This window comes from Neolamprologus brichardi, chromosome 19, assembly GCF_056152115.1.
Source record: "Neolamprologus brichardi isolate AB-2024 chromosome 19, ASM5615211v1, whole genome shotgun sequence".
Taxonomy (NCBI): Eukaryota; Metazoa; Chordata; class Actinopteri; order Cichliformes; family Cichlidae; genus Neolamprologus; species Neolamprologus brichardi.
In genome coordinates, this window is record NC_142122.1 from 9,772,902 (window position 1) to 9,894,797 (window position 121,896).

Genomic DNA, 121,896 nt, shown 5'->3' on the forward strand with positions numbered 1-121,896 from the left:
TCTATTACAGTGAGTGAATGCTTACACCTAAAACCAATTTAGAAACAGCCATTAACCTCATACGCACACCTTTGGACTGTGGGAGGAAGCCAGGGTACCTGGAGAGTGCAGTGCTCTATCAAGCCCATCCTGATTATTTTTGTTATTGTTATTTAACTGTTATTTTTAATCTTACACTGACCCAGAAGTGGATGATGGTGGCAGCCAGCATGACACCAACACTCTGCACCAGATCTCCCACCATGTGGACGAAAGCTGCCTTTACACTTGCATTATCGTGGCCGTTGCTCTGCCCATGTTTGTCCCGCTGGGTCAGGTTGGTGGCAAACCCATGGCTGTGGCCATGTGAGTTGCCAGGCTGATGCAAGATCAGGATCATCCTGGGTAAAACAAAGCACAGACGTCATCACTCATCGCTGCTGACTGCCCCCCTAAACCAAGCAGAAATAACCCATAAAGTAAGCTCGGCACACTCACAGGACATTGACCCCCACAGCACAGCCTGATGTTATGAGCATGAGCTCACTGTCAATCTCGTATTCCCCGTCGGAGATCCTCTGCACGGCTGATAAGACGAGCACTACGGCCACGGCCCAGATCGACACCACAGACAGAAACATGGCCAGAATCTCTGCGTGAAACAGTAAGAGTCAGAAATGTTCTTCATATTGCCCCGAAAATATGAAGGATATGAGTATGTGCAACTCATATGGACTAATGTGCACATAAATTCAATGGGCAGTTTGCTAGTATCGGGTTGGACGCCCTTTTGCTTTCAGAACTGCCTGAATTCTTCATGGTACAGATTTAACAATGAGCTGAAAGCTTTTGGTCCATATTCACATGATTGTGTCACACAGTCCACATCCACCACATCCCTGCTCTACTGGATTGAGATCTATTTACTGTGGAGGACATTTGAGTACAGTGCACTTGCTGTCATGTTCGAGAAACCAGCTTGACATGATGTGATCTTTGTGACAGGATATCGTGTTTGTTCTCCTGCAGGATGCTGCCATCAAAAGTGACATTTAAATGATGCTCAGTTGGTACTAAGGGATCCAAAGTGTGCCAAGAAAATATCCCACCATAACATCAGCACCTCCACCAGCCTAAACTGTCAATACAAGGCAGGACAGATTCATGCTTTTGACTTGTTTATTCCAAATTCTGACCCGTCTATGTTGTACTGCTACTTCGGTTAATGAATCTTTACCCGTGTACTTAACAAAGTGGCTGGTGAGTGTATTCTTGAGAGCTACTCGTGAGAAACTTGTTCCTACCAGCTCGATACCATCCAAAAGTCATGGTTGCTGTCTGAGACCTTGATGCGATCCACAAAGAGAAGATGCTGATTACAATGCTGACAAAATCCGTCAGAAGGTGAGCTGCGTCCGTCATGATGGCCAGACTGCCGGCGGCGTATCCACCTGCAGAGGAAACCGTATGTGTGTTTGGGCAGAGGAACCAGAGGAAGCCTGAGTGTGTCACTTTAAGATCAAGTTTGTATGGAGCGATTCAAACTCAACAAGCTTTACATATTTATGCATGACACAGTAAAAAACAAATATAGGTAAACTTCTTTTTTTTTTTTGGCAGAATCTGAGTTGCTGGCACGGAAATTTGTGATGAGTCTTTTGTCTCACCAATGGCCTCTGCCGTCATGAACACGAGGCTGACGGCACATGCAGTGAAAAGCTTCTTTCTGGCCAAACATCTCGAGTCCCTTTCAGTCACCGACCTCCAATCGGCCTCTTGGCAGAGCCATTCGTGTTGCCACAGCCCCTCCACACTGAGGGCGTCTTCACCGAATTCTGAGTCTGAGCACTTTTTCTCTGGACCGCTCACCCTGACACAAGACGGAAGATCTACACTTAGGCTGGCTCAATGTGGAAGTCAACTGTTTTAAAGCCATCTGTGTTGAACTTTGGTGTTTCAGGAGGTCAAATGAAAAATGAAGACGTACCACACAAGAGGCTCCAAATGAGTCTCAATCAAATGTTGCTTCTCTGGATCTGTTGATGACTCCATATCCTCATGTTATTGACAGCTGAGACACTCCCGTATTTAAGGTTGACCTGGAGCTAGAGGGAAGCCTGGCAACTTACCACCTGCTCTAACCCACACTATCTCTCAGGGGTGGAGCACTGCAGGAGCCAATGGCAGGTTACTGAGCCAACTCCAGTGAAATTATAAGACAACCGCATGACATTTTCTGAATTATTCAACTTTATTTCATGAACTGCTTTAGTAGAAACTCAAATTTACACCAACAGTTGGAAATCTGTCAAAGTGGACAGAACAAACCCAGCATGGAAATGTTTAGATAATGACATAAAATATACATTTCTGTAAAATTATTCAAAAACTGCATTCAGGCACTTTTGCGTCAAGTATAATCATTGGCATACAAAAGAATACAAGCAGGCTTTTAAATACACTGCAGTCAAGAATCATCAGAAAATCAGCATCCATATTATTATTATTATTATTATATCCAGATTTGTATAAAATGAAGCGCAATCTCAACATTTTTACCCCGAGAGAAAATAGAAAAATATCATTTAAACAAAAGAATCTTTATCTTAATATATACTCAATTTGTAATAAATCCTCTAATCATAAATATAGCTGACTTTACACAACAATCATGACATACACAAAAAAGTCAAAATGGCAATAAATCAGAAAGTTGCTATCTTATTTTCTAAAGAAACAAACGACGATGGTTTTAGTGTCAAGTGTAGAAAAATTCACACAACTCTATTCACCTCCCTGCATATTTTTTTACTTATGTGCAATGACAAAAATGACCAACTGTACCTCTTCTAAAACACTGGCTAACTTTCCAGGAGTTACAACAGATTATCGTCACTGCGTCTGTGTGTATAATTAAGTAAGCTTGAGCTGCAGCCAAAGGGACTTAAGCATAAAGGTTGAAAACATCACAAGTGGAAACATCAATCAACATGTCCAAAACACGTCTTTTGTTTAATCTCTGCACAAACAGAATAAACAATGGTCCACTGGTCCAGCCGGTTCTTTGCTTCAGGTAGTGAGGGAGGAGGAGGCTTGGAAAAAGGTGTGCTCCCCCAGCTGGTTGGCGAGTGGTTCCTGGGGCTTGCTGGTTTTTGCTAGGTGAAATCACACACAAAGAGGGCGCTACAGCAGAAGCCTCCGTGTGATTCCTTTGGTTTCTACACATTGCTGCACTCGCCCATCCAATCACAGTTAAATGTAACTCATTTAGGACTAATTTCTAAACGTACCATTGAAGTAAATCCAATCTTTTTGTGTTAATTAAAAGCAGGTATATAAATCTGGTTTGATTTTGAAGCTGTTGTTTTACAATTATGGCATTTATAGGAAGACTCAAATCATTTTGGGGGTATTTCATCCATTTACAATCTATCCTTAGTATATTTCAAGTGGACAAACACAAATGTGATCAACAGTCCTCATTCAACTCTCAGAATTAGGTGATTTAGTAATTCCTTAAAATCTCTGCAAGCATCACAAGACTAAACTTCAAAGAGTCATTTACAAGCTAGCAACTGAATGTGTCACATAAGGCAGCGCTAAAATTTTAAAACTAAACCTTTATTGTTTGATAAATCTGTGTGTGATCTGTGGCCACATCAGTAAACCGTTTAACATAGAAACAGACTTTATGTGCAGTGCGACCGAACAAGCGTTTTTTCCCCAGCCACTGAAAACTGTGAGGTTCTCTCTCAAAATTTCAACTTGCTGGCTCACATGTCTGATTTAAGTGAGACTCGACTTGAAATCCTGAGTTATTGAGTCAAAATTTTGAGATCTGACACCAAAATTCTGATTTACGCTTGGCATTTTTTTTTTTCCTTTTCCAGTGCTGGAAGCAAGCTTCCACAGAAACCCCTGAATCGGCATATTAAAAATAAAAATCTGAAAATTTCTGAATCTTGGGCCAAAACGTGCTCTGATCATGGCAGCTTCAGAATATTCCAAACATTCAATATGAATGTGTGAGTTTAAAGTGCGCAGGAAAAAAATAATTATCCCCGAGCTCAGAGGCTTTGATCTGCATGGCTTTGTTATTTGTCTCCGCCCCAAATTCAGAAATTTAACATTTTAAAAAGAATAAATACAAGACTGGATCAAAGAAAAAGCACATTTTTTAAAAAAAAACTATGGCACAATCAAATAAATTGCAGTTTGACTCATGTAAACAAACAAATCTCTGAGATGAAAACATTTTCTGCACTTCAGTGTTTGATACAGTCGTTCATTCTCCAGGTCCCGAGCCCCCCTTGGCTGCGTGAGTCTGAATCACAATCGGTGTGTTCTCCCCTGCAGAAGGTAACGAGAACAGGTGATGAACAGGTGTGTGGTGTGGGAGTGTTCTTAAATGAGGCAAGAAGCTGTCAAAACCACTTACGTCTCACAGAAAATGAAACATGAAGGGAAGTACGTCTCATCATTTAAAAATAAATAAATAAATACATAAATAAAGCAATTATATTACTGCCTGGGTTCACTGCCTTAGTTTAGCATGTTAGTGCACAAAAGCAAGGTATTTGACCAGATGATGGCGCCAGAAAACAAGTTAAGTGAACACTATCGGTACCAAATTTCATGTCACTCCATATTTGTACAAATCTTTCAGCCAAAACTCCAGAACTATAAATCTGTACGAATCATTATATGTCAAGATCAATCTGTGCAATCTGCTCATACATGCAAAAGGAGATTTTGATGATTGGTTGTATACTCTGTTCTGTGTCCTTTTTTTATATAATGTGGGAAATGGACAACACTTACAGTCTAAAATTACAGTTTGAGCAATGATCTTTTATAGCAGGGAATAAACCATATAAATAGTATAACGCCATAAAAAAAACAACAACAAAATAATAAAAACAACAAAAAAACAAAACAAAACAAACAAAACAAACAAACAAAAAAAAACATCCTTCCAAAATTCCTTTAGGATAGAAACACTGCAAACCACTTAATGAAGCTTTTCTCATTAACAACAACAGAAAACATAAGCAGCACAAAAACCTTTAAATCAATTCTTTGCTGCAAGATCTAGCAGCAAGTTAAGCAGCACAGAGCAGCAGCAAGCTGGCAACAGGTGAATGTATTTGGAGGAGGAATAACACCTTACCTGAATGAATAGCGGCATTGCTAGAGTTCGGCTGAATAACTATTACGGGATGGTCTGCTGTAAAACAAAATTCAACACTGGGTAAATCAACACTGCTTCTTAACAACATCTCCTCACTTGCTTTTGTCTTGGCTTGAAATGTACAAAGACGAGAGAATGCAGAGATCAAGATCACCGCAGAATTGAAAGGATTAGCATGACATTTTGTTAGGCAACAGCACCAGCATCAGTGAATTTAATAACTGCCACTCGACGTGCAAGTCTCATGTATTAGAATAACAGTAATCTGACCTTCAGCAGGTTTTAAAATGACAGAAATATAACCTCACTTGACCTATGACATGTGTCATTATTTATTTAACAGAAATAAGCCAGAATGCAGAAGCAGTGTTTGAAAGTATACGAACAAACTTACCGCTTCGATTGCAATTAACAGCGTAACGAGCATTCAGGGGTTGGGGGGGTTAAAGGATCATCAATTACAGAGATCAAGATCAGGGCAGAAATTAAAGGATTAGAGTGACATTTTGTTAGGCAACAGAATCAGCATTAGTGAATTTCATTAATATGACTCTACATGCAGGTTTTGTCAGAGTAAAACAAAAACGATCTCCCCTTTAGCACGTCTGAAAATTAGACTGGGGGGACTATTGGGTTTTTTCAAAATCACATCTGAACAAACCACAAAACATCTGGAACAATGTCCACTAGACAGATGAGACCAAAGTGGAGACATCTGTCCACAATCCGCAGGACCACGTTTGGAGAAAAACCAAACACAGCACATCATCAAAAAGTCCTGGGTATGTGATAAGGGACATAAATCACTTTAAAAAAAACAAAACAACAAAAAAGCTTTGGATTTCCCATGCGTCCTTCACATTAAGGATTTAATACATGGACAAAAAAAATCTTCCACAGTGAATCACTGCTGTAAAATCTAGCAGGCGAGTCAAGCAGCGCAGAGCAGCAGGAAGCTGACAACAGGTTAACGTTACCTGAAGACGGAAAAACACCTTACCTGAATGGATACCAGCATCGCTAGAGTTCGGCTGAATAACTATTACGGGATGGTCTGCTGTAAAACAAAATTCAACACACAGCTTCTTAACGACATCTCTTCACCTGCTTTTGTCTCGGCTTGAAATGTACAAAGACGAAAGAGTTCAGAGATGAAGTATCACCAGTTACACGGATCAAGATCAGGGCAAGATGTAATGGATTAGAGTGACATTCTATAATGTCATAATTTCCACTCTACGCGCAGGTTTCATGAGGATAAAAGTAGAAAATATTTTGCCATTTAGCACGTCTTAAAATTAGATGGGGGTGGGGGGGATATTAAGGCTATTTCGATAAAAATGTAAAGTCCATCATTCTGCGGTGAGAAAGATTATTCACAAGTGGAAAGCATTTAAGACAGCTGCCAATCTTCCTAGCAAATTTACCCAGAGATCAGAAAAACTCAAAAAAATCCAAGAGCTGTATCTGAGATTCTTCAGGCTACAGTTGTCATGTTAAATGTTAACGTTCGAGAGAAAACAATTAAAAACAGACCGAACAAGTATGGCTTGTTTAATAGAGAACAAAATTAAAAGTGACATTATGGTTTAGGTTTGGAAAGTTGCATCTGAACAAAACCTTGAAGGGGTGATGATCTAGGCTCGTTTTGCAGCCATTGAGTTAAACATGAACTCCTTTGTATAGCAAATTATTCTAGAGTCAACTGTTAGGCCATTTGTCTGACAGCTAAAAGTTTGGCCCAAATTAGGTAATGAAATTGGACAATGATCGCAAGCACAGCAGCAAATCCACACCAGCTAAAAAAAAAAAAAAAGAAAAAAAAAGAAAAAAAACAAAACAAAACACAAAAGTGCTGCAGAGGCCCAGTAAAAGTTCAGACCACAATCCAGTTAACATGCTCAGAGCTGTGTTTTGGTAAATACCCACACACACCCCACTGAAAAGAAACAAATCTACGAGTTGCAATGGGACACCCAAAGTCACGATTAAAATGCTGCGGTGGGACCTTAAGAGAGCTGTGCATAAACAAATGCCTCCACTTCAATGAACCAAAGCAACGTTATAAAGAAGAGTGGGCCAAAGTCCCTGCATCCCTGTGAAAGACTGATGAAGTCATCCATCCATCCGTGGTTCTTCAAGCTACTGAGTCATGGAGTGTACTTTGTTTACCCACACACTGCTTCTGCATTTTAGCTTAGTTTATATTAAAGAAACAATGGCAGTGTGATATGTCATCAGCTGTTGTTCATCTGAGATGTTTACTTCATTTTTATAGACTATATCATTTTCTAAACATGCCCTGTACTGAATGAGGATGTACCCCCCCCCCCCTTTCTTGGCAAAGTTAACTTGCTGCTGGATTTACTGCACATGCACAGTTAAGATCAAGATTACTGGCAGGGTTACAGCTGCTCAGCATAAAGTAACACCCGTGTTATCAGTACAGCAAAACTGGGCTGTAAACACTTCAAGAGGCTGTCGACTGTATCTAAGAGAATCCAGTTAACGCCTTCCTGTGCAGACTTTCCACAAGAAAACACATAATTAACTATATCGGTGAAAAAAAGGCAGACTAAGCTGTGAAAACTAATATTTCCATATCATTAATCCTAGATTTCTAGAAGAAACATTTTCAACTCCAGCTCTTTGTTTCTATGCAAGCTGCTGCCTTGCTCAACTGTATATATTCTTAAGTGAATATAAAATAGTTCCTCACCTGCATCTTGTTCTCTGATCTGAGCCTCCAGGTCCTCAGGGTCCATGTAGATGAAATTGTCCTCTTCATCTTGTGGTTTGCACTTTCCGCAGCAGCAACAGCAGCAGAGGCAACAGCAGCAGCAGGTGAAAATAGTGCAGCACACAAACAGGGTCTAAAAGAAAACCAATGTGAGTATTAGGAGAGTTTTTGGACACTTTGCGGCATGCTCTGGTCACATTTTGGCGTTTAAATTTCTGCATAATTCACCTACTACCAGAACAAACAACTTCATGTTCTGTTTTCACCTTTAAAACTGCGTCCCCTTGCCTCTCACCTTGAACCAGCACTTGGACATGAGAAAGTAATATTTGACTCCCTCCTCCCCAAACTGCTCGGCCACCGAGAGGCCCATGGATCCATATTGGTCGTAGATGCCACGCTTGTCCACATCAGTGAGGATGGAGTGGGCATTATTGATCTCCTTGAACTTCTCAGCTGCTTCGGGGTTGTCTGGGTTCTTATCAGGGTGATACCTTAACGCCATTTTCCTGGTCAAAAGAGAAATTTAAAAATATACAAACAAGTGAGGGTTTAAAAAAGTCGGTGCTTTTCCTTGACATTTTGCTGCAACGTTTCAAAGAGCCAGAAATAAATAGGCGGCAGACAGAAATGAGGCAGGTCAAATCTTCTTGCGTTTCACGCATGCGCAGTACTGGAACGTAAGCATTTTCGGCCGTCAGACGAAAACGCAGTTTTCAAATCTATCCGGTCTAGTGTGGACTTAGCCTAAGATTTCACTAATGTCACCATAAAGCTCTGAAACAATGATGTTACTCTCACTTGTTAATTGTGCTATTGTAAGAACAGCACAATTAACAAGTGAGAGTAACATTTTATTTATTAGTTCTTGTAGCTCAGAACTGAAAGAGATAGTCACACCTGTAGGCTCTTTTCAATTCGTCAGGAGACGCTCCCTTCTCCACTCCCAGCAACTTGTACAAACTCTCTCCTGCTGTTGACATTTTCCTCTGTGGTCTGTTTGGATCCTCCATGTTTCAGGATGCGTTTTCTGTGACATAAAAAATGTAAACAGTTCCACCCTTTTCTGACAGGCACAATGCAGACAGATCAGGAAAGTAACTTCAAGGGCTCAAAAGTGTAGTTGAAATAAAGAAGTTTGAGGGGGAAAAAAAGAGCATATCTGGAAGTTGTGATGGACAGCACGCTCACCAAGGACATCATGCAGTATATCATTAATCTGCATTGTCCCAGTGCAAGTGAACGCAGCAGCACACTATTCAGACACTGTAAGGCGTTCTAATTCATGTTTATTGCTGTGGTTGAAGAAGTACTTCTTATCACAGAAAGTAGGCGCATTACTTGCACACATTTGTACAATTAACCTAATTTAGCCTAACCTGCACGTCTTTGGACTGTGGGTGAAAGCTGGGGTTCTCTGGGATAATCCTACATGCAAATCCCACATACAGTCATATATCCAAATAAAGCTCAAAACAAAGTAGGATCAAGTTTAAATACAAAAGTTATTCATACCAGCAGTTAGGTAAAGTGCTTTAACACATGTAATTACTCTGGTTTACAACTCTTGTTTATTGCTAATAAACCTAAATAGGCCTATTTGCTGGGGATGTTTGTTTTCCTTAAAAGGACATCATACTCCTTCACATTTACCTTTTCACTTAAAAAGGTCAGCCAGTCTCTTTCAAGAACAACAAATGCATTTCAGCACTCCTTAACTTACATACTGACATATTTTTTGATTAGCCCGTGCACCTTAGCAGCAAAATATAATTCTTTAAATTCATCGGCTTTTGGTTTTAGTTACCCTACCACCCCTAAAGATTTATGTAGAACCACTGGTCACAATATGTATGCCAAACACTGCTTGTTGACGTTTGCATGTGTTTTATGCCTAATATCCTTGTTTGATTTGTTTAATTGGTTGTAGTCGACAAGATTTACAAGGGGATTGTATATAAAATAAAAAATTGACTTGTTTTGCAAGCGTCCCTATGAATGCATCATTGCACCCATTTTTACTCTACATTATAATCAACCTAGTTCTTTTAGCCCGTTAAAATATCTTTGTAGAGCTGTTATGTTATAGTTGTGGAAAATTTTGCTAACCTACTGGCTAAATTCGTCTTGAATTGGACATTTTTAACGTCAATAAAACTTGTTACCTTGATAAATAAAAGGACATAAGCGGCACTTTAACAGAAATGTTACTTCTGGTTCAAAATGGCTTAATATTCATGAGAGATGTTTGACCAATTATAGGTCAACAATTCATTCACATGAATCAGCTTTTAATACGACTGGCTGCATACCTACAGCTCACTCATAAAAACATTAGTTTAGCTCTTACATTCAACTTGTTTTGCTAAATTTCACGTAAACACCTGCGGGTTCAGACTGCTAGCTGACGCAGATACGTTTAGCAGGGCGGCTTGAGGAACATGCTCACTCTTACTTACCAGATAAATAAAGATATTCGCTGTTTTCCGTCGAATCATAGAGTCCGAAGGTTGTCCGTTGACTAATTTAATATTTATTCATTAAAATAACTCAGTTACACGACCTTTTTATGTTAACTTTGCTTCCTCAGGACCTAGAGGGAAGTTGTGAAAGGAGCCGCAACACAGAAGCCGGAAGTTTGAGAAGATTTTTTTTCAATTTAAAGAACTTTATTTAAACAAGTACACTACCAATCAGCATCGTCTAGAGAGTCGTCTCTAAATCCTTTCCGATTTTTAAAAATTTATTAATATAAGATTCAGCTCACATAAAATTTGAAGACCTTGACAGTTATTATAGTTTGCTATTTTCTATTTAGTTTTATTTATTTATTTTATTATTTGTTCGATTTTTTTCTTTTCAATACAGTTTCAAATGACGTTTTATTATTATAGCGAGGCAGATAAGTGTGTGAGGGTGGTGCACAAAATGTATGATAACGCTGAGGTAGTAGTGATAGATGTGTTGAAAGTGGGCGTGGGATTGCATCAAGAAACATCTCGACCCCTTCTAGTTTGGATCTGTGATCTGATGAGGTCAGCCAGGAATGTTCATGGAGTATATAATGTTTGCAAACAACATTGTGATCTTTAGTGAAAGTAGGGAGCAGATGAAGAAGAGTTAAGAAAGGTGGCGATATGCCCTGGAGAGACAGGGATTAAAAAGGAGAAAAAGTGGAAGACCACAGAGGAGGTACGTGGATGTACTGTGGGAGGATATGCAGAGGGTTGGTGTGGCAGATGAGAATAGATAGGATGAGATGAAGGGAGATGATCTGCTGTGGTGACCTCTGAGGATTATTATCAGGGGCAAAATTTAGGAAAATCAAAACAGGTAATGTTACAGTACAAATGTCAGCTGGCTCACAATCATGTAGACGTCCCAAGTCTCAATAAGCAAATGCAACAAAATTTAATCAGGCAGGCTGTGATAATAAAATGTATCTAAACTGGCAAAGATTAAAACTTATAACATTTACTATGTTTTTCTAGTTTTGTGAGTTAGTTTTGCTTTTTTCCCAAATTAGCTTTTTAGTTAACTATTATAAGCATTGATCATGCATTGAAATGCATATTTCTGTCATTTCTATGCTGCTAGTAGAAAATTGTGAGTAATACCACCACAGGAGAAAACTCACCTCAATGAATAGGGGATAGAAAAAGAACAGTAACACAGGACGTAATCGTAACAATACTAGAACAGAAAATAAAAAACTGATTTGGTCTATTTTATTAGTAAATTATGAATATTCCTAACAAAAGAAAAGTTTTACAATGACAGTGGGTTTCAGTATTTTGGGAAATTTCAAAGCCAGTGCGTTTCTATTACAGTATGAATTCATCACTGTGTTTGCTCAATCTGTGGAATCACATTGATGACAATCTTCCCCATGTTTCTGTTAGCTTCCATGTGCTTATGAGCCTCTGCAATGTCATCCAGGCTAAATGTGCTGTCAATCACTGGCCTCAGGGTGGCAGGCTGGTCTGAGAAATATGGCAACACCCTGCCTGTAAAAGCTTTCACCAGGTCAGCTTTGTACTGTGAAAGGAAAATGCAAAGTACATATCAGGTCCAGTTGCAAACATATATATTACAAGAGATGTCTGAAAAGTAACCCAAGCAGACCCAGGAGAGGAAAGCAACACTGACACGAGTCAGCACAGAGATGAAGAAACACAGCTGTTGCGACACTTCTGTTTTCAATTCTTACCTGCAGGCTGCGAGAGCGGAGGAGACTAGTGAGCAAGTGGCCTCGCTTGGACAGCAATTTGCCCAGCAGATCTCCCTCTACCGCCCTCCCTCCCATGGTGCCGTACAGCACCCACCTGCCATCGATGGCCAAAGAGCTCACATTTGACTCCCAGTTGCACCCACCAATGCAATCAAGGATCACATTTGCTCCCTTGCCTGTAAAATTAGAGATTTTACAATTACAGGTGACTGCCCATCTCCAATACAATCAAGTTCTTGATTCAAAATAGCTCCAAACCAGAGATGCTAATCTTATTTTACATCATGGCCCACCACAGCCCACTTTGACTCCATGTTTAGCGTGAAAGTTTAGGAGTAAAGTAATGCTGTGGTCTATACTGAATAAAGCCTTTAACCCAGTTTATTTGCATATCATATCCTCTTATGCAGATTTGTCGTTTCGATGACCTTTTCCACCCATTGTGTTCAAATGTATTCAAAATTACTTCAGTGTTTTGTGGTGTAGGTTAGCTAGGCTAAACAAGACCAATGAAGACTACATTTCTGCAGTGGAGAGTGAAAATACAGGAACTATTCTATCCTTCCGCTGTTTTTAATGCTACTTTACTACATTAGTGCAGTATGAATGACCATGTGGGAGGTTTGTATCAGTAGGAAAAGTTGTAAATATAATGAAAATACGCAGAGAACTCCAATCTTTATGCCCTCCTTTGCATTTTCCAGTGGGCCTGATTGGACTCTTTGGTAGGCCGATTCTCCCCCCAGTCTTATGCTTGACCCCTGTTCTAAACAAATACACTGTGACAGATTGAACAAAATTTTTTTTAAACTAAAATTACAAAACAACTCATTTTTCTTTTATCCTTGAAAATGAAATCATGTGTTTTGACTTGCTTCTTAAGTATTGACGGAGGATTTTTTGGAGTTGGTTACCAAAGCTCTTTGATGTGCATTTATTAGAAAGCTACAGAAGAGCTGTGTAGCATTAAGCTCTGATTGCTACAGTGGTTGGAAACATTTAACTCCAATATAATGCCTGTGAAACAAAGACAAAACATTTGATAGCAATCTGAAGTATGCAAAAACAATGCTATCATTAGGAATTATCAGCAGAGACACTGCAAAATCGCCTGCAGCAAAATTAAATGCATGTTGATTTCCATAATTCACCTCCAGTGAAGTCATGCACTCCCTGTGCAAAGCTCTCCTCTTTGTAGTTGAATCCAACTACAGCGCCCAGTTTCTCAGCCAGCTTCAATTTTTCTGGGCTCCCGGCAGTGACAACCGGCACACCCCGAAACAGACGAACAAGCTGAACGGCCGCTGTTCCGACTCCGCTGCCTCCAGCGTGAACCAGCACCACCTCACCCTCTTTCACCTGAGCTGTAGCAGAGAAGACAGATGGCAAGTATAGAATTTGCACCAAATCTGACTTTGGCCTCTTGTTAATTAAAAAAAGTCAAATAGAAATAAATGTGACTCATTGAAGAACTCAGTTGTCTAATCTTTATCATTAAAACATATAAAAATGAAGAAAAACAAAGAGACACAGAAATGTTTGTTATACCAACAAAATCCAGCAGTTGGAAAGCAGTGAGCCAGGCCTCTGGGATTGCAGCAGCCTGACACATTGTGAGATTAGAGGGAACGGGCATGAGAAGCTCCTCGGGCACAGAAACATATTCTGCATATCCTCCTCCACAGAGCAAAGCCATGACCCGGTCATCTGGTTTCCATTGCTTTTTCACCCCTGGACCCAGGGTGTGGATAGTACCAGCTACCTCCAGGCCTATGATGTCACTCTCACCAGCAGGAGGAGGGTACAGGCCTCGTCTCTGTGGAAAACACAAGATAATTATTTTTAGGCCAGTGTTATGCAAATTTAGATATAATTCAGAATACAGTGAGTCACAGAAGACTGAAAGCAGGCTAATAGATTTACAGGAGATAATAGCACTGTGTTATGCTCTTTTGGCTATAATATACTCTACCTGTAACAGGTCTGCTCTGTTGAGGGCAGCTGCGTGAACTTTAATCAGGACTTCTCCTGCTTTGGGATTAGGTCTGGGAACAGACTGCAGCAGCAAATTCTTCGGTCCTCCGGGTACATCAACACACACTGCCCGCATCATCTTGGCAACACTAACGTAATGCTTGGATCACACCTTGAAAACAAAAGTAGAGTAGGCCTACATTTTTCTTTCTGACCTGCAAGTGGTGCAACAAGAAAAACTGCAGCATGTAAAACTGAAGCAACTTTATGTAGGCTTTAATTTAGTGCTTAAACACTCACTGTGTGGCACGTATTTCTGAGTAAAAATCGTCCAGGTTGCAGGATCTGATGCATTAGATAACCTCTGCAGGGGCAATTGCTATTTGAGTGGAAAACAAAAGAGGAAATTAAGCTGTTAAAGCACAAGTTGTTACAGAACATTAAGTATGTCATAATTTCTAATAATAACAACAAAGCAGAATTTTATTTTTTTTAAAAAGTGTTATTTGTTGATATCTGCATTTCCATAGATTTGTTTAGGTGCTCCATATTTAAAACAGCAATGTGCTTCAGCTCCTGTCTGGTGTAAAACCTTAAGAGTAAACTAATGCTGTGGTCTATACTAAATAAAGCCTCCAACCTGGTTTGTTTGCATATAATATATTTTGCGGATTGATGATCTCAGTGATCTTCTCCACCCAGTGTGTCCAAATGTATTAAAAAATGCCTCAATGTTTAGTGGTTTAGGTTATCTGGGTTAAACGAGGCTAAGGATTGTTGCCGTTAAATGTTTTAAATAATATCCAAGCATAAACCTCTGTGAGATCAAAATTAACTGTTCGTATTTGGTAACAGCCAACTCATCTCTTTGCAGTTATTTATGCCAAAGTCAGCACCTGAAGTAGCAGAAACAGTTTGACTCTCCGGTTAACACAGTTTTACATCTCTAAACAATTACATGGGACCAAAACAGTTTAAACCACAAAGTTTGAAAATGCTGAATACAAGCCAGGAACTCAAGGGGTTGAAGACATATCAGAACTATTTAGCAGAACAAAGAGAAAAAACATGGAGAAGAGACCGCGAAAAAGCGGAAAAGAGAAACCCCTTATTGTAAACATATGTGTTTTTCTGCTTTTACATTATACTGTAATCTCCCCTTTCCGTGATGCGCATGCGCAACATTCTCTCACGCTTTAGACGGCTGTATTTTGCATTATGTCCGAATCATTGTCTGTTTCATTAAATAATGTAAATCGACAAACCTGACTGATTACTCTGTTTGACCTGTGCGACTAAAACCAGCGAAGCGGCAGTGAAGATAAGCAGCTGAAAACGAGCGAACAGCATTTCCTCTGAAAATGTAAATGAAGCCAAATCACTGCAGAGAATAAACTTACCAAGCAGCGATGTCAACAGCTGATCAACTTTGGAGTAACTGTGTGACATTTTGGGAAGTTTTGTTGTGCCATATTCAAGCCTGGTTTTCAGTTTTAGCGCGGGAGGGCCAAACTCCAGAGGGGCTGTCTTTGCTTGTTAAAGGTATACTGCAATTACACAGTTTTTTGTAAATATGATCAGGACACTTCGTACTATTTTCATTTATATAATAACTTAATATATGCAGTTAATATTTTATGGGGAACAGAGACAAATAAAAGTAAACTGAGAAATATAACAAACTAGAGTCATGTTTTTGTAATATTGTATCTTTTTTCAACTTTTTCGTTTTCTGCCTGCTGTAGCACAGCGATTTTCTCGTAAGCATAGTTTCTCCTATGTTCATGTTAATGTGGATCTAAGTTCTACAAATGTTATCTTCAATTATAAATGAGTCTACTAAAAAGCAGATTGAAAACACCCACAAGAAGATGACAAATCATCAAATCAATTAATCAAAGGGGAAAAAAACCCCTAAAGATTCAGAGTTTACTGTCAAATAAGATGCTAAAAAACTTAAAGTAATAATAAAAAATGTTTTTGAAAATATCAAAATATTAGGAAAAAACAATCAATAAATATAGAAAGCTAGTGGAGATCATGACCAATATATATTTATTTTATGGCTCAACCGAGAGTACTCCTAGTGTCAGTCCCAAGCCCAGTTAAATAGTGAGGGTTTCACCGGGAAGCGAATTCAGCATTAAATCTTTGCCAAATGAAAAACTGGCAGGAGGGTTAGTGGATACATCAGGCCGAAGATAACATTGAGCTGCCAGGCAGGAGGGTCAGAAGAAGACCAGGTAAGATTCACAGATATAGTGAAGGAGGAGATGAGAAAGACCGTTGGAGAAGGATGACACGTTTGGGGATGATCCGATGGCTAACAACTGAAGACTTGTGTCAAAGCAAATCTTTCTCAGTCAGAATAGCGAGGATTCATGAGCTCAGTGTTTCTAAAACCACCACATCTTTAATTACCAATATTTATATAAAAGCAACAGTTTAGGATATTCGAATAACAGACTCTGATTGTATTTATTTGCACAGCATTTACAGTAAAACAAATGGTAACTCATAATGTAATTTTCTCCCAAAATGTACATTTACAATTCATTTTTTATCATAACCCCAAATAGTGAATTATATGAAGCAGGAGGGAGAAAACTGCACAAAATCGAAGTATTTTTCACAGTCACAGTGTAACGTGCAAGAAGCCCTGCTACTGTGCTGAAATTGAATCTCTATATGCGCTGATGAACAATTACTGCACACTTGCAAATCACTAACAAAACCTCCATTAGACATGCTTTACAATAGGCTATTATATTACAGATGGTGAGACTGCCATGAGACCAAACACACCTGTACGACTGCGCTCAGAATAGTGCACAAAAATCAGGTAATAAAACGGATATTTTTGGTTTTAATCTAAAACACAAAAAAGCTCAGAAAATGCTTTCCTCCCCCTAGTTCTTGGACATAATGGATCACATCTACAGAAGACCTGAACTACAAAGAGTGTTAAGAGTGCTAAACCAAAAGGAGGACCGAGATCTGCAACGTAAGCTAATCATGTTGGATAAACAGCACCGATACACCCAGAAAATGCTTCAACAGCGAAGGGACAAACTGCTAAATGAAGCAAGACGGGTGGTGATGGTACAATTCTGTGAACCAAAAGCTACAGTCAGCATCGCTATGAAAGAATTCGCCGAGTATGAAAGAAATGCAGACGCAAACTTCTCCAGGGCGATATACACATCTGCTGGACGATTGCGTTCTAGCAAATCCAGCTATGAAGGATCTAAACTCGTGGAACAGGGTCGGTCCATATCAGCACCACCACCATCGACTAAACCTACAAGTTCTATGAGACACAAAGGGAAAGTCCAGAGCAACTTGTCACTTATGCAGATGAAAAAGATTGCAACGATTGACTCAATATCAGAAAAAGAGCTGGCCAGGCAACAGCAGAAAGCCCAAGAGGAATTGGAAAGGCTGAGACTGCTTCAGAGAGAGATGTTACACAAGAAGGTGATGGAATTTATAGATAAGCTGAAAGATAAAAAAGACGTGGAGGTTGTTACGAAACTTTCGTAGAGGAATTTGAAAGTTTGGGCACTTTTACGTTTTCACAACTCAATACCTTAAAAACAAAAGTATTTTTTATTAGTTGTTTGATGTGCAACAAACTCCACGATTGTGCTGAAACTGAATCTCTCAGGAATGTGCTGCTGAAAAATTACTGCACACTTAGCGACAACCGCTTGCACTAGACACGCTTTACAATAGGCTATTGTATTACATGTGCTGAGACAGCCATGGCAACAAGCATACCTGTATGACTGTACTCAACGCAACAGTGTGCAAAAAAATAAATAAATAAAATAAAATTGATGTTTTTCCTTTCTTTATTAGAAAGAGGGACAATACATATTATTGAAGATTTTAACAAATGTAACTATGCCAGATTATAGTCTAATTTCCATCTGTAGACCCTCTGGCAGGTTGATGTTACACACAAGTTAATAGCAACATCAGAGACAGTATTTACAGACCATGTATATAGAGACAGGGACAAAAAACAGCGATCGCATCACAAATATGACTTTTATTGCCTGAATTTTAAGACTTTTTGCTTGAACATTTGGAAACTTCACTTTCTTACAATTTAATACCTTAAAAACAAAAATGAAAAATGAGTAAGTACATTACTCTTTTAGCAAAATGCAACAGCAAAACTCATTTAATACATATTAATGAATAAATTAAACAATGCTTCCCATTTTCTTCATGGTTATTAAAGCTTTGTGCACAGGAGTCTCCATAAGTAAGGTGCAGTTTTTCTTCCACTGTGGAGAATCGGGAAGCTGTTTGTCTGCAACAAACAAAAGGAAATCAACATTAAACAACATTACCATATTTAAGTTTTATGAATTTCTTTAACAACAACATCACATGTTTGTAAACAGACTTTCTACATCTATTAAATGGACAAAAGTATCGGGTCGCATTACAGCAAAAGTCTGCTCAGCCACTGAAACAGTCCTGTCACTTCATGAACCGTTTGTGGCTGACCTCTTGTGGCTCCTGAACACTTCCACTTTTGCAGTAATATTCTTGCAGCTGATGGTTGAATATCTAGGATTTCACAAGCTTCCTTTTTGCAATTCAGTGACCGCTTTACAATGACCATTACTTCCACAAATGTTCGTAAAAGCATGTTGCATCATACGCCTGTGGGAATGGGACTGAGTATGTATTTAAAACAAAAATGAATGTGAAACTCCTACCTTCACTTTCAAGATGGACTCGTGTGGGGAGACATCTGGTGTGGTCCGTGTAGTCCAGTGTGCAGAGCACAGCTGTCTTTTCTCTCGGCACAGTGAGTAACAGCACCAGTAGTGAACATAAAACATTACTCTCCATCACCTCAATCGACTTATGTTTTTCCTATAAACAAAAAGAAAAACAGGGTCAATTTGATATTGTTTTAAAACAAATAGCAATAAATACAAAACTGTTTTGTGCTTTAAAGGCCATAAATAGTTTGTGCTTAACATTAATGGGTTCTTGGCTTTCAAAATCTATGAATGGAACAAAACTCCACGGTTTCTGTTGCTCCCCAACAAAGCTACAGGTTTCATAAAAAGAACTGTGCAACTGTTTAGGGTACTTTTGATTGTTATATTCATAATTTAATCAAAGTGTAAATTAATTCTGTAGTAGAACAAGCCCAAACGTCCAGCCAGAGATATGTTTTAAAAAAAATCTTCAGCCACCTAAACATGGAGTCCTGCAACAGATGGCTTTGCCCACCCAGAACGCAGAACATGATGGAGTCAACATTAATTGGGCGATGCCACAGCTACTGAGGGATATGGTGACATATAATTTAAAAAAGTGAAATCTGGCACCTTAACAAGCTTCAGCTGCTGCTTGCGACCAACAAAGGCGTTGAGATGTTGGCTGAGGGTGTCCAGAAACACCCTCAGGTCTGTCTGCATGTTGTTCTGCTCAGCAAGGTTGTTTAGGGGAATAAAGGGAGGGATGTTGTGGCGACTAATCTTTACAGTTGGCTTCAGATCAATCTCCAGGTTAAAGGTGTCTAAGAAGACGTTCTCATAGGCCGTTGCGATAGATACGCATGCTCCTTTCCCCTTGCGAGTCTTTATGATGTCATACCCGCCTGATGATATCAGCAAATAAAACAGAGCAGGAAAAAAGAGAGGATTAAAACAGGCCAATAAAGATCTGAAGTCTGAGACACACTGGAAAAAGTCAGTGAAAACATTTCCAGGTGACACTGAACCAGAGGAAATAATACTGCAGTTAGGCTGATACCAATGAGGTGATGAGCATGTAGAAGATCTTTCAGCTGAGTGTGTCTGGCCATGAGCTGCAAAAGGTTTGAGTTCTCTGACTCTTCATCCATGTTCTCCTCTTCTTCATCTGCACACTGTTTGTCCATAGCCAACCTCAGTTTCTGGAGGTCCTGTAACAGGAAAGTGCAACCAGCATGTGAAAGTGATGTAACGTTTCAGACCCAGTTCAAATGTGAGCATCATATGAATATGAAATCAGTTGGTTTATCACTGCTTTCTCACACCTAAGTAAACAATCAGGATCTGAATCCCAATCAAAAAATACAGTTTTATGCCTGTCAAACAGTGGTTCATCTCTCGAGTTGTGTACCTTCTTTGTGCTGGAATGATTTATAGATCAGTGTTAAATGGCTTAACAAAGAAATACAATATTCTTCTGAAAATGGTCAGGTAAGGATGAGTACTCTACTGTAGTATATAAGTAAAACACTAACATAAACTGCTATATCTTGATAAAGATTTCAATGTAATCCTACTATAAACGGTATATTTTATGAATATAAATACGGCTTATAATTGTATAAGTTTATCACGTGTTTTGCGTAAATATTTGTCCGCGAAGTTAGCTTCTACCACCATGAGTCCCCAAACCTGGTGTGTCTGTATCTGTGCCTTCAGCTGCTCTCTCTGGGTCTTCAGTGCTTCAACTTTAGCCTTCAGCTCCATCACACGACTCTGCTGCTGAAGCTGAGTTTTACGACTCCTGGCTTTAACTTCCAGCAGACTCAAGTGACTCAAAACACCTGAGGATAAAGCACACATTTACTAACTTCTAAAGGACACAAACGAATGTTTTACTGTTGTATTGTTGGGCTAATAAACATTAGCTCATAGCATTAGCAAGCTAACGAACTTTGCATCACAACAATGTTCTTTATAAGCTAGCTTGCGGTGTCGCTAAGCTAGTTAAAAGCTCTCGCTCCGAGGTACCTTTCGCAGGTGCTCCCTCCATGTTTCCCGAGTCTTTTTCTTTATTTTTCTGTACGTACTTGTAAACGTCCACTCCTCTTGCAAGTTTTTGATTTTGGCGGCTGTTGCGTCACCACACCGCCCACTTCTCCAACCCCGGAAGAAAATTAAAAACAGTTTGCGATCACATGGAGCAATGGAGCGACAGATTAGCATGGTAAGTGTGTTCAAGTCCTTTTTTTCAACATAGCATAAGTTTAAACAGTTTATTTGAAAATACAACCCCTGATTTTCATAAAGTCGTGATTTCATTCATGGAAATACCTTCCTCATCAAGTTTTAACTAACGCAGTGCTCTTGAACGTCTCAGTGAAAGGCATGGTGACGGTTACACTCACCCGGATACCCACAGTGCCCTGTAAAGGTAACCCTGCTCAATGCTGTTGTACCTGTTCTGTCTCCGCTAGCACACTGTTTCCTCTCACACATCATGCTGTCTTGATTAGGGCTATTTCCTTCATACCCAGTCAAGTTATGCAGATAAAGTCACTTTTAAAATCCTGTATCATGCTTTGCCATAGTACAGCGAGGCTTTTGTGACCTTGTTGTATTTTGTGCGCCTACTTTGTTGGGTTTGAGGCAAAATGATCAATTAATTGATCAGCAGAGATTTTTACAGTATATTAATACCTAATCTGGCTCCCGGCCAGATGAAAGGATTTCAACCTTCAGTCTGTTTTAATGTGGAAGGAAATCAAAACAAGATACAAGAGGATGCCACTCTGGACCCTTGGGTGACACCTATTTGTAATGCTAAAACCCCCCAAATGTTTTGAAAACAATCTTCTAGGTAATTTTGCTCGATTTAGTTAAGCAGTCAATTTAAAAATACTGCAACCCGTGTGAATTTATAGTACATTCCACTGAAATATTTTTACTGGCTTTATATTCTGATAGGAAAACACGTTTTAAAATGACCTTTTAACCCCTCTTCGCCACAGCTGGAAGAGCTTGTTTAAACGTTTGATGTCATTGACCTTGAAAACTCACAGTGACTTGTTTTTGCTGTAGCTCAGGAGCAAGGAACCTCCCCCTTTCCAAAACAGCTGACATTATTTTTGGATCAGCACAAGCAGGGAAAAGCTAACATAGTGAGAGGTTACATGACTTCAGTTTGTCTGCTTTACATTGCACAGATTGGTGATATTCTCATGTAGCAGCGGTGCTTTGATGCAAGCATTACAGTTTAGTGACAACAGACTCAGTGCTGAATCTGTTTGCCTGAGCAGGAGCACAAATGTCTAAGAAAAGCACAAGGAAATCAGCTGTGTGCAGATGTGTTTCTTCTCCCATTTTTGCAAAGTTGTTGTTGTTGTTTTTTTTTAAATTGTATAAGCAGAAAAGGCCTGAATAGAATAATATTTCATAATATAAATAATAACTCTGGATATCTGAGCAGATCACCTCACATGCAAATGATAAATAGACAGGTTCTTAAATAGCGCTTTTCTAATCTGAGCACTCGCCCATTCACACCCTTTCATACAAGCACTTTTTAATGCTTAAGTGCTTTCTGTCTGACATTTATACTCCAATGGATGCATCAGAGAGCAACTTGAGTTTAGTATCTTGCCCAGGATTCAAAGCACCAACCTTCCACAGCCAGCCCACATGCATATTTATTCAGCTTTTTTTGTTTCCTTCAAGGTTTTTGGACTGTTATGACTGATGGGTGTGAACAAGGACGTTTCCTATTTTTCTGACCGTGTGTGTGAAGAAGCACACAATCTTCTCAAACTGCAGCCAGGAGACAATCAAGATGGACCCGTCCGACCAGAAGTTCTTCACGGTTATAGACTATGTGATATTTGCCGTCTTACTCGCTGCCTCTATGGGCATCGGGCTATACTACGCTCTGTCTGGTGGGCGTCAGCGCACGACTCAAGAGTTCTTAATGGCAGACAGAAGCATGGGCTGCCTCCCCGTTTCCCTCTCGCTCATTGCCTCGTTCCAGTCGGCCGTGGCTATCATTGGCGTACCAGCAGAGATCTACACACACGGCACTCAGTACTGGTTCATCGGCTGCGCCTACATCCTGGGCCTCTTCATTCCAGCTCACATTTTCATTCCAGTGTTTTACAGACTGCGCGTCTCAAGCGCTTATCAGGTTTGCCGAAGCATTTTCATTTTTCACCAGTACTCAGTTAAAGCGAGCTTATCTTTGGATTTCTTATGCTGCTTTGTTTCACAGTATCTTGAGCTGCGCTTCAGCAAAGCAGTACGCATATGTGGAACTTTGACCTTCATCTTTCAAATGGTGAGTGCAGCACTGCAGTGCGATAACACAGGATGTGCGGATGCAAGGTTTTTTCCCAATATTTGATATTCAAATACCACAACTACAAATATAACATCACTACTGTCTTTCTCACAGGAGTAAAATATAAATAACCTCCCTTGTGTAACCTTTTAAGATTTTTTTTTTAATGTAACATAACATTTTATAATAATGGTATTCTGTAAAACTGGTAAAAAGCAAGACAGAATAACTGTAAATGACAGGGTTAGAGAAGGTGGACACGTTTAATGTAGCTAGGGGTTTGGTAGAGTTGAAGATGTTAATATTTTCACTGAGAGGGGCCAAAATTGGCAAGATTAGAAATAACTACATCAGAGGGACAGGTTAGATTGAGCAGTTTGGAGACAAAGTTAAGATAAGGCTGAGATGGACGTGTGCAGAGAAGCGATAAGGGGTGTGCTGGACAAAAGATGTTGATGGTGGAACTGCCAGGCAGGAAGAAAGGAGGAAGACCACAGAAAAGATTATGGATGTACTGAAGGAGGACATACAGAGGGTTGATGTGACAGAGGAGGATGTTAGAGATAGTGTGAGATGGAGGCAGATGATCCACTGTGGCGACCTTTAAAGGGAGCAGGCAGAAGAAGAAGGAGAAGAGGAAGACTGATACCCAGTAGCTATGTCATGTTGTACCAGCTCTAGTTTTATTTTAAGCAGATATAATAAAGCAGTGTAAATATTCTCTTTTTTACTCTCAGCTATAAGGAGAATAAACTTAATGTCACTTTGCACATTTAGTGGACCGCTTTAGTGCATTCAATAATATAAAGGCCTTAAAGTTCAAAGGTTTTTCTATGAAGATGACATTTTCTTTTTACCCGACTGCAGGTTATCTATATGGGAGTTTGTGTGTATACTCCTGCCTTTGCACTGAATGCAGGTAAGAAGAGGTTATTTTTCTTTTTCTTTTTCTTTTTTTTAACTTTCTCATTGAATTTAACTAAATAATTCTTGTAGTTCAGTGGGTTGCTCTCTGTCTCTGTTTTTGCAGTCACTGGGTTTGAACTATGGGGAACAGTGCTGGCCACTGGACTAGTGTGCACGTTGTACACAACACTGGTGAGTTACATCACAGGCCCAGTTTGCACAGCCTTCTACAAGGGCTTTGAATAAATTGAGGGTGATTTCATTGAGCTTAACCTGATAGGAATGACTTGGTCTTCTGTCAACACTGCCTTTGCTACTCCATAAAAATAACTTGCAAGAACTGACAAAAAACCTGCAAAAAATACCCATAAATATTTTTTAGTAGGGTCTTTATGTTTGAGTAGCAGTTGAATACTTCTTGATTCACACATGTAGCCTTTTAATGCTTTCGGTGCCTTTTTGTCTCAGGGTGGTTTGAAGGCCGTCATCTGGACAGACGTCTTTCAGACTGTTGTGATGTTTGCAGGGCAGCTGGCTGTCATTGTGGTGGGAGTGCAGAAGACTGGAGGAGTGGCTGATGTTTGGAGGAAAGTCTGGGAGGGAAACCGCATCTCTGGTCTCGAGTGCGTTTGAAGTTTGCTTAATGGAAACGACTCTTTGTAGAGTTTTCATATGAATATGTAAAATATGCAGGCAAGGGGCATGATATTTGATACTGAAAGCTTTCTGGGGTGTACAACACTGAGCACACATTAGTTGCATGCAGATAAAGATGGGGGGAAAAATAAAATACACTGCATATATATCCAGATGATAGTCAAATACATCGCACACTCCAATAAAGCTGTCGTTATTTTTCGCACCGGCAACCACACGAAACTTCCTTCTTTCGAACAGCTGCAGAATTAAAGCACTCTGAAATCTAACGCTTCTTTTTGTTGCAGCTCGTACATTTAAAAACCACAGTGCCTTTTTTCCTGGTGAGAAATTATGTTTGCATTTGGTTATTAAAATTTATCTGCATCCTAAACATTGACTGGCAGATGGAAACCAATATCACCTGGCTCCATGGGAGCTGTAAAAATGTGTCTGTTGGCACCTGAGGCTACTTCAGCAAAGTAGCGGTTGGATTTACATGGATGCGGAAAATCTGAAAAAATGTTTGCAGACAGTCTTACAAACTAAAAACAATCCTTCACCTATCCTACAAGTTAAATGCAGGTTATAGTACTGCAGGTGGCATTAAAACCTCCACTTATTTAGTAGAGGAAGGAAAAAAATAAATCAAATCTAGCTTGAATGTGTTTCTCTTCAATATTTAGTACTTGCAAATCTTTGTTTCTGCAGTTTTAAGAAAGGTTTTGTCAGCTATTGCTTTTTAAATTAAATTAACCCAGGACTGTATTCTTCAAATAGTATATTTGGAATCATTAACTGCTGTTGCAAGTTTACTCTACATGGAGGCTTGTTGGAAAGAGCTCCGGTCCATGCATTTGATTTCATAAGATATAGTCTTTAAACCGCATCTCTCTCTCTCTCGCCTGTGATACAGTCTAAACCCAGATCCGACAGAGAGACACACCTTCTGGACTCTTGGGGTCGGTGGGGTCTTCCTCATGCTGTCCCTGTATGGTGTGAACCAGGCTCAGGTCCAAAGATACCTCAGCTCACGCACAGAGAAAGAGGCTGTCAGGTAAGCAGTGGCTTTGATATTAAAGCAAAGATTCTTGTGAATTCATACTGATAATATGTTCTACAGTTATTCATGACACAACAGAGATGGAAGGAGACAGTAGATGAGCCTCTCGATATTTTATTTCAAGCTAGCTTGTATGTATTCATGTGCTTTATTAAATCCTGTGGCTGTTAGATTAGCTATATGTGTTAGCCACTCTGCCCTGCAAGTTTAAAGGAGGGTGCTCCAAAAAAAAAGAAAAAAAAAAAAACATCTGCAAAAAGGATGAGTGAAATGAAAAGAAAATGACACGAAGCTGACTTCAAAGTTAGCACCTTATTATGTTCCCAACCTCCTGCAGGTCTTGCTACATGGTTTTTCCCTCCCTGCAGCTGGCTCTGGCTCTAAGTTGTGTGATGGGGCTGGTCATGTTCGCACGTTACTGTGGAGAGGACCACTCTGACAAGCTGGCCAGTTCTTCACGGGATGCAGTGAGTTGCACTGTGCTGTGTAATGTTTATAGTGTTCCCATCCATCCATCCATCCATCCATCCATCCATCCATCCATCCATCCATCCATCCATCCATCCAGGATGAATATTGCATAACTGTCATACTCTTTTCTGGAGTGAACAAAATCTGAAGTGAAATATGAAGAATGATCAAAAATATTCATGCCTAATTAAATAAAGTTCCCCTGAGGGCACAAAAAATATGCATTGGTATTTGCATATTTTATAGTGATACCTTTCATTACATTCGACTCATGTCTCTCTAGTGTGTTTTGGATGTCAGAGATGACACAATATGTGTTTTGTTCCTGGCAAATGATACATTTATGCAAATCGAACTGAAGGTACCAGGAAGATATGTTTATAGTTTGTTTCCCACAGATGGTGATATATTTTGTGATGGATATGCTGCACGGTCTGCCTGGGCTGCCTGGACTCTTCATTGCTTGTTTATTCAGTGCAGCCCTCAGGTACGGGACTTTCCACAGTTTCTGCAGAGACAGAATAAATTTTACTACCAATCCTCTTTCCACAGTATTTCATCACTCAGCTTTAGGCTTGTCATGATACCTGCATTATCTACTCATCGTCACGTATGGACACATTTTCAATAATTGTCCATGACCCCAACATTGCATGATGTTTACGTGCATCTTTGTTAAAATAGGAAACATTTTAACTCACATTTCCAAAAGAAAAGCAGGGTTTTCACTCTCATTAAAAGTGAAGAGACAAAAAAAAGATTCTTTTTTTTTTTTTTGCGGTAATTTGTGGGTGTGCTGATCTTTGTGAGCAGTTTCACTGTCAGTGGGGCACAGGTACTGCTCCTACACACACACAGAGTGAACCTGGGGGGTGTACTACGAACCAAGATTAATGGATTAGTGTGCTATGCTGAGTCTAAAGTCATACATTCCAGTGTGAATAACCTGCTACATTTGTAGGCTATTTGTCATGAAGAATACCATAAAGGTGGCCCTCTTTTCAGGTTAGATCACCATAGCAACTTCTGTTGAACAGCTAACCTGGGCTGGAACAGGTTATGTTCACAATTGGAAGTGACTCATTTTCACTATTTCTATTATTTACAGAATCTTTAAGTGTTGTATAGATTCACTGCTTAAGGAAGCAGTTTTACCTGTAGAGATGTAGCTTAGTAACGCCAGCAGTTTAAGCCCAGCTATAAAGTTACAGCAGCACAAACCGTGGCTATAATTTTACAGCTGCTAGTCTCATTGCCACTGGAATTTACATTTATGAAGTTGATGATACAGAAAATATGTAAATGTTTGTGTTTCATTTGTAGGTCATTTTATCTACAGATGTGACTTTTAGTGACTTTTACTTTGATCTTGTGACAAACTCTCCTGGTGTCCATTTTACTGACTCAGAACTGAACACACTGCATAATTTTGATCTTTTAAATGCATCAACATTAAAGTTTCAGAGCTCTAACGCGCAGATGTCACATATTTGTGTGTACAAAAAAATAATAATAATAACCACTGTTGTGTTAGGTGTTATCTCTGATAGGAATTGTAGCTTTTGTCAAACGAGTAAACATAAAGAGAACCTGACTGTTTATGTGGAGCTTGCTTTATAGCTCTGTTGTGGAGTTGAAACACTGTTCCATTCTCTTTATCTCTTGAAGAGAATTAATAAGAGCATTTCCTCAAATTTGTTACCAAAGTTCACCTGGACTCAAAGATAAGACTTGGTACAGGCCAATAATACAAGGTGGTAACTGTGGTTGTTTATCTTTTACATCAACTCTTATTGCTGTAATGATTTGCTAACTAGAATCCAAGAGGTGAAACATGCTTTAAATTTGCATTTTAAAGTTACACGCCCTTTTTTCCTTTTCTTGTTTAGCACCATATCGTCGGCCTTCAACTCTTTAGCTACTGTAACAATGGAAGACCTCATCAAACCGCAATATCCTGCCATGACAGAGGCGAGAGCAACCCTGCTGTCCAAAGTTTTAGGTCTGCTCTCTGAAGCTTTAAATGTTGCAATTTGTGAATTAAAGCAGTGAATTGAAAATGATGCTTTGACCCTAAAGTTTATACTTGTGTCTCCTTAATAAGCTATGTCCTATGGACTGCTCTGCCTGGCCATGGCATATCTCACTCACCTCATGGGTGATTCGGTTTTACAGGTAAGGTCGCACAGGTTATAACTTTATAATCAACATACTTCTATGTTTGGACCGATTGTTTATCATATTTAACGTTAGGTGGCTTTGAAAATCTTCGGCATGGTTGGTGGTCCTATTCTTGGTCTGTTTTGTCTCGGGATGTTCTTCCCGTGGGCCAACTCCATCGTAAGTTGACTTCTAACGTAAACTCACAATAATGCTGTTTATTTATTTATTAACTTATTTTGGTAATTGTTTCCAGGGAGCTCTGGTAGGTCTGTGTGCAGGACTGGTTGTGGCTTTCTGGCTCGGCATTGGAAGCATCCTCGCTCGTAGCACAAGACCTCTACCACTCGAATGCGGCGCCAATGCGACTATTGCTATTCAGACAGCGTTCAACAATACCACTCTGAGGTACGGATCACTCCGGCTGCACACTGTGACCTCTCCTCATTGATCATCTCCTTAAGCATCTCTTTGTTCTTCAGCCAACCCTCTGGACTCAAGAGATTTTACTCCCTGTCCTACATGTGGTACAGTGGCTTTAACTGTACTACAGTCATTTTAATAGGCCTGATTATCAGCTTTCTCACAGGTAGGTGAGTTCTTATGCATATCTTTATTGTCCATAGCTTTTCTTTATAAAAATTTTATTAGAAATTCTTAATTATGTTTCTTAGGCCCAACAAAGGAAGAAGATGTGATGCCAGGAACACTCTATCCCTTGTTAGGAAAACTTTTTTGTTTTCTACCTGAACACCTGAAGAAGAAGCTCTGCTGTGTGACTCCACTGGGACAAACGGTGAGTGAAATGATCGATTTAATAGCAAAGAACCTTGCAACGTTTATATATAATGTATTTACAGTAGAATAATAATAAAGCATTAAGTAAAGATGGTGGTACAACTGTAACCCCGGTGACACAGAGGTGATGTTTTGAAATGTTTACTAGAATTTGGAAGCGCGGGACTTTTTTCAAGGGCCTCTTTTCAGGATTATGATTTGCAGGCGGCTAAAGTGGGATTTGGCAGGTGGGGAACAATAAGATTGGGCGTAGTGGTGCAGCATGGAAAACTAAATTATTTAGAAATAAGTCAGAATAATTTGGTTTGCTCTTTCTGCCCTTTTTAGCCCACCGAATTCTGCATGATATTAGTAACTGTTACACAAGCTTTATAACTAATTTCCAACACCTAGACCTTTCCAATAAGAAAGGTACAATTCAGTGAATCTAATCAGCATCGTCACTTTGAATATACATTCGTGTCAGCTACCCTAGATGTAAACAGTCCAGCACTGTAAACTTTAACACATTGCTCCAAACTAACCAGTTTAGCCTGTCCTAAATTTCCTGATATTTTCATCCAGTCTTTGTATAACACAGAATTAGTGTACTTCAGTTCATTGTGCAAGACATTTTCACAAAAATGTAATTCAGCAACACATCATTTATATATACATATCTGACTCAAAAGTTTTTAAAGTTACTTACAACATTATATATACACTTTAAAATTCCAAGCATGTAAATTTCACTTTCTAAGCAGTGCTTGCCTTTGAAAATAATCTTTCTTGTCCTGTCTTTCTTGCATCTTTTTCCATCTCTGACAGTGCCACATATTAACATTTTACTCTAACCCTGTAAAATACAGAAAGTGTCCATATACAAACTGCACAGAAGCAGTAGTGCGACCACAACTTCACATCTGCATCATGAACCCATTGCAGAGTTGAAAGCGAAAAAGGATGAGTTTGCAGTGCTTGCAGGCCATGGATGTAATTATTTTCTTATTATTGAGCAAATATCTATATGCCGTCACTAGAAGCAATGCCAGGCTGCAGTACATGAAAAATTACAGTGGGGCAAAAAAGTATTTAGTCAGCCACCGATTGTGCAAGTTCCCCCACTTAAAATGATGACAGAGGTCAGTAATTTGCACCAGAGGTACACTTCAACTGTGAGAGACAGAATGTGAAAAAAAAAAATCCATGAATTCACATGGTAGGATTTGTAAAGAATTTATTCGTAAATCAGGGTGGAAAATAAGTATTTGGTCAATAACAAAAATACAACTCAATACTTTGTAACATAACCTTTGTTGGCAATAACAGAGGTCAAACGTTTACTATAGGTCTTTACCAGGTTTGCACACACAGTAGCTGGTATTTTGGCCCATTCCTCCATGCAGATCTTCTCAAGAGCAGTGATGTTTTGGGGCTGTCGCCGAGCAACACGGACTTTCAACTCCCGCCACAGATTTTCTATGGGGTTGAGGTCTGGAGACTGGCTAGGCCACTCCAGGACTTTCAAATGCTTCTTACGGAGCCACTCCTTTGTTGCCCGGGCGGTGTGTTTTGGATCATTGTCATGTTGGAAGACCCAGCCTCGTTTCATCTTCAAAGTTCTCACTGATGGCAGGAGGTTTTGGCTCAAAATCTCACAATACTTGGCCCCATTCATTCTGTCCTTAACACGGATCAGTCGTCCTGTCCCCTTGGCAGAAAAACAGCCCCATAGCATGATGTTTCCACCCCCATGCTTCACAGTAGGTATGGTGTTCTTGGGATGCAACTCAGTATTCTTCTTCCTCCAAACACGACGAGTTGAGTTTATACCAAAAAGTTCTACTTTGGTTTCATCTGACCACATGACATTCTCCCAATCCTCTGCTGTATCATCCATGTGCTCTCTGGCAAACTTCAGACGGGCCTGGACATGCACTGGCTTCAGCAGCGGAACACGTCTGGCACTGCGGGATTTGATTCCCTGCCGTTGTAGTGTGTTACTGATGGTGACCTTTGTTACTTTGGTCCCAGCTCTCTGCAGGTCATTCACCAGGTCCCCCCGTGTGGTTCTGGGATCTTTGCTCACCGTTCTCATGATCATTTTGACCCCACGGGATGAGATCTTGCGTGGAGCCCCAGATCGAGGGAGATTATTAGTGGTCTTGTATGTCTTCCATTTTCTGATGATTGCTCCCACAGTTGATTTTTTCACACCAAGCTGCTTGCCTATTGTAGATTCACTCTTCCCAGTCTGGTGCAGGTCTACAATTCTTTTCCTGGTGTCCTTCGAAAGCTCTTTGGTCTTGGCCATGGCGGAGTTTGGAGTCTGACTGGTTGAGGCTGTGGACAGGTGTCTTTTATACAGATGATGAGGTCAAACAGGTGCCATTCATACAGGTAACGAGTGGGGGACAGAAAAGCTTCTTACAGAAGACGTTACAGGTCTGTGAGAGCCAGGGATTTTCCTTGTTTGAGGTGACCAAATACTTATTTTCCACTCTGATTTACGAATAAATTCTTTACAAATCCTACCATGTGAATTCATGGATTTTTTTTTCACATTCTGTCTCTCACAGTTGAAGTGTACCTCTGGTGCAAATTACTGACCTCTGTCATCATTTTAAGTTGGGGAACTTGCACAATCGGTGGCTGACTAAATACTTTTTTGCCCCACTGTAACTCATCCAGTAGTAATATGTATGAACCTGCGGATTAGATTTATTTATTAACTGACTGCTAATCGCCAGGATTAACACTGCAAATTGCACATTGTTCAGTCGTGCAGTCATTTAAAACTAATTTTTATTGAGCTGACCTGACAGGCTGATGAAGGCTATTGCAAAATGTAGGTGCTACAACCTGAAAAGCCTCTGGTTTTAAAGTAACAATTGGAACAGTTAGACTAATCAGATAATCAGAGAGATTCTAATCAAGAATATTTCAGTCTTGTGTAAGGAATCCTCATATCAGTCAGGGCTATGTAAGAAACTCATAGTTCTTTTTAGACTAAAACTGAAAGAGGTGCATTCACCTATTTCCGAGGACTTAAAAGGATTCAGGACTGGGTGACTTCATTCATCTTTATTATAAGTAATTTATCCTAACTGATTCATCAGAGGTTGTATTCTTGCAGGAGTAAAAATCTGGTCTCAGAGACATTTTTTATTATGTTGGAGATGAGAGAGCGTTGGATATGGAGGCAGTGGGAGGGATTATCCGTAAACATCTTCAGGTACCACTGAATATAATGCTGCTTCCCCTTTTTTCCCAAAATTAGACTAAATATTATGTATGCTTGCTTGCATTTCGTTCGTATTTACTCTGCATCATTTAGAGTCAAAATTCAGAAGTTTGCAGCAGTCAGTCATTCTAACAGTTTATGGAAATGTGTAGCGCAAAATACAGCAGTAGCAGTATGTGAAACATCCCTGGTTTGATCCCCCTTTGGGGCTGTATCAGAAAGGATCTCTGGCATAAAATACCAAATTGAACATGTAAAGCTACCTTCTGTGGAGACCCCTTGTGAATAAGGGAGTGGCTGCCAGTAGCACTTAGCATAATGTCAGCATGCTAACTAACATGGTGTCTATAATAAAAATGATCACTGTTAAATATTTGCTGCTTTTTCACAGGTATGAATATTTGATAAAATCAGTTTCTTATGTGTGTTTTTATCTTTTTAAATTAAAAAAAATATACATATAGCTTGCAGCACCACAGAGGCAACCTTCACAACACAAAGAAGGTAATGGACTGGCATTCCCACAAGAAGATAGATCATCACTGGAAGAGAGGGAAAGTTTTCTTCCCGAGACTTTTGTAGAGTATGAAACCGCAGTGTGACGTCGACGTCTGTCACAAGAGGCTCTATTCAGCTCCCTCTAAAAATTTACATGTAGAAGTTGTGAATATCGTCCACATTAGATTGATGCCTGCAGCATTCAAAGCTACAAATTTTTCAACATTTAACATCAGAATTTTTTGTTTGTTTGTTTTTCTATTTATGTCAAAGGCTGAACCTGTCAGTGTCTGAGTCAGTTATGTCTTACTTACATGCAATACTTGTCAGCTTTATGTGAATGCAGCTGACAAATTGACCTTGTACTAGGCCCTGAGGCAGCTCCTCGGTTAAACATCCGTTTTAGCTTTTCTTCCATTAAGCAGGTTTATTCGGATTGAGGGCCCCTCGCAAACAGCAGAGCCAAAGCTGAGTCCCTGAGATGATTATCTTAGGAATACCCACTCTCACCTTGACATAAATGAGCAAAGACTATAGAGGCAACTTTCACACCGAAACTTTGCACATATGCCAACCTCATTATATTTTGGCCATGTTAGATTAGAGCATCTCTTATTGAAACAGTATAAAAAACTGCAGCAAGTAGGGTGAAGAATAACAGACAAATTGTTAGCTGCTTTCTGGAAGGTTTTTCTTGAGTACATGTTAAAAAGCTGAACTATGCTGATATATGTCAAAATTGATATGTTGGGAGCTTGACATAAGAGGAAAAGAAGTAAACATATTTTATGGTGATATTTTCTTTGTACTTGATGACTGTTTAGCATTACTGTGGCTGTTTTAAAAATGGTCCTGTGAAAAGATACAGCCTTGTCTGTTAAGAATGTTTGATTATTACTTGACCGAAAAAGTACAAAATTTTCTAAAGAGAATTAAAGATTTTATAGTTACATTGTTGTCTTTTGTGTTGTTTTTATTAGTTTTTGTAGTTTTATGTTTTGACTTTTTTTATTCGTTTTTTTTGTCTGTAGTTTTCAATAGATTTGTTTCTGTAAGTTTTAAGAAAATGTTTAAAGTTTAGTTTTTTATATTATTGAAATTGTTTATTTGATTTTTATCCTCTAATACTGGGTTTAGGTAAGTGTAGAGTAAATATTAAAGTAAACACAACACTTTGTAAAAGGAATTGACCCAGAGCTACACAATCATCCCAGTCTCAGTGTTAGGAAGCGCAAATGATTCCTTATGTTTGACATGTTCAAAAAGTCAGTGAAACTGGTCGATATGACTGAAACTAGCACCACTGAGTGAACAATGTCAGCCCATTGTTCATTCAGTGGTGCTAGTTTCAGTCATTATGCAACGTACTGTTTATAAGGTTGGGGAAACCTGCAGTCAGCTGACGCTGAAGAAGTCATTTGGATGAGTGACGAAACGTTTCTCCCACTGAAAATGTTACGACATCCAGATGAACAGAATCAACCTTTTGGGTTTTGTTTTGTTTTTGTTTTCCTAAGTTTTTATTTTATTTTTGCAGTTGCAAATTTCAGCGGGCCCTGCACAAGTTTCACACATGAAGATCAGTATAATGTAGTTGGAGGACTGTGTTTAAATTGTATTTAATTCGAAAACAGTTGATTACTTTTGTTAAACTTCCTGAATTAAAGTTGGAAGTCGACACTTCAATTGCATATTGATTGTTTGATTTAAAATCCACTGGGGTGGTGTATAGAGGCAAAATGACAAAAATTGAGTCCCTGTCCAAATTTACAACTAGTGTTATTTATAATTAGCTTGCATTAAAACTATAGACTTGGTGTTTAAATGATTAGACATTTTTCAAACTTACTCAAACATCGTACTGAGTTAGTTGTATTAATATAATATCGTACTTTCCTTAAAGCAATTAGATTTTTTCTTAACTTGCCTGTACCGTACAATGTATATAATAAATCATTGGACAGAAAAACACCAACAGTATTAGGATTTAAATATATGAGCTGTTTTCCAGCTAGTTACATCATTAAAATGTTGTCAATGTAAAGATCTACATTCCAATCATGTATTCAAGTCACAAAATATTATCATTTATGCTTTTAGACACTTTTTACTCTTGTACATTTTGAATGTGCTATTTTTTTTTTAACTTAGTCTCCCTTCATGCACATGTTTTCGGTTGTAGCTGGTTAGATTTAGACTTCTCTACAACATTCAAACTAAAAGAAATGTTTTGCATGTTCACATCAAGTTTGGGAGAAAGCAGCTTTTATTCTGGATGTCCTTTTTTTTTAAAGATAAACAAGGAAGTTTCACTTCATCTTTTTTCTTTTAACCAACTGATAAGTCATCGGTTTAAATAATATCCAGATTGTTAAGCTGATGAATGATGAATGAAAATATTATTTTAGAAATATATTATTACACTACTACTACAGTGTTATCAGAATAGAAACGACTGAAAGCTAAAAGTAATTTTTTTTCATTCATTCTGTTTAATAAGTAATTTTCATCGAACATGAGTTATTTGTATGTAACACATCCATCCACTTTTCAGGGTCGTGGGGAGCACTGCAGCCTATCCCAGCTGTATTAGGGGGAGAGGCAGGGTACACCCTGGACAGGTCGCCAGTCTGTCACAGGGCTAACACATAGACAGAGACAACCAATCGCACTCACATTCACTCCCGTATTCACACCTATGGGCAATTTAGTGTTTCCAACCCCACCTGCATGTCTTTGGGAGGAAGCCGAAGTACCGTGGAGAACCCACTCAAACACCACACAGAAAGACCCCGGCCTGATGGTGGAATTGAACTCAGTTGAACTCCTCTATATTAAATCACCTGTGAAAATATAATTGAATGCGATGTCAAGTCACTGCATATGTTTAATCTAAAAATCAAATTTGAGGCTAATTATTTAAAATCAAATAATAAGAGTTAGATACCATAACTCTCCAAGTAGATTTCCTGTAATATGTGTTTAGCTGTGAACTCTTTATCGGTTCACCCTGCCTAGAAAGAGTTGTCAGTTGCTCCTAAATCTCATTTGACTAAACAGTTGTATTCGTAATATACTTAGAGCAAATGAGTTCTTTGTTTTAAGGTCACTAAGGCCACTAATGATTATCCAAAAGGGACCCATAAAAGTTCTGCATTACAGAGCTTCACTATACGCTCGGTCCTCAACACAAGGTTTGTATAATAAGGGTTGTATAATATGTGCTGTTAGCACATAAAGGCTATGTAAAAACTGTAAAGGGAAAATATTGATGCTTGGTATAGAGGTGATTTGCCATTACAGTCACGTGAAACGAGTTGGCTTTCCAATATATTTGCAGTACTCACTCGTCTTCTTTGATAAGGTGGTGTACAACATATTCACAAGGAAAATTAACAATTCAATCAATTATTCAACAGATAATACATGTAATGATACTTTAAGGAAGGATTGGACAGTTAATTTTACAAAATGTTCTTTGGTTTATTAGTTTATGCTCAAAGATCTTTTTACTTTGAGAGTTGGGACATATCACTGGTAAACAGAAAATAGCAACCAACCTGATATTGACATATAAAGACCTGTGGAGGAGTTCAGAGTTCAAAGAAAAAAAAATTAATGGGAAAAATCATTAGGGTGAGACATTAATATGTGTAGAAAAATTAATGGCCATCCACTGGCTAGTTGCTACATGCAGCAAAGTAAATGCAACAGTTTACCTCCTATAAATCCAGCTTTTATCCTTTGTGTATTTTCCCAGTCCAAGATGAAATACTCCAAGAAACCCAAACAAATTCCAACATACAGTCAAAAGCATGTATATAAACCTCACATTAACACATGCTTAAGTTACTCTGAAGCAGCAAGTTGAACACTGAATAAACAATACAGTACAGTATGAAGGCAAACATCAGTGATATAAAAACTGTCCTTTTCATATATGACATCATAAAAACTATGCCTCATATCTAATAAATAAACTACAGTTTTGCTGTAGTGTGGAGTTATTCAGGTGCCACTGCACTTTCTGTACACATAGTTTCAAAAATGAAAACCATATTACACACAAACACCATTCAGTCTCTGTTTTTGATAGTCAAATTAGTGGTACATGACAGCCTTTTTACTTTACATGTCTATATGCAGTAACCTCTACAGGTAACTGGTCATCTACTGCTGTCACGTTAAAAAATACTTCAGTCTTGTGTTGACCATTTCCTTGTGAGCAGCAGTAGGGATACCTGGTGCGCCTCCGTCATTTTGGGGCTCTAATGGGTCCTTCTACCATCCTGTACACCAGGTTAGTAAAAAATTTAAGTATTTATGATTTTCCTCAATGTGACCATTTAAAAATAATTTGGCTGAAAATAGTGTTTTTAAGAAACTTTAAGAATTTCTTAAATATGTATTTGAAATTTGATCCTGAATTGTGGGTGGTTATGGCTCAAGAGGCATTAGAATTTTGGAAGTATGAACCCTGGCAGTCAGTATGATAAGACGGGCACCTCAATTTCAACTTATTTTATATTTCTTTTGTGTAATACATCAGGATTTTTATATGTTTATATGTTAGAGTAATTTGTATTAGAGCTAGCTTTTAATATATTGTATTTTTTAATGTTGGTAATTTTCACTACTGTCCTTGCTGTCTTGGAGCAATTGTGACCACAAAGTTTCCTCTGGGATAAGTTAAGTATTCTGATTCTGACTCTGCATGCAAAAATGGCCTCTCTCTTTCCTTTATTAATGAGCTCTATCATCTCTTTAATTATATCGCCATTTTAAGCTTTGCAAAGGCAGACTTTTTTGCTGGTGTTGCATGGAAGTGCAACATTTTAATTATAGTATTTATAATTAATAAATGTTAGTGTTTGCTACACCAAATGCTTTTTAAAAATATCATTTATTTTTCCAAAAACAGGATGTGGACCTTTTTATTTCTTTACATCTTGGGCATAAATCTCTGTCAGGTTTGTTGATTACATCAATTAAACATTTTGATCTTAAAGTTCAACTGTATCATGAAATTAAAAAAAAGAAAATGGAATCACTTTTCTTTCACAGGCTGATAACTCAACACAAATGCTTTATGCCAAACTGATAATAGACAAAAGTGCAATTGCAAATATCACGAGCATACTGGAGAGTTTTACGTATAACAATGCAGTTGTTGAAAAACCTGTAATGACAACAGGTAAACTAATTTCCAATCTTCCACATACACCATGCTGTGATTTATGAAGAAAATACTTATATAACCTCTAACTCTAACCCTGAATAACTCTTGTCCTTATAAGTGTGCACAAATGGTACAGGCGGGAAGGTATGTCGCTGCAAACTAGACCACAGATGGAGCGATACTTTCTGTCAGTCTAATCCAAAATGTTGCGGCAATGCAACATGCACTTTGAATAGTGCAGACGCAAAGTGTGTCCTAAGAACCACAGGTATTTATATATATTTATTTATTATATATATTTATATCACATATGCATATATATATACACACATATACATATATATATATATATATATATATATATATATATACACACATATACATATATACATATATATACTGACATTTTCTTGCTCATAGTTACCATCACAGGATCTGTGAAAATTGCACAGGCAAACAAATATGAAAACTGTCTGAAAAGCACAGAAACCACGGACTATAAAAACTGCAGAGATGACTTGATGAAACAGGTAATAAACAGTCATTTAAAAATATATATAATGTCTTTATCACCGCAATAATAAATAAAGAATACTATTATTAACTCTTTTTCCATCCTTTGTTACCTCTTAGATGAAAACAGTGTACAGCAGGATGAGGGGATTTGACTTTTTAAACATTACAGGATTCAGGTATATTCGTGCAATCACAAATTAAATGTTTTGTTAAATTTATTTTAGATATGTGACTAAAATCTATCTTTGTTTTTTTTATTGAAGGCTCGGAAGCCTCTTCATAGATTTTACAATGAGCATCGCTTCCACTGTCAATTCACAAACTCTGATTAACAATTCAGAAGCCATCAGCCGATATCTGTCAGCCTCGCTTGATATGGAGACTGCAGGTAATGTAATCTACCTGTGGAGGGCGCAGTTAATTCCAACCTGGACGGAAGGGATTTTTTTTTTCTTAAATTTTATATAAATTCTGTTAGATTGTGTTTTAGATATCATTTTAGCGCTCCTTGAGTATCATTCTCCACCAACATATCAGACTGAAATATCTCGACAGCTACTGGAGGGACTACCATGAAATTTTATGCATATTATAAATACGTTTTTCACTGTGTAAATTGTTATTAACGCTCTTATTTAAAGGAACAGTTCAGCTAAATAACCTTTCAATCGTTGACAAATTGCTGCCCGCTAAAATCCCAATTTTATTTCTTTGTTTCTATTATAAAATGATAACCTGAGGTCAACAATGCTATGGATGCAATCATATTACTCTGATAAAGATCAAGAAAATATGAGTGAGAGACAAAAATCTCTCTGAACCTCATGCATCTTGTTTTAGTTTATAATAATATGCTTTAAAGGTGGTGTTGTAAAGGCTCTTTTAGCACATTCACTTCACCGGATGCACCTTTTTTCTTTTCCTCACCTTTGATTGGGTGTGGCGCTTTCCATTAATTGCACTCACCTGTCACTCGTTATATAAGGACTGCACTCACCTAAACCTACAGCTCACTCTTTCTTCACTCCCACATGGGGCGACAGCTGAGAGATAGCAGTCCATGTCTGTTTTTCCTTTGCTCATTATTCAATAAAACAAAAAACCTGCAAGTGAGTACTGACTGTTCAGTCTCATCCTGGCCGGATGAGCCCGTGATGGTAACTATCTCCAACCTCCTCTGAACCTTCCTCTAAAACAGATGGTTTATCTGCAGCTGCAGTGCTATTCAACCTATGGCGTTCATGGAACTGTAAACGTTTTCAAGTTTCAATGACTGGCCGCAAGGTGGCAGTATTTCCATATGCCATACCATCTAGATGTATGTGGTTTCCATGGCAACAGATTATCATTTGTTTGTTCTCTGTAGGTGTTGTCAGCTTAAAAATGCCAGACAAAATGCCGGTCTCTTATGGGGACACTGACAAAATCATCACTTGCACAGCAACGGAGGACCTTGGAACTACACCACAGTGGAGTATAACAAACATCAATGGGCAATATGACATAACTAATGGAACAGTTTCAACTGTCACAATATTATCAAAAACAGAGAGTCAAGTCCAGCTTAAAAAAGTGACAGCACTCTGGAAAGGTATGTTTGTTTGTATGTATGTGAGACTTTTATATAATTAGTGTAAACCCAGAAAAAAGACTAAATAAATTGTACAATACATGTTTAAGCAATTAAAAAATAAAGAAATAAAGATTTTTCTTTACATCTCGAATGTGATACAAATTAAAACTTGTATATGCAATTTGATATTTCTTTCTTTCTTTTTTTTCCATTTATGTCAGAATGTTAAATAAATATTTCATTCACTTTTTTTCTGGGAATGTTTCAAGCTTTAAACGGTTAACTAGTTTGGCACTATGAGCTGAAAAACTCAGTATCACTATCTGGATTAAATCTAATTCCTACTTGTACCAGCTTTAACCACGTTTTTTTTTTTTTCTAGGAACATACTTGTGTCTCTACCAACAAACCAAAAACTGTGGCAATGCCAATCTGACATGTACAATCAACATATTACACAAAGGCAGAGATGTACTGGATGTAGCTCTATTGCCAGACATTGCTGTTTTCACTGTGCCATCATTTCCACGCTGCAAAACTAGAAATGATATTCTCCAAGTAGCAGCCCAGTGTGAGATAAATAATAGCACTGAACCTTATATTGTCTCATGGAATGGTGACGGCCTCAAAGATTATTCAACAACTTCGGGTATGGATATTTCCTTTTCTTTTCTTTTCTTTTCTTATTTGCCAAATAATTTTAGTTCAAAATAGTTATTTTGCAAGAACTGTTATGAAAATCCATGACATGAATGTATCATTCTTGCAGTTGACAAAACACAAATTTATTCGGCTCAAAAAATTATCAACTGTCATGTATACAACACCAGTCAAACTACAGCATCGTGTATATTTAAAAACAGAAACAACCAAAATAAAAGTGCTTCGGTGTCCTTCAACATCATTGCCGGTAAGTTATTGCATTTTGTAATAAGAATTAAACACATAGCTTAAAAAAAAATCTTACAACAAAGTTCTTGTCTTTGGCAGAAATAAATGATTTTTTTTTTAAAATCTGATTTAGTTTTATTCAAAAAGTGCCACTTCACTAAAGTTGTCTGAAGTTGCTGATATTTTAAGATAAACCAACTAAAATATTTATAAATAATTACTTACCTTAATAAGGACAGTCAAAAAATTTGCCATTTTAAATGCCCAAAAATGTATTCATAATTAATTACAATTAAATTAAAAGAAATAGAAATAAAAATAAGTGATATTTGTAGCTGTAAGACACACATATTTTATTATGGGTTTTGTTAATACTTTTTTTTTTTTTTTTTTAATCCTGCTTTAGACTATGTAATTAATTAATATTTTGCAGGTCTAAAGGTTTGGTAAATACAGCCTCAGATAAACTACAAAACATGGAATATTACACTGTGTCATTATTTATTTAACAAAAAACTAAGCAAAAATACAGAAGCAGTGTGTGAAAAACTAAATACACACTTCCTGCTGATTAACTGACCGTCAGTGTCATGGTCCTGGGTTGTGTGGCTCAGTGTTTTGAGTTTTTTGGTATTTTGATATTAATTGTTTATGTTTGGCTGTCATTTATTTGTCCAAAGCTCATTTTAGGTTGCCATGTTAGTTATTTTGTTGATTAAGTTCCCCTTGTGTTTTAACCCCTGTGTTAAGTGTCACTTGTCGCCCTTCAGGTGCTTACTTATGTCCTTGCCTCATCTCCAGTATCCCTTTTCCCTCTGTATGTTTCTACAGTGTTCATTCTCCACATCAGTCCACCATGTCCACGTCGTTGTCTGTCTTGTGCTTCATGTTGTTTAGCTCATGTCATGTCTGCGTCTTATTATGTTTCCTGTTTTACTTTGAAGGGTACTTTTGTTCATTGTTTTAGTTTTACTTCCACTGTGGCGTCATTATGTTCATTCTAGTCAGCTGTTCCCTCATATGTTTCCACTCCTGATCACCCGTTGAGTGTATTTAGTCCGTGTGTTTCCGTTTAGTCATCGTCAGGTCATCTGTTATACTTCCCCCATGTCATGTCAGGGTTTCTGGTGTTTTGCATGATTGTGTTCAGGGCATGTTCATTGTTTTAACTCTTGTTTTTTCCTCACAGTTTCTATCATGCTCACTATCATGTTCAGGTCAGGTATCACAGTTTTGTCATAGTGTCATAGTTCATTCATAGTTGCCAGTCTCGCCCAGTTTAGGTGTAGTTTTAGTTCTTGCCACTGTTGATAATGTCTTGTTGTATGTTCCTGGTTTTCATCAGCCACAATAAACAGCTCGCTTTTAGTTTACCACAGTTTTGTCCTCCTCTGTGTCCTGCTTTTGGGTCTACTTCCTAATCACCAGCGTACCCTGCCATGAGTAAGTTTGGGAGTAAGTCAGTAAGTTTGAGCACCTCTGTAAAAGCAGATCAGTTTGCTGATCTGGAGCATTCAGTAGTGTGTTAACACATAAGAAAGACACCAACAATGATCTTAAAGGAACAACTGTTACTCACCATCCTGGGTGCGGTTCTAAGACCAAACAAGTGAACGTCCATCATTCAGCAATACAAAATATTACTCACAAGTGGAAGATGTTCAAGACAGCCGTAAATCATCTCAGGAGTGCACATCCTAGCAACCCAAGGTCAGGCTGTGCAGACAAATTACATAAAAACCCAAGAGCTACATCTCAGACGCAGTTAGCATGTGTTAATGTTAAACACAATATAATTACAAAAAGGCAGAATGAGTGTTACTTGTTTGGAAGGGCTGTCAGGAGTCAACTCTTCTCTTTAAAAACAAATTGACAGCATGGCTTAGGTTTGCAAAGTTGCATCTGAACAAACCACAGGACTTCTGGAACACTGTCCTTTGAAAAGACAAGACCAACGTGGAGAGGTTTGTCCACAATAAAGGTGGTTCTACAAGCTACTGAATCATGGGGTGTACTTAATGAGGGTGGACACAGTGCTTCTGCATGTAACTTAAATTTTGTTACATAAATAATGACACAGAATATAAATGTATTAAAAATGTTGTGTATCTGAGGTTGTAGTTAAATAGTTTGTGAATCTGTTAAGGTCCAGAGGATTTATTTTATATTGTTGTGATATATAAAACCTTTGAAGTGAAAGAGGGTGCACTTTCTTTTTACCATGACAGTAGTAGTTTGTAATAATAGATATAGTAATAGTGATATATACAGTGTAAAATAAAATGGGGTAAAGTATTAAATTGCTTCTTATACTTATTATATAAAAAATAGGAGAGCGGCCCAGTGTTTTAGAATCATGAATGAATGCAGGCTATATTAATTACTTCAAAGATGAGAGAGTGTTTCTGGAGAGACCAAATTTTTATGAGACATTATAGGATATCATTTCTGCAACAGAAATTGATTTGAACTCACCATTCTCTAAATTAACTTTTGATATTGTCTTAGTTAATGTATGAAAGTTTCTTCGCTAAAACAGAAGGTGACCCGTACTGTCCGGCTCAAGGTGTATGGGGAGACACCAAAGCTGGTTTCACTTCAGTCTTAAAATGCACAAACTCTGATGGGCAAAGAAAAAGGGAATGCAAGTAAGAATCTAACTGCTGATCATATTTATTATGTAATAATGTATCAGTTATTTGTTTGACTATTTGTATTTATTTTTTTGTATTGAAATGGCTCCAAGAGTCCACCAACAATGATTGTTTGCATTTGTGACTGGGAACATCATTTGACCAGTTCATAAGTGAACATTTATTTGTGACACTTGTTAAGATATTCAATATTAAAATTCTTATTTGCAGCTCACATGCACAATGGAAAGACGAGGTGTCAGAATGTGTGAACTCAGATCTGTACAACGTACTGCAAAATGCAAAAGTAAGTAAGCTTAGTTTCATAATTTATGTTAAGAAATTGTTTCCATATGATAGGAAAGTAACTTAATAATCTCTAACTTAATATAGCAACAAATTCTCCAACTGTAACGAGATTTTTACGCAACAGAAAAATGGAAAGTTGTTCATCTTTTTGTCAAACTCACTGTAGCTGATACAATTAGGCTTGACTAATTCATATGTGCTCTTGTTACAGATTTCTGACACTGGACTTGGGGCATTAGATAAAAATGCAGAAACAATATTTTCTAACCTTAACAATGTCACTCAAAATTCAGGGCGTATTAACACTTTTGCTAATGTGAATGCATCAGTTGATGTACTCAGCACCATGAGTGACAAACTGAAAGTAGTAGACAATGTAATCACAACTAAAGTAAGTATCAAAGAAGCTTTATTTTTATTATTATTTAAATTCTTTAACAAATATTAAAACGAATAAGTATAAATACTTGTACGTAAAGTTGGAATCTTTAAGAGTTACAAGGAAACAAATTTTCAATCTATTTATTCACTTTTTTGAATACATTAACAGTTTTACTATTTACAATTAGTTCATTGCTAATGCAAATCAAGAATTTCCTGCTGCTGTTACTTCATATTAAAAGAGTTCAAGTGCTGAATAACCCTGTCCCTTTTATTGTGAAGAAGCCACAGGAAGCCACACGGCACCACCTTAGCCATTGTTCAATTAAATTCAAATCAATTATATTAATATTGCGCCAAATCACAACAACAGTCACCTCAAGTTATTAGTTTTGACAGTGGTTTACTCAAATAAATCGAGGGTCAATCAATGACCAACTAGGGAAGCAGATAAGAAGGTGCATGTGTTAAACTTTGACTAGTTCAGTCTTTTATGATTCATTTTAAGCATTGTAGTTATATCACCCTCAAAACTTTGTTGTTCTTTTCAGAATCTCCTGGCCTCATCTAGTAATCTGTTGGATGGGTCTCTTGAAAACTCATGGAACAAACTGAATCCTGAAAGCAACAAGAGCCTGGCTGAGAAATATCTGAAGTCAGTTGAGAATTTAATTGCGATATCAAACATAAGTAATGATACTGATCAAAAAAATATACATATAGGCACATGCAGTGAAAAAACATGCACCAATACGGTGTTCAATGCCGAAGTCACTGTTAAAAGCTCAGGAAATGGCATCGTAAAAACAGCTGGATTCAAATACCTGCAGGACTATTTGCCCAATACAACAGAAGCATTTAACATCAACAGCATTGTTGTGTCAACAACCACTCAACGGGGAAAAGAAAACCTTGAGATTACACTAAAGTTCCCATTGGACACACAAAGGCCTCACCATGTTGAACTGCAATGTGTCTCATGGAACTACAACCAGAGCAATTGGACAGCTGAAGGATGTAAATGGGGGGGCGCTTCTAATCCTGACAAGTGCACTTGCAATCATCTGACTTCATTTGCCATTCTGATGTCCCGGTATCCCATTAAAATCCCTTACATGACCGAGATAACGTACGCTGGACTTTCTGCATCAGTGGTGTCACTCGTTATCAGCCTCCTGATAGAACTGATCGTCTGGAGCAAAGTAGTCAAGACAAATACTCTACATTTGCGCCACACCGCCCACGTGAACATTTCTCTTTGTTTGCTGGTGGCAGATTGCTGTTTTCTGGCATCTTCTAAACCAGAGAGCATTTCAGAAATCTGGTGTAGAATTTCAGCTCTTCTGAAGCATTTCTGCTACCTGGCCATGTTCTTTTGGATGTTGAGCCTGAGCACCATGCTCCTTCATCAGGCAGTTTTCCTGTTTCACAAAGTGGGCAAGAAAACCTATCTGAGGTTCTCGTTGATCCTGGGCTACGTTTGTCCTTTTCTCATTGTTTTCATCACATTTCTCACCAACAACGCCGGCGCTCAAGGCGCGTATTTCAGTTTGGAAACATGTTGGCTGGTTTATTCTGGAATTCTGAAAGGAACCATCTATACATTCATTCTCCCAGTTGGTATAATTGTTTTCATCAACTTGTTTGCCATGATAGTGGTAATCATGAAGCTTCTGGACCATAAGATCACAGAAAAATCTCATGAGAAAGAAATACAGGCCGCCAAAACTGTCCTGAGATCAGTTATTCTTCTGACTCCAATCTTTGGTTTGCCATGGATTTTTGGATTTGCAACATTTAGTCTGGACCTCACAGCTGGAGCTGTGACTTTAGCTGTGAACTACGCTTTTGTTGTGCTCAATGCATTCCAGGTATGGTCACAATTATTAAACTGATCAGACTCAATATCTGTTCTGCTAAAAGTACAACTTTTTTTTTAAATGCTTGTTTTTCATTTCTAGGGTTTGTTTATTTTGTTGACCACGTGCCTGGGGGACAGAATGGTAAAGTCATTTACTTCTAGAGATAAGAGGCCTACCTAGTTTTAGTTAGGATTAGTTACATGCTGCTGTATCACTGTGAAAACATTTGAATATATTTAAAGTTTAAAGCCAATGGCAGGAACACATGATCTAAAATCCACAGCTGAATCGATGTCATTATTGTTGTAGTTGTTCTCAGGTTTATTCTGTGTTATTTCAGTTATTATAATAAAATTATTATCAACAGTCATCAAAAATATCCTTGAAAATGTTTTCATCAAATGTTTTTATTCTGATTTTGACAGACCCGTGAAGCACTGCTGAATTCTTTCAGGAAAAAAGTAAGTGAACCACAGCTTGTTTGTAAATAACCGTGGTAACTCATAATGAATGACGCACATCTGTTTCCTCTGTTCTGCAGGCTCCACCAACCATCAGCGAAAGCTCCACAAAGTTGGAAACAACAACTAAAAAGTCCTAAACAACACCTGTACACATGTATACTCACAAAACACTACATTTAAATCAAATATAATAGATTCACAAGCTACATTTACTCTTTGGTGTGACTGTTACTTTGTTGTTTATTTTGGTTTACTTGCAGTAATACAAGTCAGAAGTTTTAATAATTATTACACTTATCTGTCTTTCTTTGTTCAATATACATATTAATATGAAATGTGATTTAATAATACTGTACATTGCATGTTTTAAATAGCACTTAGCAGTAAAGAGCTGAAGAAAAACTCTCAGCTGAAAGGATAGAAGAAAACCTGTGTGAGGATTTTATTTCTGTAAATGGGATTTGGGCTCACATCTTGCTTCAGTTTTTAAGTTTTCTTTGTCCCGTTCTGCCCACTCCTCATCTGTGTCATCCACTGAAACCGCTTCGTGGGCTGCTTGTGTACAATAAACATGTCACCCTGTCTCTGCTCTGTAACACACAAAAACAAGAATGTATACTTGTCATGTATAAAGATTATACTCTTGGTTATTGTTATTAAAATTACAAGAATCTGAGGTGTGAACTGGGCTTTATACTGCTCTAACTGCTTTGTAGTCCTTGCCATGACGATCCTGGGCCCTCTGACGGCGTCCTTGCTTGTGTGGCCTTGCAGATGAAATACAAACCTCAGCCACATCGTTAGCAGCAGTTCTCCACTATAATCAGTGCACTTGGTAACTAATTGTGTTAAAATTTAGTAGCCTGAAAAATAGGCTCTGGATCTTTTACTTTTCAAGGATAGAGTAACCTTTAATAACCCTTTGAGAGATTTTATAATAATACACAGGCTTTTACCTTGTTTACTCATCCAATTAATCTACTGCGAGCTAATGATGATTTCTAATACTGAAATTGTGACTAAGAGGAGGATGGGCACAGCCAGGCTGGAAGATGCATTCATCACTTATCCAACAGGAAACAGCCAAATCCTTGGAAGTTCTAATCCAATTTTTTAGTACTAGTTTGGTTGTAAAAAAATGTCCTTTGAGAAGATATTGTCTTGACTTTTAAGAATGTATGTTTATTACTTCACTGATAATGTCAGGTTTGTCCCTTGGATGTTTGCCCTGAGTTCCTAAAGGCTCTGGATGTTGGGGGGCTGTCTTGGTTGACACACCTCTGCAACATGGTGTGGAGATGATACGGGGCGGTCCCTCTGGATTGGCAGACCGGGGTCCAATCTTTAAGAAGTGCAACTGGAGGTTGTGCTTCAACTACAGGGAGATCACACTCCATAGCCTCCCTGGGAAGGTCTATGCCAGGGTGCTGGAAAGGAGTTCACCCTTTAGTCAAACCTCAGATACAGGAGGAACAATGTGGTTTTCATCCACCAGGGCTGCCCTTTGATTCTGTTTATACATTTTATGTACAGAATTTCATCTGTGCTTTTTTCTGATGATGTGGTTCTGTCGGCTTTATCGGGTGGTGGCCTCTGGCTCTCATTGTAGTGGTTTGCATCCGAGTGTGAAGTGGAGGGAATGAGAATCAACACGAATGTGAGTGAGAATGAGAATCAAATTTGAGGTCTGGAAAATGGTAGAGTGCTTACTGTGGGTCAGGACCAAATTGCTGCCCCAAGTAGAGGAGTTCAGCACCTCCCTTAGATACAGGGTGAGGAGTTCAGTAATTAGAGATGCGTAAAGTTTTTATTTAAAAAATAAAATAAAATAAGAGTTAGATACCCGACTCTCCAAATACATTTCCTGTAATGTGGGTACAATTCACACATTCCTACCAGCGTATGAACAGTCAGTTCCTGATACATATAATTTGACTGAAGATTTGTATGCTTGGAGTGAATAAGTTCCTTGTTTTAAGCTCAGGCCTCTAATGATTGTGCAAATTGGACCCAAAAACTAGGAGCCCTGCATTACAGAGCTTCTCTGTACTCTGGGTCCTCAACAAAAAGGTTATATAATAATGTAAATCATGTAAAAATAAATATAGATGCTTGGTAGTGTGCTGATTTGCCACTAAAGTAACATCAAAAGTACATCCCCCGTGAAACATTAATTTGGCTAGTTTCTACGTGTGGCTAACCATAGGCCACAATTTATCTCCTGCTAAATTTTCAGACAAACTCTTGTAATTCACCGTTTATCATTTGTATATTCTCCCAGTCCACGATGAAATACTCCAAGAAATCCAAAAGAATTTCCTACATACAGTCAAAAACATGTAAATAAACATCACATTAACACACGCCTACACTAGTGTGAAGCAGCAAGTTGGATGTTGAATAAATATAATACAGGTTATCGAGGGATTGCATGCCAATCCCAACTGAAGGCAAACGTGACTGATGTAAAAAAATAAAGTGGTTTTCATATATGAAATCATAAAAAATTATTTCTATATGAAAACGTCAAGGTTATCAATCCCTTATCAACAAACAGTATATCAAAGACATTAGATTCATGTAAATTATACATTTTATGCATAGATAAGAGCATTCTATCAGAACACTAAGCAAACAGCACAAAGCAAAGATGAAAACTAGAACAGACTTTAAAGTGAGCATGCCATTGCATCTTTTTCTGTACGCATAATTTCAAAGTGAAAATATATGCTAAAACTATGGACACCAACATCATTCATTCTATTTTTGAAAGTCAAATTAGTCCTTCATAAGTCTTTTTAATTTGCATGTGTATCTGCAGTAACCTCTAACAGTAACTCATCATATACTCCTATTACTAGAAACCAGGTTTAGTCTTCTGCCGACCTTGTAAGTTGCTGTAGCTCCATCAGTTGATAGTTCATCATTTCTGAGCACCGATGGGTCCGTCTACCATCTTGTACACCAGGTTAGTGACGCTTTCACAAAAATGTTTGGATATGTGTGTAAAGTATCATTTAAAATGAATTGAAAATAGTGTTTTGAAACTTGGGATTGTTTTTAAATGTATTTGAAGTTTGACGCTGATTTGTGGGTATGTTGGTAGTATGATTTCTGGCTGTCGGTCTGATAAGCACCTCAGTGTCAGCTTTAAATGTAATATTTTTTTTGTGTAATATATCAGGATATTTATATTAGAGCATTTTTACACTATTAATATTGGCAGTTTTTGATCATGTCCTTATTTTGGAGAAACTGAGACTTCAAAACTTCCTCTGGGATTAATAAAGTTTTCAGATTCTGAATCGCTTTGTTTGCTTGAGTATAAATTATATAACCTAAAACCTAAAAAATCTAAAACCTTTTTAATATTATTTTTAAAGAAGGCTGTGCCGCATCACCTTTTTTGTTTTTGTGGTCCACATGTTTGCAGTGTGTGAAAGATTTGGACATTGGACAGGCCAGTTTAGGAGCTATACTGTACATGACCACATAAAATATGGTCTGACATGGTCTTGCTGTAATGATTCTTTGCTGTAATGAGTCTTTCAGAAGTGTTCTTGAGCCCAAGCAGTGATTTCCATACATAGTATTATATCACATCTCTTTTTAAATTGGATTGCACAGTGATGGAGTGGTTAGCTCTGTTAATTCAAAGCATGAAGGTCCTGGGTTTTAAGTCACCAGCCTGTTGGAGCTTTCTGCCTGGAGTTTGCGTGAGTTCCCCGTGATGCCATGAGATGCCACAGGGTACGCCACACCCTACATTCAAAAGACAGCCAAGTTAGGTTAACATACTCTAAACTGGAGGGAGGTGTGAATGTGGGCATGAATAGTTCCTCTGTGTGATAGCCTGGCAGGATAGAACGGTTTGTGATTCCAGGCTGAGTTCAGCTTTATCTCTTGTGTGTGGATTTGTTTTTACTATTTAATTTCTATCATACAACATAGAATCTACATTTCTTTTTCATTCTTAGAGTATTTTGTAGCTTGCTGCGGATATATTTTTCTCCCCAAAAAAGGTGTTTATGTTGTACTTGAACTATATTTAGTCAAATGATTACCAATCATTGCACCACCTTTTTACACATCATCCAATTTTTTGGGAACTTATTTGTTTACAGAGCTAGTGCTGTAATACAAGCTAGACACACACTTTATCAGATACACCTGCACAGTTTAACTGTTCTTTCGAGATAAGCGGATTTCTTTGTACTGCATCATATTCAAATGTGTTTTTTTCCTCTCTCATGTGTGCAAAACGGGAAAGATCAAGTGACAGAAAATCTTTTTCATACATCACTTTGTTTTGAACATTTTAATTATAGCATGCTGTGTACTCCAAATGCTTTTTAAAAATATCATTTATTTTTCCCAAAACAGGATGCGGACCTTTTTATTTCTTTACATCTTGGGCATAAACTTCTGTCAGGTTTGTTGATTACACACAATTACACATTTTGATCTTAAAGTTCAACTGTATCATGAAATTTAAAAAAAAAAAGAAGAAGAAAATGGAATCACTTTTCTTTCACAGGCTGATAACTCAACACAAATGCTTTATGCCAAACTGATAATAGACAAAAGTGCAATTGCAAATATCACGAGGATACTGGAGCGTTTTATGTGTAACAATACAGTTGTTGAAGCACCTGTAATGACAACAGGTAAACTAATTTTCAATCTTCCACATAACCATGCTGTGATTTATGAAGAAAATACTTATATAACCTCTGACTCTAACCCTGAATAACTCTTGTCCTCATAAGTGTGCACAAATGGTACAGGCAGCAAAGAATGTGAATGCAAACTGCGCCACAGATGGAGCGATACTTTCTGTCAGTCTAATCCAAAATGTTGTGGCAATGCAACATGCACTTTGGATAAAAGTGCAGATGCAAAATGTGTCCTAAACACCACAGGTATTAAGTCAATTTAACTGTTTTTGCACATTTGGTTATTTGTGAGCCTCAAGGTTAAAAGCATTCCCCAAAATGACATTTTCTTGCTCACAGTTACCATCACAGGGTCTCTTAGACTGCAGGGGTCTACATATGCAGATTGTTTGGAAGATATAACAAACCCTAAATATGCAAAATGCAGTGATGGGTTGTTGACAGAGGTAATAATTTTTTTCTCAAAATGCATTTAAATGTATACAGCATCATTTTTAACCTTGAAAATAAAAATTACTGTTATTTACTTTATTTCCATCCTTTGTTACCTCTTAGATGAAAACAGTGTACAGCACTCTGTGGGGATTTGACTTTTTAAACATTACAGGATTCAGGTATATTTGTGCAATTACAAATAAAAAAATGTGTTTTTACATTTATCTAATAAAAATGTAAAATCCCTCTTTTTTTTTTTGTTTGTTTGAAGGATTGGTAGCATCATTGCAGACTTTAAAATAATCATTGCCTCCAGCATCGATTCACAAGCTCTGATAAGTAATTCAGTAAAGATTGGCCAAAGTCTGTCCGCCTCACTTAATATGGAGACTTCAGGTAATGTAATCTTACTGCAGAGGGGTGCATTGTATACTGTATGCAAGAAATTCTTTCCAACATGTGAGTTTAAAAAAAATGTAAATTCTGTTCTCTTCTTAGTTCTCCATGATCATCATTTTCTGTCCACCAAAAAACCCAAAAAACCAAAGTGAAATCAGCTTTGTTATGGATGCAATCATTACTCTGATGAAGATAAAATGAAAGTCACAGATCTTTATGCATCTAGTTTTAGTTTATAATAATTTTAAGATTTATTCTGTTGCTCCAAAACAGTACCTTCAATCTGTGGTGTTCACAGCACTGGATAGGTTTTTAAGTTTCAGGGACTGAAATTTCATTATTATTTTTTTTCCTCCACAGGTCTTGTCAACTTAGAGATGCCACCAATGCCTGTGCCTTATGGTTCCGCCAACCAAGTGATCAGATGCACAACCAAAGAGGACCTGAAAATTTACCCACAATGGAGTATAATAAATAGCAAAGGGCAATATGACATAACTACTGGAACAGTTTCAACAGTTCATACATCATCACGAACTAACAGTACAGTCAACCTCAGTAACGTCACAGAACTCTGGAATGGTATGTATGAATGTTCCATTATATTATTATTGGTACTGTTAATAATTAACCAGAGATACAATGATGGCAAAACAGAAGAAATTCACTTTTAACACATATGTGAAAGAATGAAAAGAATCCAGAATTGAACATCAACCTAAATCACAAAATCTGCTGGCTTTAACCCCACTTGTGTTTGTTTCTTAGGACAGTTCTCATGTATCTACCACCAAACGGGTGCTTGCACCACATCAGGCTGTACAGTCAACATGTTACACAAAGCCAGTGCTCAACTGGATGTAGCACTATTACCAAACATTGAAGTCTTCACGGAGCCATCATTTCCACGCTGTAAAACCGAAAATGATATTCTCCAAGCAAAAGCCAAATGTGAGATAAACAATAGTACTGAACCTTATAATGTCACATGGGATGAAGGTCTCAAAGGCCAATTAGAAACTCAGAGTAAGTAATTTATTTGGTCTTATTTAATTTCAATTGAAATATTTATTGTGCAAAATTGTTCTGAAAATACATGACATGAATATTCAATTCTTGCAGGCGGCAACATGCTAGTTTATACAACTAGTAAAATAATCATCTGTGCTCATAGCACAAGTGTATATACAGCAGTGTGTACATTTACCAACAGACTTGGGAATGTAAGAAAGGCTACAGTGCCCTTCAATATCATTTTCGGTATGTCTTTGTATTTTGTAATGGGAATTATTGAATGCATAATTACCCACAAATGATCCCACAATGAAGTAAAAAAAAGAACTAAGTAACTATAAAACTTTCAACAAACAAATGAATCTGATTTCATTTATTTGTGCCAGTTCACAACAACAGTTTCTGATATTTTAACATAAACTTCCTGAAACATTTTTAAATGATTACTTACCTTAAAGACAACAGTCAAATGAATCATTTTAAATGCCCCAAAATGATTCCTAATTCATTTCAAGAAAAATAAAAGATATACAAGTTTAAAAAGAAGTCACATATGTATCTCTGAGACACACATATGTTATTATGGTTTTGTTTATATTTGTATTTCGTATTTTTTATTTTTTTAATCCCGTTTTAATACTTTGCAGGTCTAAAAGTTTGGTAAATAGAACCTCAGATAAACTACAACACATGGAATATCACACTGTGTCATTATTTATTTTTAAAAAACTAAGCAAAACTGCAAAAGCAGTGTGTGAAAAGCTAAGTACACCAATCCTGCTAATCAAATACACTTGATTAGCAGGCTGTCAGTAAGTGTGAGCGCCTCAGTAAAAGCAGATGTTTTGTCACTTTGCTGGTCTGGAGAATTCAGTAATGTGTTAATGCAAAAAAAAAAGAAAAAAAAAAGACATCAACAACTGTTACTCCCCATCTTTGGCTGGGTTATAAGGCCATTTCCAAACAATTTGAAGTCCATCATTGCAAAATATTCGAAGTCGGAAATATTAAAAACAGCTGTCAATCTTCCCAGGAGGGCACATTCTTGCAAAGTCAATCTTAGACTGTATGAGCCTCAGTTAGCATGTTAAATGTTGAAGTTAATCAGAATACAATTGGAAAAAGAAGAATAAGTATGGCTTGTTTTGTAAAGGCTGTCAGGAGTGATCTTCGTCTCTAAAAAATGAACATGGCAGCACAGCTTAGGTTTGAAAAACTGCAACTGAACAAACTACAAGACTTCAGGAACAATGTCCTTTGAAAGGTCGAGACCAGAGGGGAGAAGTTCTGGCAAAAAACAAACACAGCATATCATCACAAACAGCTCATGCCAACTGTCAGCACAATGAAGGGTTGATGTCCAGGTCCTGTGATGGGACAGGATCCGGGCACCTTTCAGTCACTGAGTCAACCATGAACTAATCTGTACTGTATAAGTTTCTAGAGTTGCGTGTGAGGTCATTTGTTGTAATTATATAATTTCAGAACTTTCTATAGTCCAGACAAGTTTTTTAAATTACATCCTGATATATAAAACCTTGCAATTGAAAGAGGGTGCACGATATTAGTGTATAATAATATAGTAATTGTGACATACTGAATTATACTACATTGTAAAATACATTTGGGTAAAATCTGGCAAGGATTGTGCAGTCATGACTAAATTCTGGAAATACTTATTACTTCATTGAAGGATCAAATATATATATATATATATTTGTATGCTTTACAGGAAATATTTTTTGTGACACAAATTCAGTTTTAACAGTTCTAGGATATTGTCTTTGTAACTATATGAAATTTTCTTCCTTAAAACAGTAAATGATAAGTCCTGTCCAGCTGAAGGTGACTGGGAAGACACAAAAGCTGATTTTACTGCAGTTTTAAAATGCAAAAACTCTGCTGGGCAAAGAACAAGGAAATGCGAGTAAGAATATAACCAATCATGTGTAGTATGTAATAATGTAAATAATAATAATAATAAATTATTTTTATTTATTTATTTGGATTAAAACTTCTGTTTCTTTTACTGTCCAAAAACTATAATTGTTTGCATTTTGATTAAGAAAATTATTTAAGCAGTATATATATTAGAATTTATGTGTAACATTTAATTTTTTTTAATTAATATTTTCAGCTTGAAGGGGATATGGAGAAAGGAAGAATCAAGATGTGTGAACTTCGACCTCGACAATATACTGCAAAATGCAATGGTAAGCCTAAATTTCATAACTGAGGTTATCATCTTATCACTTTTTATTTTTTTATTTTGTTTTTTACACATGAAAGGAATCGTATTAATATAAAGCAACAAATTATCCAACTGTTTTGCTATTTTTACAGGACAGGAAAATGGAAAGTACTCTAGTGTTTTTGTTAAAGTCGCTGACACAGTTACATCTGACACAGTTAAGCTTGCCTAATACATATGTGCTCTTGTTACAGATTTCTGGCACTGGACTTGGGGCATTAGATAAAAATGCAGAGTCAATATTTTTTAATCTTACCGATGCCACTCAAAATCCATGGACTATTAACACGTTTCCCAATTTGAATGCATCAGTTCAAGTGATCAGCACCATGTCTATCATTCTGACAAACCATGGTGTAAATGACACAACCACAAGTAACGTAAGCACCAAAGAATATCTTTGTTATTACTATTTAAAAACATTTAAAACATTAAGATCGATAAGTATAAATACTTGTATTTAAAGTTACAATCCTTAAGAGTTACAATGAAACAAATCTTCAGTATTGGTCAATGTATTTATTGCTATTTACATACATTAGTAGTACAGTCTCACTATTTAACTTTTACACCAAGTTCATTGCTAATTTAAACCATATACCATAAAACAGCTGCTGACGAGTGACAACTAACTCATTTTTTATGATTAATCTTTAATGGGAACATCACAGCTATATGAGCTGCAAACCTTTGTCTTTCTTTTCAGAATATCCTGGCCTCATCTAGTAATCTGCTGGATAGGTCTCTTGGAAAGTTGTGGAACATACCGAATCCTGAAAGCAACAAAACCCTGGCTGAGAAATATCTGAAGTCAGTTGAGAATTTAATTGCGATATCAAACATAAGTAATGATTCAAATCTAACTAACTTGAATGTACAGACATGCAGCGAAGATGAATGCACCAATACGGTGTTCAATGCCGAAGTCACTGTTAAAAGCTCAGGAAATGGCATCGTAAAAACAGCTGGATTCAAATATCTGCAGGACTATTTGCCCAATACAACAGAAAGATTTAACATCAACAGCATTGTTGTGTCAACAACCACTCAACGGGGAAAAGAAAACCTTGAGATTACACTAAAGTTCCCATTGCTCACACAATGGCCTCGCCATGTTGAACTGCAATGTGTCTCATGGAACTACAACCAGAGCAAATGGACAGCTGAAGGATGTAAATGGGGGGGCGCTTCTAATCCTGACGAGTGCACTTGCAATCATCTGACTTCATTTGCCATTCTGATGTCCCGGTATCCCATTAAAATCCCTTACATGACCGAGATAACGTACGCTGGACTTTCTGCATCAGTGATGTCACTCGTTATCAGCCTCCTGATAGAACTGGTCGTCTGGAGCAAAGTAGTCAAGACAAATACTCTACATTTGCGCCACACCGCCCACGTGAACATTTCTCTTTGTTTGCTGGTGGCAGATTGCTGTTTTCTGGCATCTTCTAAACCAGAGAGCATTTCAGAAATCTGGTGTAGAATCGCGGCTCTTCTGAAGCATTTCTGCTACCTGGCCATGTTCTTTTGGATGTTGAGCCTGAGCACCATGCTCCTTCATCAGGCAGTTTTTCTGTTTCACAAAGTGGGCAAGAAAACCTATCTGAGGTTCTCGTTGATCCTGGGCTACGTTTGTCCTTTTCTCATTGTTTTCATCACATTTCTCACCAACGACGCCGGCGCTCAAGGCGCGTATTTCAGTTTGGAAACATGTTGGCTGGTTTATTCTGGAATTCTGAAAGGAACCATCTATACATTCATTCTCCCAGTTGGTATAATTGTTTTCATCAACTTGTTTGCCATGATAGTGGTAGTCATGAAGCTTTTGGACCATAGGAGCAGAGAAAAGTCTCTTGAGAAAGAAATACAGGTCGCCAAAACTGTCCTGAGATCAGTTATTCTTCTGACTCCAATCTTTGGTTTGCCATGGATTTTTGGATTTGCAACATTTAGTCTGGACCTCACAGCTGGAGCTGTGACTTTTGCTGTGAACTACGCTTTTGTTGTGCTCAATGCATTCCAGGTATGGTCACAATTATTAAACTGATCAGACTCAATATCTGTTCTGCTAAAAGTACAACTTTTTTTTTAAATGCTTGTTTTTCATTTCTAGGGTTTGTTTATTTTGTTGACCACGTGCCTGGGGGACAGAATGGTAAAGTCATTTACTTCTAGAGATAAGAGGCCTACCTAGTTTTAGTTAGGATTAGTTAGATGCTGCTGTATCACTGTGAAAACATTTGAATATATTTAAAGTTTGAAGCCAATGGCAGGAACACGTGATCTAAAATCCACAGCTGAATCGATGTCATTATTGTTGTAGTTGTTCTCAGGTTTATTCTGTGTTATTTCAATTATTGTAATGAAATTATTATCAACAGTCATCAAAAATATCCTTGAAAATGTTTTCATCAAATGTTTTTATTCTGATTTTGACAGACCCGTGAAGCACTGCTGAATTCTTTCAGGAAAAAAGTAAGTGAACCACAGCTTGTTTGTAAATAACCGTGGTAACTCATAATGAATGACGCACATCTGTTTCCTCTGTTCTGCAGGCTCCACCAACCATCAGCGAAAGCTCCACAAAGTTGGAAACAACAACTAAAAAGACCTAAACAACACATGTACACATGTATACTCACAAAACACTACATTTAAATCAAATATAATAGATTCACAAGCTACATTTACTCTTTGGTGTGACTGTTACTTTGTTGTTTATTTTGGTTTACTTGCAGTAATACAAGTCAGAAGTTTTAATAATTATTACACTTATCTGTGTTTCTTTGTTCAATATACATATTAATATGAAATGTGATTTAATAATACTGTACATTGCATGTTTTAAATAGCACTTAGCAGTAAAGAGCTGAAGAAAAACTCTCAGCTGAAAGGATAGAAGAAAACCTGTGTGAGGATTTTATTTCTGTAAATGGGATTTGGGCTCACATCTTGCTTCAGCTTTTAAGTTTTCTTTGTCCCGTTCTGCCCACTCCTCATCTGTGTCATCCACCGAAACCCCTTCTCGCGCTGCTAGCTTGCGATAAACCTCGCACTCTATCTCTGCTCTGTAACACACAAAACAAGACCATATATTAATCATGTACAAGCATTATATTATATATAGTTTATTGTTATTAAAATTACAAGAATTTGAGAACCGGGCTTCATGTCATACTTTTTAAGGAATCTAACACAGTCTTGGTGTCCGTATATCTCGGCTATACGCGCTGGCTTGTCTCCACAGCAGTCCTCCTTATCAATAGGTGCATGGAGTGAGTGCAGCAACCGCAGCACTGCCAGCCGACCAGACTCTGCAGCAAAATGGGCAGGGGTCCACCCATACTCTGTCCTCAGGCACGGTCTGGCTCCATGCTTTATAAGTATCCTCGCCATTTCTGTGTGTCCTATGGAAAGATATAATTAGTTTGTGAGCAAGTTAAGAATATTTATTTTGATGAATTAGGGCTATTGGGAAAATTAAACAATATTGTGCAGAGTGTTTTATAAACGTTTTCAGGGACCCTCCTTAAGGTTTTGGCTCACTCATTTCTCTCCCTGTAAAAACAGCAGCTGGACCTTTAGCTAGGAGCACGCCTGACACACAAAAAGCCACTCCTTTCATGTGTCTCCTCTCCTGTAGTGCTGATGAAGTACAGATTTTTCTTTAAAAATGTAGGGAGAAAAAGTAAAAAGGTAGTCATAAATACTCAAGTAAAGTACAGAGAACGGAAAATTCTATTTAAGTACAGTAACGAAGTATATTTACCCCCAGCAGTGTGGAGAGTCTCACAATAGCTTCACCCAAAATCTTTGCTAATAATGGCCCACACCTTTTTTCAAGGTGTGAAAAAGGGTGTGGGCCATAGCAGAGGTTTTGGGTGAAACCATTGTGAGACCTTGCCTCGCCCTAAATAGCCAGAAAACCTGAAAAGAGACCTCTCGATGTTTGAAATCTTGGGAGACGTTGTCTTTGTCTATTGCGTGTTGTGCGTTGTGTTTCTTAATGTTTACAGGCCTCCCAAATACTGCACAGACTTTTTTAATGATCTCAGTGAACTGCTATCTGTGATCTGTGTTGATTTCGACTGTGTAATTATTGTTGGGGATTTTAACATCCATGTGGACAACCCTCAGGATAAAGGGACTAAAGACCTGAGTAACACTCTGGGCAACTTTGGGCTGACTCAGCATGTAACAGAGCCCACACATAATAGAGGACACACTCTTGACCTGCTGATCTCCAAGGGCCTGAGCATTTCAAAGGTTACTGTGTCTGATGTGGGCCTGTCTGATCATTACTGTGTTTTCTTTGAAAGTAAAATCTCAGCCCACACAAATATATCAACAGCAGTGATCACAAAACGGTGTATAACTGAATACAGTAGTGAGATATTTAACCAGGTCTTCCCATTAACACCTGACCTGTCCAGAGGTTCAGTCAATAAGCTCGTCAATAGCTTCAATGCTAAAATGTTAAATGTAATGGATACAATTGCTCCCATTAAGGTGAAGGTTATCTCTGGAAGGAAAAAGTCTCCATGGAGAAACTCCACACTAGTGAAAAATGAAAAAAGAGAGTGTAGGAAAGCTGAGCGCAGATGGAGAAAAACAAACCTCCAGGTTCATTATGACATCTATAAAGAGAAACTTCACAATTATAATTTACAACTGAGGAGTGCAAGGAGGTCCTACTTCTCTGACATCATCACCAAAAACAGTCATAATGCTCGGGTCTTATTTTCTACAGTTGACAGGCTAACAAACCCTCCTGTGTCAGTGGCAGCTGAACTTCATTCGACCATGGCCTGCAATGACTTTGCCAAATTCTTCACAGAAAAAATCCAAAAGATTAGACAAGCAATTGGTACATCAACAGCAGATCCAGAATATGTACTGTGTCCACCGAAAAACAGTTTAAACACCATGAAACAGTTTCACCCGATTAACAGCAAAGACCTGGAGGACATCTTAGGTCAACTGAACTCCTCCTCTTGCTGTTTAGATGTCCTGCCAACAAGTTTTTTCAAAAAGGTCTCAAAGACTTTAGAGTCAGACCTGTTACAGATCGTCAATTTTTCTTTATTATCAGGTGTGTTTCCAGAATCACTAAAAACGGCTGTAATTAAACCTGTACTAAAAAAGGACAATCTCGACAAGACACAAATGAACAACTACAGGCCGATCTCAAATCTCCCATTTTTAAGTAAGATCATTGAAAAAGCAGTTTCTCAACAGCTCAATTACTTCTTAAAACAGAATAACTGCTATGATGCCTTCCAGTCAGGTTTTAGACAGAACCACAGCACTGAAACCGCTCTGACCAAAGTGTTTAATGACATATGTCTGAATACAGACAGTGGAAAAATGTCAGTCTTAGTTTTACTGGATCTCAGTGCAGCATTTGATACAGTTGACCACAACATATTACTCAAACGACTGGAGAACTGGACAGGTCTTTCAGGAACTGTACTAAACTGGTTCAAAACATACTTAGAAAACAGGAAATACTTTGTATCAATAGGTAACTTCACATCTGAGCAGACAAGTATCACATGTGGAGTTCCCCAAGGTTCCATCTTGGGACCTCTTCTGTTTAACATTTACATGCTCCCACTGGCACAGATTATAAAGAACAACAAAATAAACTACCATAGCTATGCAGATGACACACAAATATATATCACAATGTCACCAGGAGACCGAGGCCCTGTACAGGCTCTTGGTAAATGCATTGAGGAAATTAATGACTGGTTGTGCCACAATTTTCTCCAGCTAAACAAAAACAAAACTGAGGTAATAGTCTTTGGCGCCAAAGAAAAACGATTACAGGTCACCAGAGAACTTCAGTCTATACACCTAAAAACCACAAACCAGGCGAGAAATTTGGGTGTAGTGATGGATGCAGACCTAAACTTAGAAAAACACATTAAGACAATAACAAAATCAGCTTACTATCACCTCAAGAATATATCAAGGATAAAAGATCTGATGTCCCAACAGGACCTGGAAAAACTAGTCCATGCATTCATCTTTAGTAGGCTTGATTACTGTAACAGCATCTTTACAGGTCTACCTAAAAAATCCGTCAGACAACTACAGCTCATTCAGAACTCTGCTGCTCGAGTCCTCACTAAGACCAAAAAAGTGGACCACATCAGTCCAGCTCTGAGGTCTTTACACTGGCTGCCTGTCCGTCAGAGGATAGACTTTAAAGTTCTGATGCTGGTCTATAAAGCTCTGAATGGTTTAGGACCAAAATACATCAGTGACCTCCTGACCCAGTATGAACCTTCCAGATCCCTCAGGTCATCTGGATCCGGTCTTTTATCAGTTCCCAGAGTCAGAACCAGACACGGAGAAGCCGCATTCAGCTTTTATGCTCCTTATATCTGGAACAAACTCCCAGAAAGCCTCCGATCAGCTGAAACACTCAGTTTATTTAAATCCAGGTTGAAGACTCACCTGTTCTCAGCTGCATTTGAATAAAGCACCAAATCCGCACTCAAAACTTACATTTTAACTACTGATTTTATCTACTGTTCTGATTTTATCTGTTTTGATTTTATATACTGTTTTGTTTGTTTGTTTGTTTGTTAATTAGTTAGTTTGTTTGCTTGTTTTAATCAATTTTAAATCATGCTTTTTATTTGTTTTTGTTTCTAATGTCTCTGTAAAGCACTTTGAATCACCTTGTTGTTGAATTGTGCTATACAAATAAACTTGCCTTGCCTTGCCTTGCCTTGCGTGTGTGTGAAAAAGCCACCTTTCATGTAATCAAACACATGATCAATAGTGGGTCAATGACCCTCTTAAGGGACAGCTCGCACTTGGGACTCTCCACCATTTGGTCTTAGAACTGAACAAGCTTCTCGGATGAGAGGCGAAACATCTTCAAGAAAAGTCCAGTCACGTTTTTTCCTTGATTCCTCTAAAAATGTTTAGGTACAAGGACCGGACTGAAAATGAGTAAAAAAGCAGGCCAAGCATGACCATGTTCTGCAATCTGATTGGCTCATTAGAAATTACAATAACCGAGATGTTGAAAAGGTGTACCTAAAAAATTGGCTATAGTGTGTAATCACAGTTTTAACATACAAGCACAAAAAAGACATTGTTGAATATTTAGAGACTGGACTGGACGCAGCAACTCAAAACTCTGATTCTTAGCAAACTACAAGGTTGGCCTGTAGCTTCCATGTTGGCTCACTTTTTGTTTTTTGTCTCAGATGGCCTGACTCAGCAGGTGAGGGTAAATGCAGTTTCTGAATTTGCCTTTGCCCAACAAGTTCAGGAATGGCTCCTATATGCTCCAGATCAAATGGGTGGTGCAGGACACCCAATATCCAGCCCCATTCCGGAGTAAATTAGAATCAATGAATTCAAAATAATACACTGAACAAAAAAAAGTTTTTATATAATAAACTGTTCTTAATTGATGCAAAGATAAAACCTAATGCTTAATAATATTGGGATTATGGACATGTTAAATTGTAACATAATGTTTAACAGATAATGGTTATCCTGTTTTTAGATCACACACAACTGTCTTATCCACAGGTTTAAATGCTGATGGTAACTTGCAGTGGTTTAGTATTAGTCCTGTTGATTTTTAAAGGATTATTTCATTGTTGCTTCACTATTAACGGAGCATGCAAAAGTGATGGAAAAATCAACATCAGAATTCAACACTGATTCACTTTTAACAGAGGGTGAAAAATTGATATAAAATAAATGTTCAACATCAATGTTGAACTTTAAAATGTATTTTATCCGATTCTGATATTGTTTCAATATTAATGTAGTTTAAAAATTTGATGTAAAGTCAGATTTCAATGTTGAATCAATAGAATTGAGGAAAGGGCTTTTTTTTTGTCAAGCTTTTACAGAAAAATTGTCATCTTTATGGCTATTAAAGGAGAAACTGTTTCCATAGTCTTTTAATGAATGCTGTCTACTGTATTAAATATTTAGTGAAAAGGCAGCTCTAAAAATATTCATGAATTCCGACTTTGTGCCTAAATCGTTTTTACGCACGGTGCGCAGTTTAGTGTACTGACACTAACATTTATGCTGCATAAACAGCGTACACGTGGCCTAATCACATTTTTCATTTTCATTTTACAGCAAATGCGAATAGGTAATTTTAGCCCAAGACTTGCGCAGTCACCAGGGGACAAGGATACGCATCATTTTCACGTAACGAACTACCTTTAGCCGCTGCCCAGTGGAGAGGTGTCTTGCTGTACCAGTCGATGTCTTTCTGGTTGGGATTGCACTTATTTTCCCTCAGAAGCTCCTCAACTTGATCACAGTCGCCTGCTGCTGCAGCTTGGTGCAACTCTGACATTTTAACCTAGCAACAGTGGATCCTAGCAACGGATCAACATTAGATGGCTCCTAACCCGAAGGTAAAAACGCGGAAAGGAAACCAGGGCGTGTCTAGATCGTTATCAATAATATAATATATTAATAATAATATATTATTATTCAAAAACAGCAAAGACACGATTTAAGTAAGGCTAGCCTGTGTTAGGAAGTGAAAACTCATTTTAGGTGCTATAACAAGTAAATAAAGGTAACGCAATCCTTATTGTATTTGTTTTTACTCATTGTGTGGAAATAAATCAGGCTAACATTTTAAGTGTCCTGTGCTTCACAGATATAGCCAGATTCTTAATGAATTGCTTTATTAGTTACAACATTATTTTATTCACATTCATGTCTCTATACTGGTTTTCCACATCTGCTGACAAACAATTCCCAGATCTAACGGGCCTATGAAGCACATTTATTACCCCAGTACATTTTTTCTTGACTTTAGTCATTTTGAACCTGCCACACATGTATCCCTTCATCTAGATTCAAGACTTTGAAGACATGCTCCCTACTTTTAAGATTACGCTTAAATCTTTCCTTTCTGATAAAGCTTATAGTTGGGGCTGGTTCAGCCTGAACATCACGCCATTAAAGGCTCGGGCTTGTGGAGGGGCTTCCTAAATGCACCAAGCATTTCTTCCCCAGGTGTTTATACACCACTGCAGCATGTCATTAATGTTAATTTTCATGCCACAGTCGATTTTTGTCTCATCTCTCTGTGTGTGCCCTTTTTCTCTTTCCTTTCTGCCCCAGACAGTTGGAGCAGATGGCTTCCCCCTCCCTGAGCCTGGTTCTGCTCAACGTTTCTTCCCATTAGAAGTTTGGAAAAAAAACTCCTTACAGTTTACAATCTCAAAAATTACTTAGATAATATCCCCATGAGCCAGCACTGATAGTTTGAGTTTTCCACTCAGAGACTCTACGTTAAGACATAAAGTGCCTTAAAGTGACCGTTGTTTCATAAATGAAATGCCAAATAAATATCCATAGGAAAAAAAAATTAAACAGCATCAATTGTTAATGCTCAAATCTTTATTATAAGCAAATACAAGTCATTTTGGATTAAAAGTGAAAATGGCTGTAGGAATCAAACCATCTTTAAGGATTGTCAAAAAACAAAAATCAAAAATATGACTCTGTACGTGTTTCTATAGACTTGACCTGATAAAGAATATTATAACCTGTTATAACAATAAATCCAAACAAATCTAAAAGCTATAAAAGCCAAGACTAAATCCCTTTTATTTATACATTCATCTTGATGATTTGGTTGTAGAGATTTATTCCAAGTCTGCATTACTGCTCTTTTAATCAGGAGTACAAATGCTAAGCAGCTGCAAATCTGCCAGCCAATGCAGTCTGCAAAACTATCTGTTCAAATGTTTAGAAACCATGAAAATAAACAAACAAACCAGTTTTAATCTATGTAAACACTTTATTGGGACAAATATATAAAAAAATGTAATAAGACAAATTGTTACTTCATATTGAAACAACGTATCAGACACATTTTGGCTCCTCCAGAGCTGGAAGAAACAAAGAAAGATTTTTTTAGTGCTGTCATTAATTCTCCATTTCTGGAAATTTACTTTTGATAGATAATTCACCTGTGAGTTGCTATTAATAATACATTAAAAAAAAGAAGCATTTATCAAAAAGAGACCTTTATGTATTAAACGTACCAATTGCCGTATCACTTGACAGCTTTTAAGCCTCGTCAATCTCGTCCTTGGCACTGGTTTCATTCTTGTATACTGGGGGAAAAAAAGTCAAGATACACTAAACTAGCAAAGGACCTTTTAGTCATTTCAGTAACACTAACTAGCAGTCTACTAACCTGATTCCACACTTTCTGCCAAGGCACCATCTCTGGCCTCTCCTTTCCAGTATTTCTGCATTTGTTTGTTCACATTCATTCCCTCACACTCAATTTTAACGTGATACTGAGGAACAGTGATGTCCGAGTGGTCTCCGATGCTGATTACTGTCAGTCTGAGTGGTTTATTAATCACAAGGTTGAAAAAGTCATCATAAACTGTGTCATCCCAAGACTCCTCAGACTCCTTAAATCCATTTAAGCAGCACAAAAAGGCCTGAGGAGCCTTCTCCAACAGAGTCTGAGGCAGTGATCTTATATTACTGATGTCAACTTGAGACTCATTTCCATAGTCAATGAACACAACATGCAGTGAAGTGTCAGCTTTCTCAATAACCTGGGCTCTGTACCATTGGTTGTCATCGGAATACAGAGCGAGGCATGGACTGCCTGGACCAGGAGTCTCAGGGAACAGTTTCTGCTGTGCCTCTCCTGCGTCCTTAGCAAGCTGGGACACTTTGCAGAGGTCCTCTGTGTTGGCATATTGACACCAGAAGAAATGTGGTCCCACAACGCAAGATGCATATACCATCTCTGTATCGTTTGGGGAAAGTTGCGGCTCTTTGTACATGCATTTAAAAACATTTTCTTCTGCAACGCAAATTTGTTTCACATCAGGTTCAGTCTGACCACCCTGTGGGAGGTTTTCTGTTTGATGGCTTTCAGCACCAACACATTCTTCTGTAACTGGATTCCAGTATTTCTGCATTATTGTGTTTACAGCCACTTCTTCACACTCAATTTCAACATGATACTGAGGAACACCAACCTCTGAGTGGTTTCCTATGCTGATTACTCTGAGATTAAGTGGTTTATTAATCAAAAGAGTGTAAAAGTCATCGTAAACCGAGTCATTCCAGGAGCCCTCGGACTCCTTAAATCCATTTAAGCAGCACAAAAAGGCCTGAGGAGCCTTTTCCAGCAGAGGCTGGGATAATGATCTGATGTTCCTGATGTCAATCTCGGACTCGCTTCCATAGTCAATGAACAAAACATGCAGTGTGCTGTCCGCTTTCTCAATTACTTGGGCTCTGTACCATTGGTTGTCACTGGAATATAGAGCGAGGCATGGACTCCCTGGATGAGGAGTCTCATGGAGCATCGTGTCCTTCTGTGCCTCTCCTGCTTCGTGAACAAGCTGTGACACTTCACGGAGACCTTCTGTGTTGGCATACTGGCACCAGAAGTAAAAGGGATCCCCAATGCAAGAAGCATATACAGTCTCTGCATCGTTTTGGGAAAGCTGTGGCTCTTTGTACATGCAAAGATTGTCATTTCCTTTGGGAACATCAAAATGAGTTGTGTTGTTCTCAGTTTGAATGCTTTGGGAGAAACTCTTTGCTTGATTAGTCTGGTTCTCTGAATTTTCTCCTGACAGTGATTTCCTGTTTTCCTGCACTAAGCTACTGATGAACAGCTTAACACATTCAATATTCACTGCATATTGAGGAACCGCCATCTCTGAATACTTTTCCTTATTAATGACTGTCAATTTGAGCGGCTTATCAGCCACAAGATTGTAGAAGTCATCATACACGTCATCGTCCCAGGAGCCTTCAGACTCAAAGCCATCTAGAAAGCAAAGAAATGCCTGAGGAGGAATCTCCAGCAGATGCTGGGGTATTGACCTCACATCTTTAACGCTAACTTCAGACTCATTTCCATAGTCAATAAATAGAACATTGAGAGTACTATTAGTCTTTTGAATTACTTGAGCTCTGTACCACTGCTTGTCACTGGAAAAGAGAGCAAGGCATGGACTTCCAGGCACCAGTACCTCAGGAAAAACTGCGTCTTGAATTTGCCCAGTTTCCTGAGCAAGCTTTGATATCATGTTGAGATCTTCAGTGTTGTACTGACACCAGAAATAATGTGGTCCAACAATGCAGGAAGCGTACACGTCCTCAATCTGTTTTTGAGAAATATTTGGCCAATTGTACATGCAGATGGTCAAGTTTTTCTCAAGGCAAGAATTGGAGTGCTGTGTGTCTGAGTCACTGTGGCAAATCTGAACAGAAGTCTCTGCCACAGTTTTGTCTTCAAGAGTGACATGCATTATCGGTTTTGTTCCTTCATCCAAAACCGTTGCATGCTCAATCTGTGGTGAAGCGACATTAGCTGTGGATTTTGAACTCCCCCTTAAATCATCTGCAGCAGACATCCTATCGTTACCATGGACTCCATTTTGTCCTGCTGTCTCCACCAATACTGATTCTTGTGGTGAACAGCCTTTGTTCAAGCTGTTAAAGTGGTGCTGGTCAGTCTGCTGATTGATATCAGTTATTTTGTTTAGTTTAGTTTTAGCCATCCTCTCTCTGACTTTCATATTCACACTCACTGAGCCATCATACAGTTCAACAATTAGCTTTCCATTTTCCACTTTTGCCACGGAAATGGTGAAACTACGGCCAACAGCACGATCTGCAAACCACTGGTTGACCTCCTGGGGAAATTCTGCAGGGACATCAAACAGTCCGAGGGGAATAGCCTGCGCTGGAAATGACCTGGCCGCGATCGCTTCAGTGGGAAAGGGACAGATATCAGTTTCACTGACTACAAGAGTACCCCCATAGTCCACAAAGTGCACTTTGTGCTTTGGAGTTATTTCTACTACTTGACCTCTGTACCACTCATTATCAGTGTACCTCGCAAAGCACAAGCTGTTGAGTCCAAGAGTCTGATCTGAGCGCTGTGGCTCGCTAAGGAGTTGTGCAACATTTTCCATCAATTTGTCAAACAATTTGGCATTCCTGTCCAGTTGGCAGTAGAAGTGACTGACAGTCTCTGAAGACGTTATCCACACATTTTCTTTACCACCCACCTCAATATTATATGTGGAGTAATTGTACACATCAGATGTGACTTGTGGAGGAGATTGCAGATGTGCCTCAGACTGTGCACATTTCTTATCCAGAAGCTCGCGTGCACTACCAGATGCAGTCTGAATGTCTACCATATTAAGCAGCAGACCTTCTTCATCAGATTCCACTGCCTTTACAACGCATTTCAAACTATTGTCTGTCGACGCACTTAAATCCACAAACTTGTGAAACTCTGCTAAGGCATCGCTATTCCAAGTAGTGGTAACGGGATAAGTAGAACTCTTCAGACTGAATAAGCAACATGGGAAAGCCTGAGTACTTAGCCGCAAGAAAGCTGGATCAATGGGGTGCACATCTTGCAGAGGGACCTTTTGAATTTGACCATAGTCTATAAATCTCACGTCTACAACAGGTGAATTGCTATTAGCAACGATCCTTGCTCTGTACCACATGTTATCATCTGGATTACGGGCAACGCAGATGGACTGAACAAGTGGCTGAGAGCGGGCGGATGAATAGTGATTTTTCAGATCTTGCATAAGGCATCTGAGGGAGTCCTCATTTTCTGTTATTTGACACCAGAACTTCTGTAGGCTTTCAATGCAAGACACCTTTACAGTGACACTACTTCCTATAGTGAATGCACTGTCATGACAAGCACTTTGCAACTCAGAGCAGAAACTTGATGCAGTATTCCCATTGCAATCTACTGCAGGTTCAGAGCTTGCTTTCGTATAAATGTCACCGTTACAAGAAGGAGATGCACACTCTTGTCCACCATTGACCGTTTTGTTTTTAGAGCTTGGCGCAGTTCCCTCCGGTACACCATCAGGAATGACATGGACTTTGTTCTGTAAATTCATGCATTGTTCATCTTCAAGTAAACTGAGAATGGATGAGTTAAGAGATTCATTCTGGACAATTAAATCCTGCTCAAGCTTAGAGAGGGGAATAAAGTCTGCCTTCTCCAGAAAAGAACTGTTGACACAGGTAGCATTAGCTGCATAGAGTGTAACATTATAGACATCTTGAGTTGCATCATAGTGGTCAATCGTCACCACCACAGTCTTGTTCAGCAGGAGTGATTTCAACAAATCTGTCTGCACTGCAGTCCACTCTCTGCCATTTTCTTTTATTCCATTTACAGAACAACGATATGTGATAACTGGCATTCTCAGGAATTTGCCAGCCAGTGGCCTGATGTCTTCAACAGGCACCAAGTCATTTTTTCCTTCATCCACATGAAAAACTTTTACAGCACCATCACAGGTCTCAATGTTTTGCCTTAGTAATGAGCGGTGCCATCTGCCATCTGTCCCTTTAGCAGCACATGGATCCCCACAGCTCTGCGGAAGTTCCTCTCCAAAACTGGAGCTCTCTTCATAGTGTTGATGGATCTGTTCAGACAATATCTTCACTGCTTTTGAAAGAATAACAAGCTGGCAAAAAACATTTTCTGGATCAATTACCTCAGTCACATAAACCGTTTCCAAAATGTCAGTAAGCAGCTCTGGGTAAAAGTATTGGTTATGTTTAGCAAATTGGCTGCTAACATTTAGGCTCTGTTCCTGTGTTACATCAAAGGCCTCAGAAGACTCCTCATTGGGCAAATTTAGGCATTTCAGTACAAAATTTTTTAATTCCTCCACTGGGATCTTCTTTGCAACTCTAGACTTGCACATGTGCTTCGAAACAACTGGTATGTCAAGGAGAATTGTCCTATCCGGCATCAGTACATATTGAATGAGTCCCTTAAACTTCTTCCCAGGCAGAGACATCAAAAACTTTGTAGCTCTATCAGGGAAATTTTTCTCAAGTGACAAGATATTTGCAAGTATGCAACATTCAATTTCAGGAGGCAGGAGAAAGCTGTCATTTTGAGCCCATGCTAAAACTTCACTTGTGGCAATGTGGGGCTGCCCCTGATCAATTAGAAAGAGACTGTATGTTTGACTTTCAATCGATATGATCCGAGCTCTGTGCCATGTTTCGCTGATGCAGACCAGACAGAGATCCCCTGGTTTCCCTTCTAATCCAGAAAACTTCCTGTGAGGAGTCTGAATTTCCTCTCTCATCTGCTCGTAAATGTGTTTCTTCTCATCATCCATGTTTACCCATAATTCCACAAGACCACAGTCGGGTTTCAGGTTCACCCTCGTGATGAGAACAGAGATTTCTGTTCCTGGTGCTGGAAGCCCGGGAATTGAACACATCGTGAAGCTTAGACATCAAATATATCTGCAAAATAGTGAAGACAAATGTGTTACTACTTAAGAAAAAAACCAAAAACAAAACTTCAGTCCATTATTTTTTTTAAAAGGCACTTAAATTGTACTAAACTGTAGTGTGGCCTAGGTTACTACCACTCTGCATTTAATGATAGCAGCCCCTCCCTGAGCCTGGTTATGGTGGAAGGTTCTCCTTCCCATTGTTGCCAAGTGCTTGTTCACAGGCGGTCATCTGATTGTTGGGGTTTTCTCTGTATTATTGTAGGATCTTAAACTTCCAATATAAATCACTGAAAAGGCGATGCTATTGTGATTTCAACAGCATACAGATTTGAATTATATACAGTTTTATACAAATAACACTGAACTGACTTCACAACTGCTGCAACGCCATGTACTGTGGGATCGATATAGTTCCTTATTTTTAAAATGCAACTTTTACATTTCGATGATGGTGCATGCATTTTTGCGTTATAGTCATCTATGTCAGAACTGTTAGCAGAGAAACAAAGTAACACTTTGCATAATTTCCATGAGATAGCAATTTTTGTTATTTTCTAACCATTAACTAACCAAAACGTATATAATCTGTACTGACTTTGCAGTAATTTCTAATGTAACTGGAAAGGTTGTTAAACACACCAGATGATTATTTGGCCACATGTGCATTCAACTATTTTACTTATGCATTTATCTCATTGGTTATTCTTATAAGAAGAGGATTATTATTCAGGTCCGTATGTCTTGGGCTGCAGGGAAATGCATTCCATAAAGGCAGAGGAGTCTCAGGTTTCTTAAAAACATTCACTTGTTGGACTGTTTAACCGCTCACTTAACTGACAACAACAGATGAACAAAAACAAATATGATGATAGAGAGAAACAAATTTGTGCCATTTAAACCACTCAAAAAATTGTAGCAGCTGTTTGAGTTCTTTTTGAGCTACTGTGATCTACTAACAACCAGAGATGGGCAGTAACGCGTTACTTGTAACGCGTTACTGTAATCCGATTACTTTTTTCAAGTAACGAGTAAAGTAAGGGATTACTATTGCAAAAACGGTAATTAGATTACCGTTACTTTCCCGTAGGAACGCTGCGTTACTGCGTTACTAAAACCGTGATTTTCTTGCGAGAATGTCTCATGACAGTGATGTAAGCGAGTGTGACGTTCGTGACAACAGCTGTGTGCAGATCAACAATGGATCATATATGGAGTGCGGGAGAGAGTATGAGCGTGCAGCGTTTAAAGCGTGGAAGTACTGACCTTATTTTGAGTTTGATTCCATAAAAAGTGACAAAAACATTAGTGTCCGCTGTGCGTGGGAAGAAAACTTCTTTTTACAGCGAAAAAAACCCCTAAACTTCCGAGCAATCACCGAGTAGCTACGACGTAATGAGAAACTCACAGAGAAACTGCCGTATCCTTCCACTGACCGCTGCGGCACACCTGCACCAGGATAAACCTCCGCCTACTCTACTCCTGCTTTACAGGTGAAAATAGAGCAAAAGGACCGCTAGTCTTTGACTTTATTTATTTTCTGCTGTGTTTTACTTGCATCTGAAAGAGTGAGTGTAAACACAAAAAAAATAAAAAATAAAATAATATATATATATATATATATATATATATATATATATATATATTACGTGCTGGAATGTGCAGAAAATAGGTTTAAATGTTAAGCAAATTTCTTCCAGTCAGAGAATGGTGCATATAATTAAAATTTTGCTTCATGCATAAAGTTAAAAGATTAAAACTAACAAAACAAGTTTTAAAAAGAGACTTTTCCATTTGATTACATTTTGTATGATGGATCATGTAGAAAAAGTAGAATTGGGCTGAAAGATCTATCGCTTTATCACCTATTCAGGTTGTAAATCATGTTTTTAAAAAGTAACTAAGTAACTAAGTAATTAATTACTTTTGAAAATAAGTAATCAGTAAAGTAACGGGATTACTTTTTTGGGGAAGTAATCAGTAATTAATTACTGATTACTTTTTTCAAGTAACTTGACCAACACTGCTAACAACTAATGTGCATTTAATCTAACTTCAATCAGGCCAGAGGATTCCAGTGAGACTGGTGGTGTTCATTTACAAAACAAACAAGCTATATGGTAAATGGCCTGTATTTATATAGCACTTTACTTAGTCCCTAAGGACCCCAAAGCGCTTTAAACAACCAGTCATCCACCCATTCACACACACTGGTGATGGCAAGCTACATTGTAGCCACAGCCACCCTGGGGCGCACTGACAGAGGCGAGGCTGCCGAACACTGGCGCCACCGGTCATACACAGGACTTAATGACCCATCTCATTATTAGCACATTAAAAACTACACATAAAGACAGCTCAGGCAGCCTGATGAGGAGAGACACACTCAGGATCAGATGAGAAAGCAGAGCATTTAAATTTCACAACACTGGCATTCGGTGCCATCTACTGACCATCTGCAGAACATGCCAACATTTTTAAAAGATATATCCAATAACTTAAGTTTATTCAGGTAAAAGATGTCTATCCAGGTATGCTTTTCCTGCACTGGCACTGTGTTTGGGGTCATTGTCATGCTTAAAAATAAAGCTGCTGCCAATCAGACGCAGATGGCGTTGTATTGTGGATCAAAATCTGGTGCTAAGAGACCACCAGCACCACTGGCTGAAATGCAGCTTTAACATGTTTTACAGATGGCTGTAGACACTCACTGTTGTACCTCTCTCTCCGGACCTCCTTTGTACAACCACTGGAACCAAAAATGTCAAATTTGGATTCCTCACTCTTTTCTTAACGCTTAGATGTGTAACCTTCACTGTTTGTCTGCTGTTGATAGTTTTAGGCCTGAAACGTTTTTGTCCACCACAAACATCTTTTAACAAATACTGCAGACCTTGCATAGATATGCTAAGTTCTCGGCGAATAGGTCTTTGGGAATCACCTTGTTGGTGCAAAAATAAACAGTCTACTAGCCTTAAGTGCCTAAAGATACAATTCAGTATTGGTTATTTACTAAGCTGTCTATGATGTGTCACCAACACTGATTCAAAGCTTGAGTTACGGGACTATTTTTAATACTTGAATGACTCATAGATCAAGAAAAAAAAAAAAAAAACAGCAGGTGACCAAAGAAAACGTTTGAAAAACCTTCAGAAAGTCTGGAGATAAATTGCTCAGGTCTGTTTTTTTCCTGGCGTACTGCAAGCAAAATAAAATTAAGGGTAGTTTAAGACTTTTGTCACCAAAAGTGCCCGTTGCTTCACAGTTTAGTTTGCGTGCTTTTTCACATGTGTTACACGCATCTTCAGCTTAATGGGTTTTTTTCTCACCACGTCTGCTGCAGGCCACACGTCTCATCTTGTTCCTGTCGTTAAACTCAACTGGGATCCGGTAGGAGGAGGACATGGGGGCGTGCACTCACGCCTTTTAAAGGCTTCGATGAGCCATGACACAAAATCCTCCCGGAGATCAATGTGTTTGTATTTTTGTTGTTCTTTTCTTTTCTTTTTTTAAATAAAATAAAATATAGAGTCTAACTCCACATGCAGCACAATTTAAAGCCCCGGTCCCTCCCTCTACTTCCTCTCTCCCTCCCCCGGCTTTTCTATTTTCAGCCAAAACAAAAACAAAACGGGAAAAACTTACATTTGTTTTGAACGCGCACACGCGCACACACAGCCACGCACGCACACAGGTGGGTGCCGGGCAATGATGCCGAGCCAATCACGCTGCACGCTTCGTGTTCCGTGTTTAGAACCGAAATCACACCCACAACTGTCACGGCAGCAGCTTGTTTTCCATGCAGTAACACCGTACGACCAGGAAGTCGTAAAGCGACGTACACTCTTCCCGTGATCATAATATTTTTGAAGGCTTCCCACGAGATCGAGCGATGGTAGGCGACTTCTAACAAGGTGCTACATTGTTTGTGATCCACGAGAGCTGAGCTCTAGCGGAGGTCTGCAGGGGGGGTTGTGATCGCCTGCGTTCTTGGGGGGTTGTGAGACAAAGAGCTGGACTTTGGTGTGCACTTTTGGAAACTGTTTTCTCACTGAGCTCAGAGGCTCTTACATGTTTGTGCAGCTGGCATAGCAGATCCAGCTCATTGTGACCTATAGATGCAGCGTAGCTCGGCTTGCTGGTGCCTGTAGTTATGTAGAGTTGCATGTGGAAGTAAAACGCTTAGCTACATGTTGCACTGCTGATCATCTATTTGTATCGCCGCTGAATCTGCTAGTTTAGGTGGCGGCTTCCTGACTTCAAGTCAAAATGCATATTTCTTTATTTTTACATGTTGACTCTATGAGAAATTAGTTTTCACCACTATAAGCTTCCCTATACATTTTTGGTGCTGTCTCCAAACTGCTGCATGTCTCGCCGACATATTTACACTTCTGATTGCAAATTTAAACAAGGAACTACTACTAATACTGATGGCTTATTTAGGGCTTTTGCAGGTGGACACACTTATTAATAGAAGCATTCAAATCTGCCCAGTTTAATAGATTAAGACTGAACGAGAAAAGTTGTTCTGGTTGTGCATTAGTAGAATTAAAAACATATCAGTTTGCAAAATGAGTGAACGTTTCATTTAAGCTGACAGTGCTGAGCTATAGGGGGAGTTAAAAATAATGGTATCTCATTTGCTTTGTCATGTTAACTCTGTTGACAGTGACTTGTTCCAAAATGAGTAAGAGAAAAGGCAAAGTGATCACTGAAGCAACAACTTTCAAGAGCCGCAAAGTCGCAGCTGCGAGTATCGAAAATACGCCAGATGATGCAAACCCAAGTCATCAGGGGATCTGTTCCAAGGCCTTCGCTCAGTTTTCTACAGTGAGTATTTTGCCCCAACATTAAAACTCACACAAAGTTTTGTCTTTGCTCCTCCCGACTCGTTAAAGGTTAAATATTGTTTTCTGCTTGTGTTCTTAGGGCGACATTGGACTCATTGAAAGCATCAGTCTGAAGAATTTCATGTGCCATCATTCTTTTGGTCCGTTCCAGTTTGGGCCAAACGTGAATTTCATAGTTGGCCACAATGGAAGTAAGAGCTTTCCCTTCACTTGATTGTACCTGGATGTTGTCATGTCTGACATGTGATTTTAATTGGGTGCAGCTGTTCTTTTCCTTATAGAAACACTTGCTGGCCACTTTATTAGCTACAGCATGCTAGTATGGGGTTGGACCTCCTCTCACCTTTGGTCCATGTTGACATGATAGCATCACACAGTTGCTGCAGGTCCATGATATGAATCTCTCTTTACACCACATCCCAAAGGTGCTTTTGGATTGTACAAGCTATTTGAGTACCTCGAACTCACCGTCACGTTCAAGAAACCCAACCGAGAGGATTTGGGATTTTTGTCATCCTGTGTTATCTCGCTGGAAGCAGCTTTCCGAAGATGAGTACACTGTGGTCATACAAGGATGGGCATGGTTAGCGACAAAACTCGGGTTGGCTGAGGTGTTTAAACAATGCTCAGTTAAGCAAAGTGTGCCAAAAAAAAGTAGTCCCCACAACATTACACCACCAAGAGCCTGAATTCAAATTTTGATGCTACCATCCAGAAATTGAAAATCATTGTAGCCTTGGTTTCCTGTTCTCAGCTGACCCAGTGTGGTCTTCGGCTACTCTAAGTTTCAAGGCTTGCCATGCTCTGCATTTAGAGATGTGCTTCTGCACGCCGTGGTTGTAACGAGTGGTTAATTGAGTTATTTTTGCCTTAAGCAGTGCAGTTATTCTTCTCTGACCTCTGACATCAACGCGAGAACTGCCGATCGCTCGATATTTCTCTAGTAAACTCTAGAGATGATTGTGTGGGGAAAGTCCCAGTAGATGAACAGCTTCTCAAATACTCAATCAACAACCATGTTACATTCATGTTGCACTTAAATCACCTTTCTTCCCCACTCTGATGCTTGGTTTGAAATTCAGCAGATCATCTCGACCATCTCTGCATTGCGTTAATGATGAACAGTCGTACTTAACAAATCGAGAGTTTGTTTTTAAAGTGATATAACAGACTTGTAATATATCAGGAAGGAATGGCATCTTGAGACTTCAGGCCTAAATCCACAACAAAACCTTGTCACCCTTTGTGGATTAACAATACAGTGAATTTTGTTATCTACACAAGAACGTTTGATCCATCCCTCTCCAGCTTTGTCATTTTGTCACTTAACACCACAAAAACTCCCCTGTAAAACATGTTAAACATTTAGATTTCTTTCACTGGAAACAATACTTTGCAGGATTTACAAGATTACCATTTATTGCTCACTTGGCTGAATCATTTTAGGTGATGAATCAGCTTATCAGATGAAACAGTAAAGAACTGTTTAATGCTGGGCTGACTGAATATTTGTTTATTTAAAGACGGCTTCCTGATTTCTTTTTTTTTTTTTCAGTCAATGCATCATTTACAATCATTTGCATAGTTTTCTAGCTGTGCCGAGCGCCGCATGTCTGTAAGATGCTTTACATGCACCGATTTAATTTGATGTCTTGTGACTGGTTTATCCCTCAGGTGGAAAAAGCGCTATCCTGACCGCTTTGATTGTAGGCCTCGGGGGAAAGGCCACTGTGACGAACAGAGGAATGTCACTGAAAGACTTTGTGAAGACCAATGAAAAGTAAGTAATAGATCCTAACATCGTCCCTCAGTAATAAATTGTGTGTCTTTATTTTAGTGTTAAAAATGCTTCAGATTTCTTTACTAGCAAACGTCACTAAAACAATGTTAAAAATACACTCTGGTTTCTAGTACTGCAGATGTAACCGTAAAGCTGAGAAACAGAGGGCCAGATGCTTACAAAAAGGATGTTTACGGCGACAGTATCACCATTGAACATCGGCTCTCGAGTGATGGATGCCGGACCTGCAGGCTGAAAAGCAAATCAGGTGACTTTCCACAGATGCTGTGACTGGAAAACTTTCTGTGAGTCAGTCCAAGTCTTGTGAAACCTTCTGGAAATCTTAGATTAACCAGACACAGTTGGGAGTGAAGACCAAACACTTCAGCCACACTGTCACCTCCTAATACCGTATACAGTCTTTACTCTCAGTCTGGAATTTTCTCTATAAACTTGTATATATTTTATTTGCATGGCACTGCTTTCAGCCGCTGGTTTTCCTATGTTGTAAATGTCATTTTATAAATAAAAGGAACTTAAAGTGCATGTGCCAGTATGCATGTTCACTCTTGTACCTGACCATTTTCAGAAGAAGGTTCTTCTGTATGTTAAGCCGCTAACATTATTATAACACTATTATTACATTCTCACACAAAATCACAGAATTTATTCACGTTTCTTCTGTTGAATCTACCAAAAAAATTACCAAAGTAACCAAGTTTAACAGGCATAAATTAGTATTTATGCACCAACAAGATTCACAAAGAGCTATTAGCTAAAAACCTGTCATATCTCAGCATGGTGGGCAGTGTGTCCTTACCAGAAAAGTGGAGGACAAAAGAAGAAGTGGCAGGCCTAAAAAAATTGGTGAAGTGAGTGTAGACAGTGAGTGTCTACAGCCTGGAAAACACAATGGAGGCTCCGTTGTGTTTTGGGCTATATATCGGCCAGTGGTGTAGGAGATCTTGTCCAAATTTAAGGAATTATGAACACAGTACAGTATCATCTTATTATTTTCCAATGAGTGGCATGTAAGTTATAACCTCTTTTAAAGGGCAACAGAGGTTCAAACCACTTTACTTGCATTTTATCTCTTTTAGGACATCTCGTCTCAAACAAGAAGGAGGAATTAACGGCCATTTTGGACCACTTTAACATCCAGGTACTTGCTACTTTTTAAATTTTTTTCCTGTAGATGCCCCGAGGTTGTGCTGCTTCCTGCACAATCATACATATTAAATAACTTAACGGGATATTTGCTTGTGTATTCCAGCTGGATAACCCAGTATCCATTCTCAGCCAAGAAATGAGCAAGCAGTTCCTGCATTCAAAAAGTGAAACAGACAAGTATAAGGTAGCGTAGCGCCACGTTCGCTAAAAGCGTTAAGATTCAAAGGTTACACCTGCAATGAAGCTCACTTTGATAAGTGCTTTCTTTTCTGCTTTTTTCGTTTGTAGTTCTTCATGAAAGCAACTCTGCTCGAGCAGATGAAGAGAGATTACATCCACATTAAACACACTAAAATGGTCACGCGGGAGCAGGTTGAGAGGCAAGAGGAGGTACGGCATTCCTCACACAAACCGCTGAACGTTGATGTTGCACATCAAGCGAGATTATAAAGCAAATCCACGTTGGAGAAATGTTATTTACATTGTTTATTTCTGGTTAAACACTGACAGTTTTAAAAGCATCATATTCTTTGGGGTTTCTCTTGATTTTCTGCCTTTTATTTGGGAACCCTAATTGTATCCAGTTGCAGCTTATATGTTTATCTATGAGTAGCATTTGATTTTTACATAAATCAAACATATTTTAAAATGCTTTTGTGTCCAGTGTCTCAAGGACCTGAAGCAAGAGTTCCTGCAGAAGAAGGAACGATATGAAAATGTTGCATCCTTCAGTGACATGAAGGTTGTTTTGGAGAATCTGAAGAAGGCGATGGTATGGTGTTTGGTAAGACTTGATCTTGAGGCTTGAACGCAACATTTGCTGGTTGTATAGAGCTTGCAATTTTTAATAAATGTGTTTTTTTTTTTAATCTCTTTCAGGTGAGTGAGAAGGAGCAGCTCTTAAAGCAGTTGAAGGAAGACATTGAAAAGGAAGAAAATAATTACAAACCCAAGGATAACCTTCAGCTCTGTCAGGTGAGTCACAAGTGTTTCTTTTCTGTTAAATATACAACCCTATTTATAAATGTCAGCCCACTTCAGACCTTTATCTCTGCATAAACTCAAAGTCCTTCCTTCACATAATGCATGGTTGTGTTTACAGTAGATATCCTGAGGTTGTGGGGTGGGGGAGGGGGGAGTGGCTCTATCCTGCTGGTAATTATTTGCAGGCATTGTCTTTAAAAACCTGTTTCTGTCTCTCTCATCTTCAGACGAAGATCATACAGCTAGAGAAGAAGCTTCAATGCATCAAAAGCAAAATTGACACTCTGAGAGAAGAGCAAGAGTCTCTATCAGAGGACAATGTTAAGTTGAAAGAACAAGCGAAGATCATTAGCAAAGCACACAAGGACCAGGAGGTACTCGCTGACAAACGGCGCTGTGTTAATCTGCACATTTATTTATTTATGCATAGAGAAATATTTGAAGTCATGTTAATGTCACAATCTTTTCCAATAGGTCGTTTATTTTCGAGCTCTAAACAAGCTGAAACAGTCGGAACAAGAGCAAAACCTTCTCCAGGAGAAGCTTAACAAGGCAAAAGCAAGGTAAGGGAGTAAGAGTTGATGTTAATACAGCTGATGTATTTGTTTTCATTTTTTTTTTTTACTCTGTTTCAGTAAGAGTCTGAACAGTGAGGGAGACTCGGAATACACGAAACGGCAGAAGAGTTTAAGTAATCTGAAAGAGCAGCTTGGAGAGCTCGAGAATAAGTGCACGCACCTGAATCAAGACATCAAGAACAAACATCAGGCGCTTCTCAAAGGGAAGGAAGAACTGGACAAGCTGAGGTATAACAAAGTAAATCAGCTCTGGTGTAAACATATTGTCAAGGAAGTGAAAGTTTATGATCTTGCTCTCTTTGTATTTACCAGACTGGAGGAAAGGAACGTACAGGCTTCGTACGAGTCCAAACTAAAGAGGAAGAATCAGCTGCTCGCCAGTCGATCGAACAAACTAAAGCGCTTTGGAGACCAGGTGCCTGACATGATGAGTGCAATTAGCGAGGCTCATGCCACGGGACGCTTCCTCAAGAGACCTGTTGGTCCAATAGGTAACACTCATTTTCAGGGCTTTTTTTTTTTTTGGAAATATTTTCAGACTTGTTTTGTTTGACTTTTCAGTTCAATACGATCTGCTTGTTAACATTCTTGATGAGAAGACTGATAAAACTCTAATGTTTGCCTACTAAATTAAAAACAAACACCAATAACCAGTTTGACTAGAACAGAGACTGAAAACTGGAAACAGGAAGAAGTGAGTCATCTATCAGCTATCACATCTAAAGCTCTCTGATCAAGAAAATGTGCCCTGTTAGCGTCATTGCCTCACAGCAACGAGGTCCTGCGTTCCAAACCTGGTTGCTGGTGGGGGTCTTTCTGGGTGGAAATTCTCACTCTGGCTGTGTGGGTTCGCTTTGGAAACTCCAACTTCCTCCAAAAGCCCAATTCTGTGTTTCATTTATCTCTTAATTCAAGTGTGGGCGCTTGGAGTGATGTCACTCATGAGTTGAGCGGGTTCTAGTAGCAAAGTTGGAAAGTAAGGTGAAGAGAAAAAAAAAAGATGACTTGTAGCAAGATGTCTGTGAAGGTTTTCAGTCATCCAGGTCATCGTAGTCTAAGGAGCTTGGAAAGCCTCCTAGAAGACCAGACACCAGCTAGGGAGGATTAGAAAGACAAACGCAACAACATTGACGGCCCAGCACTCAGACAGAAACTGGCAAAGACAAAACTCCTAAACACAAACTTAACAATGTGGTGTATGCTGTACAGTGTAGCGAGGAATGCCCAGACCTCTACATCGGAGAGACCAAACAGCCACTTCATAAACGCATGGCACAACATAGAAGAGTCACCTCCACGGGACAAGACTCGGCTGTTCATCTGCATCTAAAGGACAAAGGTCACTCTTTCGAGGATGCCAATGTTCACATTTTGGACAGAGAGGACAGATGGTTTGAAAGAGGAGTGAAAGAAGCCATTTACGTCAACTGTAAGCGACCATCTTTGAACAGAGGCGGTGGTTTACGACACCAACTGTCTGCCATCTATAATCCAGTTTTGAGTTCCCTCCCCAGACGTCTTAACGCCCACTCACATCCTGGGCCATCTGACCTCAGGAAATCACATCATAGGGTGGGGCCAGGTTTCACAATGAGCTCACCCGAAACCCTGGCTGATTGTGATGTACACCCGTTTTCACACCTTTGCTTGTGTGATTAGGTAGAGGATCATTAGTCCCTTATGGGTAGACACTCTGACCCTAGAACTGAAGAAGCTTCTTGGATGAGAGGTGAAACGTCTTCAAGCAACTTAAAGAAGTCCAGACACTTTTCTTTCCAAGCTCCTTAGACAACTTGTAGCGAGGTAGAGCCATTCACTAGTAGTCATAATACAGTGCAGGGGTCGTTTTTCTGTGCTTGAAAGCATGACAGAAGAAAAGTCATGGATACTGTGCTCGATTATCTCTGTATGGCTTATTTAACAAGTCACAAGCACACAACAGTGGCGGTACAGATTACAAGTTGAAAACGCTGACTTCAGACTTTAAATGGAGCACATCACAAAGACAGGGAGTTGCTCCACATGGTTTAAAAAGCATCTTATTTTCCTTTGACATCAAATGTGAAACTTTTGTGCTTCTCTCTTCTTCACAAGTGTTGACATTTTGTTGCTTTTTCATGAGAAACTGAGAGCACGAGAACTTGTACGTTTCCCCTGGGCAGATCAAATGTGCACATCTGACCTAACTGCACAAGGAGATTACTTCTGATTGGATCACTCCCCAACTTGTCCCACCTCTCTGAACAACTTAGTTTGTTCTGATTGATCCGTCCATTTTCATCTCATTTTATTGGCGGACAAGAGTGTCAATACATTTCATCATAGTTTTTCATTATTGTGCATTAGTTTTTGTCATGTTTTCATCTTGACGCTAACTAAGCTAACGAGTTTCTAGCTGCAGCTGCTTATTTACTGTACAGACATATGTCTAATGTTCTTTTCTTTCATGCAAAAAAGCAAACGCTGAACCTTTTTATAAACATCTTTAACATTTAAATAATACAAAGCTTTCTGCTTTTGATATATTGAAGCTGACAGTCTGTGTTTATTCCCAGGGGCATGTATCAGTTTAAAGGATCCCTCGTTAGCTGTGGCTGTGGAGTGCTGTCTGCGGAGCTTCGTGAAGGCGTTCTGTTGCGACAACTACAAAGACGAGGCAGTCCTCCAGGAGCTGATGACTCGCTTTTATCCAAAGGGCAACAGGCCACAGATTATTGTCAGCCCCTTTTCTGATAAACCGTACAACATTCATGGAAGGTCGGCATTATGTGAGATTTTCTCTTCTTTTTCTTATTACGTTTTTCTGAAACTTTTGTTTTTTTTAAGCATGTTTTGTTTTCACTCTGTGCTGTTTCACAGGAAAGCATATCATCCGGAGTACCCATCGGTAATGGACGTAATCACAGCAACAAGCCCAGTCATTATCAACTGTCTGATTGATATGCGAGGGATAGAATCAATCCTTATAATCAAAGTAAGTGTCTTACTAAGACCTGCTTATGCCTGGATATTGCCTGGAGTGGTGCTTTAGGATTGATGTTGCATTTGATTTTTTTGTTGTTGTTGTTGTTGTTGTTTGATCTCAGGAAAAAGATAAAGCGAGGAGGGTCATGCAGCACTGCCGTCCACCTAAAAACTGCCGTGAAGCCTTCACTGTTGACGGGGATCAGGTGTATCCAAACCGTTATTACACGTCTGATTTCAGCATGGCAAAATATCTCGGTGGGGACATTGAGACTGAAATAAGGTAACCACTGGAAACTATTCAAGGCTTCAGTGAAACAAGGCTTCAGTGATTGTCTTTCACATTTACACCCAGTTGAATGCTCAAACTGGATATTTATGTCACATGGGAATGACAGTAGTATAAATTGTCCCTGAGTACAGCCCCCCCCCCCCCCCCCCCAAAAAAAAAAAAAAAAAAAACAACCCAAAAACAAACCCAATTTCATGTGACTTCATAGATGTGGTATGTTATGTTTGTGGTATCCTGTCTGTTCCAGTATGCTGGACTCAGACCTGGAGAATTACCAGGCTCAGCTGTCCAGGTTTCAGCTCCAAGTGAACTCTGTCACCGAAGACATTGTGAATATGGAGAGCAATCTTAACAACACCATCCTGACCATGAAGACAACACTGGTCAGTAAAAAGATACACCTGAAGCTGTTTGGGTTTCCTTTCATTTGCATTTGCATTTGCAGTCTGTCTCCTCTTTTTGTGGTTTCTGGCTTCCAATTAAAGCAGGAAGCTAAAGAGCTGACAAGTGAATTCAGTGTTAGGGCTGAATATGTTGATTACTGATTTTCTGGAGTCAAATGTGAAATAAAGCATATTTTTAAAGGGGTTATATGCTTAAAAAAAAAGTAGTTTCTTAGTGTTTCAGCCTCAGTAGCTTTGACATAGTAACATCTGCTGTAATATTTACACCTCTGATGAAATCTCACTTTATTATAATAGAATATTTATTAAAATAGCTTTATTTTGATACCAGGATTGTTTACATAGAGTTTGTAATTGCTGAGAAATACAATATTCAGTTTGGGCATGTCATTTTCGAGAAGGAAGCTCAGAAAACCCCTGGAGGCATTAACAGGTAAAAAGATTGTGGCTATTTACTCCCCTCACTAAAAATCAAGTTAGCATCCCTTTCAGTTTTACACTGATTTACTAATGTACCTTGCTAACCAAGATAGTTGCTCAGTGTTAGCATTGGGCGTGTTTAGTATATATTAAAAAAAAAACCTCAAGATGGTGACAACAAGAAAAACCAGTCTTGCAAACAGTAATCCATAAGCTACTATGTATCCATCTTTTATGTGAAGTCTATGTTCCAGTTGCTGTTTAATGCTGGCAAATCAGTGCTGAAAAGTGTGATTAATGTGATTTTTAATTAACATTAGATTACATTTATTTTCTCTTCGTTGCAGGCTTCTGTGAATCATGTCAAAGCAGCAATAACTGATCTGGTGACTGCTAGTGAGGAGCAAATTAATGACATCAGCTCACTGGTGATACTTCAGTTTTTATTTTTATCTGTTGCGTAACAAACTAAACGCTGCCATGAATTATGCAGGTTAAGTGTTTCTGAATGTTTTAAATTGTGCAGGAAGAAGTTGCCCAAGAGAATCAGCAGAAAATCGAGGCAGAGAAGCAAAGTGTTCAAGAAGCAAAGGCAGAACTCGACAAGCAGCGAAAAATGGCCGAAGACTCAGATTCCAAGTACTCATCTGTCAGAGACCGGATTGATCAGCTTCTAGAGGAAATAGAGCCCCTTAAGGTGCAGTAGAGGTTTTACAGTTTCAGGTCTACAACTTGTTGTTTTGTGCAGGTTTCCAAACCTTTGTGCTCTTGATCTACAGGATGAACAGCTGAAACTGGAGACGGAGTGTGCCAAGCATGAACGAAACCTGAAAATCTTAGAAAACAAAGTGAAGGCTCATGACGACAACATTGAAGGCATGAAAAATGAACTTGCCCAAAGAGAAGAAGAGCTACAGGTAGGAAGATTTTTTATTTTTCAGCATGATACGGTGTAGTTAAGCTGTAGTTTAGCTGTAGTTTAACTATTCACGCCAGCCGGTATTCGGTGAATTCAATCAAAGAAAGTCAGCAGACGTCTCTTGATGTTACGACAGGAATACGTGGCAAAGGCTACAGAGATTAGTCCTGAACGGCAGCACGTGGTCGGCAACACCAAGAGCATCGGCACAGAAATCACTCGACTGAATAAGAAGATCAAAGTGTACGAAAGCAACCACGGCGAGCAGCAGCAGGTGGTCAGGTGAGAAACTGAAGGCTTTCAGCAACAGAGGCAGAAATTATTTTAACAGTTAAAACTCAAATGTTTATTGAGCTAATTCCTCAATCATGTTAGTGCATGTGTAAACTGTATGTATAAAACTGGTAGAATGTAGGTAATCTAATCAGGTACTGTACCTGTGTACAGACTTAAGGTACTTATAATATATATTAATCCCAGTTTCCCCCTAGACCTAAACTAGCACCCCACTCAGCCAAGGATTTTCACCTGAGCTGACTTGTTTTATTAGCTAACCTAAATAGACTATTAGGCATTATCATGGTTAAAGTAGACCAGAACCATCCAGAACGATGGTCCAGGAACTTTAATTGAGCCACGAATTGAAATCTAATAATTTTCTTTAGTCAAAGGTTGCATTACAATACTAGACTGTCCAGTTCAGTGCATACTAAATTGGTTAGTTTGCAGCAGTGTGGTGAAGTTTACAGTAAAGCAGCAATGTTGGAGTAGTGCACAGCAGCCTGTGTTGTTCATGGTCAATGTCCGGTGACATCCAGAGTAGCAGACATCAAATTTAAGCTGCTCTGTTATCTTGTTGAATTCAGATAAGTCCAAAAAGAGCAGCAATGGCACATGTTAGCTGATCACAGCTGTATGCAAAGGAAACAAATCTATTGGAGCTCGAAGTACAAGTTTTTATCTTATTTTTAAGTGATTTTTCTTCTCAGTGCTACACCTGACAAATCCACTTTAACCCCTTTTTACACATAAAACAACAGCTGAAAACAACCCGGACGTATGAAACGGGCAACTGTTATGATTTGCTATTGTTTTCCTTGCCCTTATGCTTCTGCTAATGAAAGATGACTATCATAGATTGCTACATGTGAGTCGGGTTGTTGAGGTAAACAATAGACTCCTCGGTCTCCTGCACGCGCTCTCGACCTCCGGTGTTAAAGACCGTAGGCGCACCACCACAGACGCATCGACGTCTGTGACGCACATGGTGCAAAAATAACTGCATTAATCGGGTGCAACGTTACATTGAATAATTATTGTTATCTACTAATTGTTGTCACCATACTTAAATGTGGTGTCTTACTTTAGATCGAACAGTGTTTTTGTATTCACTATCTTGCCTTTATTTACATATTTATAGAGGGTGCAGTGCTAGAAGCACTTCTGAATGTGTCATGGGTGTTAATTGTTTTATTAACACCTATGACAAGTGGAATGCTATTGGCATCAAAAACCTAGACCTGGTGGAACTTAGCTGTTATACTGGATAAAGGAATATATTGGTTTTTTGTAATCAAAATGTCCAACCTTATCATATAGATAATATTTTAGAAAGCTCTGTCTCAACCGGCTGCAACAGTTAAATCCTTCTCAGACACTTATGCATCAGTAATAATATTAATTTCATTATGTATAGTAGTATTACCCTTATAGGACTCATTAGCAAAGTTGATGTGCAGAGCTGTAGCAACTATAGAGATATAAACTTCAAGTAGGAGTAATGGATGGATTCAAGGTGGGGGTTGACAGATGAGACCGGGCAGAAGTCTCTGTGGACTATGATGATAGCAGATGACACTGTGATCTATAGAGTAAGGAGCAGGAGGAAGAGATCCTGTAAAAGTGGAGGTGTGCTCTGGAGAGAAGAGGAATGGAAGTAAGGAAGCAAGACAGAATACATGTGTGTGTGAATGAAATGGTGATGACGCTGGGAGTAAAGGTAGTGAAGGTGGATCTGTTTAAATACCTGGAGATCATCCAAAGCAATGTTTAGTGCACAAACAAGGTAAAGAGGAAAGTGCAGACACAGTGGAGTGGGTGGAGATGAGTGTCAGGGGTGATTTGTGGCACAAGGATGGCAGCAATGGTGAAAGGGAGTGTTTACAGGAGGCCTGCGATCTAGTTTGGAGGGGGTTGCACTATTCAAATGACGGGCGGCAGAGCTGAAAGATGTTAAGATCTTTAATGGGAGTGATCAGGAAAGTTGGAGAGGCAAAGCTGAGATGTTTTGGACATTTAAAATTGAAGTGTTTAAAGGTAGAATTTACTCACACAGCAAACATGACTCATACTGATTTAAAAGCTAACTTAGTTTGCTGTAGACAAACTGTATTTTTTCCAAAAACCTTTTTACTTAAAGGCTTCTTCAAAGACATCTTCCATCTTCATTCTAACCTATCATTTTCCCTGGATTTCATCTCCCAAGAAATAAGAAAGGCGCGCTTCTGCTCACTGAGTTTCAGCTCATCTCCTTCGGACTGTCTCTTCCCCTGTACGGATTAATCAGATCTGCCTGTTGGCCATCACTAAATCATCTCCTGCCCTCATTTTACATGTGCACACTGAAAGCTGAATTGAGAAGAATTTAGGCTATGCCAATTTCTTCCCTCTGACCTCATTAGGGAGTACGCCGAGGCCCTCGCTCTCTACAGAGAGAAAACCAACCAAGTAAGAGATTTGCGGAGGTTCATCGATCGTCTGGATAACATCATGTCAGACAGGCAGAACAGATACAAAATAATGCGTAGGTAAGTAACGATCTTGCACGGTAGAAAAATATAATATAAGGATTCATTGACGTGGGAAATATTGTACTTTTGGCTAAAACTTTTTCTTCTCTTTTCCCTGAAGGTCCCTGTCTGTCAGATGTAAGTTATACTTCAATAACTTCCTAATAAAGATGAACTGCTGTGGATCTATGATTTTTGACCACAACAACGAGACGCTCTCTATCATGGTACGTGCTTATCTCTCTAGTTTGCCAGAAAAGTTTGTTACATTACAGCAAACCAGGAGCACAGTTAATATAAGTAACACTCAAGTTTGTTGGCACTGAAGGTAAAGCCTCCAGGCAGGGAGGAGGATGGTGTGAGTGACATGAGGTCGCTGTCGGGTGGTGAGCGCTCCTTCTCCACTGTTTGCTTCATGCTCTCGCTGTGGGAGATCACCGAGTCACCCTTCAGATGCCTCGACGAGTTTGACGTCTACATGGTGAGTGCACAGAAAACACATTAGTCGCATGTAACCAGTAGAAAATGCTTACGGGGTTTGGCTTTTACTCACTTGAGTTAACAGTTCCGTTTCTTTTGCTACGGCAGGATATGCACAATCGAAGAATCTGTCTGGATCTGCTTCTGGAGTTGTCAGAGCGGCAGCATCTTCGACAATTTATCTTCATTACACCTCTGAACACCAGGTAATGTATTTTTGTGATGTTAGCCTTGATATCCTTTGACGTTTTCTCTGTGGAGGCTGATGTGCGCAAGTAGAACAATTGTAGATTTTTGTTGTTGTTATTGTTCCTGAAATCATTTTATGTCAGTTTTTCAGGTAAGTATTTTTGATTGATCCTATATTCATCTTTTTAAACCTCCCGTTATCCATCTTTACCTTTTAATCTCTAAAAATGACCTGTGCTGTGTGAAAAATGATTGACAACTGATCGAAAGGTTCGTATTTTTCAGCAATCTACCCAAGTCGGACCTCATCAAAATCCACCAGTTGCGGGCTCCAGAAAGACACCGGGGTCAAACAGAAGATGAAGATGTTTAAACTTCAGTGACATCAGTGGATGAATGTTAATGGGCATTACTGTATACAGTTAGAAAAAAACGTTTATGAACCCTTTTGAATTACCAGGATGTCTTCATTTAATTGCTCTAAATGTGGTGTGAGCTTCACCTAAGTCTCCAGTGGTATGCTGGCTAGAGTAAACAGGCTATCTAAAGAGCTGTTTACTTTAGCCGGAAAGAGTAAGTGTGCTTTTGAATTTATTTCGTGACTTGTAGATCCTCCTCGGGTAGCAACAACTCCCATCAGACACTTCCTGTAGCTGGTCTTGAAACTTGTACAGTGATGAGGCATTTTGGACCCCTGCTTCCTACAAAATAGTTTCAGTGCATTAACATTTATGGATAAGGCGCAACATCTCACTTGGATTAAGACAGAGACTCTGCCTTTATCATTACAAAACCCAGTTTTCTTTATCAGCTGTTCTGTTGTTGGCTTGCTTAGAAGTTCTTGATATGGCGCCAGGCTCTGAGGTATCAAAGGAACATCAGTCCATGGTTTTAAAATTAGATCAATAGCAACATATGACATATTACACCGTGCCATTATTCATTTAAGAAAAATGCAGCGCCCGCAGGTCGGCCGCTACATTTCAACCGCAAGACCTACGTGCGCCTGCTCGCCTAATAGCTGAAGCAGCACCCTTCAGGTCTGGACTTTGACTGAGTCATTGCAACACCTTGATATGTTTTTTCTTTTTCAGCCATCTGAGGTAGATTTGCTGCTGTGCTTGGGATCATTGTCCTATTTTATGGCCCAGTTTGGGCCAAGCTGTCGGACAGATGCCCTCACATTTGACTCTAGAATACTTTGGGATACAGAGGAGTTCGTGGTCGACGCTGTGGCTGCAAAGCAAGCCCAGGTTATCACCCCTCCGCCACCATGTTTGACATTGTGCTGATATACTGTGTTTGCTTTACACTAAACGTGGCGCAATGCATTATGGGCAGACATCTCCGTTCTCGTCTTTCGAAGGCAGATTGTTCCAGAAGTCTGGTCATTTCGTCAGATCCATCTTTTCGAACCCAAGTCGTACGCCATGTTGTTTATAGAGAAAAAGGCTTTCTCCTGGCAACAATTCGAAACAAACCATACTTGTTCAGACTTTTTCTAATTGTGCTGTCATGAACTTTTTAACACGCTAACTGAAGCCCGTAGAGTCTGAGATGTAGCTCCTTTTTACACTTGCTCTGAGCAACGCTCAGCGCTCTGGCTTCAGGGTGAATTAAGCACCTTGATCAACCGTTGTTGCGATTTGGCACTACATAAATAAAATTGAATTGAATTTGCTGGGAAGTCCACTACTAGCAAGACTAAGCACTGTGTAAAATGTTTCCACATTAATCTTTGTCATTACAGCACGGTGTCCTTCAAGTTGTTTGGAAATGGCCTCGTAACCTTTCCCAGATGAGCAGCAACAACCGCTTTTCTAAGACAGCTGCTGATATCTGTGCTAGTTGGCATTGTTTTAACTGCTCCAGACCTCCAAACGAATAAAACGTCTGCTTTTATAGAGGTGCTCACAATTGCTGATGATCATTTAGTCAAGTGCATTTGATTAGCAGCACCTGGCTCGTACCCACCCCCTGAATTCCATTGGAAACATTAAGGGTGTACTTAGATTGCGTTTTGGTTTAATTATTAATGGCAAAGTGTAATATGTCATATTTTGTAGGTCAGATTAGGTTGTATTTACCTCATTTTAAAGACTTGCTAAAGCCACAACTACTTTGTGTCCTGATAATAAAACCTTAAAACTGACAGACAAACATCCAGGTGATTGTTTGCAAGCTTGAAATGTACCACAGTATGTTTGTGTGGAGTGTTTTTTGTTTCTTTTGTTGCACTGATTTCCATGGAGGCTCACACAAACCAATCTTTCTTGAGATTCTTCTTTCTTTTTTTCATTTCTATGAACAATCTGTAATTTATACAGCTGTGTCCAAGCAGCTGTTGTTGTTGCTCATGTGAAGGCTCGTTTTTAGCCTACGAGCGCTTTGAGCGATTGCTCAGTGTGTTCACTAAAGGCTGCTTTTATGATTAGTTTTGAGTTTCTCTATTATCGTTACTTAGATGAAGATCACGCCACGTTTTTAACGAGGACTAAATGAAGCCGTAGTTGCAGCTGTATGTCAGTATTACTGTGTGTTTTGGAGATCGCTGTTTTTTAAAATGTCATTTTTCTTGTGATGAGCACTCGTAAAGCACAGATCCTTCCCTGTTGGATCATGTAATGGATTTTGAGTTCTCAACTTTTCATTTTATGTAATGTTTTTATCATTTTATGGCAAATGAATGCAGGCTTTTAAAACAACACAGGAGGTTGTGTGCCAAAAACCATGCACTGTACAAAGTTAATGTTTTGTCCATAATAGATAAGATGTCTGAGTGTAATTTTAATGTTTTAATGAAACACCGAGTGGCTGATGATGATTTCCTCTGTTCATTTTTGGACTTTACATACACGTTCTCAGTTTTAGTCATTAATGTGAAAAATTTCACAGATCTACCAGAAGTGTCCTGCACTATTAACGTTTTCCAGCAGCTTTTATTCCAGTTTTCAAGGGCTAATGCCTGTGTTCAAGCTGCCACGTAAAGATGCAATCAGGCCACGGTATCTTCTTGAAAATTGTCATCAGCATCTGGCAGGGCTGCATCCTGTTGCTGTTCTTCTTTCAGGTTGCCCTTGATTACATCATGTGGCAAGCAGTAACACACATCAGAGGTGGCATCCGCTGGAGTGATGGGCAAACACAACATCACAGACGATTACAGTGAAGTTGAAACGCAGCGGCTTAGATAGAAGAAAAACCCAAGAAAGTCAGCGCTGGGGAGAAACCGTTCAGGTCTAATGCTTGTGCACAAATGTTTAGACATCAAAGAAGACTAAAAATACATGAAAGAGATGAGCCCCTCCTGTCCACTTGGATTCTTTATGAGGGAAATGTTTTGATCCCGTCCAGTGAAAGACCTTAGACAGTCAAAGGAGCTTACAAAGAAAAGTGTCTGGACTTCTTTAAGTTGCTTGAAGACGTTTCACCTCTCATCCGAGAAGCTTCTTTAGTTCTAAGGTCAAATGGTGGGGAGTCCCAGATTTAAAACCCAGTGGGAGTATCCCCCCAAAGAGGGACAAAAGGACCCCCTGATGATCCTCTAATCACCTGAGCCAAGGTGTGAAAATGGGTGTGGGTCCCAATCAGCCAGAGTTTCGGGTGAGCTCATTGTGAAACCTGACCCCACCTTATCATGCAAATTCCTGAGGTCAGATGGCCCAGGATGTGAGTGGGCGTAAAGGCATCTCAGAACTGGATTATAGATGGCAGACAGTTGGTGTCGTAAACCACCGCCTCTGTTCAAAGATGGTCACTCACAGTGGACATAGATGGCTTTCACTCCTCTTTCAAACCATCTGTCCTCTCTGTCCAAAATGTGAACATTGGCATCCTCGAAAGAGTGTCCTTTATCCTTAAGATGCAGATGGACTGCTGAGTCTTGTCCTGTGGAGGTGGCTCTTCTATGTTGTGCCATGCGCTTGTGAAGTGGCTGTTTGGTCTGTCCAATGTAGAGGTCTGGGCATTCCTCGCTGCGCTGTACAGCATACACCACATTGTTAAGTTTGTGTTTTGGAGTTTTGACAAAACTCCAAAACGACATTGGTCTCTCCAATGTAGAGGTCTACATCTCCAATGTAGATGCTTTTCTTTGTAAGCTCCTTAGACTACGATGACCTGGATGACTGAGAACCTTCACAGACACAAAGACAGAAATTTTGATGATTGAGTTTTCTTGAAAGCCAACACAATGGAGAAACCATTTGGCTTATACGACTGAAATAAGAAGTTTGTCTTTGTTTGCAGAAACGATGAAGGCAGTGAAATGACAGACCAGTTGGACAGCCATGTGTCTTTTGTGGATGGTCCGCCTCTCATCCAAGAGACTTCTTCAGTTCTAAAAATAAAAGAGTCCCAGATATTTTACTCTTAGTGGTTGGTTGTCCCCTCCCAGGTGGTCCTGAAGGTCATCAACCCACTATTGATCATGTGAGTCATCACATGAGCAAAGGTGTATTTAAAAAAAAAAGTATGGGTCATCACCAACACTGGGGGTTAATGGTGAAACCACCTTGTAACCTTTCCCCACTGCATCATGTGACTTATTGGGATCACATGAGGCCAGGTGTGAGTGGGGATTGAAGCACTCGGGAAGGGATCTCATGACGGCATTGCAGGTGGTTGATAGGTGGTGTTGTAAGCCACCACCTCTGTTCAGTGATGGTCGTTCACAGGGGACTTAGATGCTCTTGGTCCACAATGTGAACACTGGTATCATCAAGAGAGTGTTCCAGTGCAGATGCATAGCCGAGTCTTGTCCTGTAAAGGTGGGTCTTCTGTGTTGTGTTGGGTTTATGGAGTGCCTGTTTGGTTTCTCCTTTGTGGAGGTCCAAGCATTTGTCACTGCAGAGCATACTCTATTCTGTTTAGCTTGTGTTTTAGAGTTTTGTCCCATGGATGAATCAATTTTGTCTGAGGGTCTTGCTGGGTCTGCTGGTGTCTGACCTTCTTTCGTGTACATATTTGCTGATTTAATGGAGGCCCAGTTGGGATAACCACGTTTTATTAAGAGCTTTCTTTAAGCGTGTGTTCCTTTTCTTTCCCTTTTTCCTTAGAGGAAATATTTTCTGCCTGGTGTTGTAGGCTCCTTATCACCTCAACGTTGTGTTTCACAGGGTGGTGGGAGTCAGAGAGTAGGTACTAGTCTGTGTGTGTGTGTGTGTGAGCTTCCAGTAAACTTCAGTGTTGAGGCTTCCAACCCAACAACACAGTCAAGGATCCTGCTGTCCTCCCTGGTGAACATTTGATTTAAGCCACTTGAGTGAATTTGTTTGGTGGAGGCCTCTACTTCCTGGGTTTTAATTGCGACCCATGTGTCAGCCGCATATCTGTACCCGAGGACAGGTGCTGTCCATTTGAAGGAACCGAGAGCTGCACTCTCCACTCCCTCCATGTAAAGATTGGCTACAATGGGAGAAACTGATGAGCTCATGGCACGTCCATGGTTTTATCTTTAGAAGCCCTCATTGCATTTGAGATATGTTAATATGAAATTATTCTTAATCATAGAAATATGCTTTAGAGACTAACCGTTAGCGCATTAGCCAGCTTGGCTAATGCATTTAATGTGAAGTGGTTAGAGCATCATGTGAAGTGTCATTCAAATTCTTTCTTAGGTACAACTATTAATCCCACGCTGCAAAAAAATACTGTAAAAAAGTCCTGCTTTTTATTTAATTAGTTATTAGTATGTAGTCTGTGTTCTCCTCATATGATCCCTATGAGCTAAAAGCATGACTTCAGACTAAGTGCTGTTTCTGACAGTTTCTTCTCTCTTTTTAAAAAAAAATGTATTGAATTGTGATGTCAGTACTCACAAGCTTTCTGTTTACGAGGGGCAGCCAATCTTGGCCTTAAAGGGAGAGGCTTAAAAACTGGTTGTTTCAGGTAGTGGATGAATTATAGTGTGGATTATTTTGAACTGTGAATCATGAAGAAAAATAGGGAGCTGGAAAAGAGTATAAAGTTTAGGGTAAAAGAGAGGTAGTATCAGGTACTTGTTTTTATTCTGATATAGATTTTCTTCTATATTGCTGGATAGTTTTTGATGAAAAATCAAATTGTGATGTCATTTTTCTGTTTTTACGGGGCAGACAAGAGTAGTGTTAAAGTGCTGCATAAATAAGCAGTACTGGAAAGTGTTGTAGTACTATTATACTCGTGGTGATACCCATACTGAGCTACTAAGTCCCAAAGTGGGTGGTGTGTTGCTCCCAGCGGGAAGATCTTTTTATCCTTTTGTAAAGATACGATTTAAATTTACCTCACCAATGTGATACCTTGAGACTTTTAGTCAATCAACCCAGCTCTTTACTCAGTTTGTAAATATTGCCACAATATTAGTGCTCTTTTTTAGCTACTTGTTGTCACTGTTCCTGTTCTCTTTATCAAAAGTCTTCATTGATTATCTTGCGGTAGTTGTTAATTGTCATTTTTGTGGATAATTGAAAGCACTGTCACAAATAAAACTGTAATTCTGAGCAGATTTTATGCGGATCATATGATTTATGCACACAAGGCTGTCCATCCATTCATCCCTCTGTCCATCCATACAGAGCACTGTGTTCAGAGATGATTTTATTTTGTGCCCATTAAGTCCACCTGGCAGCCCGTGCCTTTTGAAAAAAGCCTGTTCATGGTTTATTTGTTTTAATCACTACAGAATTATTTTTGGGTGCAACACATGCCACATGTATAAAAGAATACAGTCACTTGTATTATGCTTTTTCATATTTGATATAAACATTTACTAGACAAAGAATCTGACATGGTGACTGGCCTGAAATTTATAAATTATATAGACACTGATAATGTAATGCTTGGTTTGAGACAGAACAATGACAAGCTTCTGCACCTTCCACTACTATAAGTGGACTACAAGCAGACACTCAGTCCTTGCTTGCATAGCCTGGAAATGGGGAAGCAAAACCGCTGAACGAGAATTTCTGCAATAGTTTCACCCTTCGCCAACTCGTTGCTGTCTCGCTCTGAAACGCTCTCTCAAAAGCTTTATCGAGCACCTCTCTCGAGGGTCCTGCATCTTTAATGACTGCGGCGAACGGAATAGATTCGAAGATGAGACCTTTCGATAAAAAGTTTCTCCTTACAAAAAAGTTTTATACGAAGGAATGCAGTGTGTTCGGTAAACATATATGTAAGGCTTTTTCCCTCCTTTTGCTGCACTGGAAAGTGGAGCCCCTCTCACGAGGGCCCTAGCTTTAAGAGTGAGCTCCCAGCAATAAGGTCAAAAGCCAAGACTATTAATTTTGCAGTGCTCTTCATTTCTGTAAACAAGTTGATATGTACTGAGTAAAGTTTAGTTACTTTAACGTTAACTCGAGTAAACCATAAATCAAAGAAGAAGCCTAAAAAGAAGCCAATCTGGGATCGCCGTGGGGAATAATGCGCCTAATGACAGCTGTAAGTCTGGCCTCGTCTCTAGATTAAGCGGCAGCAGTACAATAATAACATTAAGGGACGCATGTTGCATAAATATATTTCTGCTCATTCTGTAAGTCACTTAAGCAAAATATAATATGTTCACGTGAAAGCTCTTCCTTGGAGATTAGCCCTCAACTGCAACCCGAAAACCTTTCAAAAAGTGTCACACATACACGTGTATCGAATGGAAGGAAGCATGCTCCCACATTACATGAGGTGAACTAATGGTCTAATGAGTCACATACTGTACATCCCATGCAACAATACTAAATGAATTTAGAGTGACGGTTTCTCTTTTCATAACCACCTAAAGATGAAAAAGGTAAGAGATTTTTTTTTTGACACATAATATATGCATGCAAAGAACCTACTCTTCTTGGTTCCACCGTGTGAAAACATCTGGAACAGACAGGAGCCTTTCTACCCTCCAAGAGCTCAATAAGTCTGTACAGTAGAGACAGTTACAATTATCATAGGAATTATTATTTAGTTACTATCATGTAAAGCGTACAGTAGTTGCAGCAGTGAACACTGGGGATCCTAAATACTGCAGAAACATAATTGAATGCAGTGCTCCACTGATATACAAGCTAAGGTTGAATGAGAATGTAGAGGGGTTACTGTGCACAAATCACATTGGCATGTTGTCAGATAGAAATGTATGATATCTTATAGCTATGTTCAAAATTATTCAGCATTTGACATTCTCATGCATACAACCACAAGAAGCGAGTCCATTGAAAAATAGTCCAAGCATTGTTTTTTGTTATTTTTTTTTCCTGTGGAAATGGCAGAGAACCTAATGAGACATTAAAACGTGTGCTGCTGTCCAGAGTGTGTGGATACAGACAGGAAGAGGAGGGAGCAGCGACGGCTCACTTCTGCATGTCACACTGCAACAGGAGCACGATGGACGGGTCGCTCTTCGCCGCCTCTTTGAACTCGTCCAGCGAGATCTGGTCGTCGTTGTTTTTATCCATTTTACTGAAGATCTTGTCCACCCTCTGCTCTGGTGTCAAACCGTCCTCGTTCATTTTCATCATGATCACCGTGCCCACCATTTTGTAGATAGCCTGTGGGCGAGGTGTGGCGAGAAATTAACTGAGAACTGTGGTTTGCTGTGCAAGAATAAAGATGAATGGATGGATGAAGCAGTGAATAAACAGATAAAAGTCAAATGTTGAAATAATATAATTTTTGTGGAGATTCATGATTAAATTGCTGAAATGGCTACAAGTAAACAACAACAAGCTACATACAATTATTAAGCAAAAGTAATCCGTGGATGGAAATAGTACCAGTAGTTGAATAATGTATGCATGCTCTGCTCTGCTATTTTCTGTCAGCAGGCTGAAATTTGGTTGCACACAGAAGACCAAGAACTCTGAATATTTCATTAATATATATCAAATGTGCAGGAAACGCTGGGCTTTTACTGATTTATTGAATTATTTCAAAAGCAGTGTTGCACAACAGTGCAAACAGGAGTCGAGTTGGAAAATCCTTTGTAAAAGTGGGAAAATCATTTTGACTTTTTATTTAAGTAAAAGTTATAATTCTACTCGAGTACCCAATAAGTGTGACAGAGTTTTACCAAAAAAACACCAAAAGATTTTTTTCATTATTATTGTTCAATTTAAGAATAAACCCAAATCTTCAGATTAAACTTGAAATGTTATTTTTGAGAATCATGTCGAAATATTAGCTAAAGTTGAAATGTGGACTTGAAGAGTTGACACAACAACTTCATCGGTGTTCTGATTGTGTTTTGTGATCATCATTACCAGCTATTTCATTTTGCACAAATGAAGCCAACCCCTCCAAGTTTGTGTTTTTTCCTTCTGAGCAGATGCAGCTTTTTGCACTATCTCTTCAACATCATTGCACTTATCACCACATCGTGTTTATGTAATAAAAGATGGCCCTAATACTCCTTTATGCAGTAGTGCACAAGTCGTGTGTCCAAATATATATCGAATGGCACTTTTGGAATAACATATATTCCAAAGTGCCTCAAGAGTTGGGAGTTCGCCTTGTAATCGGAAGGTTGCCGGTTCGAGCCCCGGCTTGGACAGTCTCGGTCGTTGTGTCCTTGGGCAAGACACTCCACCCGTTGCCTACTGGTGGTGGTCAGAGGGCCCGGTGGCGCCAGTGTCCGGCAGCCTTGCCTCTGTCAGTGCGCCCCAGGGTGGCTGTGGCTACAATGTAGCTTGCCATCACCAGTGTGTGAATGTGTGGATGACTGGTTGTGTAAAGCGCTTTGGGGTCCTTAGGGACTAGTAAAGCGCTATATAAATACAGACCATTTACCATTTGACCATTTCATTGGATCATCGCAGGTGTCCATGATGTTAAATACTTAAATATTGTTGGGTAGCTCTATAATAACAATAATAACAGCCACATGGGTCAGTTGTGGTCCTGTGTTTAAGCATAATAATTTTTTTTTGAGTACAATAGTATGATGCCAATGTATTTGTTTATTCTTCAAACTGTTTGGCTGCTTTTGGGTTTGCTAAAGAAAAGTTTTATAAAAACCCAAACTGTGATTTGAACACAGTTACAATGCTCAAATCTCCAAAAGTCAAAATTACTGGAAAAACAAAAACAAAAAACAAAAACAGCTAATTCCCACATTTAAAAAGCTGAAATCTGGGCTCTTTGCTCTGAGGTGATTTAGTTGAAAACCATAAGTCAATTATGTGAAAAATATCTTCTTACCAGTGTTAAAACCTCTCAGGTCATAAAATAATGGGGTTTTGTCTGACTGTTTTTGCACTGTTGCACACTTCAGAGCATATTGACAGTCTCAGTAGGGGCTGTCAATATGCTCTGATATCACTGACACATATCGGATTTATTTTATAGATTGTGTTTCTACAAATAGCCAAATGCAATTCAATACAACTGCAGTTTTGCCATTACGAAACTGTATCTGTACTCAAGGCTCTGCAGGTGTGTGGAAGACTGATAACACCAAAAAACCAATGGAGAAAAAAAACCCCCAGAGCCAGTCCCCTGATGAGCAAAAGCTTAATGACTCCATAATCCCTCACCTCAATTATCTCCAGCATCTCCACTCTGGTTATTTTGCCATCACCATCCAGGTCATACATGTTGAAGGCCCAGTTGAGTTTCTGCTCAAAGCTGCCACGGGATGTGATGGACAGAGCGCAGATGAACTCTCGGAAATCAATGGTCCCGTCTCCGTTTTTGTCAAAGGTTCTGAAGGCGTGTTGTGCAAATTTTGACGCATCACCGTAAGGGAAGAACTGCACAAAACAGTAGAGAGAGGTCAACTGGTGCCTTCTTGTTACAGCATAAGCACAGCTTTTTAAAAGGGAAAATAAGTCCTCTACTGCTGCATGATTAGTTTCTACAACAAAAAACTCCAACAGATGCAAAAGAGGCAGTTGATAAAGAAGAACAGGAGCTTCTGGACACAAACCTTCACATAAAGCTGCTGGAACTCCTCCAGATTCAGCCTGCCAGTGGGGCAGTCCTTCAGGAAGCCTTTGTACCACTGCTTCAGCTCATGTTCATTAAACTCTGTGTTCTTCACCAGATCCTCCATCACCTCAGGAGTCAGCTTGCTGTTCTGCTTACCCATGTTTCCTGTGGTGCAAGAACACGTGAATAATGCATTTGCTTTTGCTTCGGCTCGAAAATATTTGTCAGATTCCCACTTCGAAAAAATGAGCACAGAGTGTAAAATGTGCTCTTTTTCTTCTGGGATGGCAGCAAATATTGCCCCAGTGCTCATGTTCTATTTTGGTCCCTTCAGCCTGTTTGTGCCAGCCAGTGGCCTGAGTAGCACTGACCTGGATCAACACCGTCAGAGCAGATCCAGTTCATCAAATGTTCGATCGCTGCTATCAAGTTTCCACTGCAAACGCTGTCCTATAACCTGACAATGACAACAAAGGCTGTGCTTGCTTGTAAAAGAGAGGCTGCTGCAGTAAGTCCACAGACACGAGTAAGGGCAGCGTGCAGGAGCACACAGCACTGGATCAATGGAAAACACACCTGAGTGGTCTGCATGTAATCCAGTGTTTAAAGAAGCCGTGGGAAAGCTGCACAACAATCAGCCTGGGTTAGTTTGTTATCTTTGACAACTTAAGCCAACCACACCAGGGCAGTCCATCAGAAGCCCCACATTCATTAATTATTTACTCATCATGTGGCGAATGACATAAGTGGCCAAGGATGCGTCAACTTCCATTGCATAATTGAACAAATGAGAGAGCAGAATATTATTTGTAATCTAAATACAGGCCGTTGTGGGAGTGTCCACAACTTGAGACTAACATATGGTCCACATCTCTGCAGCATGACAGCAGGCTGGACAGCTCCACCACAGGCAGCACTGCATTGGCTTGGGCCTTCCACAACAAACGGCAGAAATGTGCGCTACAGCCCAAATCACTGCAAACCACAGCTTTTAACGTCCATCCCCTGCGTGTCATAGAACCAAGCTTGGCGAGCGTGATTAGTAATTACAGTAACAGATGTTGGGTATTATCTCTAAAATAGGCTACAGCGAATGACCTTGAGGTGCAACATTTTGCAGGAAGATGACAAAACTGTTTCACGGAGCGTTGAGCTGAGAGAAACGGCTCGACGCGCTGCAACTGCGGCGTTTAATAGAAATATCAGCCACATTGCGCACAGGCCACAGGTATGAACGACTCGTTCTGCCATCGGATGCTGTTTTATATCACGCTTTGGGCAATGACATCCGTGTTAATGCTATTAAAGCTAACCGCCTCCTGTGAGAGCTGGAGAGGGAGACGCTGCTGCATTCCGATGGAAACGACGCAGTGAGAGTATTTTCAGATTAGATCCCCCCCATCCTGCTCCTAATGACATCTTTCCGTGCGCATCGGGCCAGCAAACATGTCAAAATGCAAGAAGAAAACAGCTATTTTTAAAACACAACACAGCCACCCTCGGTGCCGCCGCAGAGCCACATTGGAGGGGTGGGAGAAAAGCGAGAGAAAAAAAGCCTATTAAGTGCAGAAATCTTAGTGACATTTTGTAAATTCACCAAATAATCGCTCTCTGCCTTATTTTTGTTTTTCTGGCTCTTTCCAGGCAAGACGCAGAGGCTTTATTTTAAAGGATGCGCAGGTGCCAGAGAGCCAGCCCTCTCCTCCATCCCCATTCATTCACACCAAAGGAAATTATGAAACATAATGCGCGACATATCAACACGAACCCATCCCTGCATGTATAATCTGAGACACATCTAAGACATGGCACATAGCTCAAAGTGCACGCACTTCTTACCTTATTATTTGGCGATTCTCTATCGGAATAAATCTGCTCTGGCTTCTGCAAAGTACAGAAAACCCCCTGCCGATGAAAACGTTTGCCCAAAAGGGATTATTCTCAACAAGGCTCGCCCTCTTTCAGAGAAAAAAAAAATCACCCGCTAATGAAATTTCTGGATTTTCCCGACGTTATTCCAGATGAGGCGCAGCAGGCACCGATCCCACGCCAGTCTTTGGTTATGCGACTACAGGAGCGCGGCGTCACCCGTGTGCATCACAGCCTGATCATAAGTTCACTGTAGCTGCTGCTGCTGCTCGGTTTGGGTTCAGCCTGATCCTGTCACGTTATAACCGGATCTTCATCGTGATGAGGATGGTCAGCTTGAAATTTCATCATCAGGAAATTAACATGTTGGATGTTTCCGTGGCGCAAGAATGGAAGATTAATCGCCTATTCATTTTTGGCCCTGATGAAATTATTCACTGCGACTAATCTGGAATTGGTTTAAATAAACCCGACTGTGAAATATTTCACTTTTATGGTTTTAGACAAATCTGTGAGAAGAATAAATACATTTATTAAAAAACTTAGAGTTTGTAGACAGGCTGTAGAAGACCTGATAGGCCTACCCCAAACCCCAAATCCACCTTCACAAATTTGACCACAAGCCAAGTTAAAGTGTAAAATTCATTATTTTTTACAAATTATTTTTAATATTTTTGCACTTTTGTTGTTTAAAGCCCTTCGCGCTGAACCTAAACACACGATCTACCTTATACTTACTAGCTGTTTCCCTTGGGTACGTTCAAATGCGTCCCCAAGGTGACATTTGGTTTAGTTTTAAAGCCTCTTCATAACCTTTGGGAGACAAAATCCTGAAGTATTCAATTAAAGACCGATTATTACCATTTTCTTTCCATTTTTCCTCAAAAATAATGTCAAGCTTGTCCTAAAAGTATGAAAAGAACCAACACATCTTGTCCATACTGACTGTGGCTTTAAGTTTGAAGCGACTCCAAATTTCTCACAGTCCTCTTTCTGTGAAAAACTGCCCCATCTCTTAAGGTGGGGGGGGGGGGGGGGGGGGGGGGCTTCCATCGATGTAAGCTAGTGAGTGTGAATCTAACCTTTCACGTCTCCATGGTGATTAAAAAGTCTAGGTTTGGCATTTAATTTCTTCCTTTTAGAGTTGCGGGGGATTATGCACATCCTCACACACCCACTCACACACAGCACAAATTCAGTTGACCATGAATGTGGCCAAAGTTTTAAATAATGGGGTCAGTGTATGTTCAAATAATCCCTGTGCACCAGAAGCTTAGGCCTCGGAGTTCTCCGTGTACTTTTTTTTTCTATTCTTGGATGTGTATCGTGTAAAAGACAGGAGGTATCCCTCTAGATGCGAGCACAAAGCTGCTGTACAAACCTTCTGTCAGGGGAAAGTTGCCTTAAAGGGAGAGGAGCTGGCTGGTTTCAGACGGTGGATGTACCCAGGCAAAGAAGGGTTATTCTCAAATGTGAGTAATGCAAAGCTACTCTACCAGAGCCCAAGATTTGTATTTTTTTTAAATGGAGCTGGAAATTAGCATAAGAGGTCCACTTTAATATCTAGGTCCTTCTTACCTGATTACAACAGCCTGTGACATAATCATTTTTTAACCACTTCAGGAGATAAACATGGTGCAAGTTCCAGAGCAAATGTGTCTTTACTTAGAAGATTTTAGACCAGATAATAAGTCAGGGAAAAATAGCTACAATGCACAGAGCAGAGGAGAAAATGAGGATTAATATTTTTTTAGCACTTATTTTGACTTATCATAATATCCCTGAACGTAATGACTGCTAGAGAGAACCAGCAGCGTGCACAAAACCAGGGCCTTGAAACTGACGCAGCTGAATGGAGTTTAGTCATTGTTACCTGCATTATTAATGCATTATTAATATCTACTTTTTCTGCTGTGATGTCAAAAAGTCTTCAGTGAATTATTAAAGCCCTCCATAAAATCATTTTCTTTTACATACAGTAAAAGTCATTTCATTCCAAATTAGCTGTGATATAAGTCTCAAAGACCTGAAAAATCATTTGAACTATAGGGTATAAATTTGACCAGAATTACATGATATACTATATACTGATATATTTTTTAAATATTCTATTCTGCAGTTGGTCAACCTATTTATGATTCACGGAGACCCCTTGAGAGCCCTGCGGAGAAACCTGGAAGCTCCCTGTACACCGGTTTGAGAGGCACAGATATAGGTCACCTTTGTTAAATCATGTGTGTCGAAGAGCAGACGAGGCTTCCAGCCAAAATAATTCTCAGATGTGTGGACCCAGATTTAAACCGCCACCTATTCAGGATGATTGGGTGCTGTAAAAAAAAAAAAAAATTGTGCTAACTGTTGTTCTACAAGCCAAAGGCAACCAGGCCCTTCGAATATTGTGTTACAATAACTCTAACATCACCTCCGGTTATTTGACTTCTTAATTTAATGCTCACATACAATACAGCATACACATATGTTTTCCTTTACATCTCACAAACACAAAAGCAAACAGTTGAATACGTTGATAACTTTTAGCACCGGTATAGAGCACTGATCCACTCAGCTTTCTCTAAAAGTCTTATTCATAGTGACTTTCAAAATAAAACAGCTTAGTTTGATCTCACTAGGCATGGCTTACATGGAATATCTTTACAGCAGCATTCACTTACAAAGGTTAATTGATTAAAAAAGGATGCATACTGTACACCAAAAGTGGTATACAAAAGCAATATCATCTTATATACCCATTTACATGGCCTTTTGGGTTTTCTCGGTATAACATTTAAGTGTTTCGTGTGTTCTGACAACTTGTGTATCAACACTGATGCTCAATAAAAACATAGAAACATATAATTTAAAAAAAAAAGTTCTTATGACTGTACATAAAGAGGCTATGGAGATAGGCGGCGTGTAACAATCTTGCATATTAAAACATTAATATATCACGTTCACAAAGCTCTCACTTTTCTTTATATGTGTATGTACAAGAGAGCTGCTGTCCTTCTGTGTAGGCTATTGTTCTGTTTTTGTTAGGCTGTACTGTTTTTAATATGAAAATTATAATTAAAAAAAGAAAGGCAAATTCAATGGGAACATTACTTTTTCATCATACAGTAATGTGAAAAAATAGTATCAAAAATGATTTTCTAAATCTCTCAATCAAAAAGCGACGTAGTCTTTAATGCACCGTTTTTTTAAATACACTCGTAGATATGTTTGGTAAACGAGAAAACGAGATCTGATAGTGACATTTGACAAAATGAGACTTTCTTAAGGTATAAAGTGTTTTCTGTTATACATTGCTTGTCTGATGACGGATATACTGTATATATAATCTGCAGCAGACAGATGTTCTGCCAATGAAGGTTTGTGAGACAAAAGAGATTTTAATGATTCAAATATGTTATATAATGCGTATGAAGGATGTATTCCACAATATGATGGGTTTAGATCAAACTTTATGCCAGACATAAGACAAGAGGAAGGGATGAATCGTAACTCTGGGAAACTTAGCAAAATTTCTGCTCTGTAAGCCAATGGCAAGGGAGTAAGCTGTCCAGGTCTGAGGTGCACCAGTTCAAAGTCAAAATGTTTGAGTCTCTCTGCCCCCGAGTATTTTATTATCAGTATGAGGTGGTTGGGTGTAGTGCACAATGGATGCAGCGACTGAATCGTCAGCTCCTCTTGGCTTTATTTACCTTTACACAGTGTTTGCTTAGTGTTTAGTTGTCTGGCTATTTTGGGTCAATCTCATAGCATAGTGCAGTGGTTTACGCAGTCACCTAACAACTTAAAGATCCCCAGTTTAATCCTGGAAGGAGACACAAATCCCTTAGGTGCCTTAGGATGTCAGGAAGGGAATCTGGTGTAAAAAACAAACACGTGGAGACCTTTGTGAATAAGGGAGTAGCTGAAAGTAGCTTCTTCTTTTCATAGCGTAATTTTTTGCCACTACAGATTTGAGTGAAGAGTCTCTAAACAACCCATTTATACTTCATCTGCTCAGCACTAAAGGTCTGACAGTCAGAATTAGGAGCCCAACAGTAAACAAAAAGGAGCCTCTAGCATTTTAGGAGGTGGTGGAGACCAAAACTGGAGTTAAAAGATTTAAGTTGACCTGAATATGGTGACCATAAAAATAACTCCAAATGAATAATAAGCTTATTAAATGATGCTCATTATCATGTTTGATATAGAAACTTTAAAGAAAAAATCAATATGTGCAGATTTTTACGATGTAAGACCCAAACTAATCTGTGATACTAGTTAATCAACCTAACATTTCCAGAATTTAGATGGATACGGTCTTGTGGTGTGACCTTGCTAATGTTAAAGTGCTAAAGTTACCAACAAATGCCTTTATGATAGAGATAAATGAAAGACTGAAACAATACAGTTATTCAGTAGTTCATATAACTGATTTGCTTTTATACTTTTGGGGTAGATAAGGAACAGATCCACCTTACTTCTGGGAACTCTAAATGAAGTGGCAAACCTCATGACTCTACTTTCTTCCCATTGGCTAACAGACCTGCCTTCCCCAGATGTGACCTTCCTCAAATATCCTGCTGGATTTAAGAGGTTAATAAACTGTAGTCAGTTTTCAGAACTTAGTCTGCTTAAGCTTGTCGATGTGGTAGCAAAGCTTCAAGGCCGGCCCCAGCTTGAGTCCGAGGTACTTCATGATCATGTCGCTCTTTAAGAGTAACAAAGCATTTCCATCTATCTCCTGTGAAAGGCAGAGGAAGATGGTGTGAAACTCAGTGAGGACCTGAGGTTTAGTCTAGCCAGGTAAATCAGCAGCATAACACTTACATGTTTCCTAAAAACATCTGCGTGAGGACCTAGAGCCTGGGGATCTGCATCCCTGATGAACCATACAACATCTTCCACAGACCAGGTGGATGGGTCTTTATTGGGCGGAGCCTTGGACTCCTGCGATTCTGAAGACACATTATAACCTCAAGAAAGAACAAATGAAAGATGGAGAGTTACTCTTGTACCTCAGAAAAATAAAGGCCGCATCAGTGCTTGATTTATCTCTTGATGGTGTCATACCTGTCCTGTTGCTCTCTGGGAACGCGTTTGGGCTGGTGGATGACTGCCTGCACATGGAGGCTGAGCCATTAGAGAACTGCTGTGAAGAGCGAAACCCGTAGGTGGACTTTGGTGAGTAGGACGAACTTATGGAGCTGAAAGCGGAATCGCCAGGGTCAACGGAGTAGCGTTTGCCATCTGACTGGTCTAAATGGTAGTCATCAGCCATTGATGTTTCAGCTAAAGAAATGATGGAGACTTCTGTTAGTGATAAAAATCCCCCACAGATTCAAAGTATTTGTTTATATTAGTTCAAGAACTTAATTTGGAAGTACCATCTGACTGGTAGGAGCCACCGCTGTGCTGTGTAATGGGCTGATCACTGAAAAGGTTTTCACAGTGCAAGCTGCGACAAAGCTTCTTCAGAAAACGAAGCACATAGTCGATGCTGTTCACCACGGGGAGGCTCAGAAGATGCTGCTTCCCATCAAATGTGGCTGGAAGAGCAAAACAGAAGACCACTTGAAATGCAGCTTAGACAAAAGTTTCTTATAAGTCAGACAATGAAACCTTTAATATTTGTTTTCTCTCTCAGTAACACCTTAGGGAGTGTGCTAAAGAAGCTATTAAACAAACAGATAACAACACCTGAAGGGGGTCTTTGTACAACACCTGATATTTTTTCTCCTCCGTAGCCTTGCGTGAGGAGAGTGAACACCGTTTTCTGCTGGAAAGCACTGTCGATGCAGCCCTGAACGGCCTGCTGAAGCACCACAGAGGGTCTGTCGGGCCCAAAGTGATCGGGAAGCTGTTGGATCTTCTTCCTGTCCAGGTTGGGCCCAGTGTTCGCCTGCTTGTTGATGTAGATACAGACTGGAAAACACAAATTAAGAAAACGAAGGAAAGGAGAAATAGCAGAAAAACATAAGGGGAAAAAGAGATCATATGCTTTTTTTTTTGTCTTTAAGCTAACAGAAAAGCACTTTAAAGCTTCTTAAGTGGGATTAACAGCGTATTGTATTTTACCTGTGAGCACCTGGGGCGTGGCAGAGTGGGGGATGGTGGCAGCATCCTGAGGAATGGAGCTCATATCGGGCTCTGGGGTGCTGCTGGGTGGAGAAATAGCCAGTGGTGTCATCACCATCCTGGGTTTGAGCTGGAGAGGAAGAAGGGGAGTTTGTATTGCTATGTCTGTTTTGGAAATATCATTTATTTATGCACACTAAATCATGCAGGGAGGATTAGGATTGTTTAACACTGTAGTTTTCATGCTTTGGCCTGTATGAAAAGAAAACAAATGTGCTGATAATAATGTCCTCTTTAGGCTAAAAAATAATTCCATAACACAACAGAACAAAGCCTCACAGATGTTAACTCCAACTCTGTTTATGCTGGGATCCCACAAAATCTGAAGGGCATGGAGTCTCCCTGTCTGTGTACACATGTATTTTTAAACACACTGCACCCACACACACACTACAACTCATCCACCAGCCCCCCTTCCCCTTCCCCATTTGGCTGACCTTGAAGCCCGGCTTTCTCCCCCTCTTCTTGGGCACTTTGAGTGGAGGGAGCGATTCAGGGTAGCGATTAGGAAAATCCATCTTGGCGACATTGCGGAGCGGAGGTCTCCCTCTCTTCCTGCCCGGTATCTTCCCCGCCTGGCTGGGGATGAAGGAGGGAGCCACTGCAGCTGATTGCATCTCACCGTTGTTGCCGTCTGATTTCTGTGCCGTCACTGCAGGTACGCTCATTTGTAGCTGGACACAAAGGAAACAATGAGTGAGCTCAAACAAGGGCAAGGGAAACGCATTGAAAACATGCACTTTAGTTGCACATCAATACTCCTCTGTAGCCGCTGCATACTAGAGTGCAGCATTAGCATGAATTCAGAGGAAGCAGACGCAATTGGCAAAGGTGTACCAACAGTAACATCCAAACACTAGGAGACTGCAGAAAACTCAGCCGAGCAATGTGCTGAGAGAAACTGCATTTAGCTGAGCACCATAATAATCAAACAACACACAAAGGCAGCCATGCATGTGCCGTGGTGGAAACAGCACCTCCATCCTGCACTCGTAACACACTAATAAACCTGAGAGAGGGAGGGGCGACTATTACCTGCTATCTTCTATTGTGAAAGCCCACAACCTTTTGTTTTAAATCCCAGGAGCCTAAAGGCAACTACAAAGTTAAATCCCATGCAGTGCAGGAAAAGCCATCTTGCTTTTTTGCCCCCCTTAGTCTCCCTTTGGTTAACACACCGCTGCTGCTGCTGCTGCTGCTGCTCCTGGGCACACAGGCTGCAGACATCTCATTAGACTAATGCATTCAGCAGTGGCAGAGGGAGGGGGGAAATTGACTTCACCATGGCTACCCAGCTATGAATTACCATTATCATGACAGCTTCCAGCCTATTCTTAAAATAAGAGAAAGGAAACAAGAAGCAGCTACTAAATAAAAGAAATACCCCACCCCCCCGCAGCAGCACAACTAACCGGAAAGAAGCCATTTGCAATGCCTCCAAATGTATTTTGAAGAGATTTGTGAAAGGATGCAGCATGTAAACAAACAATAACCGGTCAGCAGGCACTCACCATCCAAAGCAGATGTGAAGATGTGGAGTATCCCTACGCTCCGTGCTGTGGTTCCTATATTTTCTTCTGCTACCAGTAGCAGAGCACAGATCTCAGAGCAAGGCGGATTCCACTGTAATACTGTATATATGTCTGTGTGCTTGTGTGTGTGTGTATGTGTGTGTGTGTGTGTGTGTGTGTGTGTGTGTGTGTACAACAGAGACAGACAGAGAGCGAGTGACAGTGCGTGTGTGCATTAAAGAGACAGAGAGACGGAGAGAGGGAGAAGTGCTCCTCTGTTGTCATGGCAACAAGCCTGTAAGCCCTGACAGTTGTCTGCCATGTTTTGTCTGCAGCCCAGGCTCAGTGCTTCGGAGGCACAATTAGACCCAAGACAGATTTGCATCTGTCAGTTGATATAAAAATTAAATATCTGTTACTTATTTATTTATTTATTTTTAACACGCTTCTTTATTTATTTTTTTTGTTTCAGCGTTATTGTGAGCTTTTAAATTGTTTATACTTAAATTATATTTAGCTCTTTGGTGAATTGTTGATAAATTCATCAACCTATAACGTCTATCAAAATGATCATCTTAGTCGTGTTCTTAAGTAAAAATGACCCAGATTATAAAATAAATGTTTTAAAAATTCCTGCTTCGAGCTTTCCAGATGAGAGGAATCAGGGCTTTTCTTTGTTATGCATGAGAGCACGCTGAATATATTTGGGCTTTCTGTTTGTAAAAACAACACCAGGGAGCTGCTGGAGCTGCAGGAAATCGGACCCATTTTTTTTTTTTACTGTTACTTGCGATATTTTACAGTGAATAAAATAAATAGCTGCTGTCCAAAATAATCATGTTAACATTAAAATCTTATTGTGAAAATATGAAGATTTTACAGAATTCCGTGTGGATTTTTGCTGTGAAGATCGCATGTTTTATCATTTTGTGTTTCAAATGTATTACTCATTAATTTGAATAAACGCTTTTTTTTTTACTTCGGGTGGGCGAAGAAAGACTATATCTAGCATTAATTTACCCCCTACAGTCATACAGTGAAGTCAATGATACTGCTGCGCTTGATATTACAGTCACAGAGGACAAATCAGGTGTGCGTGCAGCCGTGAGATTTAGGCAAATTAGTTTTTTTTAATTATTCAAGAAATTATCTAGCAATACATTTTTTAAATTAAGTAATTATCCCGAACAACACACAATTTCCCAGAGCTGAACGTGATGCTTTTAGAGGTCTTCTATTGCCTGACTACTAGCCGAAACCCCAGAGATCTATTAAGTGTATAACATTATAAAGTGGCAACACGCAATAATAATATAGCCTTTGAAAATGTATTTTTAGGATGCAATAGCACATTTACTACGCATAATTAAAATGCAATGTTATTTTAGTTACGTTTTTCGTATTTATTTTTATACGGACAGTATATAACGAAAGGTGCTGTTAAATAATCTGGCATGGTGAATTGTCGCCTCCTGTTGGCCGAAAAGCGACGGAAAATGTCATTGCTAATAAAGTTTGATTGACAGAATTTGAATCCAAGATGGCGGCGCGCGTACCGCTGTCTATGAAGATGTCACCCTCAGCTTCTTTGGGCTTAAGGCTTCTTTTTAAAGAGCAACATTCCTCCGGAAAGCTGCTGAAATCTCTCAGCGAGTTCTACAGAAGAGGTGAGGTTTGTTTTCAGCCAGTTTAGACTGTTTAAAGTAACCGTCCGCGGCTCTAATCATAACCTTGTCCTACTTTTACTTAACATAATTGTGTACGCTTTTCCACGTTAACCTGGCATAATGCATATTTTTGAGGTTTTGTACAAACTTACCTTGTTATGCTTGTCGGTTTTTCCTGCCCTTTGAGCTGTCAGAGTCGTTACCCGCTAGTTATTCGCCCACCAGAGCAACGTTATCGTTACTGTCCGAATCACCCAAAAATCGTTGTCGTAGTGGTCTAAAAGCTTTGCGGAGAGCTAACTTATCGGTAACGTGCGTGTTGTTACGGTTTTTAAGGCTACTCTGTGAAAGTCCGGCAGGCGGAGGAGGAGAACGGTGTTAGCGCCGCCGGCTTCAGCGGCCCCCTGGATCACTACACAGGGCTGATCAGAGATGGGACGCTGCGGGAGGATGAGCACCAGAAAGCGGTGATGCAGAAACTGGACGAGCTGCACAAAACTCTGAGAGGATACAGCAACACCCCGACATCTGTCTTCTCCAGGGTAGGTAGAAGAAGGTAGAATATAATAATATTAAGTGAATATTAGTGCAGAGCAACGTGGTTTACAGTGTTGGCAATATTAGAGACTAATCTTTACATTTGTCCAACTTTACTCAGCCTTTAACTTGGTTATTATCCAAATTATGAAGTGTTTTTGCATCATAGAGTATCACAAAGGTTTTGGAGTTATTGCTGTTATTGTGTAGCATTCACACTCCAATGAATGGGGCATCTTGCATAAGGATACTTAGGTATTCAGACCTAAGGTACTCAGGTGGGTGGCTGTATTGGAGGGAGGGTTAGCACTGTTGCCTCACAGCAAGAAGGTCCTGGCTTTGAATCCACCATCTTGCCAGAACGTTTCTGTGTGGGGTTTGCATCTTCTCCCCTTGTCTGTGTATCTTTTCGCTGGGTACTTCGGCTTCCTAGCAGGGTTAGGTTAACCAGTAATTCTAAATTGTTCATAGGTGTGCATGTGAGTGGTAGTTGAGCACCTGTGCTCAACTATGGCAGCTGGGGTAGGCCACAACCCTGAATTGGATAAGTGAAAGAGGATGGATGGATTATATATACAGGGGTCCCTTTGGCCATGTTACCTACCATAAATTTCATATATTTTCCCTATTTCCTGTCCATCTATCCATCCATCCATCCATCCATTTTCTGCTTATTCAATTCAGGCACTGGAGCCAGTCCCATTTGACGCTGGTGTACCCGGAGAGAAGCCGTTTGAGCACATGAAAACTGTGTCTTACGATAATATGTGCCTTGAGGTGACTGCTGTTTTGATTTGGTGCAATATAAATAACCATGCATTAAACTGAAAAGGCCCCAGGGTACAACAGTGCTAACAGTTACACCACTGTGCTGCTCTACATGTGACCGTTTCACATTCAAAAACATTAACACAGAAAGTCCAGTGTTAATGATGACGTGTGAAACGTGGTTTTTCAGTTTACTACTTTGTCTTCATCTTCTTCTGTTGCTCCTCCAGTTAGAGGTTGCCAGAGCAGATCATCTGCCTAAATCTCACCCTGCTCCTAGCATCTTCTTCTGCCACACCAACCCTCTGCATCCATGAATCTTTTCTGTGGTCATCCTCTTTTCCCCCTGCCTTAAAACTCCATATTCAACATTCTTCATCCCATATATCCACTGTCCGTCCTCTGCAAGTGTCCAAAATATCTCAGCCTCTCCTCTCTAACCTTGTCTCCAACCTGCTCAACCTGAGCTGCCCCTCTGATGTACTCTTTCTAGTCCAGCTTGTCCATCCTGTCAACACACTCCACCCTGCCTGTGCTCTGTTTTTCACATTCGTCAGGTTACCACTGTGTCTGAGGAACGTAAGAGCGGCTCTCTTTCATGCTTTATTTTCTTTGCTGATAATTTCAGCAGCATGCCTTTTTAAAATTTGCCTCTACAGTGTTTCTCTTATCTTCTTACTCAGTCTCATCAGCTGTAGGCTTTGTTGACATAACTTGCGCTCTTACTGAGTGTGATTCCTTAAAAAAAAAAGCCTGTGTGTTGGGCATGCTTTGTTCAGGTCACACTTTAAAAAAAGGAATTAGTGAAAGATTCCTAAATAATTTGCCATCTATTTGTCTATATTAGTTTATAATGATGATTTTTGCTCATTTTTACTTGTTTCTGCATCTTTTAGTTTTTCACAAAACCAAAGCCTCCCAAAGGTTACTACATCTACGGTGATGTTGGTAAGCCATGGAACTCACAGAATTGCATATCTCAATGTAATGAAAATAAGATTTGTTCCTAACTCAGAAGATCTCTTTTTTTTTGTTCGTTTGTTTCAGGCACGGGGAAAACGATGGTCATGGACATGTTTTATTCATATGTGGAGACTGAGAACAAAAAGAGGGTTCATTTCCATGGTTTTATGTTGGACGTGCATAAAAGTGAGTACAGTTGTTAGTTAAGCTGCATTTAAGAGAAAAAGGGGGGTGAGCTGTGTTTATCAATGCAACTTTGGACTTTCTCTGCTTCTAGTGAACATGTGGGGGAAGATAAGGTGTCTTTGTTTTATTGGCAAAAATAAATACTGGAGTGAAACTGAGTTTTGTTCCAGATAAATCAAGTCTCTTGTATCTGTGCCGTAAAAGAAGATTGCAAATGTATATCTTTTTTCTACATCAGTACATAATCCATTTGGATATATTGTGTCACTCCTAAACTTAAACTTAGCTGTGTAAGGATTTTTGTGTATTTACTAAAATCCACTTGTCACTAATGGTAAAAGCTCTAGCATGAGACACAGTTTTGTTTTTTAAATTTATTTTTCTGTGATTTGATTTGTGGAGATTCAAAACATTTACCTTTTGAAATACTGTAGTATTTTCTCCAGTTTAAGCAGTACTTCACATACAGTCAAACAGTCAGTCAGTCAAACGAAAGATTTAAGAGGACTCTAAGTACAGCCTTACTGCTTCCATAGCAATTAAGAGGGTAAGTAGCAAATTAAACTCAGCATATGAGCACAAACACCTCATAACAACTGTAAACACAGCGGTGGAGGGGTGATTATTTGGGCTTGCATTGCAGCCACAGGACCTGGGCACTGTGGTCATTGAGCTGACCGTGAATTCATCTTTATAACAAAGTCTTTTAGAGTCAAATGTGAGGCCATCTGTCCAACAGCTAAAGCTCGGTCCAAACTGGACCAAGAACAAGCGATCCCAAGAACACCAGGAAATCTACAACAGAACAGCTGAAGAAGACAAGAATCAGTGTTGTAATGATCCAGACCTCACGCTAACTGAAATATTGTGGTGGGACATTAAGAGGGTTGTGAATGAACAAAAAAACCCACAAACCTCAATGAACGAAACATATGTTGTAAAGGGGAGGGCGCAAAATTCCTGCACAACGATGTGAGAGAAAGTTGTGCAGAAACAATTATTTAATAATGGCAACTTTGTCCAATATCCTGTGCAGACAGCCATATAGAAGAGAAAGAGTCTTGTGCAAAACAATATATGTTACCCTATCTATTGCATGCTTATTATACATAAAATATTTAATATTATAATATTGTAAGAATGTGGTAGTTTGCATTTTCCACTTGGTTTTTCTGGGATCTATATTTGTCTATTCTTACAGACTTACGATTAACAGTAACTGCATTTATCTTTTCGATCTACAGGGATTCATCGGCTGAAACAGAGCATGCCAAAAAGGAAAGCAGGAAAAATGGCCAAGTCTTATGATCCCATTGCTCCGGTTGCAGAGGAAATCAGTGAAGAGGCTTGTCTGTTGTGCTTCGATGAGTTTCAGGTACTTTTAAATCATCTTGTAAAAAAATATTTAGTCTCTATAACATGTAACCTCATGTAACAATCATGTTGTTGTGCTTTACCCACATTTCAGGTCACTGATATTGCAGACGCCATGATTCTCAAGCAGCTTTTTGAGAATCTGTTTCTAAACGGTGTTGTTGTTGTGGCTACTTCTAATCGTCCGCCTGTAGGTAAGTAATGTCTAGTGTAATATGATTATAATTGTGTTCTTAACACGGCTTAAAACTCCTTTGGTTTACATTAAAAACAAGTAATGCCTTTAAAGCACAATCCTATGGGATTGTAATCATAAATGTATAAGCTATAATGACACTCAGGAAATTATTCATCATATTAAAGTAAACATGTGCATACATCATTTGACAAAAACAACTGCAATAAATATTGTGTTACAGCGGTCCCTCGCTATAACGCGGTTCACGATTTGCGGCCTCGCTATTTCACTGATTTTTTTTTTTTTGTTTGTACAATTTTGCATGCTTTTTATTTTTGTTGTTGTTACAGCACATTGTGTTCTGCGTCCTGATTGGCTGTAGACCATTGCAAAATGCAGCTGCTCGCATTTTAACAAGAACTGGGAAATTTGAGCACATTACTACTGTTCTTAGGTCTCTGCTTTGGCTACCTTGTCAGGTTCGAGCAGATTTTAAGGTCCTGCTGCTCACCTACAAGGCTTTAAACAGATTGGTACCTTCATACCTCTCCGACCTTTTACACCTTTATGTTCCATCTTGTGCTCTACAATCTCAGGACTCTGGCCTTCAGAAAACAGACAATTGGAGAGCGTGCTTTTTCTTTTCGTGCCCTGTTTCTGTGGAACAACCTCCCTCAAGATATTTGGCAGGCATGCTCTGTGGAGGTTTTTAAAACTAAGTTGAAGACACATTTGTATGTAATGTGATATTACATACAAATGTAATATAAGGCACATTAGGTGAAACCAAACAGTCAGATAAGTCAAACTTTACTCAACTCATCCTTCTTGCTTCCTCCACTTCCATACCACTGATTCATTAATGTTGAATTCTCTCGCAGCTGCTCTATTCCCATGTTCTGGACCTGAAAACAGGGTTTGATCTTTGGTTTCATTCTATAATCCTGGACTTATTTTTCTACGAAGGTTTGAACTTTGACGGTGTTTAAACGTCAAAGTTTGTGAAAAAAATGTGTTTTTTCACAAAAAAGTATGAAAATCTTCATGCCTGTCTGAGAAAAGTGTATAAAGTGTGTAGTGAGGGGTTTTACAGCCTTAAAACATCTCCAACCTTGTTGGAGGTACCGAACCCCACCAGCTTCATATGCGCAGTCACTGAACCCCTCTTTAGTGAAAAATAAAATATGATTTTTTTCAAATTCAAGACATAGATATGTTTTTTACTGGTGCACAAAATGAGCCGTGCATGTCAAGGCGGAGGCTCTGCCGAACCCCTGAGATCGACTCACTGAACCCCTAGGGTTCGATCGAACCCAGGTTAAGAACCACTGATCTAGAATAATTGTAAAATATGAAGCTGGCGGGTTAATTTTAGAATGTAACTCCCGCGATAAACGAGGGACCACTGTATTTAAAATTTGTAACAGTTATACTATGTCAAACTGTTATTTATCTTACTCATTCGTCATTTGTTTAAAACGAGTCATTTTACCTCACTTCGCCCTCCTTTCAAGCCAGCTTTCTTCTTACTGGCTGACCCTTTCAAGCAGAAAGTTTGGACAGCAAGTAGGCTGAGCTGTTTTGTGGCTAAATCTATAATGTTTGGAGCCTGAATCGATGATGTTACGAGTATCTGCTCACACTGACACCACAGAGAGCCAAGAGTAAAAAGAAACTGTTGGAAACTGAGAGTGTTTTAACCCACAGGGGTTAATTTTACATCCAGTGACCTCGATATCCGAATTAAATTGTAACAGTATAGAGTATACACCCACCAAGCACTTTATTAGGTACACCTTGGTAGTACGAGGTTGGAAAGAACTGCTTTAATTCTTCGTGGTATAGATCCAACAAGGTGCTGGAAATATTCCTCAGAGGCGATAGCGTCAGAAACACTCAGAAATGCTCTTCTCCATACCTTCGTTGTAACAAGTGGTTATTTGACTTTCTTGTCACATTAAAGCAATCTGGCCACTTTCCTGTGACCTGAGTCAGCTCTGAGTCAATGAGGCATTTTCACCCACTGAATTTGCTCATGCCATATTTTGTCTTTTTTTGGCCCATTCTCTGTAAACCCTAGAGATGATTGTGTGGGAATATCCCAGTAGACCAGCAGTTTCTTAAATAGACTAGCTTGTCTGGCACCAGCAACCACACCACATTCATAGTCGCTTAAGTCCCCCCTCTTCTTCATTCTGACGCTTGGTTTGAACATGATCAGGTCATCTTGACCACGTTTACAAGCTTAAATGTGATTTGAGTGTACAAATGACAGAAAACAAGAAAGTGTAATTGGTCTTCTATAACACTTTGAAAGCCATTTAGATGTATGCCAGATAACAGCAAATGTGACGACGATTTTTTTCTTTCTGTTTCCACAGACTTGTATAAAAACGGCCTGCAGAGAGTCAACTTTGTGCCTTTTATTGCAGTGTTGCAGGTATAAAAAAAAAAAAAAAAAAAAAGTGAAGTCATCTTTTGCTGCTAAGGCTATCACGTGTGACATCACAGTATTTATCTGTAAACTGTTTGTTTTCCTCCTGCAGAAATATTGCCATACTCTTCGCCTGGACTCTGGGATTGACTACCGCAAACAGAACAGACCCTCATCTGGAAAACTCTACTTCCTGTAAGAAATGCTCATTGTAAAACAAGACAGGGGGGTGATTTTGTTTTGTGTGGTTTTTCCTATTTAATGTTTCCCTGTTACATCTGTTGCAGTTCCAGTGAACCTGATGCAGAAACGACCCTCGATAAAATGTTTGACGAGCTGGCTTTTAAACAGAATGACAGTAAGTCTGCTTTCAAAATAGCACTCTGCCACTGCAGCATTTTACTGATGACCTGCTCATTATATAAAGTGCTGAACATAATGTTTTCTGCAGTAACACGACCAAGAGTTCTGAACGTCCACAACAGAAAAGTCCGTCTGAACAAAGCGTGCGGGACCATCGTAGACTGTACGTTTGAGGAGCTTTGTGATAGAGTGAGTCTCTTTTACAGACACACTGTGTTATGGATGATATGTTATAACTACTGTATATCAGTCTTTCATTTTTAGATTATGTGGTATGTCAGGTTTAATATGGGAGAAAAAGTGGTTTGCTTTATTTTATGGCACAAATTGGGCTTGTTTTGACTTTGTATCACAAGTCTCTTATTAAAAAGGGAAATCAATGGTATGCTCAACCACAAGAGTGCAGTATTTTTTGTTTTGTTTTTTTCCTTCAAATTTGCAAACCACTCGCCACAATCTTGAGTTACTGGTTTCCCATTGCTAGTAAAAACGTGCAGATGCATGTGTTTTCAGAGTTGCAGTATGACTGGTTTTCTGCATACTGATGACAAAGTCCTGCTGCAAAGCCCTCGAACACTTGTTATCAGATGTTTACTGCACCAGTTTTTATTGCTGTAACGTCACATCAAATAAATTCAGATGTATTTTATTTTATGTACCTCTCCCTGCATTTTAGTCTAGTTGGTTTCCTTCACAATGATGGGAAATGAAAGGGGTCTGTTTAAACGACTGACTCGCTTTTGGTTCTGCTTATGCTCAAGAGAAAGAAAATGACTAATACAAAGCAGCAGAGTCTGAAGTTTCTAGTAAACATTTTATGCAAAGTGTAGTTTGGTGAAAAACTTATGGAAATGAAAAAATGACTCAAACCAGTGCGGGAAGTCTTGCTTGTGGACACCTCATACATATGTTTGAATATAAATGTTCCAGCCTTTAGGAGCGAGTGACTACCTAGAGATATCCAGGCTGTTTGACACAGTCTTCATTCGACACATTCCTTTGCTGACCGTGAACAAAAAAACTCAAGCAAGGCGGCTCATTACGCTTGTGGATGCCTTCTATGAACACAAGGTACGATTCCTTCATTTGTTTGTATGCACATTAAATCTGCGCTAAAACACCAAACACGGGAATTTAACACTAAATTTGTCTCGTTTCAGGTACGTGTGGTGATCCTCGCAGATCACCCGCTGGAGGATATTTTTGTACAAGACGGGGATCACAGTCACGACGAGGGCCACATCCTGATGGATGACCTGGGGCTGAAAAGGGTAAGCTGTGACTCTGTTTCCACAAAGTAACCAGATTTGGGTAATTTTGGTGGTAAACACAGATGATTAAGGCCTCTGTGGCCTACGGCTGACAGTAAATGAAACCCAGAGCACACAGCTAAAAGTAAGTCAGCACATACTGTGTAAACTGTAAGAATCATTTTAACCAGTATATCAGTTTGTTCCAAAATCCTTTTTTTATTAGAAAAAATACAAGTCCATCCTTGAAGTGTATCAGTAACATAAAATAGTGGAAATTAATGTGTACATTTTTGTGTGAAATGTCATTTAAAACAGAATTTGCAAATCTCATAAACCCAAATCGTATTCACAGTAAAACATAAAACTTTAAAATGTTTAAACTGACACTTTTTATTATTTCCTTAAAATTATTACCTCATGTTGAATTTTATGCCAGCAGCATGTCTCAAACAGGTTGCCACGGGGATGACAAAAGGCTGTAAAAGTGAGCGATACTAAAAAGAACGCTGGAAGGAACATTTGCAGCTAATTATGTTTATTAGCAACACGTCAGTAACATGACTGAGTATAAAAAGTGCGTGTTAGAAAGGCACTTAGAAAGGCTGTTTCTCAAAAGTAAAGATGGGCAGAGATTCACATAAAATCTGCAAAAAAACCCCCACAAATTGTAGAAAAACTTAGAATAATGACCTTCAATGTGAAATTGAAGGTCCATGTGTAAGAGACGAGGCTAAAAATCAGCTCAATTCAGTTTTATTTTTATAGCACCAAATCACAACAGCAGCCACCTTAAAGTGCTTTATATTATAGAGTAAAGACCCTACAGTAATACATAGAAAACCCCAACAATCAAGTGAACCCCCTTGGTGACAGTGGGAAGGAAAAACCAGGCTGAGGGAGGGGCAGCCATGTGCCATGACCGTTTGGGGGTTGATGGTACAGTTTTGTATCAATGTTGGATGTTTATGATCTTCAAGGCCCAAAGGCATGTACTCCCATCTAAACACTGTCTTTTTTAAGGAAAGTCTCGCCTATTTCTGCAACACAATGCTCGCCCACAAGGACCAAAGGCTCAAATCGCATATAAGACAACATATCTCTCCCAAAAGTTTGCTGGACTCCTCGGTTTCCAGATGTTTGCAAACTGTTGTTAAAAGAAGAGAGATTGCTACACAGTGATAAACATGGTGCCGTCGCATCAGATTCAAAATGAGTTCTTTTTTTCTTCACACTGAACGTTTTCATTGTTTAAACCTTCGATATGGTTGGTTTGCTCTATTGTGAATAAAATGCTGGTTTATGAGATTTGCAAACTTAACTTTAGGTTTGTAAAAGTTAAGTAGCTTAGTCAAGAATTAAAGGCATTTAAGACTACAGGTTGTTTTTTTTTCCTGTGTCAGAAGAGAGATGAAGCATGTTACCATAGAAACAGTGTTTCTATTTGGGTCAAAATTAACTTAAAATTTATCTATTCAAGTTAGTCGATCCACAGATTTTATTTTCCACTTAATTTCATGAAAATACAGTTTTTAAACTTTTGGAACATCTAATTTGGAAACTATTAAACCCATAAATACAACACTGAACGAGTGTAAAAATGTAAAGATGAAAGATCTGAGAGTGAGGAGGTTGTATCGTTTTATTAGACTGCCACCGTTTGATTAATGGCTTTTTTTTTGCCCCAAAGTCGTGTGTGTTGCCATACAGACTGGGCTTCCCCTGTCTCAGTAAACTGTAACATGTCCTATGTCTAACAGGAAGAAGCCAGCAGTCTGTCCATCTTCAGCGGCGAAGAGGAAAAATTTGCCTTCCAGAGGACCGTGTCCCGACTCACAGAGATGCAGACAGAAGAATATTGGCTGGAGGGAGACAGAAGCATGAAATCACAGGCGTAACATTTAGAAAGGAAACAGTATTACCAAACTTGGTGCGCCTTAATCTACACTCCTCGCTGCCTGTAGCAGCCCAGAACTGAACACTCCTCATCATCATCATCTTATGCAGCACAAACCCAGTGGAACTCCTCATCTATGTGCGTGTGTGCAATTGTAGTGCAGAGTATTTATTCTTATCTAATCATTTTATTGCGACATTGCACTTTAAGGAGGATTTATAAGATGAACTTTGAGTTATTGCTTTAACTTGGTGACATTTTTGAGGTCCAACTTCACTTTTTTTTTAATGTCTGGGAAATCAGCTGGACGACTTTTGGAAAAGTAATCCAAAAGGACTTTGATGAAGATTTAAGGGACATTTTAATTGGATCTATTTTAAGATACACTACGGTTTGAAAATGAAATGAGTTGTATATGATCTTAACACATCTAAATACAATGGCAGCAGACTGGTTTGGAGATTTGCAGCTGTGTGTTTATTCGAGTTGTGATTTATTTAGCCTGTGCATGTGAAATGTTTATCTCAGAAAGCTTTGCAGATGCTGCAGAGAATGAATGGCACCATCTGACTCTTCATCAGTGTCTTCATTGTCCAGACGGAAAAAGAAAAGCAAACCATGTCAGCTGAATATTACTTATATGGCACAATAGCTTTGTACATCTGTCCCCACAAATGAAACTGTTTCAGTGTTGGCGTAGGTTGATATTTAACTGCTTTCTGCTTGCATTCATCCTCTGTTTATTTAAATACAATAATGCACACAGCCTTACAGAAACAAAGACTGCACTGCGTGGGAAGTGAAAGTGAGAAGAAAAAAAACTACATGAGTATATCTCCTGTACAAACAAAAGCGTTACCAATGCAAGCACAGTTTTTCTGCATAAATTAGATCTCATGTCCTTTTTTAATCAGCATTTCAATGATTAATTTTGACCGTGACAGTGAGGTTAGCAATAACAATACTCCTGATAAGATTTAATGCTCATATGAAAAAAAAGTATTGTACAGTGAGTCATTCAAACACAGTTTCATCGTGTCATGTTATTCTATTTAAATATATTTAAATATACTGGCAACAACTTTATTTGGTGCGTCTTGCTAGTACTGGGTTGGACCCCCTGTGACATTAATTAAACAAGGTGCTGGAAACGTCCCTCAGAGATTTTGACATGATACAATCACACAGTTGCTGCTGATTTCTTGGCTGCACATTCATAATATGAATATCCAATTCCATC

At 39.2% G+C, this 121,896-nt stretch overlaps 14 protein-coding genes across 24 annotated transcripts in view; 6 read left to right on the plus strand and 8 right to left on the minus strand.

Moving 5' to 3' along the window:
• The window catches only part of LOC102798849 (proton-coupled zinc antiporter SLC30A2-like), a 4,123-nt gene extending 2,092 nt beyond the window's left edge, over nucleotides 1–2,031 (minus strand). The window contains exons 1-5 of the mRNA XM_087832910.1: nucleotides 1,967–2,031; nucleotides 1,647–1,849; nucleotides 1,284–1,430; nucleotides 478–631; nucleotides 182–380 (exon numbers count right to left, since the gene is read on the minus strand). Of these exons, the coding sequence (XP_087689036.1) occupies nucleotides 182–380; nucleotides 478–631; nucleotides 1,284–1,430; nucleotides 1,647–1,849; nucleotides 1,967–2,031 (768 nt within the window). The remainder of the gene's footprint in view (nucleotides 1–181; nucleotides 381–477; nucleotides 632–1,283; nucleotides 1,431–1,646; nucleotides 1,850–1,966) is intronic.
• Nucleotides 2,032–2,208: 177 nt separating this feature from the next.
• dnajc5gb (DnaJ (Hsp40) homolog, subfamily C, member 5 gamma b) lies at nucleotides 2,209–10,537 on the minus strand. 3 transcript variants are annotated; one of them, XM_087832965.1, is made up of 7 exons: nucleotides 10,370–10,537; nucleotides 8,811–8,940; nucleotides 8,206–8,419; nucleotides 7,890–8,043; nucleotides 6,171–6,227; nucleotides 5,150–5,203; nucleotides 2,209–4,329 (listed from the first exon to the last, which is right to left on the minus strand). In XM_087832965.1, exons 2-7 carry the CDS (start codon nucleotides 8,921–8,923, stop codon nucleotides 4,265–4,267), a joined length of 657 nt encoding a protein of 218 aa, XP_087689091.1. In that variant the 5' UTR covers nucleotides 8,924–8,940; nucleotides 10,370–10,537; the 3' UTR covers nucleotides 2,209–4,264. The 3 variants fall into 3 exon arrangements, with proteins under 3 accessions (XP_087689091.1, XP_006798737.2, XP_006798738.1); XM_006798674.3 differs by having other exon boundaries at nucleotides 5,150–5,206; XM_006798675.3 differs by lacking the exon at nucleotides 6,171–6,227 and having other exon boundaries at nucleotides 5,150–5,206.
• Nucleotides 10,538–11,512: 975 nt separating this feature from the next.
• tp53i3 (tumor protein p53 inducible protein 3) lies at nucleotides 11,513–15,631 on the minus strand. The gene is made up of 7 exons (XM_006798676.3): nucleotides 15,516–15,631; nucleotides 14,416–14,494; nucleotides 14,114–14,287; nucleotides 13,690–13,957; nucleotides 13,293–13,505; nucleotides 12,121–12,317; nucleotides 11,513–11,948 (listed from the first exon to the last, which is right to left on the minus strand). The coding sequence occupies exons 3-7, from the start codon at nucleotides 14,252–14,254 to the stop codon at nucleotides 11,751–11,753; spliced, it is 1,017 nt and encodes a 338-aa protein (XP_006798739.2). The 5' UTR covers nucleotides 14,255–14,287; nucleotides 14,416–14,494; nucleotides 15,516–15,631; the 3' UTR covers nucleotides 11,513–11,750.
• Nucleotides 15,632–17,037: 1,406 nt separating this feature from the next.
• On the plus strand, nucleotides 17,038–17,658 carry LOC118454769 (uncharacterized). Its single transcript, XM_035911047.2, has one exon. The coding sequence runs from the start codon at nucleotides 17,041–17,043 to the stop codon at nucleotides 17,656–17,658; it is 618 nt and encodes a 205-aa protein (XP_035766940.1). The 5' UTR covers nucleotides 17,038–17,040.
• A 293-nt stretch (nucleotides 17,659–17,951) lies between these two features.
• On the minus strand, nucleotides 17,952–21,246 carry cenpo (centromere protein O). Of its 2 annotated transcripts, none has more exons than XM_035911101.2 (7): nucleotides 21,177–21,246; nucleotides 20,874–20,997; nucleotides 20,535–20,686; nucleotides 19,903–20,053; nucleotides 19,476–19,747; nucleotides 18,852–19,011; nucleotides 17,952–18,436 (listed from the first exon to the last, which is right to left on the minus strand). In XM_035911101.2, the coding sequence occupies exons 2-7, from the start codon at nucleotides 20,893–20,895 to the stop codon at nucleotides 18,327–18,329; spliced, it is 867 nt and encodes a 288-aa protein (XP_035766994.1). In that variant the 5' UTR covers nucleotides 20,896–20,997; nucleotides 21,177–21,246; the 3' UTR covers nucleotides 17,952–18,326. The 2 variants fall into 2 exon arrangements, with proteins under 2 accessions (XP_035766994.1, XP_035766996.1); XM_035911103.1 differs by having other exon boundaries at nucleotides 20,874–21,000; nucleotides 21,177–21,192.
• On the plus strand, nucleotides 20,607–33,877 carry slc5a6b (solute carrier family 5 member 6). 3 transcript variants are annotated; one of them, XM_035911099.2, is made up of 17 exons: nucleotides 20,607–21,069; nucleotides 21,205–21,276; nucleotides 22,560–23,019; nucleotides 23,104–23,169; nucleotides 24,040–24,091; nucleotides 24,203–24,270; nucleotides 24,547–24,701; nucleotides 25,631–25,771; nucleotides 26,115–26,244; nucleotides 26,647–26,735; nucleotides 28,138–28,250; nucleotides 28,353–28,423; nucleotides 28,502–28,588; nucleotides 28,665–28,816; nucleotides 28,891–28,997; nucleotides 29,083–29,204; nucleotides 32,894–33,877. In XM_035911099.2, the coding sequence occupies exons 3-17, from the start codon at nucleotides 22,672–22,674 to the stop codon at nucleotides 33,029–33,031; spliced, it is 1,839 nt and encodes a 612-aa protein (XP_035766992.2). In that variant the 5' UTR covers nucleotides 20,607–21,069; nucleotides 21,205–21,276; nucleotides 22,560–22,671; the 3' UTR covers nucleotides 33,032–33,877. The 3 variants fall into 3 exon arrangements, with proteins under 3 accessions (XP_035766992.2, XP_006798740.2, XP_006798741.2); XM_006798677.3 differs by having other exon boundaries at nucleotides 21,223–21,276; XM_006798678.3 differs by lacking the exon at nucleotides 21,205–21,276.
• Nucleotides 33,878–38,009: 4,132 nt separating this feature from the next.
• Nucleotides 38,010–47,354, plus strand: adgrf3a (adhesion G protein-coupled receptor F3a). Its single transcript, XM_087832873.1, has 15 exons — nucleotides 38,010–38,121; nucleotides 38,225–38,374; nucleotides 38,527–38,636; nucleotides 38,740–38,798; nucleotides 38,886–39,010; nucleotides 39,989–40,213; nucleotides 40,578–40,844; nucleotides 40,965–41,105; nucleotides 43,626–43,734; nucleotides 43,951–44,026; nucleotides 44,240–44,419; nucleotides 44,961–46,280; nucleotides 46,371–46,412; nucleotides 46,697–46,732; nucleotides 46,813–47,354. Exons 1-15 carry the CDS (start codon nucleotides 38,010–38,012, stop codon nucleotides 46,870–46,872), a joined length of 3,012 nt encoding a protein of 1,003 aa, XP_087688999.1. The 3' UTR covers nucleotides 46,873–47,354.
• Nucleotides 47,355–49,674: 2,320 nt separating this feature from the next.
• On the plus strand, nucleotides 49,675–58,502 carry LOC148097177 (adhesion G protein-coupled receptor F3-like). The gene is made up of 17 exons (XM_087832947.1): nucleotides 49,675–49,703; nucleotides 51,119–51,167; nucleotides 51,273–51,402; nucleotides 51,505–51,657; nucleotides 51,751–51,857; nucleotides 51,967–52,025; nucleotides 52,118–52,242; nucleotides 52,606–52,827; nucleotides 53,014–53,271; nucleotides 53,368–53,505; nucleotides 55,078–55,186; nucleotides 55,397–55,472; nucleotides 55,705–55,890; nucleotides 56,217–57,536; nucleotides 57,627–57,668; nucleotides 57,953–57,988; nucleotides 58,069–58,502. Exons 1-17 carry the CDS (start codon nucleotides 49,675–49,677, stop codon nucleotides 58,126–58,128), a joined length of 3,099 nt encoding a protein of 1,032 aa, XP_087689073.1. The 3' UTR covers nucleotides 58,129–58,502.
• Nucleotides 57,924–63,873, minus strand: ankrd66 (ankyrin repeat domain 66). Its single transcript, XM_035911113.2, has 3 exons — nucleotides 63,725–63,873; nucleotides 58,692–58,920; nucleotides 57,924–58,581 (listed from the first exon to the last, which is right to left on the minus strand). The coding sequence occupies exons 1-3, from the start codon at nucleotides 63,861–63,863 to the stop codon at nucleotides 58,434–58,436; spliced, it is 516 nt and encodes a 171-aa protein (XP_035767006.2). The 5' UTR covers nucleotides 63,864–63,873; the 3' UTR covers nucleotides 57,924–58,433.
• A 1,726-nt stretch (nucleotides 63,874–65,599) lies between these two features.
• On the minus strand, nucleotides 65,600–70,803 carry tdrd6b (tudor domain containing 6b). Its single transcript, XM_087833051.1, has 2 exons — nucleotides 65,730–70,803; nucleotides 65,600–65,646 (listed from the first exon to the last, which is right to left on the minus strand). The coding sequence occupies exons 1-2, from the start codon at nucleotides 70,801–70,803 to the stop codon at nucleotides 65,600–65,602; spliced, it is 5,121 nt and encodes a 1,706-aa protein (XP_087689177.1).
• A 3,789-nt stretch (nucleotides 70,804–74,592) lies between these two features.
• LOC102799438 (structural maintenance of chromosomes 6) lies at nucleotides 74,593–91,451 on the plus strand. 3 transcript variants are annotated; one of them, XM_087833013.1, is made up of 27 exons: nucleotides 74,593–74,732; nucleotides 75,491–75,651; nucleotides 75,751–75,862; nucleotides 77,346–77,451; nucleotides 77,583–77,719; nucleotides 78,552–78,613; nucleotides 78,725–78,805; nucleotides 78,910–79,011; nucleotides 79,286–79,405; nucleotides 79,501–79,596; nucleotides 79,833–79,979; nucleotides 80,080–80,168; nucleotides 80,241–80,411; nucleotides 80,496–80,674; nucleotides 82,739–82,940; nucleotides 83,043–83,157; nucleotides 83,270–83,430; nucleotides 83,687–83,822; nucleotides 84,611–84,691; nucleotides 84,790–84,960; nucleotides 85,043–85,180; nucleotides 85,319–85,464; nucleotides 87,864–87,989; nucleotides 88,093–88,198; nucleotides 88,300–88,452; nucleotides 88,560–88,657; nucleotides 88,926–91,451. In XM_087833013.1, the coding sequence occupies exons 2-27, from the start codon at nucleotides 75,505–75,507 to the stop codon at nucleotides 89,011–89,013; spliced, it is 3,270 nt and encodes a 1,089-aa protein (XP_087689139.1). In that variant the 5' UTR covers nucleotides 74,593–74,732; nucleotides 75,491–75,504; the 3' UTR covers nucleotides 89,014–91,451. The 3 variants fall into 3 exon arrangements, with proteins under 3 accessions (XP_087689139.1, XP_087689137.1, XP_087689136.1); XM_087833011.1 differs by having other exon boundaries at nucleotides 74,609–74,713; XM_087833010.1 differs by lacking the exon at nucleotides 74,593–74,732 and having other exon boundaries at nucleotides 75,472–75,651.
• A 3,751-nt stretch (nucleotides 91,452–95,202) lies between these two features.
• vsnl1b (visinin-like 1b) lies at nucleotides 95,203–101,711 on the minus strand. Its single transcript, XM_006798683.3, has 4 exons — nucleotides 101,373–101,711; nucleotides 99,532–99,698; nucleotides 99,140–99,355; nucleotides 95,203–97,156 (listed from the first exon to the last, which is right to left on the minus strand). Exons 2-4 carry the CDS (start codon nucleotides 99,691–99,693, stop codon nucleotides 96,959–96,961), a joined length of 576 nt encoding a protein of 191 aa, XP_006798746.1. The 5' UTR covers nucleotides 99,694–99,698; nucleotides 101,373–101,711; the 3' UTR covers nucleotides 95,203–96,958.
• Nucleotides 101,712–103,830: 2,119 nt separating this feature from the next.
• On the minus strand, nucleotides 103,831–111,114 carry LOC102784272 (sex comb on midleg-like protein 4). 3 transcript variants are annotated; one of them, XM_006798685.3, is made up of 8 exons: nucleotides 110,859–111,114; nucleotides 107,966–108,202; nucleotides 107,469–107,598; nucleotides 107,115–107,315; nucleotides 106,778–106,939; nucleotides 106,464–106,682; nucleotides 106,221–106,366; nucleotides 103,831–106,134 (listed from the first exon to the last, which is right to left on the minus strand). In XM_006798685.3, exons 2-8 carry the CDS (start codon nucleotides 108,194–108,196, stop codon nucleotides 106,009–106,011), a joined length of 1,215 nt encoding a protein of 404 aa, XP_006798748.1. In that variant the 5' UTR covers nucleotides 108,197–108,202; nucleotides 110,859–111,114; the 3' UTR covers nucleotides 103,831–106,008. The 3 variants fall into 3 exon arrangements, with proteins under 3 accessions (XP_006798748.1, XP_087688821.1, XP_087688822.1); XM_087832695.1 differs by lacking the exon at nucleotides 110,859–111,114 and adding an exon at nucleotides 109,040–109,441; XM_087832696.1 differs by lacking the exon at nucleotides 110,859–111,114 and adding an exon at nucleotides 108,564–108,745.
• afg1la (AFG1 like ATPase a) lies at nucleotides 110,566–121,116 on the plus strand. 2 transcript variants are annotated; one of them, XM_006798684.3, is made up of 13 exons: nucleotides 110,566–110,706; nucleotides 111,043–111,248; nucleotides 112,908–112,959; nucleotides 113,059–113,160; nucleotides 114,405–114,535; nucleotides 114,629–114,728; nucleotides 117,094–117,152; nucleotides 117,259–117,341; nucleotides 117,434–117,504; nucleotides 117,598–117,698; nucleotides 118,440–118,580; nucleotides 118,670–118,780; nucleotides 120,520–121,116. In XM_006798684.3, exons 1-13 carry the CDS (start codon nucleotides 110,580–110,582, stop codon nucleotides 120,655–120,657), a joined length of 1,422 nt encoding a protein of 473 aa, XP_006798747.2. In that variant the 5' UTR covers nucleotides 110,566–110,579; the 3' UTR covers nucleotides 120,658–121,116. The 2 variants fall into 2 exon arrangements, with proteins under 2 accessions (XP_006798747.2, XP_035767023.2); XM_035911130.2 differs by having other exon boundaries at nucleotides 110,574–110,706; nucleotides 111,066–111,248.
• The last annotated feature ends 780 nt before the right edge of the window (nucleotides 121,117–121,896 follow it).

Excerpts from the sequence above, each read along its gene's own strand:
- LOC102784272 (XM_087832695.1), bottom strand. Across the intron at positions 106,940-107,114 it reads CGGAGGAGAAAAAATATCAG|CCACATTTGATGGGAAGCAG; the intron begins GTGTTGTACAAA and ends TTGCTCTTCCAG. Across the intron at positions 106,683-106,777 it reads TGGCTCCTACCAGTCAGATG|CTGAAACATCAATGGCTGAT; the intron begins GTACTTCCAAAT and ends TCATTTCTTTAG.
- tdrd6b (XM_087833051.1), bottom strand. The coding sequence starts at position 70,803 with ATGTGTTCAATTCCCGGGCTTCCAGCACCAGGAACAGAAATCTCTGTT. Across the intron at positions 65,647-65,729 it reads GGCAGAAAGTGTGGAATCAG|TATACAAGAATGAAACCAGT; the intron begins GTTAGTAGACTG and ends TTTTTCCCCCAG.
- slc5a6b (XM_035911099.2), top strand. The coding sequence starts at position 22,672 with ATGGACCCGTCCGACCAGAAGTTCTTCACGGTTATAGACTATGTGATA. Across the intron at positions 25,772-26,114 it reads ACAGAGAAAGAGGCTGTCAG|GTCTTGCTACATGGTTTTTC; the intron begins GTAAGCAGTGGC and ends AACCTCCTGCAG. Across the intron at positions 28,998-29,082 it reads GATTATCAGCTTTCTCACAG|GCCCAACAAAGGAAGAAGAT; the intron begins GTAGGTGAGTTC and ends TATGTTTCTTAG.
- dnajc5gb (XM_006798674.3), bottom strand. The coding sequence starts at position 8,923 with ATGGAGGATCCAAACAGACCACAGAGGAAAATGTCAACAGCAGGAGAG. Across the intron at positions 8,044-8,205 it reads TGTCCAAGTGCTGGTTCAAG|ACCCTGTTTGTGTGCTGCAC; the intron begins GTGAGAGGCAAG and ends GTTTTCTTTTAG. Across the intron at positions 4,330-5,149 it reads CAATGCCGCTATTCATTCAG|GGGAGAACACACCGATTGTG; the intron begins GTAAGGTGTTAT and ends TACCTTCTGCAG.
- ankrd66 (XM_035911113.2), bottom strand. The coding sequence starts at position 63,863 with ATGTCAGAGTTGCACCAAGCTGCAGCAGCAGGCGACTGTGATCAAGTT. Across the intron at positions 58,921-63,724 it reads CCACTGGGCAGCGGCTAAAG|GACACACAGAAATGGCGAGG; the intron begins GTAGTTCGTTAC and ends ATCTTTCCATAG. Across the intron at positions 58,582-58,691 it reads TGTGTTAGATTCCTTAAAAA|AGCAGAGATAGAGTGCGAGG; the intron begins GTATGACATGAA and ends TGTGTGTTACAG.
- cenpo (XM_035911101.2), bottom strand. The coding sequence starts at position 20,895 with ATGGAGGGAGCACCTGCGAAAG. Across the intron at positions 19,012-19,475 it reads AGCAGCTGAAGCTTGTTAAG|GAAAAACATAAGTCGATTGA; the intron begins GTGCCAGATTTC and ends TTTTGTTTATAG. Across the intron at positions 18,437-18,851 it reads AGTCCATCTTGAAAGTGAAG|ACAAACAGCTTCCCGATTCT; the intron begins GTAGGAGTTTCA and ends TGTTTGTTGCAG.
- LOC118454769 (XM_035911047.2), top strand. The coding sequence starts at position 17,041 with ATGGATCACATCTACAGAAGACCTGAACTACAAAGAGTGTTAAGAGTG.
- LOC148097177 (XM_087832947.1), top strand. The coding sequence starts at position 49,675 with ATGGGTCCGTCTACCATCTTGTACACCAG. Across the intron at positions 52,243-52,605 it reads ACTTAATATGGAGACTTCAG|GTCTTGTCAACTTAGAGATG; the intron begins GTAATGTAATCT and ends TTTCCTCCACAG. Across the intron at positions 52,828-53,013 it reads CGTCACAGAACTCTGGAATG|GACAGTTCTCATGTATCTAC; the intron begins GTATGTATGAAT and ends TTTGTTTCTTAG.
- vsnl1b (XM_006798683.3), bottom strand. The coding sequence starts at position 99,693 with ATGGGTAAGCAGAACAGCAAGCTGACTCCTGAGGTGATGGAGGATCTG. Across the intron at positions 99,356-99,531 it reads TCCAGCAGCTTTATGTGAAG|TTCTTCCCTTACGGTGATGC; the intron begins GTTTGTGTCCAG and ends TGTTTTGTGCAG. Across the intron at positions 97,157-99,139 it reads AGATGCTGGAGATAATTGAG|GCTATCTACAAAATGGTGGG; the intron begins GTGAGGGATTAT and ends CCTCGCCCACAG.
- LOC102799438 (XM_087833010.1), top strand. The coding sequence starts at position 75,472 with ATGTTAACTCTGTTGACAGTGACTTGTTCCAAAATGAGTAAGAGAAAA. Across the intron at positions 84,692-84,789 it reads TTAATGACATCAGCTCACTG|GAAGAAGTTGCCCAAGAGAA; the intron begins GTGATACTTCAG and ends TAAATTGTGCAG. Across the intron at positions 87,990-88,092 it reads AGATACAAAATAATGCGTAG|GTCCCTGTCTGTCAGATGTA; the intron begins GTAAGTAACGAT and ends TTTTCCCTGAAG.
- tp53i3 (XM_006798676.3), bottom strand. The coding sequence starts at position 14,254 with ATGATGCGGGCAGTGTGTGTTGATGTACCCGGAGGACCGAAGAATTTG. Across the intron at positions 13,958-14,113 it reads ACAGAGCAGACCTGTTACAG|AGACGAGGCCTGTACCCTCC; the intron begins GTAGAGTATATT and ends TGTTTTCCACAG. Across the intron at positions 11,949-12,120 it reads TCCGCTCTCGCAGCCTGCAG|TACAAAGCTGACCTGGTGAA; the intron begins GTAAGAATTGAA and ends TTCCTTTCACAG.
- adgrf3a (XM_087832873.1), top strand. The coding sequence starts at position 38,010 with ATGCTTTATGCCAAACTGATAATAGACAAAAGTGCAATTGCAAATATC. Across the intron at positions 38,637-38,739 it reads GAGATGACTTGATGAAACAG|ATGAAAACAGTGTACAGCAG; the intron begins GTAATAAACAGT and ends GTTACCTCTTAG. Across the intron at positions 41,106-43,625 it reads GTCCTTCAACATCATTGCCG|AAGGTGACCCGTACTGTCCG; the intron begins GTAAGTTATTGC and ends TCGCTAAAACAG.
- afg1la (XM_006798684.3), top strand. The coding sequence starts at position 110,580 with ATGGCGGCGCGCGTACCGCTGTCTATGAAGATGTCACCCTCAGCTTCT. Across the intron at positions 114,729-117,093 it reads TTCTAATCGTCCGCCTGTAG|ACTTGTATAAAAACGGCCTG; the intron begins GTAAGTAATGTC and ends CTGTTTCCACAG. Across the intron at positions 117,153-117,258 it reads CTTTTATTGCAGTGTTGCAG|AAATATTGCCATACTCTTCG; the intron begins GTATAAAAAAAA and ends TTCCTCCTGCAG.